At 37.3% G+C, this 144,179-nt stretch overlaps 7 protein-coding genes across 10 annotated transcripts in view; 3 read left to right on the top strand and 4 right to left on the bottom strand.

Annotated features, from left to right (window-relative positions):
- Positions 1-35,239, top strand: part of nrg3b (neuregulin 3b) — a 140,556-nt gene extending 105,317 nt beyond the window's left edge. The window contains exons 3-9 of one of the 3 annotated variants that reach the window (XM_052570813.1): positions 15,969-16,042; positions 20,586-20,612; positions 24,587-24,689; positions 25,654-25,780; positions 28,786-28,898; positions 29,251-29,439; positions 34,037-35,239. In XM_052570813.1, coding sequence (XP_052426773.1) covers positions 15,969-16,042; positions 20,586-20,612; positions 24,587-24,689; positions 25,654-25,780; positions 28,786-28,898; positions 29,251-29,439; positions 34,037-34,709 — 1,306 coding nt within the window. In that variant the 3' untranslated portion in view covers positions 34,710-35,239. Of the gene's footprint in view, positions 1-15,968; positions 16,043-20,582; positions 20,613-24,586; positions 24,690-25,653; positions 25,781-28,785; positions 28,899-29,250; positions 29,440-34,036 lie in introns of all 3 variants that reach the window. The other 2 variants (XM_052570812.1, XM_052570814.1) reach the window with 2 other exon arrangements.
- An 18,504-nt stretch (positions 35,240-53,743) lies between these two features.
- On the top strand, positions 53,744-59,315 carry sh2d4bb (SH2 domain containing 4Bb). Its single transcript, XM_052570820.1, has 8 exons — positions 53,744-53,906; positions 55,295-55,454; positions 55,632-55,785; positions 56,462-56,600; positions 56,698-56,922; positions 57,225-57,347; positions 58,757-58,977; positions 59,192-59,315. Exons 1-8 carry the CDS (start codon positions 53,744-53,746, stop codon positions 59,282-59,284), a joined length of 1,278 nt encoding a protein of 425 aa, XP_052426780.1. The 3' UTR covers positions 59,285-59,315.
- A 3,843-nt stretch (positions 59,316-63,158) lies between these two features.
- On the bottom strand, positions 63,159-74,056 carry bms1 (BMS1 ribosome biogenesis factor). Its single transcript, XM_052571144.1, is given in 27 exon segments — positions 63,159-63,996; positions 64,772-64,933; positions 65,035-65,221; positions 65,846-65,982; positions 66,131-66,253; positions 66,391-66,449; positions 66,881-67,061; positions 67,261-67,449; positions 68,179-68,258; positions 68,386-68,400; positions 68,403-68,429; positions 68,432-68,465; positions 68,579-68,708; positions 69,054-69,078; positions 69,526-69,627; positions 70,047-70,187; positions 70,190-70,542; positions 70,817-70,956; positions 71,178-71,403; positions 71,876-71,965; positions 72,059-72,209; positions 72,280-72,463; positions 72,588-72,667; positions 72,830-72,966; positions 72,968-73,003; positions 73,161-73,340; positions 73,899-74,056. Coding segments are annotated over 26 exon segments (3,387 nt in total). The 5' UTR covers positions 73,331-73,340; positions 73,899-74,056; the 3' UTR covers positions 63,159-63,768.
- A 656-nt stretch (positions 74,057-74,712) lies between these two features.
- On the bottom strand, positions 74,713-76,296 carry mxtx2 (mix-type homeobox gene 2). The gene is made up of 3 exons (XM_052570822.1): positions 76,224-76,296; positions 75,877-76,049; positions 74,713-75,769 (listed from the first exon to the last, which is right to left on the bottom strand). Exons 1-3 carry the CDS (start codon positions 76,240-76,242, stop codon positions 75,071-75,073), a joined length of 891 nt encoding a protein of 296 aa, XP_052426782.1. The 5' UTR covers positions 76,243-76,296; the 3' UTR covers positions 74,713-75,070.
- A 2,616-nt stretch (positions 76,297-78,912) lies between these two features.
- Positions 78,913-88,484, top strand: si:ch211-214e3.5 (zinc finger protein 518A). The gene is made up of 2 exons (XM_052570796.1): positions 78,913-79,306; positions 81,559-88,484. The coding sequence occupies exon 2, from the start codon at positions 81,577-81,579 to the stop codon at positions 85,999-86,001; it is 4,425 nt and encodes a 1,474-aa protein (XP_052426756.1). The 5' UTR covers positions 78,913-79,306; positions 81,559-81,576; the 3' UTR covers positions 86,002-88,484.
- A 5,831-nt stretch (positions 88,485-94,315) lies between these two features.
- Positions 94,316-111,957, bottom strand: adgra1a (adhesion G protein-coupled receptor A1a). 2 transcript variants are annotated; one of them, XM_052570815.1, is made up of 7 exons: positions 111,643-111,957; positions 110,974-111,129; positions 103,702-103,829; positions 102,277-102,400; positions 98,731-98,882; positions 98,252-98,347; positions 94,316-98,083 (listed from the first exon to the last, which is right to left on the bottom strand). In XM_052570815.1, the coding sequence occupies exons 2-7, from the start codon at positions 110,974-110,976 to the stop codon at positions 96,613-96,615; spliced, it is 1,974 nt and encodes a 657-aa protein (XP_052426775.1). In that variant the 5' UTR covers positions 110,977-111,129; positions 111,643-111,957; the 3' UTR covers positions 94,316-96,612. The 2 variants fall into 2 exon arrangements, with proteins under 2 accessions (XP_052426775.1, XP_052426776.1); XM_052570816.1 differs by lacking the exon at positions 111,643-111,957 and having other exon boundaries at positions 110,974-111,618.
- A 20,823-nt stretch (positions 111,958-132,780) lies between these two features.
- Positions 132,781-144,179, bottom strand: part of gabrz (gamma-aminobutyric acid type A receptor subunit zeta) — an 18,283-nt gene continuing 6,884 nt past the window's right edge. Inside the window, exons 3-10 of the mRNA XM_052570819.1 lie at positions 139,791-139,891; positions 139,458-139,525; positions 138,405-138,622; positions 137,955-138,037; positions 135,759-135,896; positions 135,515-135,667; positions 135,016-135,209; positions 132,781-133,977 (exon numbers count right to left, since the gene is read on the bottom strand). Coding sequence (XP_052426779.1) covers positions 133,642-133,977; positions 135,016-135,209; positions 135,515-135,667; positions 135,759-135,896; positions 137,955-138,037; positions 138,405-138,622; positions 139,458-139,525; positions 139,791-139,891 — 1,291 coding nt within the window. The 3' untranslated portion in view covers positions 132,781-133,641. The remainder of the gene's footprint in view (positions 133,978-135,015; positions 135,210-135,514; positions 135,668-135,758; positions 135,897-137,954; positions 138,038-138,404; positions 138,623-139,457; positions 139,526-139,790; positions 139,892-144,179) is intronic.

Consider the following 144,179-nt stretch of genomic DNA (forward strand, 5'->3'; position numbering starts at 1 on the left):
AATATTTTTATGAAAACTCTGTATTGACTGCATAATCATATCATAGTATTATTTACTGCCACACGAGCCACAAATTAAAGCTTGTGAGCAGCACAATGAGTAACACTGTTCTAAATTAAGACACAGAAGAACTGCTTCATGAGTCAATAACTCACATGTAGAGAGACGCCATCTACTGGCATGATGTAAACTGCTGAAAGAGTAATTAAAAAATACCCACTATTAATGCATAGAATGTGTCAGACTGTTCCGTGTGTGTTTTGCTCCCCACGACGATTCCCGTGAGAGTGTTTATTTTTTCTGTCACATTACTAAAATAACTACTGTCACAACCTAAAAAACCCTGGGAATCTGGGTATCCTTCCTGTCAGCAACAAAGATGTATGTGTTTATACAGATGCAGAATACGGAGGTCTGGGGCATGAATTTGTACTGTATGGTTGTCCATCAAAAGATCCTCATTCACCGCATGCACAGATTGGCAGTAATACAGTGGTGCTAAACAGAGGGCTAAGATGCACGTGAGCAAAGGAATCTCTATCCTGTTCAACTGTGTGTGTGTGTGTGTGTGTGTGTGTGCGCGCACGTTTTTGTGACATCAGGACACAACTTTGTATAATGGCATGGGTATGACACAGGTATTACAAGGAGAGGGTGACTTATGAGGACATAACCCATGTCCCCATTTTTCAAAACGCTTGTAAACCATACAGAATTAGTGTTTTTGAGAAAGTAAAAATGCATAAAGTTTCCTGTGAGGGTTAGGGTTAGGTGTAGGGTTGGTGTAGGGCCATAGAATATACAGTTTCTACAGTATAAAAACCATTACGCCTATGGGATGTCCCCACTTTTCACAAAAACAAACGTTGAGTGTGTGTATGTGTGTGTGTTTGGTGAGAGACCTTGCAGGTTTCAAAGCATTGATACATTTATTATTCCATTAAACCTAGCTGAGGTCAGAGCACCTCATTAGACCAGGACTTTAAGCAGAGGCTCACTGAAGAATTAATCTGCGGAGAGAGTCATGCCGAATTATTCTTTTTTCTATGCTTTGTATTTCTAATGCCTCCTTCTCATCTTTCAGCAGAAATACCAACAATACAAGCATCTCAGACTGATCCGATGCAGCTTGCCATGTATCCATCTGTTTTTAATCAATCAGTCAGAGATCCTCTGTGGCGATACTAGAACATGACCTTTCCCCCGTTTTAAATGAATGCCTGAAAGGATTTGGAAATGTCTTGGAGGAATTGGGTGAGGGCACGTCCGTGAGAGTGTGTCTGAGTCACCGTCGCCTCTTTTCCGCTAATGAGCAGCCTCTGTGTCACTTCTCTTTATGTTTGTGTGTACCTGGGTGTGCGAGTTAAGCAACGCATGCAAACAGAACCTAACCAGCCCTCATTCCAAAGAGATTATTTTGCAAACTCTAGTTTGTGGACACCGGCTAATGGTTTGCTTGTGTTTGTTTACCCCTGTTTACCAAGAATCTGCGCCAGGGACTTTGGGGCAAAGCCTCACGATGTCAGCAACTTGGCAACCACAGAAAGTCTAGACAAGAAAGGTTATTAAATCAGAGAAGAGGAAGATAATTAACAAAAAAACAGAGATAAAAAAGAGAATTGGGTAAGAGAGAGCCAAGAAAGCAATGTGTGTGCATTTAAAGGGGTCATATGATGCGATTTACATTTTTCCTTCCTCTTTGGAGAGTTACAAACTCTTGGCGCATAAAGAAGATCTGTAAAGATGCAAAGACTAAAGTCTCAAATTCAAAGAGATATTCTTTTTAAAATTTAAGACTTGTCCATGGACTCCACACCCTCCTAAAATGTCTCTGTCACTGTGTGGGAAGATTTGCATAATGCCACCGAAATGTTCATGCAAAGAAAGAAGTTGTACCTTTTAGTCTCGCTGTTGCCGCCGTCTTTTGTTGTGAAAGCGAAACTACTTTAGTTGGCCTTCCAAAAGAGGACAATATCCGCTTCATCATGCCTAGATCTGATCTGTGCTGGTCACTGAGGAAATAAATCAACTTATGCTGTGGAGCGGCAGATCAGCTTTCACTGTGGATGAAGCGGAGTCCAACCTGGGGTCATCACATGTGGTCGCCGCAAGCCGCCGCCCGCTCCTTCGTCAAATACACCCTACCGTTCCTCAGTCTAGCTGCCGTTCACTCTAGCCACAGGCTGTTCCTTTCTCTATCCCCTGGCCATACCTCACTCTAGCCACGGGCTGTTCCTAACTATAGCCCGTGGCCATTCCTCACTTTAGGCACGTGCTGTTCCTCACTCTAGCCACGGGCTGTTCCTAACTCTAGCCCCTGGCCGTTCCTCACTCAAGCCCCTGGCCATTCCTCACTCTAGCCACGTGCTGTTCCTCACTTTAGCCCCTGGTCGTTCCTCACTCTAGCCACGTGATGTTCCACACTCTAGCCCCTGGCCGTTCCACACTCTAGCCCCTGGCCATTCCACACTCTAGCCCCTGGCCGTTCCACACTCTAGCCCCTGGCCGTTCCTCACTTTAGCACTTTAGCCACTCACTCAGGCTCGTCGGCCAATCCTCACTCTTTGCAAGGACAGTCTGGCACGTCTGACTCACAGTCTGTAAGTATGTTTTTTATATTTAAAGATTTTGCCACTGATGAATCAAATGTGAGTTTTGAGCAGTGTATAGTAGCGCTTGTTGTTTGTTCTTTCTGCAATCACAAATGGAGACATGGTATTATGTTTACTGGCGCAATTCGCAAAGCAACATGTAAAAAGACAGTATAAGTCAATATAATCAGTAATTATGTCCCCACTGGATGCAACAAATGCCTCGTTTGTAATGGGTTTTATTGTTTTCGTCTTGTCGCGCCAGTGTTCTGACCGGGACACACCATCATAGTATGGTGAGGGGCGTTAACATTTCTGTTACATGCTTGAGGCATTCGCTTTGTAAAAAAGGTGGGGCAGGATTTAAAAGCAGAATTGTGTATCTTAAATTCTGTAAGCTCTTACAGTAATTCTTGCATCAATTCTTCTGTTAAAAGTGTGTTATTTGATCTTTAAAGGTGTTCTGGTCATGTTACATTGGTGTCATGGCAACAATGTTGGAAAATTGGATATATATTCACAGAAAAGGTTATTAAGAGACTGTTTCACACTAGAACCACATTTAAACAAATTGTTAATGTCTTGTGGGTTTACTACTGGAATAGTGAGTAATTTAAAGTTCATGGACTGGTCCCCATTCACAGACCATATGTAAGCATCTCTCTGCAGCACAGATTTTTGCTCTTTATTTATAAAAAAGGAAGGACAAGATGAAATTCACTTTTGTGGTTTTCAATTGAGCTTGTGCTGTCGATTGAGCTTAACTTGTCCTAACCATGAAACGTTGCTTTAACAAAGAGAAACAGTTAGCATTTAATTGTGGTGTTTGCTGGAATATGATTCCACTGCCGGTACTAAGCATTCTGTAATTACCTATTAAACTTTTTTTTTTTTTTTTTTTTTTTTTTACTAATTCGGAAAAGGAATTTTAATTATGTGGTAATAAGAAAAATTGGTGCAGACAGATATTTTCTAACACACATCCTCTTTCAAGGCAAAAAAAGCAGCTGTTCTTTTTGAGAGTCATACTGGAAAGAAAAAAAACCCTCTGAAATAGAATGAGGGCAATGGGGATTTCCATTATCTTTACACCTTGTTGTGATCAGATTGTCTTCCCCACTTCATGTGGAAATTGGTTACTGCTAGAAAGAGGTCACCTATCTATCACTTTATATTCCGGTGGCGCAGCGATTTAATGCTCAAATCACATGCGCAAACATGCCCACAGAAGCGGGTCACGTATTCTGGTTAATCTTGATTATGTTCCATACTCATGATATGTATTTGTTTGCTGAGTGCAATCAGATTTGATTTTCACAGACTGCTTCTCATTTCCAGAAGGGCGTCAGTGATTAGGATTTCAGCGCGTGCACTTATCAGGTTTGTAAGCAAGACCTGAAAGGAGAGACCTGATTGGTAATGCATACTTGAGCAGTATGGGATCAAACAAAGTTATTAGATGGAACAGCATCGCCCCCAGCCTGTAAAGCCTGCAATTTGGAGATGTTGGCAGAGGAAAATTCCCTATGTCCATGACACATGAGCCAACACTTCGGTGTACCTCACACACACATCACTGTCACTTCCTAGCATTTTTTGATATTCTGGTTAAATTAGCTGGAAAATAAGTAAAAAAAAAAAAAAAAAAAAACGTTTAATGAATGAATGATGGGATTATTACTATTTTTGTTAGCAATAATATTTTATTCTTAACAATAATTACAATACTATGGGGTGGGGTACCATTGCGCAGTCTAGGAAATACAAGTTAAAACAAGAAAGTTATTGAGAGCTACTTCAGAGAAGCTCATTTAAGGTGCACTGACCCGATACATTGTTGAAACTCAATTTAGTTTAATAGAGGAAAGGCAAGCTTTGAATTAAAAGCACTGGTCATTGGACTTGTGGTGAATTAACATAATGTTTTCACTAGAACTTAAAAGGATTATTTAATTATATTTTAATGAAAAGTAAAGTTGCCTGTCTGTCTGAATGCCAGTGGCCAGATGCTCTAATCAGTCTTTTTTTTTTTTCAATCAAAATTATTCTTTTGGGATAGAGCTGCTTAGAGTCCGTGTTTAGGTGTTAAACCCCCTGCAGCAGATAATAAACTTTCCATTTGCAATAAAGTCTTTAAATTAAATATGTGTTCTTGACATTAAGCCCTAGTGTGTGCGATTAATTCTATTACCTGCGTTCAAGACCTAAACCTGGAAATCCAGAGGACCTCATTAATGAGGTTTTTAATAAGGATTAGGATGTCAGGGTTTCAGTGCCTTTCAGTCAAAGCTTACCTACCACACAAACAAATCTTTATTTCTTCATTTGTTATTTTCTGTGGTGCAATAGCAGTGTGAAGGAGACAAAGTGCTCCCTGTTGAGCTAGAATGAGTTTCTCTGTGAAGGGGCGTTACTTCACTGTCACAGCAGGCACAGGAAATGCAGAGGTAATGAACGGTGACAACAACAGGCCATGTCGCCCAGCCCACAAACCAGACGCCAACAAAAAAGTGGCCACAGTCTGAGAATAATAAGGTGGCCAAAGACTTGCACAAACTTTCACATTCTTGATATTTGCATTTAAACTTAAGGGAACCCCAAAGTTCATCCCCAAAGATTTGCTCAGTGTTTACACACCCTCATGCGGTTCCATATCTGAATGAGTTTGTTTTCTATGGGACACAAAAAGAGGTTACTTAAAATTATATTTACACAGCTCAATGACAGATTATATGTTTATCTGTTAAGGTCTAAAAGGCGCCATGACGTAGTCTATGGTATTCTAATGTGGATCTTCCTCTCTAATGAGCTATTAATTAGAGAACTGCTACAACCAGATCATTGATTAAGTGGGTTGAACTTGAGAACCAAATCAGTGAATCATCAACTCAAGTTTAACTCACTGACTCAATGAACTATTCACAGCAGCAACTTACTGAGTAGGGAAAAAATACAGGTGCATCTCAATAAATTAGAATGTTGTGGAAAAGTTCATTTATTTCAGTAATTCAACTCAAATGGTGAAACTCGCGTATTAAATAAATTCAAAGCACCCAGACTGAAGTAGTTTAAGTCTTTAGTTCTTTTAATTGTGATGATTTTGGCTCACATTTAACAAAAACCCAACAATTCACCATTCACTAAACAAATTGGAATATTTTATAAGGCTGAGAAATGATAGACCAATTTGCAGGTGTTTTGAGCTGATTAGCATGTCAACACATTCTAATTTGTTGAGATTATGAAATTTTTTTTATGAGTTTTTTTGTTAAATGTGAGCTAAAATCATCACAATTAAAAGAACCAAAGACTTAAACTACTTCAGTCTGTGTGCACTGAATTTATTTAATACACAAGTTTATTAGTTATTATTATTGGGAAGTCGTGGCCTAATGGTTAGAGGGTTGTGGGTTCTAGTCTCGGGCCGGACGGAATTGTGGGTGCGGGGAGTGCATGTACAGTTCTCTCTCCACCTTCAATACCATGACTTAGGTGCCCTTGAGCAAGGCATCGAACCCCCAACTGCTCCCCGGGCGCTGCAGCATAAATGGCTGCCCACCGCTCCGGGTGTGTGCTCACAGTGTGTGTGTGTTCACTGCTCTGTGTGTGTGCATTTCGGATGGGTTAAATGCAGAGCACAAATTCCGAGTATGGGTCACCATATTTGGCTGAATGTCACTTCACTTCACTTTTCACTTCACTTTATAAAATAACACAAATAACAAAAAATAACACAATTTGGTTTACTGAAATAAATGAACTTTCCCACAGTATTCTAATTTACTGAGATGCACCTGTACGTTAAAATGATTACATTATATTATGTTACATTTTATATTTATTGTAATTTTTAGGAATATATTGTTACAGTATAATTTTTTTGTTTTTTTTCTGCACAAGAAAGTAAGTCATATCGTTTTGGAACAACGCTAGGATGAACAAATTATGACAGAATATTCATTTTTCATCACTTTAACAACATTTTTGACAATTCTCCTCACCTCACCTATCATTCATTTCTTTAAAGAGACTGAAGAAGCACATTTACATAATATGGCATCTTATCTTATTATTCACAGACGGAATGCTTATTATTAGAGCAAAATTATGAGGTGTAAGCCAACATCATGAATATAGCCACGAGCAGAACATATCCCAAAATGTGAAGATAACAATGTCAAATGTAAAAACAAATAAACAGCTTTTTGGCAGGGAGACAAAAGGCTTCTAGACAATTGTGAGAACACACAGCACATTTACAAATGAAAAATGGGTCACTGAGGCAAATTTATGGATGGAAAGCTCATTATAGCAAAATTGTGCTTGAAAAACTACCTCCCAGAGTGTTCTTTCTTGCAACCATATAGATTTATTCTTGTCCTCAGCTGACAGTGATGCATATGTACCAAACTTTCTTGAAAACACACCAATATTTTCTTATTTATTCACCAGTGAATTCCTAGAAGAAAAGTTATTTGTTAAACTTGTTATTGATTGGATTTTGATTTAATTTTCTTACAAGAAAGCCAAGGTAGATATCTACAGAACATCCCATGCTCTCAATATCCTCTTTTTCTCTGCAAAAATACATATGAGCCATGACATGCCTGTTACCTCACACTGTATCACAACAATTTTGCAGTGAAATTACAGCTGGCACGCAGACAGGTTATGGATTTTAGCCACTCCTGAGCTCCTTAAGCCTGATTTTCCTCTTCCCAGAAGCCTGTCCTCGACACATGGAGCTTGGTAGAGATTGGTGACAAGCCTTTCACTTTAGTCTTAGCTTTAGCTGTGGCTCAGACGGGTTTAAGATGGCTGCCCTTAACTTTCCATCCTGAGAGGTGGTGGAGAGCGAGATGGGAGACACTAGCACACCTCTGTGAGAGAGGACGTTAATCTGTCACCAGCAGATCCAGCTAGTGTCCTAAATCTGCTAAAGAGCAACTCACAAATTAGTGTGTGTCTTTGAGTTAGCATGCCTAGTTTGTGTTTGTTTGTTTGTGTGTGTGTGTGTGTGTGTGTGTGTGTGTGTGTGTGGCATGCTACTGAGGTCCTGTCCCTCTGAGCACACTCTCATCTTCAATTATTTTAGCTCAGTCATCCTGAATGCTGCTGACAGGATTAACATTGCTCAAGCAAATGTCAGAATCACAAATGTCACTCACAAAGACAACGTTGTCTTTATTTATGCAAAACAATTTAAAATGCCAAAGAGCATCCGTTTTTTGGCAGCGAGGTTACGCGAAAAAAACTATGCAGTTGGCCGGATGAATAGAAGTGCAGAAGTGCTGGGCCAGCAATGGAACATGTAGGGATTGTTTGATCAGGCAAAGATGTGAGAGCTGATGGCTGCCAAAGTCCAGAGCCCGAAGCGCTTGTGTTCCTTCACGCAAGAGGAAGCACAGAGCTTCTGAATGCCAGGTTTGTTAACGTTGCCTGAGAAATGCTTTCTGATCGACAGCCTTGCCTCATTGCTGCTTAAAAATCTGAAGTTTTTTATTATCATACACCTTGAGGAATTGGCGAATAATCAGTTTTTACCTTGATTTGTTTGCTTGGTCTTTAGGCCTCCACAGGTGCTGCTAATTAATGCACCAGATGCTTAAAAGTGCTGCTTTGGCCTGTCTAATTGTCTAACATACTTCCCAGTCAAGCAAAGGGGGAATGCCTATAGTAAATTCCCAGGAAAAGTACAAAAAAAAGACTCAAAACTCAGCTCAGACAGACGGGTTTCCCCTGAGTGGTTTTACATCTGCCTGTCTTACCCTGTACAAGCATTATCAGCCAAGCAGCAGCCGCATGAAACAATACAAGCATTTCTGTGTTGATAATATTCTTGACTGAACCGAGATGCATCTCGTCCAGCCGCAGGATATTTTCTGCATATTCTGCAACATCGCAAGCTGTACAGTGGCAGGGGTGTTTAAGTTGAAAACCATGTTTCCCAGACCTTTTGCTCCCTGCCACCCCAGGTTAGAGCATGTCACTTTTGTTTGCCTCTGTGAATATCACTCACGGGGATGTGTAGAAGTCTTCTTGTGCCTTGTGAAAGAGGGAGCTGTCACTAAACGAAGGCAAACTTTTTGAGGACATTTCAGGGAGACACAAAATGGCATGGTTCTTGTTGACACAGTAAACATATGCCACAGACTTGAAGATTAAATGATGGCTGTGGCAAGTTTGAGCCCTTCAGCTTTAACAAGTTAAATACGATTAAATAACAACTCTGTCATCAACACTAGAAACAGGCTGACACTATAAATTAGCAGCCACCTGTGAATTCCTGGCCTTGTTATCATTCTGTGATGCTTAAAAGAGGTTAAATTAATGTTAGCATATACTCTGTACAGCCTGTAATTTCATTGAAAGCTTCCTTTGGCACACGTGGCCTGCTTGAAGATATAGTTTCATCTTTGTTTACTGAGAGAAAACGGTGAAAAACAATATTGACTCGATCAGAGCAAGTGTAATTCTGTTATTCCAGTTTCAAGTAAAGAGACGTCCGTCACACAGATAAGGTGGCTGCAGATAAAGCATTTGTTTTTGTCTTAAAGAAACAAAAGATAAGAAGTGCAATTGATTAGGACTTCAACATGGTCAGTCCAGCCTCCGGCACTAACATTTCTATGAAATCTTGATTAGAGTCTTACAATAACAACCTTAATAACTAGATTGAATTAAGAAAAATGTTGCACTTTTCCTATGGAGAAAAGGTGAATTCAGGAACAGTTAACTTGTCAATGAAATGCATTGATTTTTAGAGAGATGCACCAAAAACTCTGAATCCGTGGAACGATTTTCTTTTGCAATGGGGCCTCTGAGGCTTCTTAGCAACATTTACCATCTTGTTGGCAACAATGCCCATCGCTCTTATTTTCACATGCGTTTCTGGGATTGTGTCGAATCCAATGGGCACTAAACCCACAAATATGTCAAGTTACCATGGTGAACGTCACCAGAGAGATGCAGAACCTATGCATGTCTCATCGGCACATTGATTCCATCAGTGTCCACCTCTATCCTTCCCTGCAGGGGCATGGCAAATTAAATAAAATGGCATGATGAATACATCAAAGCGACTTGATTAAAAAGGAAAGGATTAACCAGAGTCTATATATAAAGGCTGAGAGACTGAGGAATGATGGGAAAGACAATATCGCAATTTAACGGAATTACACTTATTGCCCTGACTGCAGAAGGGCCATGTAAATGATATTATGGAGGATAAGCTTTTAAACACCTTTGAGACAGACTGCCGCTCTCACAGCTTCATTGGATTATCTCGCCATATCTGATGAAAAATGAGATATTCATGCTTTCATTGTAAAGAGGCAGACAGTGGCAGTTCAGTTCTGGTGTCTTTGCACGTGTGCCGGCTTGCGTCATCGTAATGTGGCGCGTAAGTGAGATGATACTTGTGAACATATGCGCACTTTCACGCCAGATCGCACCGACACCTACCTGAACAATCCATCGCCATTGACCTAAAAACAACCGAATGTGATGCGTGTCAGAACGTCATTTAGTTCCCAGTGACACCTGTGTGATCGCTAGTCTGAGAGGATCAGTTCAATGTTGTGTGAGCAGTGGGAGAGGAGCACTGCTTTTTTTACCCAACTGCAATCACCCTTTTATCAGAGCCTCACGCAATAGCACCTGTGTGTGTGTCAGAGCTGTGAAGTCACATGTGAAGATGGCCATCAATGTCCCTAACTTATTTCTCTCCCTCCTTCCATGTGCTCTTCAAACGGTCGCTGATCCTCACACTGGTAGATAGACTCCACACAAACAGTTTTGTGATACAAAGCCATGTTTCCTCTTATCTCTAACCAGTGCTCTGCCATGACAATGCCGTCGTCAGGAGAACTCCCGGTTGAGTATTTGTGCTTCCGCAAGTAAAAGCTTAGAGGGACTTATCTACTCATGCGTGATTACCATTTTAATAGGTTTATTTTCAAGTCAAGCTTTTGTGGTTTAAAGAGCATCTGAAAAGTAGAAAAACTCTTAGTTTAACAAGCCCAGGGTAAATGTATGGCTCCTGAAAGAAAATACATTTCTTCTTTACTGTCTTGTTTGTTTCTATACAATGCAGTATTTCATATGTGAGGTTTTATCCAACCATGGGCACTTTAACTGCACCGTTGAATGTTAAGAAAGTCTCTTTATTTTCAAAAAACACATTTTCACACTTTCTCTAGATAGCTTTCTTAGTGTGTTTTTTTTTTCCTGAAATCATGAATGCATTTAAAGGAATGTGAATGGGGGTGAAAATGACATTTAATGGAAAAAATGTCTATTATATCTAAAAATATGATTATAAATGACAGTTTAATACTATTTTCATTGTTATTATGCTTTACATTATAGCGCTATATTAAAAAATCATATATATGTAATATTGTGTGTGTGTATGTGTGGGTGTGTGTATACATATATAATATTTTTTTTATATATAGCACTACAATATAATGGATATGATGCATAATGGTTATAGCAATATAATACAAATATTTCTCATTGTTTGGAGTGGTGAAATGATGCGACTGTAGAAGAGTCATGGTATTTGAATTCATTGTTTAAATATTAGAATAACTGATTTTCACACAATAATGGTTATGGTTTATGTTTATTTCATTATTTGCTTAGATTATCATAATTTAATATGAAATAATTCATTTTATGATGGATAGTTTCAGAGTTTAATATTGCAAGTCTGGGTCTGGGACAAGTGTAAAGAAGAAAAATTATGCATCAATGCCATTTGAAAAGTACTTAAATTAAATAATCAAGATATGGTAAAATGTTTCCAAGACTGTTTTCATGCAGTCTCCATAAATATATATATATATATAGCTTTTAATCTGTTCATCTAAACAGATGTCAACCCCTGGGACATAAGGAAACAAACCAAAAAATACTTGAAGAGATGAACTGGGTCTTGTTTGTGTACTGAATTTGATAAGCGAGGCTGTCTTGCAAACAAACATCTTGAATGGTGAAGCAGGCATCAGTCAATGTCATTCAACAAATAAAATCATTCTGTTACAATGCCCACTTTCCCCCTCCCATTCCACAAACCCAGACAAATACATATGAATATATATTGGCCGTTTGATAATAGAGAAGCCAGGTTTTTCTTAAACAGCACTTTTTTGACAGGGATGCTGGGTAAGGAACAATTGAACAGAGACTGTTTCCAATACATGCCTTATTTTAGCCTCCCTATCCATCAATAATACTAGAGGATGTCAGAATCAGATTGCACCTTATTTGTGGAGGAAAGTTGTCACAGGATCTTGAGGAGGGATGACAATATCTTTGTGTCAATGTGTGTTTGTACAGTATGTGGGTGTGTGAATGTGGGTAGTATATGCAGCACCCACATGCAAGCCACAAGCTCAGTCTGTTATGTGGGAGCTGTTTGACAGGGAGGAAAAGAATACCACCACGCACATCCCACTCACACACAAACTTCTCTGCACAAACAAGCTCACCTGTTTATTCCAACTTACATCCACGTACCTTCAAAGCTGAATTCTACGCCAACAGAATCACCAAATGCCACTGCAAAATAATGATTGTTTTCAAAGTGGTTTCCCTCAAGAAACTCTGCCCATCTGTTAGGAAAGTGAGTGCCCCGCCTTTTAACTCATGCCATTGGCTAAGCCACTGTTGCTGTGCGAGGCTGGTCGGAATTCTCAAACAAACAGAGCAATGTTTTGATAAGGCCACAGAGACACAGTGTTTACACTTTTCAGGGAAATCGGCCCACTAATGGCTTACTTTTAGTCATCTCTGCATATTAAGCTGGGACGAGAGTATTTTAACATTGAAAAAATTACACACTTCAGCTTTAATTAACAAGCTGGGCGGTAGTCAAATGCGAGTCCTGCTCACTGCCTTGGCCTCCTTCGGGGAAGAGATATTCTTTCTCTCCTTTCTCTCTAGCTGTAATTTAACCAACGGGGGGCAGGATCATTGATGCCAAGCAACATGCCCTTGAATGATAATGAAAAGCCATGAAGCAGATGCAGAAATTCTAGTTTACAATGTTGTTTACTTTGTATGAACCTCAAATGTCATAAACGCATGCACACACATTGATTTTCCTTTCCTTCGATACAAAGTAAACAATGATGCATGAAATCATTTATAAATAATGTATGCTCAAAAACTCTACTTTATCATCTAACAAGAAAGGGGAGAAAGGGGAGAAAGGGGAGAAACAAACAAATAGGCTGCAGACAGTCATGGCCGAGTCGGTGTTAACTAGACAGTGAGCAAACAAAGACCAAGGGTGCAGGAGATGAGACCGCACTTCATGCCCTCACCTGTTTCCATGACTGTAATTACGGTCTAACCATGGTTTTCCCTCTTTGCAGTAATTTTACAGACTCTCCCGGTTTCTTTTAGCAAACCTTAGTCACGCTTCTCCAAGCCAAACACATAGACAGGACTGAGTCTAGGCAGATGTCACACACACACACTGCAGACGAAGCCAGATGAAACAACATCAAGAACATTCTGTTAAGGGTTTATTTGATGCTTCTCAGTCTGTATGCTTGTTGTATTCTTTTGTGAAGCATCATTATCATGGTAAGCCTCATCAAAATTATGTTAGTGTTGCACAGGAGAGAAGTGATCACAGAGGCACATCTCAGAATTGGGCAATTTTCTGTTAAACACGCTGAATAAAAGGCACAACGCTGCTGGTGAATGGAGATGAGTCTGTGTTTGCAGCATCGGAGGTGTAACATATATGTATATATATGTACATATATATGTAAAACTACAGTTGTTGGTGCAAGACTTAAAAATATAAATAAAAGAGGAAAGGGTGAGAGAAATGGAGAGAGAGATTTGAAGATGTCTGAAATGCTTTAGCTGGAGGGCAGCTGGTGTTCTTTGTGGTTCTTCTACACAGATTCAGAACACTGTTACTTTTGGAAAAAGTCCCCTGTTTCACACAGATCTCACAGTAAGAGTCTAGTCAAATGCCTTCATCTTTTCCATACGGTCTCATAGCTCAGTGGGGATGTGACATAAATGTCAAGACTGTGTTATCTGTGCGAGTGCAGGCACCACTGAGCTCTGGACAGACCCGCCCTGTTATCCCTATTTTTCTTTTTTCTTTCTTGTCCATATCACCCCTCCCTCTTTTACTTCCTCGTCCTTTTCTGCATGAGGCTAATTTATAACATTTCTGGATATCCTGATTTCTAATGCTCAATAAGTCAACCTCTCTGTGAAAATGACATGATGGATAGACACGTGGACGTCCTTCTAGAACTATTTTAAACATTTGCTACAAATTAGATGATGCTGTTTTTATGACTTCTATTAGTTTAGAGATTGCATAGGATATTTGGACTCTTAACAAATTATTTTGTCACACTACAGGACTATTTAAAGAGTTAGTTCACCCTAAAATGAAAATTATATCCTTTATCACACTACATAAAAAAGATACTTTGAATTGTTTTTTTTTTTCTTCATACAATGTAAGTATAATATATTTCCAGGACCACTGACTTTTAATGTATAGGCAAAAACAACATATCTTCTTTTGTGTGAGTAAATGATGACAGTATATTCTATATTCCCTGAAATATACACTATCTCCCACAATATATATATATATATATATATATATATATATATATATATATATACAGTATTGCTCAAAATAATAGCAGTACAATGTGACTAACCAGAATAATCAAGGTTTTTCGTATATTTTTTTATTGCTACGTGGCAAACAAGTTACCAGTAGGTTCAGTAGATTCTCAGAAAACAAATGAGACCCAGCATTCATGATATGCACGCTCTTAAGGCTGTGCAATTGGGCAATTAGTTGAATTAGTTGAAAGGGGTGTGTTCAAAAAAATAGCAGTGTGGCATTCAATCACTGAGGTCATCAATTTTGTGAAGAAACAGGTGTGAATCAGGTGGCCCCTATTTAAGGATGAAGCCAACACTTGTTGAACATGCATTTGAAAGCTGAGGAAAATGGGTCGTTCAAGACATTGTTCAGAAGAACAGCGTACTTTGATTAAAAAGTTGATTAGAGAGGGGAAAACCTATAAAGAGGTGCAAAAAATGATAGGCTGTTCAGCTAAAATGATCTCCAATGCCTTAAAATGGAGAGCAAACCCAGAGAGACGTGGAAGAAAACGGAAGACAACCATCAAAATGGATAGAAGAATAACCAGAATGGCAAAGGCTCAGCCAATGATCACCTCCAGGATGATCAAAGACAGTCTGGAGTTACCTGTAAGTACTGTGACAGTTAGAAGACTTCTGTGTGAAGCTAATCTATTTTCAAGAATCCCCCGCAAAGTCCCTCTGTTAAAAAAAAGGCATGTGCAGAAGAGGTTACAATTTGCCAAAGAACACATCAACTGGCCTAAAGAGAAATGGAGGAACATTTTGTGGACTGATGAGAGTAAAATTGTTCTTTTTGGGTCCAAGGGCCACAGGCAGTTTGTGAGACGACCCCCAAACTCTGAATTCAAGCCACAGTACACAGTGAAGACAGTGAAGCATGGAGGTGCAAGCATCATGATATGGGCATGTTTCTCCTACTATGGTGTTGGGCCTATTTATCGCATACCAGGGATCATGGATCAGTTTGCATATGTTAAAATACTTGAAGAGGTCATGTTGCCCTATGCTGAAGAGGACATGCCCTTGAAATGGTTGTTTCAACAAGACAATGACCCAAAACACACTAGTAAACGGGCAAAGTCTTGGTTCCAAACCAACAAAATTAATGTTATGGAGTGGCCAGCCCAATCTCCAGACCTTAATCCAATTGAGAACTTGTGGGGTGATATCAAAAATGCTGTTTCTGAAGCAAAACCAAGAAATGTGAATGAATTGTGGAATGTTGTTAAAGAATCATGGAGTGGAATAACAGCTGAGAGGTGCCACAAGTTGGTTGACTCCATGCCACACAGATGTCAAGCAGTTTTAAAAAACTGTGGTCATACAACTAAATATTAGTTTAGTGATTCACAGGATTGCTAAATCCCAGAAAAAAAAAATGTTTGTACAAAATAGTTTTGAGTTTGTACAGTCAAAGGTAGACACTGCTATTTTTTTGAACACACCCCTTTCAACTAATTGCCCAATTGCACAGCCTTAAGAGCGTGCATATCATGAATGCTGGGTCTTGTTTGTTTTCTGACAATCTACTGAACCTACTGGTAACTTGTTTGCCACGTAGCAATAAAAAATATACTAAAAACCTTGATTATTCTGGTTAGTCACATTGTACTGCTATTATTTTGAACAATACTGTATATATATATATTACTGATGACACCCAGATCATTTATATTTCTGTACTGAAATGTTCTTCTTCCATTGCAGGTGCAAAGAGGGTTACCGTGGACTTCGTTGTGACCAGTTTGTCCCAAAGACAGACTCCATCTTATCTGACCCAAGTATGTATTTTTGTCACTATATGTTTTCTTTGAAGGAATATAGGGGATCTTTTTAATATCATGGAATACATAGAAAAATGAATTTGGTTTGAATAAACACCAAGTTACTGAGTTATTTCCATTCCTACTAGCATGAACAAAGCCCTTCACAACAAAATGCTTCATGAAACAGCAAACCAAAGATTAGAGAACATCATTTACCTGTTGTTTACTTGCTTTCCAGTCTTAGTTTTAGAAGTTTCCTGCCTCTCTAGCATCAGGTGAGTCTCTTAGCCTCCAGGGCTGAGAGTTCTCTGCTGTTTTCTCAGAACCGGGTATTGCTTAAGTAGTTAATTATACCTCCCGCTCTAAGTGCTTAAATTGCCGTCACCCTACAATGCCACACTCTCATGAAAAACAGAAAGCATTTGCATATGCTATTTTCTCTATGGGAAAGCTGATCTCTAACTCTGCTAGAGAAGGATTTTGTTTAGCATGACTGATCTAGTGTGTAAACCGTTCACTTTCATTGTCCTGCTACACAATGTGATTGCAGATTCTAACAAGGCTCAAAGTGGCTATGAAATGTTATCAAGTTACCATTTTTTCATGAGGAGTACATTTCCCCTGCCATTAAGAAGGTCCCTGAATGAAAGTAATAGCTTTGCTAATTTTAGGTCGATGCTAAAGTCATTAGCAATTTCTGTGCTAGATGAGTGTTTCACAGGTTAAAATAGGCCTGTGGAGCACAAGTAGCCAAAGGGAAAAGCTGTTGAAGAGAGATGTTTGCTTTCTCATAGGTTGGTATTGGAGAGATTTGTGAAACCTCACAAAGCCTTGATTCATAAAACCTTCTTCCTGTGACTCAACTTTCCGAGAGCTATTATACCGATATGAAAGGAAGTCACAGCCAAAGAAAGGAGAGAGTGGAGAAAAGAACTGTCCAGCGCACCGATGAATCTGCAGTGTGCAGTGAGGCTGTTTCTCAGAATGGCTTGCATTGTATGATTTGTCTAGCTTTTGGGGAGTGATCTTTTACAGCGTGTGAGACAGCAACCTAAACTCCAATTTAGTGCACTTTGAGTTGCTGACCCCACTGAGTGGCTGGTAATGGGATCTTTCTGTAGCCTTTTTGCCAAGGCCCACTTTGCATCCCTGATGCTTCTCTTACAAATCGGATTTTCTCAATGACAGCATTCATATCCCTGCTATCCATCGTGCCCTGAGATGGAGTCCTCATCTCTAGCAGTGCCATCATCTTCTTCATGGATACACCTACACAATCCTGCTGGTATTGCCTCCTCCACCCTCCTGTTGACACCATTTAGCACTAAGGCAATTTTAGACCAGTTCTATGGCAAATCTGCTAAATGTGGGTGAAGCTCTCTGCATCTATAGTATTTTTGTTAGTTTTTTTTTTTTTTGGAGGGTGGGGGTGGGGGTTGGGGGACTCCTTAATGTTAAAATGGCCAACTTTACAGTAGAAAAAAAAAAACATGTTTACAACCTTGTTCAAAAAAATATTTTGGTCTATATAGCTAATTTTGCATTTCTTGACAACTGTGCGGGGGTGAATTTTATTTTATAACTCATACGTTTAAATTATATTATAATTACGGGCGTGGCCACTTGAGTGACAGGTGGATTGCCGCTGCTGACACTGCTGTCGTGCTAGGTGGGCGTGGTTTCAGCAACCAGCTCCCGCCACTTTGCCCATTTTCAATAATCCGGGAGTAATGCGTGGTGATGCGCTGCCAATGGCAACAGCAGCCTCCACCCACTTTGAGCTTCAAAAATGCTTTTCGGAGGCCTACTGGTGATGTCACAGACACTACAGCCATGTTTTTATACAGTCTATGGTTTTTCATCCATCTATACATCCCATACAGAGATGAGCCAGTTAATCCAGGTTATGCTCGAATTACAATCCATTCCTGCAATAAAAACAAAAACAACAGACTTTGGAGCGCCCTGCATCACAGTGCTCAATATTATGTTTTCAATGTATCTTTATTCCACCCTGCAGAGGCCATTGTTTGTATTTCCCCATTCCTAGTTTGAGCCTGATATGTATGGCCCAGTGCATCTTTATTCACTTAACCCACCAAATGAGCCACAAATCACCCCCTGGGGGCGGCTTGGCTTTATCTGCCACCTAGTCTTTTGTCCCCTGAGCTTTTTCACAATATATCTCTGCTCACCACACAAGCACAAATCATCCGTCGACCGTCGTTTTGTCTCCATATCGACTACCACATAAGAGACGCTCCAAAGAGCCTTGCTTCTGCTTGGCCCTTACATCCCCCGGCTCCCTGGCATAAGACAACACTACAGTGTTAGAAGAATAGTTTAGCCAAAATTGAAACCATTTTCTCACCTTCATGTAACTGTCTTAAAGCTTTCATTTTTTCTTCCACAGAACACAAAGGGAGAAACTTAGTTTTTATGCTCTTTTGGGGAGAGGTGTTTTCGATGTTTCATCAAAAGTGGTATATATGTATCATGCACTTTGCACTATATTTCATTTCTTTTTAAAGCCAAATTATAGCTTTAAAAAACAAAAAAAAAACAAATGAACATAAACAAATCAAAAGTTCATGATTAGACAAGTAGTGTTGTCCGATTCACAAATCTACTCTTTTAAATCAAATCTTTTTAATGATTTGGTTAACAAACATTATCTATATGATTTGATCATGAATTTTACAGAAACAATTTTTTGTGAGTAGGTGATGACAGAATATTAAGTTTGGTTTGGTAAGTGAAGCCATTTTCCAAGCTGTGGAAAAACAGGGGGTTCAGCCGGTGACTCAAGGGAGACGGATTTCACGACTGGCTTGCTCAGGGGACAACGGCCCCTCTCATTTAGGTATTTATCTCTCAAGCATTAGGCTATGTAAGTAAGCAGCACAAAGGAGCTTTCGTCTATTGCTCCAACTAACGGAAGGATTAAGGATTTGATTCATTTTTGTAGTTCTTTCACTCAGTCTCTGAGCGACTGACGTTGATGCAGTGTGCTGGGTCCCATTTCTCTTCGCCGGCATAAATGTCTCCCAAGGGTGACGGGACAACGGATGGAAGGCTGTGGTTTATGGGAGCCGTACATCAGGACCTTGCTGCCAGGATTCGAGGAATGCATGCATATCCGTGCTTAATGACTTTGTGTGTGTGGCTCATGACAGCACAGCGATTATGACTGGATGAATGTGGCAGTTATTGTGGGCAATCAGAAGCAGCCGCAGCATGAATGGGCCAAGCAATGCTGGCAGTAGGGATACGACAGAACCGCTGGATCGTCGCCTAGGCCTTTTGTCTCACTGAGCCGTGTTTTATTTGAAAAAATCTCACCCGATCCCACAAAACACTGTGAATTCAAAAGGCCCGGAGGAGAGACAGTGTGTTAAAATCTCGGGTAGGAGTATTACCAACAATTCTGCTTACATTAGCATTTAAAACAAGCTTTAAGCGATTCCTCGTACTTCATTGTGCATGTACCATGGTGCAGCTTCCAGTAAATAAGGGTTCTGTCCTTATTTCGCCACAAATTTAAATCAAAAGCAGGAATTGGCTAAAACTACCTTTCCTTGCATTCTCATTAAGAACTGCTGCACGACATTTCTGCTCATTATTTTCCCACAGATCATGCTTAAATTGCCGCATGAATATATGCAAAAATGCGGCGTTGAAAAATTGAGGCTACTATGTGGCGATTCATCATTTGACAGAAGGATTTCTGTCACTGTGTTTGATTTCAGTTTTTTCCCCCTGTAAATATGTCCACTAAAATAATCTATCTCGGGCAAGACGCAGTCTATTTAAAAACCTTAGACCACCTCTGTCAGAAAAGCAATTAAGTGTGAGGGTTTCATTTTAATTTAAATGAGATTATATTACAGTGGCGTGAAAAGAGGACTATTCAAATGAAAAGAGCACAAGTGTTCTTCTCTTTATCAGGACCAGCAGTTCTGAGGCTTCAGCAGGATAGAGGAGAGAGAGAGAGAGAGTGAGAGAGAGAGAGTGACTGCATTTAGAGAGGCGATTTGCTTGTGCCGTGCTCTGCTGGAGAACACTTCCTTAAAGAGGAGGCATATGGGTTGAAGCCTTTAGATGAATTAATACAATTTTGCAACTAGAAAAGACAATTATAAGCATCTCCTGGGCATTACAGTTGACATAGAGGCATTTTTAAAGCCCGCCTCTGACTAAATCCCGCTTCTCTTGGGGAGCCTATATCTTTTCTACAGGCATCTAACAGGCCTTTATGTGCTTTCGATTATAAACTGCTTCACCCTCTTTTTATCGTGGATGCTCATATCTCGGGGTAATCAAGAGAAACCTATTTTTGTTTCCGAAACGAAGCCGCTACAGAATCTTTTCTCTTTCTGAACAATGAGCAGTTTTAGTTGACAAAAAAACGTGCTTGCTTTTTATTCACGGTTATTATCTGGGTGATTTAATATGTCTTTGTTTGTGGAAATCTGTATGATAACATCTCTCTCCTTGTTTCTGTCTTTCTCTCCGTCTGTTTAACCACTTTTCTCTTTGTTATTTCTCCCTGAAGCAGCAGATGAGCTGGGCATTGAGTTTATGGGTAAGGAAATGTATTTTTTATTATTATTTCTTTCTCCCTCATTAACATCTGCACAGAAGTGCTTGATATTAAATTCTTTCGGAATTATGTAGGTGTGACATTATTCTTAATGCTATATATAAAGTTCGGGATCAGTAAGCTTTTTCATGTTTTTTAATGAAGTCTTTTATGCTCAAAAAGGTTGCATTTATGTGATCAAAAAATACGGGGAAAAAAGTAATATTGTGATCTTTAATATTGGTTTCCTATATTAATATACTTTAAAATATTATGTATTTATTTTTACTTACCCTACACTTTTGAATAGTAAATTTACATTTAGAAGATGCTTTTATACAAAGTGACTTAAAAATGAGGACAATGGAAGCAATCAAAATTAACAAAAGAGCTGCAATATACAAGTGTTATGACAAGTCTCAGTTAGCTTAACGCAGTACACGTAGCGAGGACTTTCTTGTATAAATGATATAATAAATAAAACGAAAAAAAGATAAAATTGAAAAAGAATATAGCAAGTTAGTGTTAGATGGCCTTTTTATATATTAGGAAAGAGTGTAAGAGATTTTAAATAAAATAATATAGAAAACTGTTATTTTAAATTGCAATAATATTTTACAAAGTTATTTTTTTTTTAGATACAGCCTTGATGAGCATATAAAACGTCTTTAAAAAACATTACAGTGACCCTATTATGCGTTATGAAAGGTTTATATTTTGGTTTTGGGAGTCACCAACAACAGACATCCATTGCAAGGTCAAAAGCACTTTCATTGTTGTATAATATGCATTTATTTTTGACCTTACTTGCTCATCGACTCCCAAGCAATTCGCTCAACGATTTATTTTTCCAAACTTCTCCTTTGCGTGATGCTAATCTGCGGTGATTGGTCCAATTGGTCTCATTTTTATTACATCCTGACTGTAATGCCTGATAAAGCTGCGTTTGTGAGTGCAGTGCTGCTTTGTTTACAGCCCTTACTGGGGAAACTGCTATTTTTACTGCTCCAAAAGCGTCACCTAGTGGCAAAGAGTGAATTTGCATTTTCATTCAGACCAATGCTAAAAGGCAGAAGCGGGTGGGCAATATGCTAATGTTTCATGTTGATGTCATGTTATGTTGATGACTGGAATTCATTTTAAAAACGACTAATTTCTGTGATTCAGAGTCGAATGTTTTGAGAGACAATAACTTTATACACGGTTAGAGTGACCACCTGCTAATAAGCCCAAGGGGGGACAAGGGGTATGTTTCTGAGGGACAATGTGGGACACGTAACGCACGCGCTACGCGGGACGGGTGGTCACCCTATACACGGTGCACTTTCAGATTTAAAACCTTAACATTTTTAAAACTGCAGGATATTTTCATTCACTTAGAGCGGTTATACACTGCATGAAAGGTAATATTCAAAAATCCATAATAAGGGCACTTTAAATATCTTACTGATCCCAAACTTTTGAATGGCAATGTACATATAATTTGTAATTATATATTTTTTATATTTTATTTTTATATGATTCGCTGTTAATTTTCTATATAATTTGAAATGTTTTCACATCGCAGAACCATTTAAATGTTCAGAATCTTTCTCATATAAATTCCTATAAATTTAAACAGCATTTTGATGATGTTCGAGAAATGAACACCCACTGGCTTCTCCTTTCGTTTTTGACCAGCATTAATGTATACAAACACACATGATGCTCTCTGTTCCTCACAGAAGCCTAATGTTCTTGAGTTTCCATGGAAACAGAGCAAAAGAAATGTATTGTAAAGGCACAGGGCAGCATCTGTATGGGCGATGCGGTCTGTACGGCTTGTGCACATACATGTGTCTGCTTGCACTCATCTGCCCATGAAGCTATGTATGTCGCTGTTAATTAATGCGCAGCCCAGAGGTGTGCACCTTGCTGAGGTTGCATGTTGCATAGCAAGTCTCTGGGGATGAGAAATATCACACAGCCCAGGGCTAAACAGATGCCTTTACCCTGACAAACCACAGACTTAAAGCAGTGTCAACAAACAGGAGCCCAAAAACTGCTGTGAAAATGGATTTTCCACATGCCTTTCTGTATCCACACACCCTGCCCTACCGTCCTCTCTCATGTGCCTGACAACTGAAAGCATTTTTTTAAGTGAACGAGTGAATCCTGTGAAGTTTTCCATTAGTCGTGCTTCACACGCTCGCCTCAAGATTTCCTCAAAAACGGTCCGAGAAAGAGAGATAGTTAAAGTGGAACTGATATGCATTTCTGCTTCTCGGAAATGATTGCCTCAGTGATTTTAATCTGGATGGTGAGCGAGTCCAGTTGTGGCCATTATGGAGTGGTTTCCATGAGAAAGAGAGACGGGAGGGGGGTGTTGAGTGCACGTGTGCATGAATGGTCAGCTCTGTGCATTTGTGGCATGAGAGAGCGATTCAGTCACGGGTCTGTGTTTGTGAGGGAGTCTAGCCATCTGCTCGCAGAGACTCTCCACTAAACCGGGGCTCAGTGTCCTGTGAGGACCGGTCTTTTGGTCCCTGCTGTGCCACTAGCTGTTCTTGATTTTCCACAGACACATGACTCTTAAAAGTTTTCGATGGGTACAAAGACAGATCCATATAGGTTATCTCATGATTCTGGTGTAGAAAGAACAAAGCTCAGACCTGCATTCCTTTGTACACCTTTAGATATGAATTGATAATGCTTTATAAATACAAATAAATTAAAGTGTCATTTATAACCAGAAATGCAAGGTCAAGACAAAATGCAAATAGAACACTTAATTTCCCTGCATATAATTCACAGAATCCAGTCTTTAAAAAAAAAACTGAATGTAATGTATAACGTAGAATGTCGCAGAATTTGACAGATTTTGGATGGATACAGCAAAAGTAGGTCAGTACACTTAAATCAAAACACGATACACAGAGTGTTTGTGAATATTAAGTCACAAAAATATAATTTAGATATGAATCCTGCAAGTTCTGTGCATCTCTGTATGAATGAATGGCACAGATGCGCAATTTTGTTTATGCTCACGGGGGCTTCAGCCTCTGCCGCCTCTATATATGAGTACATGAACACACATCATATACAAACAGAAACCTAAAGGTCTTCACAACAAACCGTCAAGAAAAGAGTTTGGTTTAACTTGAAGAAACCATGACAGAAGTATTACTTAAATGTAATGAAAGTACTAATAATAATAATAAAATGTTTATATTATTATTATTATCTATATTTTTAAAAGAATATTTACCAGAATTGTATTTTATTATATATATATTGTATTTTTTTCTGTGTAGAAATGCTTAGAGATGCTTTTGATTAATAATATTTAACGAAAGCATTAAAATGGAATACAGAAAATTCATTGGATACTGAATTTGAGAAAAAATAAATCAAACATTTCAAAGGGCCTATAAAATGCAATTTTTGTAATACTTTTAATAAACTGCTGTTTAATATTGTAAGATTCATGATTTCAATCAATTGTAATTGTAATTTAATTCATTAAACCATTACAATTCTAAAAGTCGAAAAGTCTAGACGAATAAAATGGAACGAAATGGAATTAAAATGGAAAAAAGAAAACCGATTTAAAAGGGGCCCTACTGGTTTCAAGCGGATTTCAAGTCTGGCTGACCTTTGACACATATGAATGTCTAGCTGACAGCTCCCTGCATGTGTCCCTGCTCTCTGTCCCTGATCATTAAATCAAATGTGATTTTGCGTATGTTTGAATGCTAGTTAAATTATAGAACTAGCTGATTAGTTTCAAGATGCTCGCTTTCCAATCATCTTTAAAAATTCATATCCTCTCACAGGGAATGTTTCCATTATTGTGACACTTAATTTTTTTTTCCTTTTTTTTTTTTTCTTTTTTATGTAAGATCCAATTAGCTACACAATATTCTTTTGTTTAATCAAGATTGGCATACTGATGACTGTGAATAAAGCCTGAAGATGAGTCTGTGCTGTCTTTTCAGAGAGTGCAGAAACCTATCAGAGACAGATATTGTCCATCTTCAGCATAGCCATGGGGATCAGCCTGCTGGGAGTGGCTTGCATGGCTCTTTACTGCAAAAACAAGTGAGTCCAAATCATCCTTGGAAGCAGGAATTACTGTTTCAACATAACAGTTCTGACAGTATGTTTTTTTTTAAGGTAATATAAATAATAATATATAAAAAGAAGGTTAAAAATGTATTGACATTGCAATTCGTATGTACTTATGTACGTGAATGGCTAGTGCCTGTTGAAATTCCTGAAAAGAAAATATTGTTTAGTAGTTTGGCATAATCTTGTATTATTTATTATAAATATTTTAACAATACTACTTCACTGGTTATTAATATTTGTAAAGCTGTTGCCTGTCAAGTCATGTGTCAAGGTCTCAGGAAATAATTATTAATTTTAACATTTTCGTGACAAGGCAAGGTTAGGTTGTAAAATGTCATGATGCAACTCTCAAAAAACATAATCCTCTGGTTTCGCAGACATGTCTTAAACCTAGACCCAGTCTAAAATGCAAGTCTCTGCTGTTTTAACTGAAAAAAAAAAATGTGCACTGACTGTTCTTAAAATATGTCAATTCTGTTGTTTTTTTCTCAAGATGCACATCAGTAGTGTTTTTATCCAAGGCACATTTATAAATTAATTAAATGTCCTAATTTATCTATGGCCTAATCTTGGTGTAATCTAAGCCCTGTCTGTGAAACTAGGCCAATATTATTATTTTTTTATTATTAATAATTGATTTGTTGTTAGAAAAAAAAAAGTTTTTAAGACCTAATGATTTTTTTATTGCTATATAAAACCAACATTAATAAAATAATAATAATAATAATAATAATAATAATAATAATAATAATAATAATAATAATAATAATAATAATAATAATAAAATAATAATAATAATAATAAAATTCTAAGAACCCGTATCAAACTAAACTAGATTTCCAAAGATTTTTGCTTTTCTCTTATGCTTCACTGAGCTAAATTTCAAAACAGGAAATTAAATTCTGTGGATCAAAAATGTATTAACACTTTGCAGGAGACAAAGAGAGAAGCATCGAGCCCATCTGACCGAAATCCGCAACTTGAGGGACAGTACTGTCAACGCCTCGGGTCTCATGTCTAAATCCAGCCCCAGACTCAAGACCACCCTCCAGCTTCAGAAGGTGACGTCTCACAACTGTTGTTTGTTTATGTCCCAGAGAGCAAATCTGCATGAAGTCTACATTTGTGCTGACAATGCACATAATGATAACTTTTCCAAAAATACATGTGAATACCAAATATATATGTGCACTATATGTACAGTCGGAAATCAAGCCACCTGCATGTGCTGTTGAGGAGATTCAAATAAAGTCCCCTGTGCATAACAGTCACCAGTAATGAATACAGTTGGCCAGCAGGAAGTTGGAGGAATGATGCCCTCCATGGCTTTACTGCTTTCCCACCTGCTCCGAAGATCTCTCAAGCTGACAGAAATAACACTGCATGCAGCTCGGGGAGTAAACACTGCATCTATCTGATGCAACAGTCAAAGGCAGCCAGCCACCTAGCTGATGAAGAACAGGATGAATAGAGTTACATTATGCAAACCGGAAGATCAATCTCTCTCTGCTGCCACTTGGCGGTTCATTCTCATACCATACACAAATGTTGACGCTCACGTTCCCATGTGTGTCATCAAGTCCAATGAGAGTGAGGAATCAAGCTTAAATTATTCCCAACACTTTACATTTACATTTCCCTGCACAAGTCATTTATATGAAAATGCATATAGTGCGTAAATGACACCGGGTGCAGCATATCAGATGAGTGTCACTCTTGCTAATGCAAGCATGCACAGCAAACCTTTAATTGGACCGCTTATAATCGACGCCGAAATCTGCTGAGCCAGTAGCAGATGACTATAAAAGTAATTTAGGAAAAGGCTGAGAAGGGGAGCTCCAGTCTTTTGTTCAGACTTCACTTGGATTTTGCATGTTTCACCCCTCCTTCAGAAAGTTTCTTTTACAATTACATTGGCTGTTTTGCTTCTCTTCCTCTGAGTTTTCTCACCCTGCTGAGGCGATGAAAGGGTGGTCAGAAATCATCCAATTTTCTCGTTGGAGAGTAGAACAATGCTAACAGGTCCCCAAGGAAGCAGCAGTGAAAGAAGGACATGCTTTTCCAGCTGTAAGGCCCCAAACTAGTTTAAAGTCAAACTCAGTCGTTTTAATGATGTTCCACAAGACAAGCAGAGGGAGGGAGATTTCACTAACTGGAATAACAATTATCGACTGTCTTTTCCAGCTCTGGCGACACTGGGAGGGGGCTTGGGATATTTATTGAAGCCTGCTCTCGGATTGCTGGGTTGTTGTAAGATAATGGCTTTAATTTTAAGAGGGGACTGAAAAAAAAAAATAGTTTAGGAAATTCATTAATGTAATCTTGTCTGAGATTAATCCCTGACTGGGGAAGTCGAAAGAATAATCAGAGTGTGTCTCATTTAATCTGCAGTTTAAATGTAAAGTCTAATTAAAGTGGCTTTCCCTCACTGAGGGGCCTGTATATCACAGACTGAACATCTCCATACGGCCTCTCTTCAGAGTTCATGATCCCTTCATTTTATCTTTGGCCTGTGTGTGTGTTCCTACATTTATGTCTGTACAAGTGAGGGGAAGTGAGATGAGATGCTGTGCATGTTATTTAAAGCTGGTTGTGTCCACACCACTTGATGAAATGGCTTGCAGCAGCGATGTATGTAATACAGAGGAAGCATCTCTAATTTCTAAACAAGAGCTTTCATTTTGTTAGCGTGTGCTATAACGAGTGGCAATCCGCCGGTGGAATTAGATTTTAATGTTTAGCTGAGTGGTTGTTGCAGTTGTCATCATTGGTGAAAAGTGAAAGTGTTCACATGGCTCCCAGATGCACGCAGCTCGCTATCCGTTCTAGTCAAGTCACGAAACAAAGTCAAACAAATGCGTACCCATTACTATTCAAAAATAAAAAGAAGAGTGAATATTTTTATTCAGCAAGGAAGCATTAAATTGATCAAAAGTGACCGTGAAGACAAAAGATTTATATTTCAAGTCAATTATTTTCCTTTGAGCTTTCTTTTCTGCAAAGAATCTAAAAAAAAAACATGTATCATGGTTTCCACAAAAATATTAAGTTGCTAGTAAAATGGTTTTCAACCATGATAATAATAAGACATTTTTCTCGAGTGCCAAAACAGCATATTAGAATGATTTCTGAGGCTCATGTGACAAAATTCAGCTTTGCTATAACAGGAGTAAATGAAACTTTAAAACATATGTTAAATGTATTTTAAATTATATTTCACATTACTATTGTTTTTAATGTTTTTAATAATGCATTATAGCTGCATTATTATTTTTGATTAAATAAATGCAGTCTTGATGAGCATAAAAAGCTTCTTTCAAAAACATTTAAGAAATCATACCAACCCCAGACTTTTGAAAGGTAGTTTACATCCCCTGCAGTTCAGCTGCAATTTAGATGAAGTAAAATAAGTTTTAGTGGCCCTGGACCACAAAACCTTTTTTTTTTTTTTTTTTTTTTTTGACATTTGTTAGGATAGGACAATATTTGTTTGATATTCATCTATTTTAAAATCTGGTGCAAAAAAAAAAAATCGAAATATTGAGGAATTCACCTTTAAAGTTCTCCAAATGAAGTCCTAGGCAATGCATGATACTAATCAAAAATTTAGAGAATTGATATATTTACAATAGTGAATTTACAAAATATTTTCATGAAACATGATCTTTACTTATTGTCCTAATGATTTTTGGCACGTTAATTTGGCTATTGCTACAAATATACTCATGTGATTTAAAAAGCTTACATATCAGGACGGACCCGGAAAAAAAAAAAAAACGTGTCACAGAATTATTCAGGCATGAGAACTTGGTTAGAAAGATTGATTTCTCCCTTAAACCAGTGTGTAATTAAATCTTTTAAAATACATATATATAGATTTGGCATGCTACCATTTTTTTACTTCATAACTTTCTTTCTTAAAATTTGCTAACGCCCATGAAACATTCCCACATGTTTGCAAATGACATGAGTCATACCTGCATAGAAATGATAATCAATGTGGTCATCCCCTACATAGTTTGGTTCATCTGCAATAATATCTTTTATTTTCTGTTCGTCTCAACAGAGCAGAAGAGCCCATGGTTTCTCCTCTAAGCAGGTGGCCAGCATCGTTCTCAACAGCTCTAAAGTTTCCCTACCAAATCAGACTCGCAGTCTCTCCATGGGGAAGCGCTGCAGGTACTTTCCCAGAGCTCCACATCTATTGTAAAACTTCTGACACTCCGTCCCTCTCCACAGAAGAGAAAGAAACAGAGGAAGAAATTTATTCAGCTCTCAATGTGGCACCATATGTTCACGTCAAAAAGGAACTACTTAAAAGAATTATAATAATTGCAATTGGTAGCAACCATGAAAATTTACATTTCTGAATTATGGTGTAATCAGTTTTTCAAAATACTTATTTATAACAACAAGGCCTGAATTAATTATCAGCAATTCAAGCATTAAAGCCATGTGCTAACCTAAGGCTGTCTAATATATATATTTTTTAAATATATATGATCTTAAAAGCTTTTATTTGTTTCTACAGAAGCTGCTCGTTCTCCTCAAGCCCTGCCCTGAAACACAAGGTAACCAATTATCGAGCCGTCTCAAAGTGGACTCCGCCCATCTCTAGAGCAGGCCATCATCTCAGTGGAGGATCTCGAGATTCACTTCATTCCTATAAACATCTCCAGGAAGTGGAGGTGAATGAGGTGATGCCACAATCTTTGAGAAGGTGAGCAATAAAATGCAAAATGTGACAAACAAACAATGCAATAACTGCAATTATTTATCTTCTGAGACACTTCACATGTTTGTGGTACTTCTATGTCCCAGGGATTTTATTTATTTTTCATCAAAACTGACAAATTTTTAATTCTTTTCTTTATGACACTTGGTTAAAAAAATAAAAATAAATATTTTTTTTTAATAAGCATTAATCATCTATTTTTTCTTCTACCCTTGTTTCAGACTTTCAAAACCAAAAACATCAGATTATTTTTTTCACTGATTTAACTTAATAAATGACCCAAAAAATATGAAATATAAATATAATATATACATATGAACACACAATTTATTTTTTGAAAATATCTTTGAGAAATTGTCATGTCCACCATAACAATTTTACTAATTTTATCAAAAGTTATTGTACTTGGTTATCAATGGAGATCAGTGTGAAGAGCATGCTTGAGATAAAGTAGATATGGAAAAAAAAATAGGTAAATATCACTTACTTGACAGAATATTTAAATAATATAAATAAATGAATAAATTAAAAAAAAAAGGGATTTATATATATATATATATATATATATATATATATATATATATATATATATATATATATATATATATATATATATATATATTCAGCACGGAAATCGTTCAAACGTGACATCAAACACATTTCTGAATTATAATGCTACAAAAGCTTTCTAAGATTTACAGCTTTCTTTTTAGCATAGAATCCTTAAAAATTATAATGTTTCCACAAATATTAAGTCACACAACCAAATTAGCATAACAGAATAGAATGTTTTCTAAAGGATTGTCTGACACTTTTACACTTGGCCATTAAAGGAATACATTCGAATACATTTTAAAATAGAAAACAATTATTTTAAAAATTGTAATAATACAATATGTATTTTTATCAAGAGAATGCATTCATTGACAGGGCCCATGGCAGGAATAATGTCCTTTAGTTAAGTAGGGTGTACGTGTGCAAGTAGCACTTACTCTTGAATTTCCAAGATATGTTCTCATTACCATGCCAACTTGATCCAGCCTCACAATGACTTCACTCTAGAGCTGTGCAATTAAACCGAAAAAGGTTTCGATTTTAGCCTCCAACGATTATGAAAATACAACAATCGAGATAAAGCGATTATTACGCCCCATTCCACCCCCTTTCGTTCCTGCATAAAAGCCAAATTTCCAGTGCAAATCATTAAAATCATGTAACGTGACTTTTGCAAAATGGGACGTGCTTGATTTATCGAAGTATAGTTATTCATGTTTTTAAAAGCATGAAAGAGAATTTGCTCTGCTCAGAGCTATATGCACTCAGAGACGGAACAGAACATGGACATGTAAATTCATCTTTTAGCTCAAGGTGCGCGCCTAAACGGTCAAATACACGCAAAAATACTGTTCTTAGTTATTATTCATATAACTAATGCCTTCGTCAGTCATTTAATAAATGAATGTAAAGAGTTGATGAAAATGTATAATAATATTAAAAAAATAATTTTTTTTTTTCAAATTTTTTGTTTGACATTCCGCCGGTCTCTACAATGTAGTTCTCATAGCAACCTTATTTACAGGAAATACTTAATTGACATGTATCACTATCTTTTAATAAATCACTCATATAAAGATTTGGTCATATGGCCCCCCCAATAATCAGGTTAAATAATCATGATTATGATTTTTGCCATAATCGAGCAGCCCTACTTCACTCTCTGCCAAACTCTCTCTATTTGACCTATTTCCATAATTTACATGCTTAAACAGTGCAGCTTTGAGCTTGGAAACTCATTTAAGAGCTGTGATCAAACACATACATACTAACACGCTTAGAGAAGGGGGTTTTTCATTTTCCCAGTGTGTCAGCAGTAGGGCTCTCTGTTTTTTTGTAAAGTCTGCTGGGTTAGCTTGACTTTCGCTTAATTAATTTAAGCTTATGTCTGAAAGCACAACCAATGACTTACCCCTCTATAGGGGTCCAGCTATTGTTATTATTGTTCACGATTAATTAAACATTGATAAACTGCTCTCAACCTTTCTCAGGCCAGTCTTGGCTGGCCCAGAGAGAGACAGACTGGGGCTGAACTGACCTATTTCTAGACTTAACAGCTTTAAAACACCAACACCATCCCCGAACCTCTCTCTTGTTGCCATGGAGACACCCTCCAGTCTAATGGAGAAAAAGAAGAAGACGGGGGGGAAGAGAGAGAGATGGGCATGCAGAGCTCGCTTATCCCCCTCACTATGACAGCAGGACCCCCACAGAATGTTGTCAGTTTTATGAAAAAAAAAAAAAAACTCTGCAAAGACACATATTTACCTGTCAGAGATGAAATATGGATTGAAACTGTGTGTGCCATCGGTGCAGTTATATTTAGATATTGTTTTGATTTGCTGCGATCTGCCGGATTTACCTGCAGCTAGAATACACTTTTAATACCCGTGCATTTTGTTATGGGGCTCAATTATTTAAGCCCTGTTATTTAACAGTCTTTGATGTCAGACAATAACTTGGTGGTTAGATGAGCTGGGGTTTCTGGGAAGTGACAAAACATCGCATTTTTGTGTGTCTGATGCTTTTATATTCACTTTTTTTTTAACCATAAACAAGAATTATTTGATGCTCTGGCAAAGCTGCAGTTAAATGTCAAAGTTTAGATAAGAGGGTGATAAAGGTGCCAGACCTCAACCTTGAGAGAACCACAACATTTCCTATGATTCTACATCTGACAAACCCTAGATAACCCACTTGGGTCATGCTGCAAGATCTCCACGGCAGTCTCCCAGCAAAATACCAAAGGGTTTTTAGGTCTGTCAACACAAGGTGTGCTGGATTCGATAAGTAGTAGCCTCCATGCGGATCAAGACCACAGCTAAATGAAGTAGCGTAGTCTTCATAAACTCAAAATCAAGTCAAGTCTGCTTTGTCAATTCTCACATGTATAGTACATGCATACAGAGAATTTAAATTGCATTACTCTCAGATCCTTGGTACACTAACAGTAGAACATTAAATATAGATTAATTATAATTAATCTTAAAAATTATATACATACATAATTATACAAATATACAAATAGGTAATGTAGAAAGAGAGATAAGATAAGCAGCACAAGGCACATGACAGATAGAATGCAAATCAGTGAAGTAAACAGTGCACATATAAGGATTGTAGTGCAAAAGAGCTTATTCAGTCTGATTCAAGTGTCAAAAATCTCAAAGAGCAGTTCTTTATTTAAACTGACAGAAGAGGTAGTTGAATGAGGTAGTGAGCAGACAAATGCTGCACAAAGTGTCTGGTTCAGGTCCAAGTGTGTTAGTGGGAGCTGCTGGGGAGGGGGGGGGGGGTTGATGGGGGACTGAGGTTCAGAGTTCAGTGGTGTACGGGGGAAAAAAGGGGGGAGGGGCAAGGTTGGAAGGGAGTTCAGCTTACTGCATACCACACAGTGATGCAGCTAGTCAGAATGCTCTTGATGGTGCCTCTGTAGAAGGTGCATATGATTGGGGCCGGGGCTTTGGCTCTTCTCAGTTTGCAGAGGAAGTAGAGATGCTGCTTGGCCAGTGCTGTGGTGTTATCGGTCCAGGAGAAGTCCTATGTGATGTGCACACCCAGGAAATTGGTGCTGCTCAGTCTCTCCCTAGTCACACCGTTTATGGTCAGAGGAGCATGCTGAGTGTGCACTCTCCTGAAGTCAACAACAATCTCCTTCATCTTCTCCACATTCAGACAGAGATTGTTGTCACTGTACCACCCAGCCAGGCGGCTCACCTCGTTCCTGTAGTTTGTCTCAATTCTGTTGCTAATGAGACCCACCACAGTCGTGTCATTCGCAAACTCTTCATTAGATGCTATATGTTTGATTTTAACTCTGATGTTCATTGTGATCTAAATGTATGCAAATTTGGAAGACCAATGGTTAAAGGGAAAGCTCAATCAGTCAGAATATTAAAATTTCACCATGTAAAAATGAAAAATACAAATTTATATCTGCCTCATAACTCAAGCTACTACTGTCAACTCAAGCTATTGTCAACATTGTATTTCTAAGAGATAAAAAATGTAACATTATTAATATTGCAGACTGCACTGCAAGCTGTGCTGCAGATACAGTCAAAGTCAAAGTCAGGCGACACAAACCTTTTTCAAGATTTGAAACAATCACTCATTAGAACATGAAAGCGCGAAGTGTTTATAATGTTCTGACCATAATTTAAACCCAGTCAACGATCTAGTTTCTACAATTTTCATGTAGTAGCAAATATCTGCCTTTAAACTTGTAAGTAACAAAGATATAAACAAGCCCTACTTAAATCTATGACAAACGCATAATTTATGCTACCACAGGCACACAGCCCAAACTACAGATTATACGTAATTACACTGAGATTCAAAATTCCCACCAGCTCCAAATAATTTGATCACTGCTGTGATTGTTTTTTTTGTTGTTGTTGTTGTTGTTATAAAATTGTTTCCAGAACATTCACAGTGGCCGAGTGATTTCTTTCAAGTGTAACAGACAGAATCCGTGTAATGGATAATGAGATGTAAATACTAATTCCCTCGGTTTCTTGTCTTCTAGGTGCCAGTCTCACTCGGACAGCAATCAACAAAGCCCTTGCAACCTGAATATGCAAATTATGCTCTCCACCCATTCCAAAGGAAAGATGGGCAACACTGATGTTCCATGCACTCGTCTCGACCAGGGAACGACCTTTCCGTCCCCTTCTTTCCGAGCCCACTCTGTACCCATTATCCCCTCCGTTCATGGACCTGATTTTGGGGAGAGGGGAGGGAATAAGCTGCATAGTGGAGGTAGGGGATCTTCCAGCTACAACCTAATCAATCCTGAGACTGAGGCGGAGTCAGTGGCAAATTCCAGCCAATCACTTGCCAGCTCCTCTGTGCCGGTGCAGGATCCACAGACACTCACCTGCTCCGAGTCTGCACTGATGTCAAGGGGCCAAATCAAACACAAAAGCCTTGTTACCTACACAACAGCCTTGGGATCAGGCACAAACTCCAGAAGAGCAAAGACTGTCATTTCTATGACCGTACTGGGACCAGGGGCGAAAACCACGCAGTACGCTGCCAGCCTGCTGTCTAAGTCTACTGTAGGACAGGATGGCCACTCTGCTTTCGGGGAAGGACAGCAGGATGACGGTTTACAAACCCTGTTTGTTGGGCGCAAAAAAGACAGCTCTTTTTCTGATGGGATTAGAGGTGAGGCCTGCCTCACATATCCCAAAAGCTGATTTGATAAACGCAAAGATTGCTTTAGAAACTCCACGTCGGTGTGGATGGGTCTGGAACATCCCTGCTTGTGTAAGACACTTATTTTTGGAACTATTTTACTGCATTGTGAAGTACAACTACTGACAACCCAATTTAAAACTCTGACTTACTGACCACACATGTGAATAGATGCGAGAGAACGAAGACTTTGGTGGGATGTTGATCTAAAGAGGTATTGGAAAGGATTTATATGCCACTATTTAACTAATTTAGAAACCAAATAGTGTGTCATCTCAATGTTGTTTCTCTACTGTAAAAAAAAAGAAAAAATATAATAGATGTCAAAACTATATGTATGTCATATATTCCATGTATATGACATATCGAGTGATGAAAATAAAGATGCAAAACATGGTAATGCAGAAGCTTTTTTTCCAATAACTGCTGTTCTATAATCTCAGCCCAGCTCTGTCTTTTTGTCTGTTTTGCTTGAGATCTTAAGAAAAACGGCAGTTTCTGAATAAAATCTGAATGTCACCCTGTCATTTGATCAGAGTAACCGTGCGATCATTGTAGTGCATCTCACACCTTCTGTTTTTAGCAGAAAGCTCGCAGAGCGCTGCAGCCAGGTATCCGCAACCATCGCCTGAAACGACCCAACGAACGTGCTGAATGGAGAGAAACCGGCAGAGTCACTGGCTGTCTCCATGGCAACAGAGATCGGCAAAGTCGGATGCGGCAGCCTCTCTATCCAACGAGAACATCAACGGATTTAATCATTTACTTGTTTATCTCCTGTGAAAGAAGCTCTTGCTAATTAAGCCCAGACTAATTATTTTGCATCAGCTATTTTGAAACCGCAAAAGGCGAGGAAAAAAAAAGTTTCCTTAACTAGCTCGTTTTTTTTTTTTTTCAGGTGAGGTTGGAATTAATCAGCAGAAAGATTAAAGCATGGTGTCACTGATGTCTCTCGTCGTGTTTACCTCAAACGAGGGCAACACGAGCGAGTCGCACCCAGAACGATTTATGAATTATCGGGCTAATTTTCTGAGCGTGAGTCTCAGAGTGATGTGACATTATAATCCAAATAAGATTTTTTTTTTAATGCAACCGCTGGCAGGCTGCGTCAGCAGTCTCTTCTGACTGAGCCCCACGGAAGCAACATTTGGCATTTTTTTAATTAATTTACAGACAAACGTATTTGTTTTGCTCTCATGCACCGTGTCTCTCCGCAGATCTAGCGCGAGCCAATGGCTTTGAAACTCATAATGTGTGATCCTTTAATTTTGTGTGAGTGTTACACATGTTCATCCAACAGCTTAATATTCAATCTCAACTCAATCTTCGATCCAGTGGGAGGCAGCCATGGAAACATTGATGTAATGTACAAAGAGCTGGAGTCTTGTGTGCATGTCTTCAGGGTTTTTTTGTTTTGTTTTGTTTTGTTTAGTTTTTTGGTAGAATGCCTCATCCCTGTGCTATTGCATCTTTTTGAGGAGCAGGCCCATTTCTCCTCTATGCTGATATAATAATAAAGGCAGGATGTTTCTTGAAGCAGGCAGCAAACATTAGAGAGAGTACAACTGCAGAGCACAACAGGGGTAGACCAATGGATGCTTGTGGGAAATGAGTACTGAGCTGAACACAATGCGCAGAAAACGTAGACGCACTGAGGGCAGTGGCAAGCAGTGAAATACATCTGTCACCTGGAATGAGCTGCAGTGACTTCAAAATTACTCTTTTCGCAGCAAAGTACCTTTGGTTTAATGTGTCTAAAGAATTCACACTCTCTAAATGGTTCACACTGGGGCGGAATACAAATTGTTGGTAAAATGTGTAATTTTGTAATAACTTCTCAGAAAAAAAAAAAAAATTCAATTCACAGCCCAAACCAAAACTGAAGGCTCTTTCTGATGGATGACTAGCTTTTTCATTATTCAATAGATAATGAATAATGAGTGCATTCAACGATACGGCAGATAAACAGATTACTTATTTTAAATAGCTTTGATTTGAATGTGAATAAATTCTCATGTTTAATAACAACACGCATTTTCTATTACAAATGGGATACTTAAGAAATATCACACTTGCAAATCAGTGCAATTGATGTGAAATGGAAGTCGTTTGCACATATCCTACAAATAAGTTCAGCATTTTTTATCATGAAAAATGTGTTACTAAATCAGCTGTTTCATTGATTTGATTATTGCTGTACATGTTAACCCAGGCATCATTTATATTAAATTCAGTAGTTCTTTAGCTATCCATTGTGGTGTCTGTTCTTTAAACAAGTAGAAGTTTTTTTTTTTTTTTTTGTATTTGAAGTGTGAATACCACAAAGGTGAAGAAGACTGACTGCTAGTGCTATAGCTAAAGATCTACCGAATGCAAGTGATGCTTTGGTTAACATGATCAGCAAACCAGTAAAAAGTATTAAAATTATACTGATACTAGTGATTTTTAGAGAGCAGTCAACATTCAAATTTTTCATTTAGTTTAAGCTGATTTACTAAAATATCTAAAATGGCTAGATAGACATTTTAAAATGCCTGCATTTTAATATAAACACAAAATAAACACAGATACAAACATAAAAATGTAAATATAGAAATAAATACAAATTCAAAACATATTAATAAAAATGATAACAGTATCTCAATGATACAAAAATAACACTGATATTTACCAATATTAAGTAGTTTGAGAGTGTATGCAGATTATTTTCCATAGCGTTATTTTCAGTGGTTCATGGGAGTAGGTGCGCGCTAATGAGCTTTTTGGCAGTATTTGCTTGTCGCGATGCTCAGGTGGAGATTTTTTTCCATAATCATGGGAAATCAGATAAATAATGAGGGTTGATGGCTTCATTATCAACCTTATAATCACAGCTCACAGACAGACTGTTTTTAATAGTTTATAAGTTATTATTAAAAACCAAATCATCTTTGTACAAATAGATTTTTTTTTTTTTTTTTTTTTTTAACGTCAGGAACCTGTCCGTTACACTCTGAGCATAAAGATTATTCACATCACATCATTTTAACATGGTGAAACACAGTAAGGGTCACTTGCATCACGCATACTGTAATTTTGTTTTTACAATCATCTTCTAATGTGAGTGTACACTATTCAGATGACTCTTCACAAAAACATCTCTCTTAATGTGTAAAATGTGTTAAATGAGCACAAAAGTACTAAACTGCCCCTTTAGTTAGGCAGTGAAATGAAACTATACATCAATGACATTCAGCATCGAGGCTTAATATCACAAAGGACTCTTCATAAAGCAGATGAAAGGCATATACGATCACAATAGACTAACTCTGAATTCTTCCCAAATGATGTGAAGTTGACAATGAGGTTAATTACATTCAAAAGGAACTTACGATTCTCTGTGATTGAGTACATTGGATTTTTTGATTGGATCATCAAAACATTCAATATACCTCATCATAAATCTAGTGCCGCTGTTTGCAAAAGTGAAAATGTCATATTTGTTGTTCTTATTAAATTCAAGTGACACCCATGCAGTGTAGTACCAAATGATTTAAGTCACTTCTTATATGTGCCTATCAAACCCATTTTGTTCTGCATCTGAACATAATGTATAAAAGGTCTCTAAAAAATACAGTGAAATTATTTCATATCACGGAGTTGATTAAAAATTGTTCCGGCGAGAATGCTAAGAATCTATGTGATAGATAAAATATTAAAATATTCATGGTAAATGAAACCCATTAAATTGGATTTTCACAATGAAATTCCCAGTGAATAGACTGTTTTCAATAAACCAGGATTAGTGACATGTGACATAAAGCTTAGGCTGTCAATATCATAATGAGATACATATGATTTAAAAATGGTTTACTGTAAGCCTTTCCTCTGGCAACACAGAATTAACAAACAACAGATGCAACTAATTTGTTAAATCTGTGTTACTCTCCATTCCAAACAGATTTTTCTGCTTTGTGCAAGACCTAGCACCAACTACACCCATACAGTGATGGATGCTTCGCTGACCACCTCCTGCATTGCTTCAGCCAACAAATACGACAATTAATAACACATGAACTCGTCTATTGAATAAACATGACTATTACTAAACGTATGTAACTAGTTTTGCATATGCACATTTTTTTTAAATCTGTGCCTGAGGAGTTGAGATCCACCTGCTGAGTCCCTCCAAAGGCTTCTTCTCTCATCCCCCCTAAATATCTTGCTCACTGGGGGCTTTAAGACACTATTTTCCTGTAAAGTGGCTTTTATTGTGAAAAGCAGCATGAAAAATAAATAAAAACTTAAGTAGCAACTGCTTTCTTAGTAACCACACACATTTTTCTTCTCTCATGCACAGATCCACATTATCAGATGAAAGATAAGCATTATGGGTTTTGGCTTTGTGGTGCCTTCTCCTCACTGATGTTGGTGTGCTTTTTGAACTCATGTACAGCGAAATTGATAAGAGTAATGAGATTATGCTTATGAGCTTAATTAGAAAGATGGTATCTAATTTCTCGTGCAAATACCATTACAGGAAATCATGAGCTGAGGAGAGAAGAGGCTCTATGCGCGAGTGCAAAGAGGCAAAATAACATGTGAACCGAGTCTCAGTGGGTGTTTCAGAGAAATTAGAAGCAGAAATACACAATTATTTCTAAATTAATAGATATGATTATTTGCCAAGATTTTCGATGTGAGAATACTGGCCACCATGTGATTAATCTCAAATTGCAAAATAAACAAAGATGGAGTACTTGCCAAAGCACTTGAAATTGAAATAATGTATGTGGAGTTAATATAAAAGGGGAAAAAATATCACTGATTTAGCTATTTACATTATGCATATTGCTAAGAATAATTTGCATAATGCAATTACGACAAAAAATATATATTTTAATTTTAGAAATCAATACAGATTTGTATTATTAAATTATGTATTTTTAATTGTTAATAAATTATTTATATCAAAGCACAAAATGCACAATACAATGACTTGCTGTATGAACATACTCAGCACAGTTTTACATCTAGCAACTAAAACATGGCATGAAACCGAAAGCTTGGTCTTGCCAGGTGCTGTTCTGCTGAAGCTCTACAGATAAAGTCATCTAAATATGCTTTCACAAGAACTTTTAATGCAACCAGAGGCATCACCTCTGGCTAAACCACACTGACTTCACATCTTTTAGACTGCCTCATGAAACTTTCATATGGGACGAATAATCATCGCAATTACATTTATTTGATATTTGGCTCCATGCACTTGCCCGTATCCTGAGGATTTCTCAAACAAAACTAACCCTTGTTTTCGTGTTCACTGGTCTAGCCGATTTATCCACTACAATGGAAGAGAGAACAGATCTTTGCAAGGAGGCGAGAAAAGAGGATACAGTGTGTTGAGGGAGCTCGGCATGATCTCTGGCAAATAAACACACTTCTGTAAGCTATTTTTGGTGAGTGTGAAAAGGAAAAGAAGAGCGAACAGAAGGAAGAGACGGGGAACAAGCGTATCAGACACAGACAGGCACAAGAGAAATGAAAAGACAAAGATATACAACCTTCAACAATATTATGCTCTTCATTGTTGTACTGCACAATCAATTAAAATCACATAGATGTTCATTATGCATCAATTCACATTGTTAATGTCATTATAGATAAAAAATTGTAAATGCAGGGCTTTAAATATAGGCCTGTGTTGATAAATCTAACAGCATTTTTTTCTGTAAATGTCATCTCTTTTTTCTACAGATGGATCTAGTGTTCAGTAAATCTAATTAATGAGGAGAGGTATTCAAATTAGCCTAATTGAGTTTCAGATATCTTCTGCATATAATTCTCTCCTGTTGTGCATTTCTGTATTCTTTTATTCTCATGCTGCAAAACAAGCAAGCAAGAAAAAGACAGAAAGAAAGAAAATGAGAAAGAAAATGAAAATGGCATGTGGAAAAGGCTGGGGAAAAGAGAGACAAAGGTTAAGGGAAAAAAGAATGAGAAAAGAAAGAGACTGTAGGAAACAAAGAAGGGAACAGGAAAGAAGAATACTTCACTGTGAGTCAGCCATTTGGACGATTTCCCATTGTGGGGTCACAGGGTCACCACAGCTTAAACTAGATCTGTTGACCTCTTGGTCTCCTGACTGTGAAAGTGTTTGTTTAGGTACCCTGGCCTGGAGGTCAATGTTTTATTTGGACATGCTCCATCCTCGCCTTTTTGTGTCTCTTGCTGGAGATAATTCATCATTCCCTATTCACTGAGGGAAATAACCAGTTATAGATTTACAGGTTAGAGTAGTGCTTTAAGAGTCTGTCCTGTTATGCAGTATTATTCTCATGTCTCCAAAATATTTTATCCAATACATTAAAAATGAATGAACATAGGGGGAATGCTAAATCATTTTTGGCTTTTATATATATATATATATATATATAATTTATATATTTATTTAGGCGCTGGGTGCTATTTATGATATACTTTATATAAATTCAAAATGCTTTATCCGCATGACTATAAAAATGTGTTTGGCTGTGTCCCAAATGGTGCACTTCATGTGGACCTAAATTGTGCATGCTCGCTGACTCTATGAGTCCGTAGGACATCCCATTCAGCATTTTAACGCTCTGAAGTGTGCTCAGCAGCGCCCCCTATGAAAGAGCGTAAATCAAACACCGCATTGCTGTTGCCTCTCCATGCATCTCTCAGAAATCAGAGCTTGGCAAGAGTAATATCACCTATAATAATAAATCATTCTATTATTTGTATATATTTAAAGGAAATATTAAATTTGTGTCTCAGTCTCTCAAAAACCAAACCAGTTCTCTCTCACGAGTAGGCTAATAATCAGTTTAGATACAGATACATTTTCTACTTGGCCTAACTGTTTGCATCTTTATCTCTTGCTGGTTTGCATATTTGTTATTATGGAAGTTCCAAAAAAGACAAGCTTAAAGAGAAATATGTGCATTGAATTAATTCAGTCGTGTTCAAGTGATCAGTAAACGTTTGTCATGACACCCCTCTGCTTGCATGATAAATATATTTTTAGAAATTAATAATTATTTTAGTTTAACATGCATACTATGAAAAAAAAAGATAGTGAAAAGGGTCTTATCAATTAACTGTACGATATTCTACCTGATTTCATTCAAAAGCAGATATAAATAAATTTGTGATTGTTATGAAAATTTTAATATGTAATGTCATAATTATAAAGTTTTGAAAATTTACATGTACATTTTGCATTAGGCTATGAATTAATAAGCTTGTATTGATAAGAACTATTTCAGTTACAGTAGCATGAACCACAAGTAGTCGAGTAACTCAAGTATTTTTTAAATAAGAAATCAACTAGCAGAAATCAGTAATTGTATATATATAAGTGTGAAACAACTGAAAATATGTCATATTCTAGGTTCTTCAAAGTAGCCACCTTTTGCTTTGATTACTGCTTTGCACACTCTTGGCATTCTCTTGATGAGCTTCAAGAGGTAGTCACCTGAAATGGTCTTCCAACTGTCTTGCAGGAGTTCCCCGAGAGATGCTTAGCACTTGTTGGTTCTTTTGCCTTCTGCCTGCGGTCCAGCTCACCCCTAAACCATCTGGATTGGGTTCAGGTCTGGTGACTGTGGAGGCCAGGTCATCTGGCGCAGCACCCCATCACTCTCCTTCTTGGTCAAATAGCCCTTGATGCTTTCAGTGTGACTCTACAATTTTCATAGTCATGAAAATAAATAAAACTCTTTGAATGAGAAGGTGTGTCCAAACTTTTGGTCTGTACTGTATATATATATATATATATAAATATATATATATATATATATATATATATATATATATATATATATATATATATATATATATATATATATATATATATATATATATATATATATATATATATATATATATATATATATATATATATATTAATGGTATTATAATGTTATACTAAAACTAAAATTAAAAACCCTTAAGTTAACATATTGTAAGAAAAAACATATCTTAAGCATGCACAATAACATAAGTGGACTTTGAACAATCAATTGCCACTTTGAACAATTATGTAACTGTGGCATCCATATTTGTAATTGCGATTAGAAATTCGATTAATTGAGCAGCCCTAGCCAGAACACTGAAGATGGATCATGGAAGGGTCTTCCAGCATGACAGTGACCCGAAACATACCACCAAGGCAACAAAAGAGTGGCTCAAGAAGAAGCACATTAAAGTCATGGAGTTGCCAAGCCAGACTCCAGACCTCAATCATATAGAAAATCTGTGAAGGGAGCTGAAACTTCAAGCTGCCAAATGACAGCCAAGAAACCTTAAGGATTTAGAGAGGATCTGTAAAGAGTGGATCAAAATCCCTCCTGATATGGGTGCAAACCTGGTGATCAACTTCAAAAACCGTCTTACCTCTGTGCTTGCCAATAAGAGTTTTTGGACCAAGTACTAAGTCATGGTTTGCTTTGGGAAATCAATTTCTAACTTTTATATAATGTGTTTTCCAAGATTTTTTGGTTAGTGTTCTGTTTCTATATGTTAAAATAAACCTACCATAAAAATTACAGACCCTTAATTTCTTTGTAAGTAGGAAAACATAAAAAATCAGCAGGGGATCAAATAAATATTTTCCGCACTGTGTGTGCGCATATATATATATGATATTTGGTAATTAAATAATGTCCTATCCTGTTATCCACAGGTTTCAGAGGACTATATTATATTATAATTTATTTAATATAGTACATCGTAGAAAGTCAGTCAAATAGGTTTCTATGATAGCCCAGAGTGTAAAAAAAAGTAAACAAGGTAGTTGTAATTAATATAATAATATAAATGTCACATATTAAGCTATTAAATCACACTGTGTGCCTCAATTACAAGAAATCCTGTTAATTTTGTTAATTTTGCTCAGATTGACTGTGTTCCTGAATATCAGGAATGACTTTTAAATCACACCCACTCATTCACTGGCCATCCGTGCATGCAGGGTGAATACATGTGGAATGTATTAAAGAGTCATCTAAAATGGTGTTGTGTAGGGTGGAGTACTGTTATTAGTGCTCGAGCGCGCGTTATATGCAGCTTCTTATTATAGAATGGTGGAGAGCTAGTACTACATCACCATTAGTAACCTCTGATACCAAAAAGAAGATTACACCCCCACTAATGCTTCATAGCCCAGCAATGCTAGCAAGCTAGATAAATATCCACATGGCTGTTTTTCCAGCCAGCTCCATTCTCACAATAAAAAAATGTGGGCTACGCAAGCTCTGATAAATTCTTTGTGAATGCGATAATTCAACATCTCCCACGGTAAAAAAAAAAGGCAGAGTTATAATTTTGCTTCAACGGAGAAAAATTCCCAAGTGTAAGATGTTTGTTTACTGTTAGTTTTCCCTCCCAAACCTTTTCGAAATATGCCACGAATCCAGTGTATCGAGAGCAAGCTCTGTGCCTCTTTAGTCTAAGGTTTAATACAACAGTAATTTGTCATGAATGGCAGTTTGTGTGGCCCCAACAGGCTTTGGATCTTCTCTGCAGTCTAGACAGCACTCTAAGATGGCTGGCTGGCCGGCCCCACGACGAGCGTACAAATTACTCTCAGTGTAGTCTGCGACGCTGACCCTGCCGTGGCCCAAACTCTCTTGCACTCGCTCTGGCAATGATCCAGTTGTCAGGTACTGCCATTTCCACTTCAATCAGAAACCAGCTACGCTCTCTCTCTCGTTCACAGACGCATCCAGACACTTGCTTAATTTATTCTAATTAACGTCAACACAAAAACAACAAAAAAGAATCCTGGTCCAAACCAACAATCGTGCTGAGACAACAGAGAGAGGTTTAAACAAATCAGACATTAGATCTGCTTCAATTCGCAGTCTACCAGAGCACTGAGGGGGATACGCTCACCACTAGACTTACAGAGAAAAACACTCTTAGGTGTCAAATTTGTCTTATCGCCTAAAACACATACACAAAGGATACTGTGGGTGTTAATCAAGAAAATATTATACAAAAAAATCTAATGAAAATAAACAAATCAAATCATAAAAGATCAATATTTGCTACAAAACCCCAAAGCAAGATAATTACACAGTGAAGACTTAATTAAACATGTTAACACTTTAAAATAACACTTGCGTCGCAGGACAGTTTTTAATTTTGACATCGTTGACTCACCCATATGTTGTTCCAAACCCATCCGACTTCATTTTCTTCTGTGAAACAAAAAGAAGAAATTTTAATGAATGTCCATCCAGGTTTGTGAATTCAAAACAATGCGGTACATTATAACAATCAGACAACAAATAAAACACTCAAAAAATATTCTGGCTCACTAATCATTTTTCAAATGTTTTGAACAGTATTGGTGAAAAACTAGATATTTACATCTATTCATTTAGTTTCCATTAGATATTGAATATTTTTTTCTCTGTTTAAGTGCTACATCTGGGTCCCCAGTGCATCTAACACCAGTCCAAAAAAAGTGAAAATGAACAACCCAGTAATTTTTTTCTTTTCTCTGTAAGCTTGTGAAAATACGAGTCGCTCAGACTTCACTCTCTCGTGATGTAAAAGGAGATCTTATAATATTAACGCCAAGACAAAAGTTTGAGCAAAGCATGCTAACTGTTCTGTCTTTGGCTGCACTGATGAACACAGAACCCTAATCAGAGTCCCAGTCTCAGAGGAGACACGAGAGCAGTGCATTATTGATTTATTTACTGTATGTACTGCCACACAGATCTGACATAAACATGCAATTTCTTTCCCAGCTGTTTAAAAACAGACACAACCGACTGTTTTTAAACCCATGTGTTTTTAACATAAACTTGTATGTATTTGACAGTTTAAGAGCAATAAGACATGAAAGAGAACTTAATTTAGTACTTGCATGCTGTGTGACAGCTGCTTTCTGTGCGCGTGCTCCAGATGTGTATGCCCAGAAAACAGTGTGTTTCTGTTTCCACTCCAAATAGGCATTTTCAAAATGATATATGTGGGTTATTTTGAGCTGAAACTTCACAAACACAATCTGGGGACACCAGAGACTTATATTAAATATTGTAAAGAGGGGCATAATAGGACTCCTTTAATACATTTTAAAGTGTAATTTATTCCCGTGTTGGCAAAGCTACACACCAGTCTTCAGTAACAAATGATCTCTCAGAAATTATTCTAATATGCTCATTTTGCCCTCAAGAAATGTTTTTTATCGATCAACGTTGAAACTGTGTGCTGCTTAATATTTTTGTGTAAACTATTTTACTTTTTAAACATTCTTTTATGAATAGAAAGTTCAAAGGTGCATTTATTTTAAATATTTTTTTTTGGGGGGGGGGGGCATCTTTACTGTCACTGAATAATTTAATGTGTCCTCACTGAATAAAAGCATTAGTTTTGTACCATTCCATTCTATTCTGTTCCACTAGCAGAACCTGATTTTACCAAGTGAGACATGTTCCTGGGACAACATTGTTGTTGACCCTGGAACAACATTGTGATTAACCAATCAGATTTGAAAAACCAATTTATAGATTTTGTGAAGTTTACGCTTAAAATCGGTGTTTGGTGCTTGTACATCAGTGTCATTCATCTATCATTTCCTCTGATTTTAGGGATTACTCATGGTTAAGGTTAGGTTTAGGTGTAGGGATATGGTTAATAATATATTTTTGGAGTAAAATGTTGTTCCAGGGTCAACAAAATATGTTGACCTAGGAACACATCGGACTTGGCAAAATCAGGACGTGCGTTCCACTATGTGTAACATTTGAACCACATGAAATCAGCTGGAGTACAGTTTACATACAGATCAGTGGGCATAATTTATTCATTTTGTTAAAATTAACTGCACTTAATTAACATTAAATTGATGGCCCTAACAAACAGCAGAGCAAAGGTGCAGCCCAGAATCAGACAAATACACAACGATATTAATCTAGTCAAGAGACATGCATGTCTTATTATTTTTTTATGGGCCTCAGGGGAAGAGTAAAAATCAGCCCTATTTCAGCATGGATGCATGCAGAGGAAGATGTGTGAAAAGCAGCCTAAACATCATCAGCGTTGCATTAAAATACATTCAATCCACAGAACAAATATAACACAAGATCAAAGCTTTCTTAGCTCACATAAGCACACACACTCTCACTCTTTCTATGACCGTAAATCAAAGGTTTGGAAATTGAAAGCTGAATTGTGAGGGATGGAGAAAAGGAATGGTGTTTGAGTGACAGCAGTAAAAGGCTGCTGCTGTGCGATGCTCCCTTGGCCTGTCCACACTGATGAGACCTGTTTGCCATTTCAGCTGTCTGGGGTGAAGCGTGTATCTGCTGAGAGCATCCCAGGAGAGGTCATTGCAAGGGTTGTGTTTGCATTGTCACACATTAACAGACATACACAGTCACAAACACAAAAATATTTGTCAGTGTGTGTCAATGTCAGTGCAGTTAAAAAGTGGCTGGCGGAAGGACACTGGGTCATCCACAGGAGCCAGACAGCAGAAGCCCATCACAAGGTAGCACCACAAATCAAAAAGCGGTTTGAGAAAACACTCTGTGTGAATGACAGAAGAAGAGCAAGAGCTTGTCACATCTTAGTGCCTTTGTTCAAGAACTGTGTTTCATCTCCACTGATTCTTTTCAGCTTTTGCTGTTTCAATCTGGGAGTTTCTGTAGTATCCCAGTGAACGCTGTCAGTGCTGGTCTGTGACAAACGAGTAAAAGCAGTGTTGCAGACTCGACTGAGTAAGCATGGAAATTGAGAACTCAACTGCTCCATTTAAAAACAGCACAATTTCGGTTGTTGTTAGGAAGTCATTGGTCAAATATAGTTAAACTACCATAGCAACATCGAGGATGCAATAGCCTATGACTGTGAATGTATATTCAACTCACCTGCATATCTATGGGATTTAAATCCCATACATATCTAAAGAACGTGTTCCATCAACCATCTGGAAGTTTGTTATTAAATTAAATTTATACTTGGAACGAATGGGAATTCTGACACAGGTAAAGACTGCTTTACTCGAGTAACACACAATGGTGCTAGCAGTGTCGTCCGATTCGCAGATGAATGACTCTTTAGATGCGGTTCTTTTCAGTGAATCGAGTCACAGACAAACTATCTGAAACGGCTCACTCACTCACTCTGTCGCAGAATTTGTCAAGGTCACTTCTAACTCGCCGAACTGCACATCTTTACCTGTACTCATATCCAACTCATAATAAACCATACACATTTTATGCTAAAAATAAGGTTAGGTCAGCCTACTGAAACTTAAATTGCTGTAAATAAATGTGGTTAAAATACACATTGGTAAAAAAAAAAATTATAATGTCACAAAAAAAAAAAAAAAAAAAAAACATAAAAACCACATTAAAAAAAATACAGTACAACACAATAGGCTACTAATAGGCCTATATATGGCAGGTAGTTAAATGTAGTTGAAAATACTATTTTCTATTTTTTTTAATTATTATTATTAATAATATATATATATATATATATATATATATATATATATATATATATATATATATATATATATATATATATATATATATATATATATATATATATATCCACATATATAAAAAAAAACTGATAAAAATTAAGAAAATTTAAAATGGCACTTAGAGGCTTTTGCATTTGAACTCTTCATACATATATATATTTATTTATTTATATATATATATATATATATATATATATATATATGACACACCTTCTCATTCAAAGAGTTTTCTTTATTTTCATGACTATGAAAATTGTAGATTCACACTGAAGGCATCAAACCTATGAATTAACATGTAGAATTATATATGGAATTATATACATAACAAAAAAGTGTGAAACAACTGAAAATATGTCATATTCTAGGTTCTTCAAAGTAGCCACCTTTTGCTTTGATTACTGCTTTGCACACTCTTGGCTTTCTCTTGATGAGCTTCAAGAGGTAGTCACCTGAAATGGTCTTCCAACTGTCTTGAAGGAGTTCCCCGAGAGATGCTTAGCACTTGTTGGTTCTTTTGCCTTCTGCCTGCGGTCCAGCTCACCCCTAAACCATCTGGATTGGGTTCAGGTCTGGTGACTGTGGAGGCCAGGTCATCTGGCGCAGTACCCCATCACTCTCTTTCTTGGTCAAATAGCCCTTGATGCTTTCAGTGTGACTCTACAATTTTCATAGTCATGAATATAAATAAAACTCTTTGAATAAGGAGGTGTGTCCAAACTTTTGGTCTGCACTGTATATATATATATATATATATATATATATATATATATATATATATATATATATATATATATATATATATATATATATATATATATATATATCTACAGGGTCATACTGTCCTGTCCAGGGAGTGGAGCCGGTATATATAAATTCACAAATATAATATATTTTTAAATATTATATTTTCAGATTTAAAATATAATCTATTTGAAATATATAAAACATTAAAAATAAATATTTTTTAAACAAAATGTCCTTTGTTATCTGTTTTTATGTAAACACAAGCAAAATTCATAGACAAATAAAAAATATGAGTATGTGTACAACCTCAACTGCTGAGACAAAGGGATGTTGAAAAGCTGTCTTCTCTACAACCCATCTCATGGGTCGCAATCAAAATGGGGCAAATCAATAAATAATAAAATACAACTCACAATCATAAATGTGAAGGGCACTATCACAACCTTCCCAGCAGTCACATAAAAATATTTATCAATGTCAGAGTTTCTCCTTTTGACTATTTGTCTGGTTCTTTGTCTGTTTACTCTGGTCAATAGATGACAGGATCTCATGTTAAATTTAGGTTGACAGCACAAGGGACTTTTTTGGTGCAGCTGTCAATCGACTGAAAATTTGATTTGAATTAATGACATATGGTGCTTAGTTAATCGAATTAATTTAATAAATCAGTGATTGCAGAGAAAATCGCCCAAATAAAGGAAATTCAAATGCATTAGGCTATACGTGTGACAAATCACTTATAAATAAACATTAGAATAAGTAAACATTTGTATTGTTTCATTATTACATATCACTGAACATCCACAGAAATACATTTTACAATGAAATTTTTCAATCTATCCAATGTATACTTTCACACAGATAAACTGCACTATTTTTGTATCACATTTGTAAAAAATAATTAACCAAAATGTATGTTAAATTGCTAAATTTTTAGCCTTTGCCCAAATAAAGCTTGAAAAAGCCGCAAATAAAACTGCCCATCTATATGCTGGTTTCACCAAGGCACAGCTGGCGCTGATGACAGAGTCTGACAGAGGCTTCCTCAAGAGAATGACCTGCAGGAGGCGAAAGGGGACGCGTCCTCTGAGGTGCCGAGGAGAAAAGCAGCAGGGTGTTTCTGCGATGCCAAAAAACTGATTCGCACACTGTGAAATGAAGGTTTGGTTTCAGACACTTACTGCCTCCATCATATTATGTAGAAATGAGGTATATGTGTGACCTTTTCGGTGTAAATGAGACCCGAATACGGAATTAGAGGCATCAAGCCAAGCACAGTATGACTGCTGCGTATGTGTATATGATTACCTCCTGTGTCTTCTCTCTTTCTGTTTCATCCCCAGGTCAAATTGACATACCATGTCAGTCTGTCTGTGTCACTGTTGTCTCTCATTTTCCTCCACTTTCATTTCCTGAGCCGTCTAAGCTGTTCTCATTACCACTCACAGGTAGAGTCCGGATGGGGCTCAGGTCGGTTAGACCAAATCTGGCTGCTTTAATTATGTTTTGAGAAGAAGGCAAGGACATGGACATTCTACCGAAGATGTGTTACGACGCCCCTCTGTGGTTCCACTGAAAAACAGTGGCCTCTAGTGGAAATTGCTGGATAAAGCAACCCACAACCCCACAGTTCCTAGCAGTGGCAGACAGCTGTCAATGCAGATCTCAATCTCTTCCTCTCCATCCATCACTTTAAGAAGTGACTATTTTTTATGCTCAGGCCTGCATTAAAAATACTCCATGACAGTAAAGATCAAACAAGTTCAGTGTATGTTGCCGTGCCGTATTAAATAAACACCAAGCATCAATCTGGACGCAAGATGCACAGCAATCAGATGGAGTATATAATCATTATTTAATGGGCTCGCATGGAAACCAGCTCCTCCCAGTCCTCTACGGTCTATAAGGCCCAATTTGGCTTGACAGGTCATCAGATGAAGATGAAAAGAGCTGCTGTTTTATTAAGCAGCACTGACATAAACATCCAACACACATCTTTGATAATGTTGTATACTGCAGTAGTGATATTAAAAGCCACTGCTTTCCACATAATGGAAGCGAGGCCCTCTCAGGTCACAAGTCTGTAGGGATGAACAGAAAGCCGCGGTGAGTTTGAAAGGGAAGTAAACATGCGGAGTGCTGGCGGTGTGGTGCGAAAGGCTAAATGACATAATTAGTCTCAATCTTTGCCCAAATCCGCCCACCATGATTTAGCTGCATTAGTGTAAACACTGAGCTTTGGACAGGCATGACAGGGTTTTGTTTTTGATTAATTTGTATTTGATAACAAGTCTCACTGTTAGACATGATTATTACATCAATGGCGTAATTAGCATTTGTGTTTGAGTTCTCCCATGAAACCTGACAGGTTTCAGCAGTTGTGAAAAAAAATATTACCGCTGTATAGTGTTCCTGAATGTAAAATTTCCCTAAAACGTTTCAGTTTGACTATTACCAAATACATTCATTTGTTAATTTGCTTGCTTTCTCTCTTCCACTCATTCTTTATTCTGTTTCCCTCGCTCTTGTTCCCTGTTGCCTTTGGATAATAGTGACCAGGATGAATAAGTGACACTAGAATAATAGTCAGGAGAGAGATGAGTAATTACGAGGTCGGGGGGTTTATGCAGAACATGTTAAGCCCCTTGCAGAAATCAGGTCCAAAGGGCGGCAAGGGACAAGAGGTGAAGAGAGACATGAAGATGAAAATACTGATGTCAGAAAGTCAATTACAATACACAGAGCTAGTGATGGGGAAGCTGCTTTGACAATGTAGCGTGTCAAGCTACAAACTTCTTATTTGTTCAAGAAAATAAACTGCAGGATGTGGCACATAAAGGCCAGGGCCCATCCAGTCAAACCTTTCAGAATATATTTGCATTAATTGAGTGAAAATGAAACAAAACTGCAAAATAAAAACATCTGTTGTGTATATAGACATATATGATAATCATTTTATTTTGGGCCTGTAACAAATCCACTTGGCTCTCAAGAGTCACAGTAGCTGTTTCTATAAATGCAGCTTGCAGAACGATTAGCAGTGTTTATTAATGTAATATTTCTATTCATTCTAATGAATCGGTTTGTCTTCCTTCTCTCAACTGTTGCTTTCAAAAGTTTAATTCAGTCCAGGTTAAATAATTTTATCCTAATAGCCCTCTGTCATATGAACCTGATTCATTAATAGTTCATCCTAAACCAAACTCATGTACTGTAGCTCTGGAAATCTTGAATCATTCTAGTGAACGGGTTTGTTCAAACTTGAATAAAAAAGATGACTGACGTTCAGAAGCAAAGACACTTAGTAAAATGGGATTAAACAAAAAGTATTTTGGGGATTTAATCAGCATAATTATTGCATGTGTGCTTTACACTTTTAATCATTTTGAGGAATATTCAGTCTGTTTTTGTGCAAGTGAGATTAGAATTATTTATTAAAAAAAGAATGTGGTACTTTACTTGAAAAAGTAATCTGATTACATAACTTGTTACCCCCTTTAAATTCAGGGATATAGGTTTTTGTTTGTTTTACTTTAAATGTATATTTCAAAGTTTACTTTGACTTTACACTCCCAAATTTTAAGTTTAATTCAATGTTTGACTTGCCAATTTGTAATTATTTGTGAAATATACTAGCAATTTCTGGGGGGGGGGGGGGGGTCTGCATCAATGTTACTCAGTATATTTCACACTGAGAGGGGCAATATCTTTTTAAATAAATATCAATCAAACAACATAACGATCAGATGCAATCAGAGCAGTATTTATCTGGCACAAAAATAATAAAGTTTTCAATTATGCTGACATCATTAAACAGCATGTGAACAAATAAATATATATTAAATGTAACCAATAAAACTAGACAATGGGACCTCATAAATTAAGCTTCAAACAAATAAGTATACAGTGAACCAAAGTCCCTGGCCATTATTGTCTTTTCAAGGACTACCTGGTGTCCAGGGTTAAAAGAGAGGGGTGTGGGTGGGTTAACACCATCTGCTAATGCAGAGCTATGGCAATATGAGTCGCAGATGTAAGATTACACCATGAAAAGGTAGGGAGAAAGGGACAGGTCAGATAACATGCCCACATACGCTCACACACACATCTTATCCCAAATGTTCATGTTGCATCCGTAATTACATATAAATTCTTCTTTCGTAATAATATGTCTGTTTCATTATTTGACCTCACTGAGTAATTGCTTGCATATTGTAGATATCAATCTGCCATTTAACTTTTGTGACATAAAGGTATAGCCTAGAGAAAACTCAATTAATCTCAAAATCATAGATGTATTTTGACCTGCAAAGGAGCTGAATAAAATCATTTCGAGCTGTCACACACAAGTAGCAGTGTCAGACACACCTGGTCTGTAGGGTCACTGCAGGAGACAGATAGAGGGGGGAGAGGGTGAAATTAAACTCCATAAAGGATCTAAACGCAAGAACAAAACACCACTGCAGCATACGAGAAGAGGAGAGAAAGAGACCATACTTGGGTCAAGATTAAAGGAAGGGATGCAGTTCTGATCAACACTTGTTGAACAGAGAGGTATATGAAATAGAGGGTGATAGGAAGTAGAGGGCTCTCAGTTGTTATGACACCCTGAAAAAGAGCTTCAATCAGTTGTGCATTACATTGAATAGACCTTGGTCCTTCCTCAGGCAGTGAAGATTGATCCTGAGAGACAGGCAGACACCTGGGCTTGCAGTCTGCGGTGACTACAGACAAAGGTCAAAGGAGTCGAGAGAGACATATACCTGGCAGCCTGTCAGGATGATGCAGCGGATTCTTCAGGATATGTATATAGAGCCTGACCTGTTGGCTGAACTCAACGAAGAGCAGAAACAGATCCTCTTCTACAAGATTCGGGAGGAGCAGGTGCGACGCTGGAATGAGAGAGAGAGGAGAGATCCAAGTCATGATGTGAAGAAGAAAAGTGAGTCCTTGGACCTTTTTTTGATATTGCAAGTCCACAAATAAAAAATGAGTGTTTTAATAAACAGTTGTTACAAGGAACATTTTGACATTTAAGGCACTCTTAAAAATGTATGTCTTGTGTTAGATAACAAATTACCAAACCAAGTGGCATTTATTAAAGAAAAATAACACTTTTCAAAACAAATATTAGTCCTTAGAAAAGCTTTAGTACTGTACAGTTTTTAAATATCATTTATTTGGTCATTTGTTTATCACTAGTAATGCAAAAGTATATATAAATTTTGTATATAATAATGCTCTTTGGTCTTCATAAATACACTAACATTCAAAAGTTTGCGATCAGTAATGTCCACCAAGCCTGCATTTATTTGATCAAAAATACAGTTTAAAATTAAACATTACTACATACTATTAAAAATAACTGTTTTCTTTTTGAACATTTTACAAAATGTAATTAATTCTTGTGATGGCAAAGCTGAATTTTCAAGAGTCATTACTCTAGTCTTTTAATCTTTTAATATGCTGATTTGGTGCTGAAGAATTATTTCATTAGTATTAGCAATTCTAAAAACATTTGTGATGTTTAATATTTTTCTGGGGACCTGTTACATTATTCTTTGATGAACAGAAAGTTCAAAAGAACAGCGTTTATTTCAAACCAAAATATTTTTTCTGTCACTTTAGACCAGTTCAATGCACCCTTGCTGCATAAAAGTATTAATTTATTTTGATCATCGTGAGAAGTATTTCGAGTTAGTATTTTAAAGGTTCAAATTATTTTGCCCTTATAAAGTCATTATAATTTTTTTCTAAATGACATAGATTGCATTGTGAGTTTAAAGTGTGTAATTTTTTCCATTAGCCTCATGCACCAAATGAAAAATGTAGAAATATATATATATTTAAAATGCTGAAAGACGGCATTGTCCTGAAAGCACCACAGAGCCACAGTGTTAATACTTTCTGGGTAAATCTGTCTAAGAATGGTGAATGGTGTCTCTGCATACTAACGAGGTATAGGAGAAATTATTTCAATAAAGTACATCTATAAAACGACACACTTCAACTTTTAGGCAGTGGTGCAACTAAGCAAAATTGGGTTTACATCATATTGCAAGTGCAATCTCCCTGCATCAAAGGACGTCACTGATTGTGTCTGTGAGCTGACAGGTAATGTCCCCTTGTTTTCAAAAGTGCTTACATTATCTTGTTCGGTTGTCATGTTCCCGCAGCGTACAAAGGATCCCAGTAGGATAATCTCCTCTAGCTTTGTCGCAGCGTCTGTGTTATTTTGTCTTTTTCTTATCTGAATACGGTCTGATGGGTCTGGAAAGTGGAGGATTTTTTTTTTCTTTTTCATATTTGTCGTTTGCTATCTCATCCCAGGCGACCGCAGAGGCATTCAGTGGCTTCTGGGCTCAGATGGAGATGTGTGGGTATGGGTAATGGGGGAGGCCCCGGGGGACAAGCCCTTTGAAGACATTGTGGAAAAACTGATGGAGGAGAGAGCCAGGAAGCAGGCCCAGAGAGAAGCACAGGAACTCCGGTGAGAGAACCTTGGGACAGGGTCAAGGGAAGGGAGCAGTGGGATATTTGTGGTGGGTGAAGATTGACAGATGTAATTCAACTTAAAAATGAGAGGGGGGCGGGGGGGGCGGGTAATAATAACAGAAGTACAGAGGGATGGAAAGTGCATTACTCAACTCCTGCTGAATTTCCTGAGGCGTGTGAAGGAGGCAGAGATTGAAAAGAAGTTTCGAGATGCCATGGCGAAGGAAAAGGCTCGCTTCGTGGCAGAAAAATGGAAGGAGGAGACAGATGACAGAAAGGCAGCCAAGCAGGAAGAAGAGGAAGATCGCATTAGAGAGGAACTGAAGGTGGGTTTGGCTGGAATATGTTCCTTTGAGTAAAAACTAAAACACAGAATATTTTATGCATCTTTTGAAAGGGTGACAGTTCTAAACAAAACATCAAATACAGTGTCATGCCTCGTGTTCCCTCAGATATTTAAGCCAAGTGGATTTTTAAAAGTACACTAGTCCTCATTAAAAAAATGTAAACAGTTTGGTCTTATTAACACATCTAATGCAAGCATAGGTTTATATTTACAAAAAAAATGTTTTTGCGTGACTGATACTTCTTTTAAAGCACCCTTTATAAAAAAGCATAATAAATAATAATCGAGATCTCAATTGTTACAAGACATCCAATAGTTAAGGGTCCTTGCATTTATTCTTCAACCAGGCCTTTAATCATTGTCTCATAATAGAGATTGAGGTTAATTAGGCTTAATTACTGTGTTCCATGTTCAGAGAATGAATTATTAAAAAGTTGGCAACCTCTCAGAATGTAGATGGTGATCTCTGAGACACGAGGCCAACATTTGTACGCCTGATCTATAATAGAGTTGAAAGCACTGATGTTTGGGTTAATGACATCGTCCACCAAATTAATCATTTATATTCACCGAGATTAGACAACATAAGAAAGTCGAGGGGAAACTTCTATGCCTTTGTGTTAGCTATGGCTGATTCTTTCTCCTTTTTTTCACAGAAATGTGAGGAGGAAGAGAGACTGAGAGGCGAGGAAGAAATCCGCCAAACGGAAGAGAGGAGAGCAAAGGAGCTGTACATCTCTCTGAAGCAGGAGGAAAAGAGGAGCGAGAGAGATGACAAAGAATGGCAGGAACAATGTGAGAGAACAAACGGAATGGCAAAGAAAATGGGTAGTGTGGCTGCTCTAATACAAAGTAGCTTATTTCTATTCAAATTCCTCTCCGCTTCCCACAGTGCGACGCTCCAAGGCAGCGGATGAGGAGATGAAGTGCAAGGCACGGCGGGCTAGAGATGAATACAAGCGCCAGTCTCTGCGAGCTATCGAGAAGGGCCTGGTGGCTGGACTTAGCGGTCTGTTCCATAAGACACACCTGAAGGGATCAGGTCACAACCGACGGCACGGCACGGACACTGAACATCCATCCCTTCCAGCTGAGGCCAGCCATTCATCTGCAGCTAGTTCTGGTCAACTTACCTCAGGCCATTACCGGCGCAGACAACACCGGCGTTACTGCAGTCCAGTCACACCATCGCTCACGGAATGGTAAATCAATAATTAAATCAATAACAAATGATCTCGACCATATCCCATTTATTTTTTTGCTAGTGTGACATTGTTTTAGGGATCAAGAAGTTAATATAGAGGAAATAACATTTTAGACAAAACATACCACTCACATACAGAAAGTGAAACAAATAATAAAAAGATTAGCATGCTAACTACACATCACAATGCTGTCTTCCATTGCATTTCAGCCCAGTCTGGATTCGTCCTCCCAGGCCGAACTCTCGTGAATCCATCATCCGCTGGTTTATAGAGGAGCAGAGACCGAGACGAGCGGGATATGAGCGAAGTAGCAACACCATCGCACCCTGGTTCCACGGTAAACATGGCTAGAACGTTCCCTTCCCTGAGGTCCTAATACAAACATCATGTTTTAACCCTTCGACCTCCACACAAGACATAGATTTCATCATGGTAGGGTGATTTCATGAGATTGCAAACTAACATTAAAATGAACACACTTAACTATGAAAGCAAAGGACACCATGGAGGTTGACATTTTGCTGAGTAAAATGATGCAACACATAAACATTGATAGTTGACAGCAAAAAGTAAAAAAGTATGACAAATTCTTAAAAAACTATTACAATATCTAAGTTTGGGGTCAGTAAGAAATTAGTACTTATATTCCATAAGGACACATTAAATTGATCAAATTGACAGAAAGACTGAATTTCTTAACATTCAGTTCATCAAAGAATCCTGAAAAAGGTCATGATTTCCATAAACATATTAAGCAGCACAACTGTTGTCAACACTTTTGATAAGAAATGTTTCTTGAGCACCAAATCGGCATATTAGAATGATTTCTAAAGGATCACATGACACTGAAGACTGGAGTAATGACTGCTGAAAATAAAGCTGTGCCATCAAAGGAATGAATAACTTATTAAAATATATATATATATATATATATTTAATTTCTAATAATATTTCTCAGAATTACTGTATTATTTGAGCATTTGAGACTTAAAAAAAAATACAAATCTTACTGACCACAAACTTTTGAATGGCAGTGAATCCACAGATGAAAGAGGCAAAATCATGTATGAAAAATTACAACTAGCATAGGGTGAAAGCTAGAAAAAGACTGAAAAAGATTGCAAAAGATTGCAAAGACACATCATGAAAACTGTCCGTTAACCATTGACTGCACTTCAAAAGGTCAGTGGCAAATGGGGTCAGTTGAAATTGTTTGAACTTCAAGTAACACATTACAGCGCTTGACCGGTGCTAGGGTTCCGCTGAAGCACTCCAAAGTGTTCAATGCACAGGGGCGACGTTGACAGGAGTCACGTAAAAAGGTCTCTGATGTATTTTTTAGAAATGGACTCAGAAGTCACAGTTTAGTGGGAACGGGCAGTAGTTTAGTGGTTGCAGTGAAGGAAAAACATCGATTAAATCGATAAAATAATAATGAAAGAGACAGAGAGAGGAACAGAGAGGAAGACAGAAAAACTCAATAATTCACTGCTTGTGCCAGGATGATTGGAGCCACAGTGTGTGGCTTCTGATTGGACAATGATAAGATTAACGACCATCTGAGTGATGCCATTCAACCAGGAAACAAGAGAGTTCTGCCAGCGTCACTTTAAGATCAGAGCACAACACCTGCACTTCCAACCGCACTCTCACTCAATCTCTCTCCATATCTGCCTCTTCCTGTCTGTTACCATTTCCGGCTCTCCATCTGTCTTTCTCACTGTCACTCGTCTCCTGCCTCTGCAGGAATAATATCACGGCAGGATTCAGAGGCTTTGCTGGTGAATGCAGCAGAGGGCTGTTTCTTGGTCAGAGTGAGCGAGCGGATCTGGGGCTACACGTTGTCCTACCGCACCACTTCGGGCTTCAAGCACTTCCTCATCGACGCATCGGGTGACTATTACAGCTTCCTAGGTGTAGACCAGAACCGTCACGCCACCTTAGCTGACCTCATAGACTTCCATAAGGTAAGCTGGAACTACAGAATAGTACTATTGTCGTAGTGTGACTGACAAACATGCTCATGAGGCGATTGCAGACCCCATGGGGCATGAGAAGCATAGATGTGGCGAGCACACCTGTCCTTCCATCTGTGCGTTTGATGCAGAGGATTGATAGCAATGCTCTGTTGCCCCAGGACTGATGTTGGTTTTGTTGGCTGATGGTCTGCTTTTCCTGCAGGAGGAAGTGATCACGACGTCTGGAGGAGAACTACTCCAGGATCCCTGCAGGCCCAGAAGCTCCACAGCTGACTATGGAGGGCTTTTTCAGTGATGGTTTCTATGGTTGTGAATCTCAATTTGGCTTCTGTATCTCTTGCCTTCACATCCTTTCAACAGCATGGCACAGCTTTTATTTATAGTTTGCCAAGCGTCTTCTGTCAAATGTTAATAAACACTCTTTACTTTAATTTGCTTATTCGGTTCACATGTAGGCGATAGAAAAGGTGAGGTCACATTACACTTTAAGCATACAGAACTAAATAGACCATTTTGGAGTACATGTCACAGTTACGTCACTTACAGCTGTGCACGCATTGTGGTGGCAGAAAAAACACTGGTAACAAGTGGAGCGAAATGAGTAAAATCCATGGAATAAGAGAAAAATATATTTTTGTGCCTTTGGATGCCAGAATTGGAAAGCAAATCATTTTTATAGAGTACCGTCATCAAAGATGCCATTTGAAGCTAAACACACGTTTAAATGGACTGATTATGGGTGAAAAGTGTTATGATTACTCTGCTTTTATAGCATAAATCTGATTTAAACAGTAGGTCTACATAATATTTACATATGCAGTTCATTGGGGACTGTTCATATTGTATTAGCCTTACAGTTATAGCGTGAAATATTATTTAAACCTATTACCATTAACATTTTATAAACATTTACCTTTTAACTCACAATACTGACTTTTTTTTTTCAAGTTTATATCTCCTAGTTCAGACAGAAGTCAGGGATATCATTCATGAAAAGAGGAAAGAGAGAAAGACGAGTTGATTTTCCTTAACAGAACTGAGACAATCTCAGAATTGTGCAAATAAAGTCAGAATTTTGAAATATAAACTCAAATTTACCTTTTTTTAAATGATTTTATTCATTCTTCTTCCATAAACTGCTACTTGAAAATTCCCATTTTCTGCCACCAGATAGACTCCACCCACAAACATTTCTTGAATTGGTCTATTAGACTCCAGTGGTAGAATACAGGCAACAGGATATGATGTCACAACCTAGGTCTCCTGTTTTGAATCAATCATAAATTAAGAGAAATCTTAACATTTTAAAATATACCAACACTACAAATCTTGCACCTTTCCACTTTGTTCCTGCTGGAAAATCAAGCTGGTAGTGTTTTGGAACATGCGATCAGGTCTCAAGTAGTTAATCTCAGACCAGCCGCATCAGAATGTCAGTATCAGAGTACAAACAGCTGCTAAAACATCACAATAATTCACAAGTAATCCACATGACTCCAGTCCATCAATTAAGGCTTTGTAAAGTGACATCATTAAGGGCAAAGGCTTCTGGCCAAAACAATCCATTATCCATAATAATGCTTCCTCCAATGAAAAGATCCATCTCCTATTGTCCTCTCACTTCAAAATCCATCGTGTCCACCTGTGCATATTTCACTCCTGATTCAGATGAGATGACTTTTTCACTGGAGAAAGCAATATTATGGATAGAGGACATCTTAACAATGAAATTTATTCACTTGACTTTGTGGATTACTGTGATGTTTTTATAAGCTGTTTGGACTCTCATTTGATGGCACCCATTCACTGCAAAGTCATTTTTGCATGAACTACTCTTTTAATAAGTCTTGTTCCAGGGTCAAAGGTTGAATTCTAAATTCTAAGTTCACCAAATGCATCACTGGTATGCAACTAAAATTGAAACATCTGTGCATATTCAAGCATAGTGTGACCATCTCAACCCCGTAATGTGTCAGACCCTAGTCTTTCTGCCAATTTTCCAGTGTCCCTCTATGATTCCATGTCCCAAGTCCATGAGTACCAACAGCAACTTCTCTGACTTCCCGCACACACACACAGAGGCATAAAAGGGGATTAGGTTACTGTGAAGCACATGGCTGACCTTGCTAATCTGCACATTGTTCAAGAGGAAGGAGCTTGTTTCAGCTATAGAAGGATCAACAAAGACCTGACAAACACAGCGTTCATTGGAGTAGAGGTGCAGGGTGACACAGAGAAACTTTGATGAAAGACTATGGGAAAGGAAAAAAAAAAAACATGGAAAAGGCAGTTTCAGTTTACCCATATATTTCCAGTCAAGCAGGTGTTTTTCCAATGGCCATCAGTGATTGATAAGACTTTTGGAGAATGGAAAATTAGATACTTATTCATAAACAGTACCAGGCAGCTTTTGACAGTCTGAAAAAAGTAACAAAGCCAGTACCCCAGCCACAAAGGGTTCCTGTCAAACGCCAGCCAATGTAACATGATGCCAACATGCATTAAACTGACCCAATGATCTTCACAGCACCTGCTTTACCCAAACATGTCTAAGAATATTAAAAAGTACATTCCCATTCAATGAATAATGATAATATATATATATATATATATATATATATATATATATATATATATATATATATATATATATAAACTTATGTATATATATAAACTTATGAAGTTACAACATTTTCAGGGCATATTGCTAAAAATATATGAATGTGCATTGCCAAGCTATACATGAGGGTTGGAAATAACCACCTTCTGCCATAAACTTGACTTGCTGTGCCACTACATCCACATTGTTTTGGGCAAAAACCTTGATTTGTTTTCTTCTGCCATGATTTGAAGATCTGTTGAGGCCAGTCTCTTGTAGGAGTGGCAAAAAAATATGTGATAACTAGGTGATTGTGTCCTCGAATTGCTCAGGTACCCTTACAACATGAAGCTTGACTTTGATTAGTAACTGACTCAGCAGTTTGCAATCAAATTCAAAATGATGGTGAGAGAAAATGGGCGTCCTTGAAAAAAATGGGTACATCCAGAAACAACAAAAGAGACTTAATTTAAGTTATTTATGTTAATTTAATTGGCCTGGAGAGTTTTCAGACCCACTACTATCAGCTTGTCTTACAACAGTATTGGCTACCATACAATCCCAGCCAGAAGCAATGGAACGACAATAACTAATATTGATGGACAGGTGCTCTCTGACCAGGAAGTACAGACGCCACTCAGTGGCGTGCATATTGGAAAGCTCTCCCCAAGCAAAACCATGTTTTATTTTCTGTCTGTGAAACACTCTGTGCTTAATATTACATTCTTATTATAGACATATTTTCCCAGTGTAGCTGTTCACAGAGACTGTCATTATTTGAATTAGGCCTAATTCTTCAATGACAGTCTATTATTACGAAATAGCCTATTTTAGATATAACCGTCCTAAAGTCAATATGCCAAAGGTCTGGCAGCTTTGTGTGACTACCTGTCATCTTGTTCAAGCTGAAGACATTTAAAGAACAAAACAGTGCTGTTAATTGCTACGGTTTGGAGACTGGTGCAGGACAGACATATATTAGTCCTCAGAGACTCTTGGCTGTGTAGAAAATTCTCAGTGATGTTTACTTCCTCTAAAGACACCAAAACACCTCACATGCTTAATCGCCCCCATCAATAAATCGCTATCACACATATGGAGGCAGTCCCCGCACTATTGAACATCTGTCCATACAACCCCTGATGCTGACATATTGCAGTGCAATTGCTATTCATAGATTTTTCATCAACCTGCCATTCTGCTTTGTGAGAAAAACAACAATGTATATTCTGGAAAGTGCTAAGCAGCAGGCAACAGATTATATCTGACTCAATAGCCCACAACAGCATAGAAATTCACTCCAACTTGGTAATAAGCCCTAAAAAACAGGGTTGTCGCTTAAAATAACAGGGCCCAGGACAAAACGTACATGCCAATAACTAGGCTATTCCAGAGAACGCAAGTGGACACCTACAGCCCCTGCTCAAGAATTCATTACAAGCTCATGCCGATGAAATGTTGACAAGCATCCCACCCTTTTATCTGACAACAAATGTCATTTCCTTTGCATTTTTCCAGTCACACAATCATTTTTATATAAAAAAAAGCTGAATAAAACAAGAACAAGCAGTTTCAGTAAGAAATAGCTGTATATATTTTCTGATGCATTATGGATCTTTTTGGTTGGATTTTACAAAAAGGTACAATTTATTTACACTAGTGAATGCAACGGTAAATAAATTAACAATGAACAATCCTTTTAAAGCATTCATTAACATAGGTTAATTTAATACATTTTAACAAGCTGCACAAATTAATGTATTATTAACGAACATGAATTAACAATGAAAAATGTTTTTTTAATGTATTAATCCAGCTTGTAAAATGTTCAGTTACTTCATTATACCTAATACATTTATATGAACAAATTGAACCTTATTTTAAAGCATTGCCATATTTTTTTTATATTTTTTTATAGAAAATCCTTTCAGATTCACTAAAAGTTAACCAGGCGCTTTTATTGTTCTTGTTTCGAAGGAGATTGTATCTTTTAAAGACTTCAGCAAAACCCATCAGGTCTTCTGCAGTGTCATCATCTCAACTCTTGAGCCTGCTCAGTAACAGCAGCCGGTGTGGGAATCGAATTATGGTGCATTTCAAACAGTCTAACCAAGAGCGTAACAGACCCTGATCCGATGGGCCTGGAGTCACAGTCTAACAGAATCAGGTGTGAGGTAGACTCAATTGTCCTTGGATGCTCCCTTCAGGCTGGATTTGAGTTTCTTCTTCTCTTTCTGTCCCATTGCACGGTAAGTCTTCTTCCGCTCTTCTTTCAGCCTCTTCTGCCTTTCTGCCTCCTGCTTCTCTTTCTGCTTTAGGAATTCTTTGTGCTTGGCGTGCTGTTCTGCTTTCGCCTTCTTGTTCTTGTATGCATAGACTGAGCTCAGAGCATCAAGCAACGCTGCCACCTGGTGGAAAAAGTGAAGAGGTCATATTTATAAGCGGAGACTAGAGCCCTGGAGGTTGAAACCAGACAACAAAAGTAGACTTGGACCTTGACACGATTAGAAAACAAAATATTAACGTTTTTTGGAAACGTCTTCAAGAAACCTACCTGCAAAGCTACTATGCGCAAGTGCACCTAGAGCACCTATTTCTTTTTGGGTGAACTATTTCTTTGCTGGTTAACAGGGCAGGATCATCACAAAAAGACCCAGATCCAATAGAGAGTGAGAACGACTAAATAATTGAAGCGTTGGAATTTAACCTTTGAACAACTTGTCCATGTAATTACTGTTTTGTAACTGACTGAAACCTTTTAGTTGTAAGAATTAATGCACAAACCTCTAAAGGAATGATTAAAAAAAGTCTTGCTGATTAAATGACGATTCTGATTAAAAACTCTTTATTACTTTCTCGTGTCAATGCCTAGCACATCTTGGAACAAGGAGTAGGAGAAATTGATTAAAAATGTAACCCCCTGTGTCATCTTTCAGACAGGAGGATTTCAAAGGGGATTGGTAAAGAAATTGGCCAGCAAGCCGTCTTGGTTTTTGCCAGGGACATGGATTAAAGAAATATGATATTTCACAGCTAACACTCTGGAGGCTTCCTTGGTGGATTAACTCTAGACTAATAGTGGATATTAAAACCGTCTTTGTGTAATGATAGTAAAAATGCTCACTGGAGTTACAAAGCCATGACATATGTAAAACCGAGATGGACAAGTCCAACAGCGCGCACCTTTTTCTCGTGGGGCTCTCGTACGACAGCCGGTCTCTGCAGGTCCCGCGGGGTTTTGCCTTTGGCCTGCATCTGTTTGGGTTTTTTCTTGAAGGGGAGGGCCTTTTGCAGCTCTTTGGGGATGTGGAGGGGATTGAAGTGTCGAACTTGCCTCACAACCGGCTGTAGGGATTCAAAGACAGAGTGGATGAAGAAGAGGACAACAGTGAATAATAACAATAATAGTCACACTTGTGACCCAGCTTTTCTGTAAAAGGGCTTACCTTGTACAGTGAGTCCTGGTTGGGTTTGTTGTGGATACCCAGGTCGTGTTTAAGCTGTCCGAGGGTCCTCATGCCTGCCCATGTGTCCTTCTGTCCAACCGGCATCAGCAGAGACGTCACTGGATGATACAGCTGAGGAACCGAGACCGGATACCAGGAGCGCAGGAACACAATATCTACACATATTCAAATAAAAAAAATATTGTATTTGTGATTTGAATCGCAAATGTGTTAAATATTTAACATCTTAAATTGGTGAGGCAATTAATTCAAAGAATCAAAAACCATATACAGTCATTGGATTTCTGGTCCAATATTTCCTCATTTCTGTTTATAAAAAAAACAGGCAATTTTTTATGTTATAGACACTGCTTGTTAAAACGTTTGGGGACAGTAATTTTTTTTTTTTTTTTTTTTTTAAGAAATTAACACTTACGGAGGAAGGATGCATTCATTTGATCAAAAGTGACATTAAGGCTTTTGTAATGTGACAAAACAACACAATTGTTCAACTGGAACAATGATCATCTAACAAAAGACGCAGTAGACCTAATAAGCCTTGAATACGCAAACTGCCTCACTGCAGGATTTTCCACATGCCCGTCTCTCCAGAGAGGAGTATAATAATCAGTAATAATACCCCTCCATTTTAACAAGGTGGCTGTTTATGTACAACCGAGATTCTTGGGAGTCATTACATTTGCAGACTTTTCTGATAAATAAAGCACACTGAACTCCCCAAGCACAGCTCATTATACAAAAATTCACATAAATAAACACTGCAGCAACAAAAAATATTTATAAATAGAAAAACAAGTCCTCAAACGTGGCTCTGAAGGCGCCCGGCGGGGTGCGCAAGGCTTTCTTGATCTGCCCTTTAATGCCACTGACTGTGCGGATGGACGCTCCCTCAAACTTTGCAACCTCCAAGACGGTGTTAAACATTCCCTTAGAGATGGAAAGAGAGAGAAAGTTATAACCGAAGATGAGAGGGTCCAATTATTCAGAGAGAGCATGAGGTGTACATTTCTATAGTTCCCTGGTGTGCTGTGCTGCTACGCTATTGAGAAACTCCTGACTCTGCAGGACTCCCTACCTGGATAAAGCAGGTGTTCTTAAAGATTTTATAAGGGTATCCAATCAATTTGAGCTTCTTCACAATTGTAACTGATTTGTCCAGGTCCAGAACCACTCCTGTGGCAGCGATGCGGAAATTGGCCTGAGGGGAAATAAGATAGGATGAGTCCAAGAAAAAAAGAGAAGCCTTTCATCTGGCTGTGGATGCTGGACTGGGGTCTCGGACTGAAGCTGTGACCCAGGCTGCTCCTGCGCTCTCATCATCTGCTGGTGTCTCACCTTAACACCTCCGACCGTCTGCACAGCCAGGAAGCCTGTACCCTGGGGTGTTATAGGCCCTGTACAAGAGTAGAAAGAAAGAGTGGGATGTGCATGAGATGGCAAGGAGGAGAAGCGAGAAACTGAGTTGAGCCTCACAACTAATAAATGGACAGTCAGCGAGATTGTACCAAAGTGCTGTTAAATAATACAGCATGGAGGTGCCCTGGAGAGAAAAAAAAAACTAGTTTTCTTGTTGATACACAAAATTCAGATTGAACCACTGCTGTCAGATGGACTATTTTGACGATGTCTTTCATACTTTTCTGGGCCCTGACAGTGTTCGTTACTTGGCAGTTAATGGGACAATCACAAGCCTCCCAGTTTTAATCCAATTGTTTTCGGAAGACGAAGAAAGCTTTTACGGATTTGGAATAGCATTGAGGTACGTGAATAATTCCCAAAATGTTAACTTTAAATACTAGAGAGGTGTGTGAGGTTCATCTCTCACCCCAGATGGTGCCACCGCAGTGCATGTGTTCAGGTGTGTATTTGAGCAGGCGGTGACGTCCGTTATGGTCCTCGATGTAGTAGAGCGGCATGGTCTGAAAGCCCCTCCAGCCCAAAGACAGGATGAGAGGATCACGGGTTTTCAAGATACGACCGTGCCAGCGGTGTTTCTTCAGACGCATCTGTGCGGAGGAGATAAAGAATGAACCTGAATGTTTTTCCCCAGTCCAGCCTTGTAATGACATTTAAGCTTGGAGTTAAAGCAAGTGCCCTTCACTTTATTCACAAGGTTATCAGCTACACACGAAGTTGTAAAATATGCGATTAAGAAGTTGTGATGTATGCACTATGAGAAAGTAAAATAAATCTCTTCAGACTTGCCTGCAAGTAGCCAACATTGCCCTCACTGGGGCCCAATCCACCAAGGATGATGGGATAGTGGGGGTCAAAGTTGGTGACGAACTCACAAGGTAAAGCAGGAATCTCCACACGAACATACATGCCTGGCCTGAAGCCCTCGTACTGAACACGGACTTCATCATCCACGTCTTCGAACTCTTGTCTGTTCAGCTACACAGAAACAAATCAATAAAAATGAATAAAATAAATGTAATCTGTAAGTGTAAAACGTATGCACCTAGGGTCTGAAAGTAATGCAATATCAATTCTTTGTATGTATGTGCTGTACATGTGGAAGAATTCACAAGAAATCAGACTTTGACTTTGCTTTGACATGTTTTCAATAAAATAAACTGCTCACTTAAAGGGAGAATTCACCTAAAAATTTAAATTTTGTTATTATATTTGACCCTAATATCATTCCAAACCTGTATGGCCTGCTGTCTTCTGTTACAGTAAAAGAAGATATTTTGAAAGACATTCCAGCTGTTTTTGACCATACAATGGGTTGTTAAAAAAAAGCCTTCATATGGACAAAACAATGGGACATTTTGCAAAATATTGCCTTTTGTATTCCAGAGCAACAAAGAAATGCATACAAGTTTTTAAAATTGTTTGTAAGTGAATCCTGTGACTCAGTGGTAGAGCATTGTGTTAGCAGCACAAAAGGTTGTGGGTTCAATTCCCAGGGAACACATGTTAGGTAAAAAATTTTAACCAGAAATGTACTGTAAGTCACTTTGGATAAAAGCGTCTGCTAAATGCATACATTTGCATACATATTTCATCATCATTCCCTCCCTGTGTTTAAATAACAAATAAGCAATAAATAAAAAGCACCAAAAGAATGTGTCAGATGCAAATCACATGATGCTTTAAAAACGAGTTTGATTTTCATACCTCAGCTTAGTCTTTATTCCCAGTCTTTGCTTTGTGAACTTCTCCCGTTTCCAAATCTTCAAAATCTCCATAGAGCTCATCTAGATAATAAAACAAAAGGGAGGAAATACATTATAATATAGTGTCAAGGTACCATAATTTCAGCGGACAATATCCAGCCAGTGAAATTTCATGTCTTGATACCAAGTCTGTATTTAGTTTTCTTACCATCTTCCTTAAGAGTGTTGCAGCATCTTTATCCTCCTCCCATTTCCAGTCACAAAACAGTCCCTGATAGAGGCTAGCATCTGAAAATACACAGTTCTTACAAAAATGCAAAGGACAACAAATGGCATATTCGCATACATTATGCAAATAAATCTACATGTATATGCAAGTGTGTTTTTATACTGCATCTCACCTCCTCCTGATCCCAGTCATGGCTGCTGTCTGGGTGAAAACGAGAGCAGTCCATTGCATCTGCTCGTACTTTCTTACTTTTCTCTGGTCGATTGACTTTAAATAAACCGCCCAACTCTTCTTCATCATTAGAATCCTCGGTAACACTTTAGAATAAGGTTCCATTAGTTAATGTTAGTTAACTACTTTCGTTAACATGAACTAAGCAAGAACAATCCTTCTACAGCATTTATAAGTCTTAGTTCATGTTAATTTCAACATTAACTAATGCATTATTTAAATCAAAAGTTGTGCTTGTTAACATTAGTTAATGCACTGTGAATTACCATGAACTAACAATGAATAACTGTATTTTCATTAACTAACATTAACGAAGGTGAATAAATACAGTAATAAATGTATTATTCATTGTTTGTTCATGTTAATTAATACATTAACTAACATTAACTAATGGAACCTTATTCTAAAGTGTTACCGAATCCTCCTCTTCTTCCTCCGCCACTGACAAACACACATATAGCAGATTCATTATAGCCCAGAGATTTATGTGCTTTATGGAAATTAATGCTGATCCTTATGTTGTGCCTTATCCCCCCCACCCCCATGAACGCATTTAATATGTCAGTTCTTATATATAGCATCAACCTTTCCTTCCCTGTGTAAATAATAAATAAGCATTAAATAAAAAATGTAGTTAATAAATAAAAGATGGCTTCAGATTCAGAAAAGGTTGATATGCAGCACACAGGTCAGGTAAAGGCCATGCAGTTTTACAGTGTATTTAACCCTTTTTTGCAGTTTAACAGACATCGCTATGAGTATCCATTATATGGATAGGGCTCACTGAAGAGTCTTCAAAAAGTTTTGTTTTCACTAAAGCAATAACAGGTTGGAATGACATGATGGGGAGTAAACGATCTCAAGTGAACTGGAAGTTCAGAAACTTACCTGTGCCGTACACCAGTTTGCGCAGGTTTGGCGCCGCAAGCTGATGTCTTAAATACGTCTCTGATGCTTTTTGGGCTAAATCCTCCTTCCACCTTAGTGCTCCTTCAACATAAACATCCACAGAAAAAACATTTTCCACTTATTCAGAAGGGGCTATCAGAGCAGTAAAATTCACTAATAATAATAATTATAATAATTATAAAATAGCACAAAGGAGAGTCTGTGAATAAACATTGCTTAGGGGATCATTTAAGGAAAGGAAACACAACGAATGATTTATTTATAATTGCCAAAACCGGATTAAATTAAATTACAAAACATTATTTCAAAACAAATAATTAAATCTGATAATGTTGGGAGCATTTTTAGAGAATGTAACAGTTTACAGTTTCTGGTTTTATATATTTTTTAATTTGATAATGGATAATTTTTTTAATTAACCTGAAATTATTAATAAAATCATACACTAAATTATGTCTGTTTTAAACCTCTTGTTATCTGAGCTGAACATTTTGAAGTACCTGTAGTTTCATAAACCATCTCTGCATCCTCTGTGTCTATCTTTTCTTCCTCTGAATGCTTGAAGGACATCCCATCTGCGTCTTCGTCCATATCAGAATCTTCTTCATCATCATCATCATAATCTTCCAGGTTCCCCTTCTTCCATTTCCTCATTTTCCAGGTCCCCCTTCTTCCATTTCCTCATTTTCTTCATCATACTCCTCCTCTTCACTCTGTTCCAGCTCATCATCACTATCAGCAAATGCAGGCATCTCTATGGATTCCTCTTCTGTCTTCTGTTTCTTCACAGGAGATGCTACCATCCCAACTGCTTTTTCATCTTCCTTTTTTACTGTTGTCAGCCCCTCTTCATCTTCTTCTTCTTCCTCCTCCTCCTCATCATCTTCATCACTCTCTTCTTCCTCATCATCATCATCTTCATCAGCAAAAACAGCTCTCCTCCTCTCTCTCTGTGCTTTCTCATCCCATTCTACGCTTTCCATAGGGTTCTGTTTCCTGACAATTCAGAGAACGTCAAACAAGCGCATACGGAAAAAATTTAACAGTTTAGTATAGGGACCAATAATCACAATTACCTAGCTGCTAATTAGCATGTTTATTATAAAGCACTTACTCTGCATGCCTATATTCTACATCCCTAATCTTTCACTTTACCTAAACTTAACAACTAATTATTAATAAGCAACAAATTAGGAGTTTATTGAGGCCAAAGTCATAGTTAATAGTGAGAACTTGACCTTTAAAAACAAAAACAAAAAAAACACCTTACTCATTTTCCTGCACCTCCTCTGGTGTCAGTGCAGCAGTTCCTGTGAACAGTGAGACTTTGCTGGCAGCCATTTTTGCATCCAAAGTGGCTTGTGTGCCAATAAGAGACTGAACGAGTTCAGTGGTGGGCCGCACCTCCTCCTGGGACAGACATTTCTCACACCATTAAAACACTTAACATCCATCAGATCACAAATCGTCTTTAAACCTCAAGGTCATATTCACTGATGGAACAAAATTGAGTGTAAAAAGTGTTATTACTTGGAGTAATACGCTGTAAACTGCAGACATCATTGCGTCTGGTATTAAATCTACTGTAGGTAATGCTGTCATGGTGGGACGTGCTGCGACTGAAATCTGACCTGCTGCCGGCTGGCATGTCCACTGGGCATATCGATGTAGACTGCATCCTTATCATACACCAATCCCCCTACGCCAGCCAGGGGGGCATACAATAACCGTTCCTTTACATTCAACGCTCTCTTCTTAATCACCTCCGGTAGAGGGCAGGGGTCCGGGAGGAAACTAACATCCGCCACAGAGAAGTCACCCACACCTATAAAGGGAATTACATCACAATTATCAGAAGTTCTAGAGCAGTTAATCATCCAGTTAGCACAGAAAAATAAATACAATAGTGTTCAAATGTTTCTGAAGTCTCCTATGCTCACCAAAGCTGCATTTAGTTCAAAAATAAGTAATATTGTGAAATTAATATTACAATTTAAACCATTTTATATTTTAACGTATGTTCCGTAAAACAGAATTTATTTTTCTTGTGATGGAATAGTTGAAAATTGGTCTCCATAGTCAATATTTTGCAACTGACAACAAAGGCTAAGTATTTATTTAAAATTTCGGGTGCAAATTCATCAGTCAAAACCAGATACCAACATGGACAGGTTATGTGATGTGCTCTAATACTAAAAAAAATCATGAAACATCAAAATCGAATCGAAAAAACAACACAGCAGATTACATTTAACATTTAAATGGAAATATTGGGTTGCCACATGTCCGATGTAAAACCTGCCAGTAAAAAAAAGCCCTGAATATCTATGAAGAATCACGTAGGTAGCCGTACAGGGAGACAGTTCGGTCACATTTGGGATCTAACCTAATAGCCTCCGGGTCAGTAAGATCTTCCATACTGTCCAGGAAAAAGAAAAATAATTTTGGCCATAAAAGACAAAACACAACATAAGAAATATCATTAATAAAAGAAACACTTGAGTTGACTCACCGGTCAGCCACCACATATGGGTGAGAGGTCCGCCAAACAAGAGGTCTGAACTTCATGACTGAGATGAACCGCCCAAGATTCTTAACTTCCTGTGTCTGGTATTCTCCATACACCATTCCAGAGAGGTAAAATAGCTTGGCACCCTGTAAGACTTTTATGTTAAGACACTAGACAGTCCTCTTTAGTGATAATGTCAGTTATATATCAGGTGGTTGAAGTACCTGGTAAACTTCAGAAGCGGTGTTTGAGGCGTTTCTTTGTTTTGCTGAGCGTCTTGTTGTTCTTAAAAGTGTCCAGATGTGTCAGGACCCCCATGACTCGAGGGAAGCCATGAACCTGGCAAATGTTCAGGAACTCGAAGGTCTCCATTTCAAAGCCAAAACTTGCATCTATCAGCATCAGAACCTAATAAAGTCAAAATATCAGTACTGGCTTATCTTGAAAACATTAGATTTTTTGCACAGCCTTATGCACTGCTGCATGAGTTTAATCCTGGTCGGTTTTGCAGATGATGCAGGCCTGCACTCACCAAATCAGCAACCTTTGCCAAATCAATCATGCTGTTGATGTCATTGTTGCACTCAATCAAGGTCAGGCGGCGTTTCTTTCCTACAAACATTAACAAGAAAAAAAGTCCCCTAACAGCATACGATTCTATATACATAAGTATATGATCAGTTTGAAACCTATTAAATATGTGACACCCCAAGTAATAACAGGTGTAAATATTTATAAAGTCATAAATATTGAATTGTGTATTACAAAACTAACCAGAAACTATGGTCACATGTCCACAGATGTCAGAAAGTTTCTGTCGTGTATAGTTTTTGATCAAGCATCGAATGAGGGTGCTTTTCCCCACTTTTGGGGGTCCCATCACCACTACAACAACAGGTGGAGGCATGTGGAGGAATGTGATGTTTCTTTGTTTTGATATCCTGAGTCCTACAAAACAATATTAAAAGAGATTAAAAAGCAATTCTCCTGAAAAAAATTGCAAAGTGAAAGGGCATGACAACAGAGATAAACACATGACTTCTTGTGTTAAATGAATCTAAGGAAAACAGTGGGTAATGTTAAATGGAGCTGTCTGACCACTGACCTATGGAAGGTTTTTGCCATGCGCACAGCTGACTGGATGCTAAACGCTCGTGGGTTCCTCTTGCGCTCATCCTGCCCTTGTTCAGTGCCCTGCTCCTTCTTTCTGTTCTTCTTCTGTGCTTTGGGTCCACTGTGCTTGTGCTGGTGTCGCTTCTGTTCTTTCTTCTCCATCTTTGCTCTTCTGGGTACAAGTATGGGATTATAATCCCATATACAAGTATTAAAACAGACCATCAACAATAATCTGTGATTTAACAGAGTGATGTACGCGTCTCCTATTCAGTTATTGAACAGACTCAACCCTGTTTATTAACTTTAGTAGAAAACCAGGCAAGAACTGCAAAGTGAGAACTAACTTTTCTGATTTTGCACTGTAACGTTATATTCTTTGAAATCAAAGTCTGAAACAATAGCCACTGGACATTCAGGATCAGAATGACATTGCTTCTTAAGTATACCAATAACACAACAGTGTTTATGTTAAACTAACTGAACTGAATAAATCACAAGTTTGTATCATGTGTATCTACAGTCCAACTCACTGGTAACCTTTAAACATCTATTAGTTATATGGAAACATGCAAGAACAACAAACAAAATACTTACAACGTACAACAATTAAACTTAATGGTTATTTAATTTAATATCACCCGTTACGCGTTGGAATAATTCATGAATTAATACGTCTTTACCTTTAAATGAGTCGCTGTACATTTTAGGCATGAAAATAAAGGCTCACCTTTTGTGGTTACAGTTTATATAAATCCGATGCACAAGGTGTTAATTCATGTTATCATTTCACAGGTGTACAACGTGACTCTATCCACTGTTTACACCATAGACAGTAAAAGAAAGGTTCACACGTGTGTTACAATTCCGGTTAGAGGCGGAAGTGGTTACGTTCGACAAAGTGTGTCAAACAGGACCCTAGAATGAACGATCCGTGTCGCACGTTCCGCATACATGAGCATTATCTGTTTTCAACCATGGATTATGATACCTTGATAATTATTTTATCGTGCTAGTAAACCGAATGATAAAGCAAGTTGTTTAGCTACAGAAAACCAATCATAAACTTGTTAAATATGCATGCGTTCCTTGAGGTAAATGGCAATGTCTGGCAGTAAATGCTTTAAATGTAGTCTTGAATAATTTTAATCATAGAATGACCTTTTTTAATGAATTGATCTTCTGAGCGAATCAAAGACTCGCTTGTGTATTTTTTTTTAATTATTATTATTTTACCTACAGAGAGAGAATAAGTGAATAAATCAAACTTGCAATTTTATTTTAATTATGACAATGATTTTTGGTGTAGAGAGTCACTGATTAGAATCAAAATCCTCACTATAAACTGTTAAGGGCATAGTATAGGTTATATGTCTGGGAATGTTTGGCAACTGTTAATGTTAATCAACTCTATAGAGTTGACTTTCAACTCCCAATGCCTCAGATTTCATTCTTATTTCATGTAATATCTGAAAATAATAAATATATAAATACAATTAAATTAAACCAATTCAGAGGACACAAATTCACACATTTGAACATTTTATTTTAAATACATATGCATTATTTTACAAAGTGACAGGTTGTGTGAGCATAATTTAATGTAGAATAAATATGCCAACTGCACTGTAATACCTTAAAAGAGCATGAATTAATAAATAAGTTCTGAATTACTTTCTGGTGTAACCATAGACTACTGTTTCCAATCTACTCTTTGGTAGAAAATATGAATAAATAAAGTCCGTCATATAAATAAAAAGTCTAATGTGGACATCTGATATTGCTCTGTAACCAGCACTTGCACAATACCATGCTTCCTATATAATACAGTCCAAACGAAATAATTCTACTCTTCAAGTTAAACCCAGTCTTTGTCTCCTTAGGTTATGGATGTTTGCAAGATTACTGTAGATCCATCTGGCCATTGAAGTTCCACCAGGCTGGCTCCATTTCCCCAAGGACATCCTCCAGATACTGAGAGGACAGATCTGGAAGTGGGGCCACAGGCTGCTCCTCAGCGAGCCTGTCCAATGGGCTTCCACAGTCAGTGTAAGACACGGAGGGAGAGCAGTTTTCCAGTCCCATGTCCCAAAATGCAGAATCAGAAGAGGCAGGAGAGGTGGCAAGTGACTCCAGGTCACTAACACATCCAACTCTGGCACTCCCATGAGGGTAAGGAGGTGGTGGGTAGAGGAAGAAATGGCTCTCATCCTTGTAGGAATTCCCAAAACTCTGTGCTGGTAGATTCCATGTAGACTCAGGAGAGGACTGTGTGCTTCCTCCAGAGCTCCAGCTGTCTGCAGCTTGCAGATCAGAGGGAAGAGAGGGAGAACAAGAGGTTCCCATCAGCCTGTTTTGTCGTGGCTTAATAGCAGGTGTGCTGTAGGTGGTTGGAGGAAAGGTAAAGTGCTGTGGAGATGTTTGAGCCATCTGAAGGTTGAAGGATGCCTCTTGAATGCCTCTATGGTGGCCACTGGCCCCAACACTAGCCATGTGAGGAGGTAGAAAAGGGCTGGGCAGAGGAGAGGTACTATCCAGCTGGGGTGAGGTCCAAGTGGCTCTGTTCTTTAGGGTTCTGGCCCTCTTGTTCTGGAACCACACCTGAAAAAACAAAACAAAGTTATGTTAGCAGGTTAATGGGTTAACATTTTTATACTTTTTAACATGTATATGAAAACAGATTGTTTTCTATATTGATGTTGGCATACCTGAATACGTGACTCTGGAAGGCCTGTGGCTTGAGATAGACTTTCCCTGACACTAATACCAGGGTAAGGATCCACGCTGAAAGCCATTTTTAGAAGTTCTAAATGCTCTTTGTTAAAACTGGTTCGCTTCCTGCGGCCTGCAATCTTACTGGCCTGTGAGCTTCCATCTTGAGCTGTTAGAGAAAAAAATAAATGACATGTTGGCAAATGCATCAAGAGGATATAAGAAATATTAATATTTCAGAAAAAAATCTTAAAATATCTTTCAAATATGTAAAATAATATTTCACAAAAGTTACATAAAATAAATACTTAATAATAATAAAATAAATAAAAGGAATTCTTACCAATGCAGTCAGTCCACATGTCTTTGAAGGATTTCTGATTGTAGAATGAAAGGATGAGTAGGTCAAGCTGAACGCTTTGTTACTGCTCCTTGTGCTACAACTGAAGGTTGCCAATATTTATACCTGCCCACTTGATGGTCCAGAAAGGGGCTGTCCTAACACTTGTACACTTAAAAGGTTAAGTGGGCTCTGTGATCTCTAATGGGCAAGTCACACCTCCATTCCTACCACACCTTAATTTACACTTCATTCATCCATCCATCATCTTTTGTTGTTAATCACAAACACTTGATCAATTTGCAAACATGTCAAGACAATTTGTAAGACTGTTTATAGAAATACTGCTTATGTTTTAACTAGCCTATTACGGCTTACTAATTTTGAAAAGAAATACTTTTGCAGGTACATGACCATATCTTTATTAGGATTTTACATAGCCTACATTTATGCATGTATGTATGTATGTATTTAAAGTAATTGAAAGTCTATAAATACATTTTACATTCAGCTTGCAAAGTTTATGGTGAATTTTATTTAAAAAGAATCAGAAATGTAAATATATTTAAACAATAATAAAATATGTACATAATAGCATTTTTTATTCTCTCAACAAATATTATTATTTGTATTTATTACTATCAATAACAATATACATTATAATTATGTATTTTTACCGGATATACATTTAAAGAAAAATGAATATACAAATAGTATGTATCTTTTATTTTATGTGTATATACTAATTTCAAGTATAGAAGTTTTGTATAACCACAATGTCGTTTTAATAAAAAAGATTTTTAAAACTGTATTTCAAAAGAGTAATTGTTACAATACTTAATATTGGTATAGATATGTATGATCATGCCACACTGTTTCTCATCACAGTTTGTATTAAATGATGTGAACCTAAAAGTATCTAGTTTAGGAATAAAACATTATTTTGTGTTGGAACAGTCTCTCAACAATAAAAAGGTACATATACTCTATATTCTTAATATCATACAAGAAATAGAAAGATTTAAAAATTTCAGCATTTTGTGATAATCAAATTAAAAGATTACCTTGATCGTAGGTGTGAATGATGTTTGATGAATGTGTTCACACCTCTTTGATTGATATGCCCTAATCTGTTTATACAATTGCTTCTATGAAGCCAACTCCAACACATCCATGGCTGTAAATACTCCTTTATCAATATGAATAGGCTCCAGTCACAGATGCCTATAGGTCTATATAATTTTTTACCCTGACAATTATAATAATAATAATGTCATTATATCTCCCATACCATATTTCCAAGTTATTAGAAAAAGAAAACACTTTTTAAAAAGCAGCAATGGAATGCTCTTATTAAAACAATGAATACAACAATAAATCTTAGCTCTTCCATTAAATATTTTAAATTATGGCTAATGTACAGATAAATCTGCTGCTCTAAGGTCAGCTTCAGTATTGTTGGTACAGTTTGGGCTAAACTAATATCTGCATTTCTTATTACAATAATTAAGTATATTTAGTATATTTATTTAATTGTTTTGTAATTTTACATTTTCCTGGTTAAAACATCTGTTATGCTGCAAGATCACCTTATTGTCCCAAGGCCTGGTGAATTTCTGATCTTGGTCATCCTTCCTCATTTGGGATCTTAGCATAATAATGGCCTACAATGACAAACAATAGTAATATCTCAAATGTGAAATTTGAAGTCAGTGGGCTCTATGATCTCCAATGGGCAAGTCACACATGCCACACCTTAATTTACACTTCATTCATTCATCCTCTTTTGTTGTTCATAACAATCACTTGATCAATTTGCAAACACGCCAAGACAGTTCGCAAGACTGTTGACAGTAATATGTTTGGAGGTATTTTCCCATATTTTGCAGTATATTACATACATTTTAATTGTCTTATTTGTAAATAAATCTCTCTTATTATACAAAGTTCATGATAACCTTAGTTGAATTTATAATATGAAAATACAACAGTGCAGTAACCTTACAGTTATAGAAAGGAGACATTTCAGTCTGAGATATCTCAAAATAGCATTTTAAATATTTATGGCAGTTTTGCCATTTTTGGTGACCACCTGGTCTGGTGAATTTCTGACCTTGGTCATCATTTATTCTAGATCTGAAGTTACCAAATATGAATTTTGGAGTTGTATGTTGAAATGCAAGGACAACAATGTTTGTCTGATTTGTGAACTCATATCATTGTGATTATTGATACTTACATAAAGAATATACATATAGCTGAACAAAATATAAAAGTATTATGAATAGATATATTTGCATTAAAATTCATTGTAGTAGCCTATTCATTTATTTATTTTGGAAATAATTAGCATTTGTTTTGATTTGTTTCATAAATCAAAACAAAAAGTATCAAGTCCAAGCTGCAATAAGGAAAATGTTTGTTAGAATTTCATTGCAAAATTATGTTTGTGTGTATAAAGTGGTATGTTTGTGTGTGGTAAACATACTGCTTTAACATTTATTGTAAACATATGTTTCTTTACTAACTTATTTGTTCTGGAAATTAGTTTTGTGCATGTGTTACATAAATCTGCTAGAAGAGTATCATTGTCATCATCATGGCCACCATCACAATAGTGCAAAAATCAATGCATCTATTTCCAGCAGGTCAGTGCGCTTGTATTTACAACCCAATAAACACTAGTTTAACTATCCATGGAGAGTAATGATATTGTAGGTCAAGATGGCGCGCCATGATCTAGAGTGAGTCATGGCGTCCCTAGAGTCCACAAAACAACAGTATGCATGGCCACTTTTGAAAATGTGTTGAACTGCTTCTAATACAGAGCAAGAACTGCATGGATTTTGATTTAAACAAGGCGTTCTATTCATGAATTAATCAAAGGAGTATTTTATTCCATTTAAATAATTAGTTTCGATGTTTAAAGCGAAATATTTGTTGGTAAAGACGACCTAATGAGTCTTTCAGGTAATCCATATTCATCCGCTCTGAGTTCCTGCCTCACGCGCAGTGAAGGGAGCGGAACCCGGATGGAACTGTCATGGCTGCCGTCACCGACCTGCCAGTCTAAAGAGAAAAAAGAGGTAAATTTCTCCAAACTGCGCTTATTTAAATCAGCAGTATTAATTAAGACATAATGTCATTTAATTTAACTATAACGGCCACTTTTTTGAGTAGTGTGCTCCTGCGTTGACTTCTTTGTTTTTTTTTATCGTTTGAATACATCCAGCGTGGGTGGGGGCGACTTGCTTTATTTTTGTTGATGTGGATAAATAACATGGCTTATGAGTGATTGATTTTGAGTGGCATTTGTAGACGTGTTCCCTATGAGAGTAGCGGGATAGTCGGTGTGCATCCAGAAATGCACGGCCATAATTATCGCGTTGAGTCGATTGACAAGGCACTTCCTTTAGTTGAATGTGTATTATGCGCGTCCGCGTTGCACAAAGTTGGTGAATGTCAACTTAATTTAAATAACCGACTTTTATCATTCGCAGATGGACGACTTTGTTGTTGAGTGTTCCTAGTTTGTTTGATGTTTTAAAAAGTTTATACCCCTGTAGAGTGATTGCAAAGTAATGAAATCCTGGTCAAAAGTTTAGCTAATATAGCAGTTGAGGAAAATGAGTAACATTAACGTTATAGATAAATCATCGCTGTCCGTGACGAGGTATGCTTGAGTTTTATGTCGTCCTGATGAAGTTCACACTTCATATATGAGATGATGTGCATGCATCACTTTACTTTGTATATTCCAACTGGTTTAATTCCCCCAGTTTATGAATAAAGCTGGTTTTCTTGAAATTTACTGTCAAAAGGCACCAAGCAGAATTTAGGCTTGCCAAATGACACATTTTGCTGCTTTGCAACACATTTTATAGATTTGTATTTTTCTTTTTTTGGGGGGGACTGCAAAAATGAGAGAGAAGCTTTAGTCTCATCTCATTCCTTTAGATCAAAACATGGTCCATGTTCTAATCTAACTGCACTGAAAACTGAAGTGTTTTCCTTCATTCTGAAATATAATACGGTTTATGGAGGGAATCATACTTATATTAATCCGATTAACCCAAGTAATTCCACACCAGTTAAATAAATGTATCATCTAAAGTTTTTAAGTAGTTAGTGATGCTGGTCACAGTTCATCATACTTCTTGTTTGGTTGAGACCTAATATATATATATAAACAATTTTTTTTATTCTCTGTGTATTATGACGTTTCACATGCTTTCAAACTTATTAAACTGTTGTAGAAATTAGACAGTTTACACCAGCCATGTAAAAATATACATGCCATGATGTCATGTACTGATTCTTGTAGAAATTTTTTAATAGATATTGACATATTTATACGTTACATTTCTACAGGCTACCAGTGCACAGACCAAGTTTGAATTTCTAATAGTGAGATACCAGGCATTTTTCCCATAGTAAACATTTCTGTTATTAAACAATATCAGAGATGTTGTTAGGTGACCCATATACATTTGTGACATGGCATCATCATTACATCGCATCCATTTATCATCTTGCAATTTTGCATTTCTAATTTTGTGGAAAAAAAAAAAAGTCCTAACATTTGGCAGTTCTTTTATGAATAAAGACACAGATATGTAAAAAAAAAAAAAAAAATTGCATAGTTTGATTTCTTCTTCTGGTTCATTCTTTACACTGGAGTGCTATATTCTGCACTGTAAATACAGTGTACAACTCATTTTGGAAAATGTAGGAAATCATCCATGTATTTTATGTTTGCAGAACATTGGCATAATAAACTCAGTCTAACAGTTTTAAACTGCAGCAGTGGGATAGTATGCGGTTCTGAACATCTCTGAAAACATCAAATTTATGGAAATCTGCAGAATGCTCTATAGGTTTTCACAGAATGTGTAGAATATTCGGAAACATCTTACTGTAGAATATAAAAAAAACTGATGTATAAATCCATATGGACTCATAACAATTATTAATATTAATATATTAATATTATTAAGAGCTTTTTATACTTCTTATCCTGTAGTATACAATTTAAAAGCTGCTTAGACTGTAGTTGTTCAGGACATAAGGAATTGAGGTGAATGGTGTTGAAATATTTCTGTCCTTCTTTCTTGATGCTAAGACAACAAGCTTTAAAAAGCAAAAAAAATGTAGTCTGACATTTTAAACAAATACTAGTATTGCAAAGCTTAAATACTCAACATGCTGCATTAAATAAAAGCATACTAGCTTTTACTAAAGGGGTAATTTTTCTTAACTGCTGTTAACATTTAATTGTGCAGTAGAATTATTCCTATCTTACAATTTAATAATGCTTGCTTGTTTTTTAATATTGCAGGAGCCTTTATTCTAAAGCATGGAGGTTGACCTGACGACATCAGATGATCCCCCTGAAAGCCATGACCTGAGCCAGGATGATGACCCCTCACAGGATCACACTTTGCCTCTCGAATTGGCACATCAGCTTCCAGAGACAGCCTCTTGCAATGAACATTGTGACCAAGAAACACCCCCTGAGGAGTCAGCCACTGATAATCTTCACACAGACGGCAAAGCTTCTGGAAAGACTCCGTGTAAGATGCAGCAGGGTGCAATCTTCTCTGGAAAAATACTGAGTTTTTGTTGCTCTGAATGCAAAGACGACACCACTTACAGCCCAAATGACTTGCTGAAACATTTTCAAGGAACACACAAGGGGACTCTTCCAACTTATCCTTGTGATCTGTGCTTGTTTGTCACCAATGAATTCTCATCTCTTCAGCGACATCGCATCGGACATCGAAACACTTTGGTCACGTGTGAGATTTGCAACGATGGGGTGCAGTATTCGCTTCTTTTGCTCACCAGGCACTTTACCAACTGCCACAGCCATAATGGACAGTTTCTCTGTAAAAAGTGTGAGTTTTCCACCCGTGATGCAGGAACCTTTGTTCAACACATCCATCATCACAATGAACGTAATCACAAATGTGTGAAATGTCCACATGGCAGCCCCACGCAAGGGGAGCATCAGAGGCATAACATGGTGCATTCTGGGACTTTTCCTTTCTCTTGTCAGATTTGTGGCTATAGTGCAGCTCGCAGAGATTATCTGAACAAACATCTTACTGTGGCACACGGTGAGGAAATGAACAAGTGGAGAACAAATGAGGACAGTTCTGGAGTTAATTCCCTTGGATTAAAACGGTTGCTTAAAAAGTCTCCTCCAGTTGGAGGATCCAGAGAATCGCAGTCGATGTCAAAACGTAACTCAGTCGCCGGTGTAGGTCTGCTTGATCATAATGGCAGGTTGTTTAATTCTGAAAATACCTTGGAGGAGACCCAGCAGTTCCTTGAAAGAGCTGTCGGTGTTAAAAAGGAGAGTGTTAAATGGACAAAGTCTCCTATAAAAAGTGAGTCGCAAACTTTGCACCTCATTCAATCAACAACGCCACAACCAAAGTTACAAGAGCATGAGATTAGTCCAGGAAGTCCAGTTCTGAATTCAACCAACAGCAATGGACTGACCGTCCTTATGGTGAAAAACAAAATTTCTATCCCACCGAACTGCACCACTAAAGTCATGGGCTTCAAGATGGTAGATGGTAAAAAACATTTAGTTCTTAAAGTCATACCGACAAAACAAGAGGACTACACTGCAAATGAAGGGTCTGATTCACACATTGGTGATGATGAAGTCAAAATAACCAGCAGTCCCTGCTCTTCATCCTCACCAAGCATAGGATCTCTCCTTAGTTTAGAGTCTGGCGAATCAAATGAGATATCTTCAATTAAAGAAGAGTCACAGGAAGTTGAAAATCACATTGGCAACCATCTCCCCCTGATAAATGAGCACAAAGTTAACTTTGAGAGTGCGAGTAAAGCTAAAGCAGAGCAGGTTAATAAAAAGGATTCTGAAGTCTCACATAGTGTTAAAGTACTGTCTACGGCATCAAAAGATGCTGCACTTTTCCTGTGTCAGAGCCGTCAATCCAATGGAAGGTCATCGCCTCATCTGCATGAGGTGTCTTTCCTTTGTCCGAGTGAGAAATGCTCCACTGATGATATCCAGACAGCCAGCACACTTCCAGTTTCAACTAAAGAGCTTTCCTCCACTGATTCTGATTTGCAGATGGCTCAAGTAGATTCATCTAAATACAAGACTAATGTGTTAGCTTCAGTTATAGATGGACCCTCAGGATCACAATCATCTGCTGATGAAAGCACATGTCCTAATGCAGTTTCTGATTTAGAATCAAACCCTGAAATGTCTGTAGAAGGCAAGTCCACAAACACTGACACCCTGAAATCTAAACTTCCATCAAAAATGACTGTAGATGCACCATTTTCAGTAATAACAGAAGAATCCCTTATCCAGGAACCATGCGAGAATAGCACTGAACCAAACTGCGCTATTAAAAGCCCTGTGGAAAAGAGTATCCTTGATTTAGTGGCTAAAGAAGGGCAGGATTCTGATTCTGACCAAGTTAAGACCTCTACCGCAGAAGTTGGAGAGAGCTTTCAGTTTTACCCAAATGCTCATTCTGAGACTCCAGCCTCAGACAGTATTGTCGTAAAGTCCTCTGAAGTAACTAAAAACAAAACCGCAGAGGCAAACGCACAAAGTGAAACTAGTAAAAGTGCATCAACTGAAGCCAAAGATAGTAACACAGAAGTTGAAAATAACTTTCTCAATTCCCCAAGTCAAGAGGTCTTTAGTTTCCACAATTATTCTAAAGACACTTCTGGAAGCTCTCCTGATTCATTGCTGCCTGAGGAAGACTCACCGCATTTGGAGGAAGAAGAGTGTGAGGAGGATTTTGGTGATTGGAGCTTAACTCTGCCACCATCGCCGCCTCTTCAGACTGAAGAAGATAGCAAGGGAGGGGCTAATGAGAGCGATCTGGTCTCTGAAAGTGGAGAGAAAGCATTAGAGAGAGTGTCAGATAGTGATATTGAGGTCGATGAGTGCATAGCTACTGTCGATGATTCACTCATTCCTGTTCTTCCAGAAAAAGAAGAAGAAGCTTGTTCATCAGTACCAGAGAAAAAACAGGAAGGCGATACCTTTGCAAGCGAAAACACAGCAACAAGTGTGAATAGTGCGGCTGTTTTGGGCAAGATACTTGAAAAGCACTCAGACGCCATAATCAGCCAGCAGCTTGAGAAAGAAAGAATGAGGTCTTCAGCGACTGTACAAGAAACTGTTAGGCCGACCAAAACCACACTTCGGATCTTGCAGACACCTGAAGGAAAACAGCAGATGTTCCTTCAAACTACAGACACTCCATATGCCGTGCCAGTTCAGCTGAAAAGTGGAGCTGGTTTCAAGCTAATCACTAAGTCCTGTTCTCCCCAAATTAATGTGTCTTATGTGAAACCTGGGATTGAGATGGCCAGCAAGACAACGGGGTTAGCTCTTACTTTAAATGGAGGCAGAATTGGCATGTCTGGACAGAGTTCAAATCTTGAAACAAAAGGTCAAGTGTCTGCCCAGATGGCACCAAGTGGCAGTGGAAACCGCTACTTCGTCAATGCTTCTGCTCTTAAAACATCTCTTCTCTTATCAGGTGCTGTCAAGTCCTCATCCGGAGAACAGGCGACCAACACACCACAGACTTGTTATTTGGTTCAAAGACCTCTCCCTGTTACGCCAGTTAGTAGTGAGTCAAGTGGTTCGAGTTCAAAGACTGTGCTTGCAACTCGTCCTGTATTGGCCATGCCTGTAAAAGCTGCAGATAAAACCAGTCCTTTGCAGGCTGGGAGACAAGCTTACTTGGTTAGATACATTTCTCCTGCCAAGTCAGGTATACTTTTGAACAATTCAGATGGGAAAACTTTGAACGAGGCTGGCAAAAACAGGGTTTTCCTTAAGGTCGTTCGTGGTCCCAACGGCACCAGATTTCTCTCCACCACTCCATACACCACAGCCAAAAAATCTGTATACCTTGCGGCAAGCTCTCTGCAGTCACCTTATTTGTTAATGTCCTCAAATGAATCTTTAACCAATATGTCAGCAGGACTTAAAACCTCTACTAATTCACAAGGTCTCATTCATAAATTCATCCCCGCATCCCAGCTTAAACATATTATACCCCAGTCCGATGTTCAGACCAAAAACAGGGCTGGTCACGATGTAGCATTACAGAAGTCGCCCCTTGTTCCCTGTTCCGTCCGTCCACGAAGCCAAAGGAAACGGAGGCGAAGAGCTTTGTTTGAGGAAATGCTGGAGAGCTCCTCCAAAATGAGGAGAATCTCCAGCAAGTCGTCGGCTGAGAAAGACGCTACCTCAATTTGGGAGCCTGTTGCGAAAGATGTGGTGAGAACGCTGAGGCTCTGTCCCTTTAGTCCACTTCAAGAAATCAAATCTCCCCGGCGAAACCAGCCTGTGGTTGTGCTGAACCATCCAGATGCAGACATTCCTGAAGTTGCTAGCATCATGAGGTCCGTGAACCGATACAAAGGTGAAGTTCTCAAGGTGGCACTGTCCCAAAATACAGTTAAAGCCCTGTCGGAGTTTCCAAGAACGCTTGCAAAGCAGAATGCTTCCAATGGCAGTGGGGGTAAAAGATCAAGGCCAGTAAGTGGTGCTGTTCAAGAAAGATTCATACTGAAACTGAAGTTAAAAAAGACTAGCAGAAATAAATATGAGGTGGTGAGGTCCTCATCTGCTGGTTCAGAGCAGCAGTCAAATTTTTGTTGCTGGTTTTGCGGCCGAGTTTTCAACAACCAGGAGGACTGGATCGGCCATGGTCAACGGCATCTAATGGAGGCAACAAGAGACTGGAATAAGCTGTTCTAATGCAACTACAAAGCCCCTGGATTGGGCCAAATGCCATCCTTCATTGTAAAAAAAAAAAAAAAAAAAAAAAAACCTTTGTAATATTTTCTTTCTTTTTTTTAATAGTACAGTAAGATACAGTTAACCTGTTGATGTTATTTTTCCATAGATTTTTCTTCAGACGCTTTTAAAGAGTATAGTGTAATAGAGAAGAGTTTGGTACCTGGAACAAGTTTGTATGTAAATAATTTTCACCCTTGTATATTTAAATGAAAACCCTCGAGTATGTATAGAGCGGAACTGTGAAAACTGGACACACTGTATGTTTATGGTGCAAGCAGAAAGATCACTGGTATAAGATGGTGCTGTCTCTTATAGACCTCTTTTAATGCAGACAATTGAACTGAATACTCAGGTAATTCCATCATTTCTGAATGAATGAGTGAATGGTCCAGTTTATAAAAAAAAAAGTCATCTGTGTTTGATTGTAGATTTTTATGTACCATTTAAGTACAGTTTAAGTTGGCTACATTGTCACACTGAACCAATTCTAATTTCCAATGAATGTCTTTTCCGGGCCTTAGATATTGTGAAAATGTTCAAAGAAATTGAATTTGATATGCAAATTTTAAAGGGACAGTTCACCCAAAAATACAATTTGTTGTTTTCTCACTCTCATTGTCGTTCCAAATCTGCACAAATTTTCGCCAGTTTTATCCATGCAGTTAAAGTCAATAAAGTCAGTTAAGTCAAGTCAAGTCTAAAACGTCAGACCCCACTTAATTTCATTCCACGGACATTTTTTAAAAGATCTTCATCAAGGTTTGATGTGACATGAGGGTGAGAAAATGAAGATTGAATTAGAATTTTAAGGGTGAGCTATCCATTTTAATATTATTTAGGAATTGTGACACACATGATATTGCCTAAAACATGCCCAACTGGTTCCTGTGGAAACCATCCTGTTAAAATGTTGTGTACGTTGAGGTGGTTTGCCATTAATATGCAGTATTTGTTCTCATGTTGTATCTTTGGGTCAGTTTCGTGTTTTGCTGGTACCATGCATCTCCCTTCATTATGTCAGTTCAGACCCGGTGTCATTTCAGTAGCAATAATGGACTTTATAATACTGTAGTTGGAATTTTTCTCTGTAAAGATATTCTGAACCTTCATCTGTCAGTTATGGCTTTGGTGCTTTTTGTTGTCCTTTTCCTTATTTGAAATGAAGTAATGCACCTGTAAATGTACTGTTATGCTTTACTAAAAAGAGAGATAAAACAGGATGTATTGAGATGCAAGCCAACAAACCTCAAATAGCCAACCAAACACTAACTGTATTTTAGTTTTCTGTGATACTTGAGTGCCTCATTCTGCCTCAAACTTTTAACAAAAGGGTCTGTTTTTCCGTGGTAAAGTCCAGATTTGTAAGATTATTGGGTGCTTAGCAGAGTTCAAAGATTGAAGGTTGTGATTATTTATCCCTCGCTACATTGGTTTTTGATTTCAACTGATTTCTAAACCACAAAATTAGGAGTTGGGACTTCCTTTAATTATTTTCTTTTTTTCATAAACTGTATTCTTATTGATAGCAAGTCTTTTCAATATGGGTTTATGTTCCATAGAAACAATTGGTTGACAGTTTAAAACTTAACAAAACACAGCTGAGATGTCATTTGAGTTATAAAATTCAACATATCCTTTGCATTAAAAGCATGGTTTACTAGAAGTTGTTGAAAATGCAACACTGTCCAGAGCAGATGGTGTTTTTAAATCTTTGTGAGTCTGCTATTTTGTTTTGTTTGTGTTTTTAAAAAAAATATAATTTCTTATTAAATATAGATAAACACCCCACAAGTTCTGTGATCTGTCACATAGTCTCCCTGAGATCTCTCTAATTGTTAGAATGGGTGTCTTCATTTGTCTGTGTACATTAATTGGTCAAGCTTTTATGGCAGAGAGGTAATAACCCATCCTTGATTTAAGTAGCTGGTGTTCAGTGTTTTATAGTTGTCCGAATAAATCAGTGGATTTTCTGAAGCTTTACTTTCCCATGTTCAGTCAGTAAACTTTGTTTCTAACGTGAAAACTATGTTGTTGGCCTATAAAGGTTTTTTATTTTATTTTAATATTCACTCTATGTTTGTCACCCTCTTTGTGACATGACAATCACTGTTATACATGTGAAGTAGTGGAAGTGTTTATGCAAACCATAACAGCTGACTAATATTCAGCTCAAATGGCCCAGCTTGAAATAAGTAATGTCATGACATGAATGAGCAAAAATATAGTCCTCACTCAGAACCGAATAATGTTTGTCCTCAAGCAAAAACGTCCTTCCTCCTTGTTGTAATGCCCACGTCACACAGGTTTTATTGGGATCTGAGAGACACGTTTATTTTTTTTATGCTAAGTGCCTAAAAGTGATGCACCAGGTTGACACTATATTGTACTGTATTTACCTCCTTGCAGTTCCCTCTTTAATAAATGTAAATACCTTTGAAGAAGATGGTTATTTTTTATGACTGCAAAAATGCTTGACACTTTTATTGCATTTGGGATTTTCTCTCTCTCTCTCTCTCTCTCTCTCTCTCTCTCTCTCTCTATATATATATATAAAATGTGATTTGGCAGGCAAATGTTGCCAAGGCAGCACTCACCTCTAGATGGCAGTATTGCATTAGGTTAGTAAAATAGCAGTCTTTATAATGTCATGCCAAGGGTGTTTTACTGGCACATTCGGCGTAATATTGACTTATTAGTATTCAACAGTATGATGCAAACACGGGGGCATTTTTCCTCTAGCAAGAAGTCTATCAACATTTCTGTGGGGTCAGCTAAACTTCTAAGGAATTCACAATAGAGCAAATATATGTTTATCAATGAACCCTTGAATGATGAACCCTTTCAGAAAGCCTTATGCCAGCCTGTGAGCTACTGTATGGAAATACAATTCATACATCTCTTACAAAATCACTCCCAGCAGCTATTAACTGCAAAGTTATCTTTTATTGCATCATTTAGTGTTGAAGATTCACTTTGACGTTCTCATATTTGTTAGCCACAGTTTAGTAACACTAAACTAAAAAAAAAATTAAATAAACTTAAGTAAAATATACATATCAAATGGCATTGATAAAAAGAAATGTACAAGTTTTTAAGCAAGGCATGTATGAGTTAAATATATATAATGATAGTAGAAAAAATTAGAATAAGAAGGGGTCTCCTCATTTCTCTTCTAATAAAATAGGGTTTCGTATTATTCCAAAAAAATTTCTGGCCATTTTCATATATTCCAATGAAACTGGTCTATTTTGTTAAGAGTTATGCTAGTGTGGGTGTTATGTATCAAATGAAACAAGATAATCTAAAGTTTAACAGTACATGACACTCCAAATGAATGTATTTATTATCCTATTTTAGATGCTGTCCCATACACGCTCTAATTTACCAGACCTTGGTTCAGCTTTCACCTTCATTCTCATGAAGGCTCTGTCATGATAATGAGGGCAAAATCTCTACCCAGGCTATGATTTGCCATGAGTCATTATCCTTTGTCACTATGAGGATATTTGTGATGCATAAATGGGGCGTTGATGTAGTGGAGCTTATAGCCCCATGAGTGGATCGCATGACGCTCACACTCAAACAGATCCCAGATCTGTGACTGACTGATTAGTTTGGGATCAACTGATTGATAGAAAATCCGTGGACCCTCACTGAACAGGAAAGTGAGAGACAGCTCCGCCTGCTTTCACAGAATTTAAATAGGTCAGGCTTGTACAAGAGCTGTCTGCAGACTGCCTCTGACTTCCTGTCATTGAAGTGGTTCAGGCCATGAAGTAGCCTGCAGGAAGGAGGGAAGGCAGCCCATTCCATGAGAAATGAAGCATTAACACGCAAAGATGAGAAATCGAAGGAAAAAGAAGACGACAGCACAGATTAAGCTATTATTAAACAGTCACCATTTTTTTACATTGTTTATATATATATATATATATATATATATATATATATATATATATATATATATATATATATATATATATATATATATGTGGTGTTTGACATATAATTATTATATTATTATTATTATTAAATACCAGCAACAAGTCACTCTGGGTTTTCTGCCCAAACTTGCCTGGGGGTAAATTTTTAATTAAAAATGTACTTGTCTTTCTCTCTCTATCTATGTATGTATACCCAACACATATTTAGATATATCTTTCATGACGTTTGACATCATATGGCCAAGATTCGCTGAAAAAAGAACCATCCTTGAATTTTAAGCAAAGGAAGCTATTATAAGACACCTGTCCACGTATCCAGCTCACCACGCTGTTCTATTCCTGTCCTGTGCCTTCCCCTGTCTATGGATCTATTTATCCTCCTTCCTCTTCGGTACCTCATTTTCACTGCTTCCTCCACCTCCCACTCTCTCAGATAGTATGTCATCTGATTTAAGTTGTTGTGCGTTCTGTCCATTACCACTCAAACCATATCAGAACATCAGGAAGTAGGCGTATGCCTGCTTCTATATAAGGCACAAAATAAAGTCACACCACCCTTTGAAACTAAATAAGCAATATAATGTTTGGCAGTGTTCATTTCATGAATGGCTCTGGGGTAGAAACTGTTTTCAAGTCTGTTTGTCCATGATGTGATAGACCTGAAATGTCTACCAGAGGGCAGCCGGTCAAACATCTGATGTCCAGGGTGGGATGGGTCTTTTAGTATGATGGCTGCTCTACCGAAGTGTTGAGAACCAATGGGATTTGAGTTTGGGCTTTGCATTCAAGTTTTCATCAGGTCTTTTAAATTGGGATAGTTAAAGGGATAGTTCACTCAAAAATGTTAAAATGTAAATTACCCTATGACTTACTCACCCTCAAGCCATCCTAGGTGTATATAAGTTTCTTCTTTCAGATAAATACAATCAGCGTTTAAAAAGGGCTAAACTCTTCCTGGCTTCATAATGGCAGTAGTGGTCAAGCTTTTGAAGCAAAATAAAGTGCAGATATCTATCAAAAAAGGTGCTCCTCATGGCTCTTGGAATTAAAAAATGCCTTCTGAAGTGAATCAATGCGTTTGTGTAAGAAAAGTCTTTCATTGTTTAAAACTTCATAAACCGTAATCTCTATAGCTTCTGCTAACTGTCATATTCATGTTAACGAGAGAGAGGCATCAGCAGATGATGTTGGCCATAGGTGAAGCATAAACTCCAGCGAGAAGTGACAAAAACGCAGAATCACAGAGGAGAGAGCAAAAACACAGGTCATAAATTAGAAGTACAAAACGTGAATTTGTAAAGAAAAACTTTAGAGGATTTCGATACAAACCAAGAGGAGACTGGTTTTCCTTTGTTTAAAATAAAATTTGTTCTCGTGAGACTGGTATATTCTTACTGGAGCTTATGCTATGTCTATGTCCTGCATCAATCTGAAGGCTTTTATTGACCCGCACCCCCTCACAATATGTGATGGATTTATGCACTTTTTTATTTAACTTCAAAATCTTAACCACTATTCACCATTATAAAGCTTGAAAGGGCCAGGATGTTTTTAAAATATAACTCTGATTGTATTCGTCTGAAAGAAGAAAGTCATATACACCTAGGATGGGTTGAGAATAAGTAAATCATGTGGTAATTTTTATTTTTGGGTGAACTATCCCTTTAATTAACCAGTTAACCATGCACATCCGTTTTCAGTTTAGCTTCCTTGCTCCACATCAGTATGTTTCAATTAGAATCATTAAATTATTGGCACAATGCACATATTTCATCCTCGTTATGGATACAAAGTACTTTAATTAACAAAATTAACCCTTCCAAAGATTTAGTAAAAAATGCAGGTTTGATCAAACCCATCAGCTGACACAAAAACTATCTGATCTGAACCAGTCAAGTCTGTAATCTGAGGGTTTGAAATCCACCAGCAGATGGAAGTGAGGAGTAGCGTCCCTGCAGTTCCCTATCGAGGGAACTTCAAACTGCGTCCTACAGGGGGCACTATGGGGTCTGAAGCATTCATTCAAATTCAGAACAACGGACCACATTGGCTGACAACAGCCTATGACATGACTACTGCACCGGACCACAGTATAAATGGGCACCGGAAGAGCACGTCATTCTCTTCTTCATCTTCAGTGACTATTTTGTTTGAAGTAGGCATTCTGGTGGTAAGAACAATATTTTTCTTCCATTGTCATGGCATGCATTAGCAAGATGTTTAAGAAAAAGTGGGGACCTGTGACCTTTCTATTTGACACCTGATGACCCAGACGATCTTTGCATCGTTTGTTTGGGGCAAAGAGAACACACACACAATGACCTTGAGGGAGCGATCTGTGTCCACTGTGAGCATTTTTCCATGAAAAAAACTTAGCTCTGATCTTGTCTCTCTTTTCGAAAAAGGAGGGGTAGCTATCTGCTCACCATAGTTCAGGATCCGCCACTACTCACCTTTTACCAGTGCTCCCCTCATTCCTGAGGGTCGCCATGTTACCCCTCTCTGAGAATTCTGAGTTCTCCTCTCACTTTGAGGGCTCAGTTCTCCGTTTCCCAGAGCTCCTTGAACCAGTAACATCAGGCTACTAGGCCCCTTCATCTGCCTCCCTGATATGCTGCATTTATGTTTAAGCTTGCAGTATGTTTACCCTTCACAATTATCTATGAGCACGCTGTAGGGTGAGCATCTGTATCCCCCTCTCGGCTGAGAGCTGGGTGCTATGCTCCTTCAGCTAGGTAACTTACTGCTAACCAGACCATTTTTGTGACCATGATGATGAGTTGGTGACTCTTCATATGACGGATTATTCTATGGGTTGTGCCATTTCCATCTATGTGCACTCTATGTGTTCTAGGGTCTGCTCCCTCAGAGTGCCACTGTCACATATGGTTTCTAGGCCTGTCTAGTAAACAGCCTTCATGACCCCTTAGATATATTAGCATCCCTAAAATCCATGTTATGGTAAATGTGCATGCTAAGTCTCTGTGCACTTTCTAAAATCCACGCTGTGATGATGCACATCAGGCATTTTGCATTCTTTCTAAAATCCTGTATGGTAAGGGTTACGCGCTGCAGCTTTGTGCCCTTTCTTTGAGTTGGTGAGGGTGTAGCTACCAAGGGTCTGTTTAGACAGTTCCTTCAGTGAGCTTATGCAGAACAAATCGTAGCCCCTGGGTGACAGACCAAGACCTAGTTACTTCAAGGCGTTTGGACATATCCCCTTAAAAAAAAAATCTTCTTTTGATTCCAAGCCTTTGAGCTCTACCCTGGGTTGAGGAGGTCCTGCCCCTAACAGGCAAGATTCTGGGGTATGTAGCTCAGGCCTTTGGTCGAAGGGAATAATGTCACTGACACCTGCCAAACCATCCCAGGGGCAACTCCCTTAAGCTTGAGTAGAGTTGATACTTAGTGCCCACCTTTGTGCTTCTCATGCACTCCCCTCAGCATGGTGGTGTGGGTATACCATTCCCCATAGCACCCCCTAGAGGACGCTGTTCAAAGTTCCCTTCAAAGGGAATGTTTCAGGTTATGTAACCATGGTTCCCTGAGAAGGGAATGAGACACTGCGTCTGATTAGTATCATTTTAACAACACCTGATGGGTTACGGGGTGAATGCGACATTGCTTAAATCCCATTTAGCTTTAACAAATGACCTACGTTTGCCCCTTAATTATTTTCCTCTTCTTCTTGATTTTAAATCTTACACATTTTAAGTAGACTTAAGGCCTCTTCAGTTACATACATGTTTTTTTTTTTTCTCTGTTTTGAGAAGTCTACTAGTCACAACCTCAAGAAACCTTATGGGCAACTAAGTATTGCAGCAAATATTTAGTATAAAACATTGAAATGTTTCCAAGCATGTACCAGTGGTAACCTCACACAGCCATTTAGCTGGGAGGCTAAAAACTCCTATACAGTTTGAGTAAAAACATGCTGGCTGTTCTTCATCATCTCTTGGTCTCCTACAGTTCCGAGATGATGTCAGAGTCCTTGACAACAGAATGCGTGAGCAGGGATCAGCTGCAGAACAGGGAGGACTTATGAATAAACAATTGTCCAGGCCCTGCAGCTCTGAGGACTGTCAGCAAGAGCTGAGACACAGGCACAATAAGTACACGCCCAACTCAAGGTGAAGGTGATGCCTATTCTTCCTGCTGAATTCAGGGATGATTTTGACAAAGCACACTGGCCTTCAAACAACATTGCGAATGGACGGAATGAGAAATAGATCTAGTTAGGGAAGCAATCAGGCAACTTTGGGCATTATGCATTGAATTTTCCTTGCTACTTTGAAGCCTCTTAGCAGCAAAAGAACAGGACCACAGCATCAGGTGATAAAATACATTTATTGAAAATTGTGACAAATGTAAAAAAAAAAAAAACCGGACTTTGGGTCAGGTCAGAGCACATATCACATGTACTGACCAAAAAATGACTGCAGTTCATGAATTTGTTATAAATGACAGGTGGGTTGTGTGGGTGAAGATAAAGCACACACATGGTAAATCAGGCTGCTAGACAAATTTCATTTCCTCCATAGAATCAAGACAATGCCTAATAGTCTCCATGTGCTACACATCTGAAGAAAGCATGGGCTGGCTGGTGAAAGGCAATTTAAATTAATATGTTTATATAATTTAATGGTAAAACACTCTGGGGTCAATAGCCAATATTGATTTCATGCAAATTTCTATCTTGTGTAGTTGTAAATGCAACATGATCCCTGAGCTCACAAAGAAACCCACTATAAAAAAGGAATCTTGCAAATGTTTCACATTACTCTTTAGTTGGCATTCTGATTAAATAATAGCACATATTATTAAGAAAAAAATAAGACAAATACGATCACTTGGTACTTAAAAAATTATATTACCCTTTAAAAATTAAAATAGATATATGTAGCAATTGGCAGATTTCATGTGTTATCAAGTGTTTATCTCCATTTAAATTATGAATCAAATAGAATATGCACACTAAATCATATATTAAGTTTAAAAAAAGAAAGTTGCATCTGCGCCAATTTATATATTGTAAATTGGGTTTGCTGATTCAAAAAAAAATAAATGAAGAATAAATAGAGTTTAATAAATAAATCACATATTAGGTTCAATTAAAGCAAGAATGTTGTGTAAATTTGATACATTTCTTGAATCAAAATTCTGGTTATTTGCCCTCATGTTTCATTGAACTTATGTTATTTAGTGTTCAGATTCCATTTTATTCTTGATTTCCTCTTTTTGAATCAACGTGCCTAATTATTTACAATATGAGTTGGCATAGACAGATTTTTTCCCCTTTTTGTTTTCATTTACTCACTGCTTGTTTGACAGATGAGGTTCCATCAAGTTAAATCATACCATTTTTGTGAGCAAGGTGAGTTGGCACAGTGATATAAACTGTTAATGAGAAACCTTTCTTCTAATGTAGAAAGTGAAGCCCTCCATTTATTTATTTTTTGCCTCAGAATAAATAACCATGAGTGTTTACAATAAGCAAAGACACGTTCCTGTCGATCACATGAATATATGTAGCTATATGTAGCTCGTTAGGTATGTAAATGATTGCTTCCTACATTATGGTGTGCATGCTTTAATGCTTTAGTGCAACACAAGACTTTTGATCAATGCAAAACTGATACGTTCTGTAAGGCCATTGACTTGAACTGATCTGCGCATCTTTGCCAGTAATTAAATACTGTATGTGCATACATCACATGTGCAGTTCAAATGCATTCTGACTGGGCACCTCTCTTCATTATTTGTCACCATGGAAACACAGGGAGCCTATTTGTTTGCTGCTTTTATGTCTGGAGATGAAAAAAAAATGACAGCTTCGTTGTGACAACCACTCACCATTATCCACATAATCACAAACTACTTTGCACTTTCAGGTAGATTTCAGTTGCATTTTAATTATTAAACAGTTTGGCACCTATACTGTAACTCATATGTTCATTGATTAATCTTGAATTTCATTAGTGGTAATTCACAGTTTTCCTTTTAAAGTAAAAATCTAATTAAGTGCTGATGTTTTCACACTTGGCGATCCATTTAGCATTTTTTTGTTAGAAGGCTAAACACAAATGTGGGAGATTTTGGCTCTAGAACAGAGAACTTTTCTTGCACAAATAGAAATTTTGCTATCTATATACACACAAGCATGTTGTCACATGCAAATAGACACAAACACATGCACTCAGTACTTTCTCACCTACTAAACACACAGACATACACACACACATACACTCACACATCCACAATGACATAATTTCACATTATGTTACCATACCCCAAAACACGTGTACAAAAATCAGTTTGATTATTAAAAATCTTCCAAATTAAAATGTATGTCGTGATCTTTGCTGCCATATCAAAATGGCAAGGGTACAAACCAAATGGCGCTGGGATGAGACATGAGATGAAGTCTGAGAAGAGGTAACCAGAGGTTCAAATCTCTTTAAAGGGGAAGAGAAGGTATATGAGGGAGGTGAGAAAGGGGAAGTCACAGCAGAGGGACTACACAGTAGCTTAGCTCAAAGAAGAGAGGGCCTTTGGGTAACAGCCCTGGGACTACACAGTAGTTTAGTTCAGGCGAGAGAAACAGATTAGCACATCATTCACAGGCCTACACGGTTGTCTCGTTTTTCCAAGGTCCAGTCCTAATGTTACCTGTGGAATCAGAGGTAAGTACGTAGTCCTCATGCTGACTACTATTCCGACTCAGTGTCCCTCTCCGGCTGAGGGTGCCTTTCCTGCTAAGCGTGGCCTGGGAGCTCAACAGAGTGGCCTTCGGAGGGGTTGTATCCAAATGCAGCATGGTTTCGTCCTCTTTATCTGCCATTTTTGCACAACTGTACACCAGCGGACCCTTGTCAGGATCCTCCGCCTGGCAAGGGCTGACAAATGGGTCAGCTTTATGGCAGCATATGCTCGAGAATGGGTCTGCTTTAGCACAGCACATGTGTCTGTGGCATGAGAGCTGACTGTCCAAGAGTGCGCTGTGGCAGGAAAAGCTATCGTGAAGACCGTGCGAAGCCAAACTCTCAAAGTGAGGACTGGGACTGGGGCAGCGCAGCTGGTTGTCTGGGTGGGGGCTGTGACAAGAGAGTTGAGTGTCCAAGTGGGACGTGTGGCAGGTGAGAGGGTTGTCCAGGTGCACGCTGTGGGGGCTGTCCAGGTGGGAGCTATGCACACTGCCGTCCATGCTAGTGGAGGTCATGTGATAAGAATAGTCCCTGAGGCAGGGCCGAGGTCGGTTGAAGGAACGAGTCTTAGACCTGTCCTTCAGGCAGCTTTGCAGGGGAAGGGTTGGCCGGGGCAGTTCATCAGGGAGGGACTGTGGGCGAGTCGTGCTCCCGATTAAGGAAGAGGGGCTGTGAAGGGTGGCACAGCAGGTGCTCATGTGGTTCTGGGTGGAGGGCAGAGTATCCAATTTGCAGTGCGGCAAAGGGGAATGTAGGTGCGGAGAAAGCAAAGGTTTACCCAGGCAGGACGAGTCGACCTGGCAGTGGATTTGGTTCTGCCCGTGGGATGGTGTATGGCTGTGACTTTGAGTAGGAGGAGCAGCGTTCCCCGCCGGTTCTCCGTTGACCTCCAACTTTGGTTTGTTGGGGCAACAGGCCCACCACCGATGCCACACGTCGTCACGTTTTGCACAGTGCTGAATCAGCAGAAAAAGCCCCAATGTGACTGAAAACGCTCCGTATAAGCAGCTGAAGATCATGTCTAGAAAATGGCCCTGTGATACGGCCAATGCTCCGAAAACCCAGGTGGCCAGGAAGAGGAAGAGAGTAAAGGCGGTGGCTCTCAGCTGAGCTTTGAAAGAGTGTTCATTGGCCAGCATGGAGGCTGTGATGGCTGTGCAGCCTGTGTGATCGCCGTGCTCACCAGGTTCTCCGCTGACAGCGTGGCAATGGCCGATTTCAGCTACAGCTAGACGCTGTTGTTCTTCGGTCATGGCCTTGAGCTCATACTTGCGCTCAGGGTGCCGCTTTAGCTGCACAAATATCCATAGAAAGTAGATGCACATTACCAAGACCAAGAAGGCAGTGGGACCATAAAAGCCCCCAAGACTGGGCTCCCAGGCCATCCAACAGCTGCAACAGAGAGAGAGACAATGATTAAACTGACAGTGTCGATACCACTCTAGATCTAAATACAGAATCTCATGGTTACTATGGCACAAATTAAGATACATCTCCGGGAATCAGAGACATATTACAACGGACATCTAATTGGGCACTACCAGTAAATATGATACTTACTAAGGGGCGTCATCTCTGCTACCGTAGTTATCCAAGCTAACAGCAGCCGTAACGCCCACTATAATTAGAGGGATCCCACCACTGACCAGATAAAACCTGACAAGATGAGGGTAAAACCAATTTTATTTTGTCTGGAGATGTGAGATCTTTTTCCAAACAGCAAATACACTCCATACCAATTAAAATAAAAATATTACACTACTATGAAATGTTTGGGTCAATTAAAAAAAAAAAATTATATACAATGTTTCTGTTTTACTGTACTTTTGATTAATAAATACAGCTTTGGCAAGCACAAAAGACTTTGAATAACAAAGAAAAGAATCTTACTGATCCCAAACATTTGAATGGTAGTGTATATATATATTGTACCTACCAACTTATCTCTTTAATAAAAAATTAACTCTGTATTGAATAAGAACCACTATTGAATCAGAATTCTCAACCTTTAGTAAATTCATAATCTTTGTGCTTTGTACCTGAAGATAGTGGTTTTAGGGCGTGGTTGGTTGGGGGGGTCCCTGTCCTGAGGTATGGGTGGAGCCTTGGACACCTCCTTGCAAATATTCCTGGCAGTGAAGAGCAGCCATAGCATGCTAGAGAGGGAGGAGTAGTGCAAGATAATGCCAACCTGTCAACGAACAAGACGAAACATTAAACACTGAAAGCTCACTGGCACAGAAAACTAAAGCAGCAGCGTGTGTGTGTCTGCTTGAGGAAGGATGCACTGAGGGGGGGTTTAAGGTAATCCTCCTCAGAAAGTGAGGTCATACTGTTGTCCTCTTTGCTCCAATGCGCATACTGCATCCAATCAATCGACACATCCATTCATTCATATAGGATATATATGACGTTTATATGGGCACTAAATGTAAATTATATGCTGTGTATTACTGTCATGCTTCTTCAAAAACTGTACATGTATAAAAAGTGAACATGATTTATATATATATATATATATAGGACAAACTATCACATGAAAAAATAATGAGAAACCATATAATCAGAAACCAGACAGGTGTTTTTAATACACACACACACACACACACACACACATATAACTCATACACTGTTGTCATTTCCAGCTTGACACTGCAGTTAGGGCAAAATACTTCATACAGGTCTCAAAATCAACTTAATCTTTTCTCACGGCAAACATTTACACTCATCAAAACACATTGACCCTAAAAACAATAAAAACCTAGTAGCAGTACAAGACTATTACAGATTGCTACATCCACACAAAAGTTAAAGGGTTAAATGCATCCTTGTACAATAAAAGTATTGATTTCTTTGAAAATAAAAATCCGACTGACCCCAAACCCTTCAACAGTAGTGTATCTTGTATTTCAGGTTTTTTTTTTATTTTACAGAAAACAGCACTGGAATGCATATGGTATATACCACAAATTCTCAAACTAACAAAGATTAAAGTGTGCTTTCATTTCAGTTGCAAATGTTTCTTTTTGCATTAATCATTATACATATTTTGTGACATAATGAGAACATTTTATCACAAAAGTTCAACAAAATGTTCTGATTTAGATCTAATTTAGCTGCTTTTGTCATGGTATGACTCGTGCTTCCCTCCATCTGATGCCCACCACTTGGGCATGGGCCCATGCCTGCTTGTTTTGAAAGGGCACTGTACTGCACAACAAAATAAAGCATCTACATTTATCGATAAAATACAGTCATTGTCACACACACACACACAATTAGCACAGCTATGGAAACAATTTGTGTCAAATCGGCATAATTTGGCCACAAGCCCTCCTCTGTATCTAACTGTTAGTCCATCTCTGGCTACACAACTGGGGAAGTAATGCATGGCAGTGGTAAAATACATTATTGTCCCAATCAGTTGGCCAAATGATGGCATATTTCTCATCATTTGCTCTCTGTCTTCACCTGGCACATGCCTTCATTAGACATCATCTAGCAATGAAACACTACATTTTGTAGTTCGTAATTGCAGTTGTGGGGGCAGCTGTGGCCTAATGGTTAGAGAACCGGACTAGTTACCAGGTCGTTGGTTCGAGTCTTTTACAAAGCTCATCATTCTGAAAAGTGAGGTGTACACTGATTGGCCAGCTATCCAGTTCATTGTGGTTGGCCAAATTCCACAAGCGTGTGATGGAAATGTTGCACCCTTTAACATGACAAAAACAATAAAAACCCATTATAAACGAGGCATTTGTTGCATCAAGTGGGGACATAATTACTGATTATAATTACTTAAATTGTGTTTTTATAAGCTACATATCGCACTGTGTAAACATAAAACCATGTCTGAAGACACATCAAACAACAAGCTCTACTCTAGTCTACACTGCTCAACAGACTGTGAGTCAGAAGCATAAGACTGTCCTTGCAAAGTTGGAACTGCCCCACTTCATAGAAACAGACACCGGCATTGTAGGCTACTCTCACAGGAAACAGTCCTAGTTCTCTGCAAAATGCGCTGCACAGTGCACACATCTGAATTTTTGGGTTGAACTGTTCCAGAACAGTGTTGTTAATACAACTTAACCACTGATTTCTAGTTGTGTCCTCTTTTGGAAGGCCAAAAAAAGTAGTTTCGCTTTCACACAGAAACACAGCGTCTCCACAACATGGCGCTGGCTGCAACAGCGAGAATAAAAGTTATCCCTTTTTTCTTTCCGTGAACATTTGGCCGCCGTTATGCATATCTTCCCACATAGTGACGTAGACATGTGGGGGTGTGTTAGAACGAGCAAATTTAGGAGCGTGTGGCTGACTCTTAAATTTTATAAAGAATATCTCTTTGAATTTGAGACTTTAGTCTTTGCAACTTTACAGATTTTCTTTATGCACCATGCTTGTGACACTTCAATGAGAAAGGAAAATGTAAATCACATCATATGACACCTTTAATAATAACAGTGAGTGATAATATTTCCAAAGAAATTCTGTTAATTTAATAGATAACAAATATTGTATTCACCTGCTTTAGAAACATTGTGATAAATACAACTGATAGGGATTAGAAGTGAAAAGAGAAGACGGTTAAATTTTAAAGAATCGGTGTGAAAACAAACCTGAAACGAGACGTAATTCACGCAAATGAGAAAACAATCAGGAAGAAAATAATGCACCAGACTGAAGAGAGCTCTTAACAGAGATATTCTTGTTATACCATTGTAATATACCATTATAATTCTTGTAATACACATTAAAATACCAATAGTTATGTTATTCTCCTGACATCTGAAAACAAAATGTGCAGGTCATTCAGTCAAACTGATGGATTATTCGCAATGCAACCTTATGATTATAAATTAAAATCCCATGATTTAAAATGCATTAATCCCATGATTTAAAAGTTGGATACATTTAATTTTAACTACAAAAGCAAAGTTTGTCACGAATGAACAAACAAACAGGGTAGATTGATAAGCTGATATTTTGATCAATTGATATTCACAATTATAATATTTGTATGTCATAATTTGATATATTTTATCAAACGTCATTTTTCTTTTAATTCTTGATTAGTGTGACGAATATGACATTTATTGTCATTTAAACCATGCAGTATTTTACCTTCACCACCCCGGTGTATATATACTGTGTTTAGGCCGCGTCTCAAATTTATGCTCATTATGGCTTCAATCATAAATATGATGCTTTTAATCCTAAAGCATCACGGACAGTGAATCAACTGCTGTCATTAACTAAAACATGTTTAATAAGCGTGCAGCTATAAACATAATCCAATTAATCTAACTCACTGATCCAGGCTGGAAATTATCTGTGATGAAGAATAAGTAGCTACACTTTGAAAGGCCATAGTAATACTAGAACCCCAGTGCATTAGCCTCTCAACACTGGGCAGCCGTGCCAAACAAAGCCCTCTGTGCCTTAGTAAATGGCGACCATGCCAATTCGGGAGTCAAAGAGGCCATATGCTAGTAACTCTGAGCTGAGAGCCACACATGCAAGGCATGAATAATGTGGTTCACTCAGGCCAAAGAAACAGGGTAGAGAACTGGGAGACTTACCACTTGACAGATCACAGGGTACTTGATCTGGTTGATGCCTCCTGCAAACACCCCAAACGTCATGGCAGTGTGAAAGAGGAAGTTGAGGAGCATGTGCCATCCTTTCCTAGTGATTCGGATTATGCTGCAGAGACACATGCACACACTCATATCAGATGAAGAGACAGTTGCGCCATGAGTAATACATCAACAGCTAACTACTGAAGGGAACAAGTAACTGCCTTTGAAGCACAATGCTATGACTAAAGAATCTTTTTCACCCGTCTGCAAAGTGTCTCGAAGTAGAGCGGCTCACTAAATTTGGCACTGTCCCTCTAAGGTTAGAAGTGGCCCCTTCTTCACAGAGCAAACATTACTCACTGGAAATATCTGTGACAGTCAGGGGTGATGATACTATAAATATTGGCGGTCTGACTCAGGATCACAGCACTATGGTGGCAGTCTGTCCCAAAAACATTCCCTACTGTGACCTTCCAGTGTTAGTATTGGTGCTACAAATGGCATGTTGTGAGTAGAGGAAAACTGTAAACAATTTTTGCCTGAAGCAAACCGTTTAACAGTGCAAAAAGGCAGCATGGAATATATATATATATTTTACAAGATTTAATTACACATTAACACTCAATTTCATTGCTGAAATTCGGCTGCAAAAATACACTGGACCAAAACAAATATATTATATTATGCAAATATCTATGATGCCTATAGATATTTATCAACTGATGTTTATTCATTTCAAACTCATTTAAGCTTGAAATTAGGTTTCTTAATGTATCCATTTATACCAAAGCAATGATTTTCACACTGTGTCCTACGTGAAGTTTTTGAGTTTATACACACATTCCACACAAAAACACCATTGTCTGGTAACCAAAGTCTTCTAATAAGCATCCCCCAAATCCTACCTTTATTGGAATTCTTGTTTTTCTATAGAATTCTATTTTCAAATAAATAAAAAGAATATTTATGCATCTGTCAGACAACACTAATGTCATGGGATAGTAAGATTTAAAAATAAATAACCTATTTCAAATTGCTGTTCTGTGAATTCATTAAATAATCATGAAATAAAAATGTATTGCAGTTTCCACAGAAATATTAAGATGCACAACTTATTTTGTCATTTAGAATAAATAATACTTTGAGCACTAAATTAGAATAGTAGAATGATTTATGAAAGATAATGTGTCACTGAAGACTGGATTAATGGCTGCTGAAAAAATTCAGCTTTGCCATCACAGGAATACATTCAATATTTAAAATATAGTCAAACAAACAGCAGTTATTTTAAATTGTAACATTATTTAAAATATTTACTAATATAAAACAGCCTTGATGAGCATAAATGACTAACGACTTTTCAGATCTATGCTGTATTTAATAATTTATGCTACTACTGCAGCTTAATTGCAATAAAACACATACCTGTGGTGTACAATGTATGTCATGATAGAAATCAGCAGGCAGAGCAGCATCACTGCAGTGCAGGCGTACACCACTGGGTGCAAATAATCCCCTGGATATGGAGGAAAGGACAGCACCCTCTTTAAATCCTGTCAATAAAATCATGAGAAATAAAAGAACATGTCAAATTATAAAAACACAACAGCCTTTATTGCATATATGCATTAGCCTAATAGCATCAGTCTGCTTATTTGCTTAATTATGAATTTATTAATGCATATACTGTTAGTGTCTATCTCAGCTTCTAACATTTGCAGTCTCTTATTGGTAAAGAATGTGTGGCAGTACAGATGCACAACATGAATAAAGCTGTTGGATTTAAGAAACTGACCATTAAGACAGTTTTATCTGTCTAAATAAAAGAAAAGGGGCATGTTGGAGGAATAGACAGGAAGAAAGAGAAACAATACAAGAAGGGAGCGCTGTCCCTATGAGTCAAAGACTACACCCCCATACGCATCAATCTCTTTTAGTTTGTCTATTTTATCATCCAGCCCGAAGAGCCCTTTTGTTGTGTGCCTGAAGGGCTCCTTCCACTCTGGAAAGCAGCAACACAGATGTACATACATGTCTTTACACTCCAACAGACTGAATATGCTCTATGCTCCTAATTACAGCAGCTTATTTGGCTTAGTCTCCATCTTTAAATATGTGACAAATATGCAGACTTCATTTAACATTTCTTTCAATATCTGGAAAAAAAATCAGTACAATGCTATTATGTACAAGGTTGGCCATTTGAAATGTAAACGGTAGCTAACATATAAACGAAAAAGCAACATACATGTTGAAATTATCATAAAACAAAAAGTAAACATATCCCTAAAATCCTGAATTTAGCCAGTTAAAGAGATTTAGCCTTGCAGTGTTTTTTGCACTTTTTTGTCTTCCCAGAGTGCATGTCTGCTTCAATCCAAGGTGAGATCAGCACAATTGCTGCCCATTAATCAGTTTCCCATAAAATATCACTCAGCGACACATTATTGATCCTTTGACCTCAGTTCTTCATCAAAGATACCATACCTTTAATGCTTAAGACATCAAACCACTGCTGCACTGAAAGTTAATGCTGATTAATATCAACTCCTCTGGTGCCCCAAGCAGAGGAAGTAATTTCAAACAGTGTGCCCATGAAACGGTTATTAAGGCTTTGGGGTATACTATAGTCAGTGCTTTGTACTAAATACAGATCTTATCAGTGTCGCCTCACTACAGGAATTATCAGAATTTCACTCTGTAGTGTATATAGGCCTACGTAAAGGCAATATTTGTTACTCTTTTAGGATTTTTATTTGATATCAGCAGAGCCAACCAAAGCTATTGTAGGTGAACCAATGATTCACTTTTAAGAAATCTCAAAATATCTGGCAAAAATACAATCTTCCATTAGAGTTGGGTAAAAATAAACTCCAGTGGATATCTGTGGCAATTACACACTAGCATACACATTCACTCAGTTGCTCATTCACCCATCCATAGCAGTTTGATGAGAATGTGCCCACTCTTCAAGCTCTGTGACCAACCACCCCTTTGACTCACAGTTAACTGTTTTTTTTTTTCAGACAAGTTTGGGGTAAGATTTTTTAACCTTCTTATGCTTACAAGCATAAGAATTGCATTTATTTAATCAAAACACAGTAAAAAGATGAATACATTTAATGCATCCTAGCTAAATGAAATTATTAATTTATTAAAACACGTTTGAACTGTAGTTTATAGTATATGTATCTATCTACCAGTATGTATAAAATAATTGATTGAATAACATGACTGGAGCTGTTAAACTCACTTCTCATTTCCAGCTTGGTCTTATCCAATCAATATATGTATCAATCAATCGTTCTATCTGTCTAACACCTACCTAATCATTTTCAGGATATAAGCATTGGACCATCCATTTATTTACCGATTCAATTAATTGAATCATATGAATGGACCTGCTAACTTTAGGTCTTTGCCAATTAGCAAGCAAGTTGAAAAAAGTTCAGTGAATAAAAAGTGAGCTCTAAAGAGATGCCATTTCAGGTCTAAGCCAATGAGCATGCAGAGAGGAAGAGGATCATCACTGGCTCAGTAGGACCTGTTATCATTCTGCGCACTGACCCTCTTTCTTCCAGTAGTAACATTTCATGCCAGAAATGTAAATGCAATCACAATATCACAGACTTGCAAAAAGAAAGCTAACTATACTACGCAAAAGCAAAGAACTGATAAAACATGACTTCTAAAATATTGTTTTAAAATGTGTGCCACTTGGAGACAAATTCTAAGGAGTTTTGAGATGGTGATAATATGAAAACTGACAGATCCAATTCTGAAGCAAATGGAAGCAGTGACACAATGGGGAAGGACTGGCTGCTGTAACTAAGACACCATGCTTTCTCACTCAGACAGGCTGTGCTTGGATTCAATACGATTAGCGAAACAGCATAGGATTTTGCCCCTTAAATTGATTCAGGTACATCGTCCATTCATGAGCCAATGTGACTGACACATTTATCGTAGTCATATGAGGAAAGTGACATTTAATGAGGCACCAACCCACATGGGTTGGCTTTACACCAGGTTATTCTCTTCAGACTTATTTAAATATTGTGTGAGAAAGACAGATCCAACTGGTTATCCAGATAGACAAGTAAGCTGATGTTGCCAATTGTAAATTTGCTGTGTTCTGATTGACTGACGATCTGATCTGTTTGATTGGATCGTGGTGATCGCACTTATCGCACGTGCCTTTGAAGTGTTCTACAAAGCTAAAACCATTCAATCTCATAAAAACTATTAATATTATGTTCTAAAAAATGGTGTGATTTCTCCATATTTAGGTCTTTGATGCATCTTGAGCATTAAGAGTGTTCTTGGCTTCTCCTTCTCTGTGCCTCAGTGAGCATGCTTATCTTGGAGACAAAACTTGGTCAATCAGTCTGCTCCAGTGCACAGACTCATCTCTTCAACAGAATATGACTGCTTGGGTTTGTTGCAGGCATATCTTCATAAACATATAGCAACTATGCACACTTGCATACATGCACACAAATGTTGCAAACATACGTTGTGCAATATATAAAAGTCACGTGCATGTGCATCCAGAAGGCCTACAGGCTAGCATGCACACATGCTCTCTTTTTACTCTCTGTTACACACAGCACAAAACAAACAGCAGTAAAAGGCTCATTATATAATCATCTTTGTATTCTTTCAAAAAAAAAAGTTTAATATTCAAGATTTTGCTTCCGTATAAACAACTAAAATGAATTACCATGTGATCTATAATTAAACTGACTTCAGTATGCAATTAAGTTTTCCTCTGCAATGTTGGTGGTAGGGAGCTATGATCTTCACTGTAATTCTTGTGGAAAGTGTGCACTTGTGTGCGGTTAAAAAGAGCTGCTCTGCACACCCCTTGCACTTTCATGTCCTCTGTAATCTGAAAAAGCTCTTTTGCAAGGTCTAATGGATAATGTGGCACTCGGGAGAACTTTGTATTTTTACACGGCTCTCTGGAAAACTCGATTCATTCACAGCATTCAGATATTTTTATACACAGGCAATGCTTTACAACTGACCGCTCATCCACACTATCTATGTTTTCTATTTAACTTGTGTTATTTCTCTCCACAGTCTCAACAAGGCGGCTAATGAAAAAATCTATATTTAATGTGTGTTTATTTATTTATATCTATTAATACTTAAATATCTTCAGGGTGATCCTAATCACTTAATTACAAAAAGCGTAGAAGCTAAGGCACTAAATAGACACAAAGAAGACCTTGAATAAATAGAAGAAACAACTTGTTGCTTACTACATTTAAAAGCCTTTTGAGATCTACAGATGTATCTTGAGATGGTAGAGGTGGTAGGAAAATGGCCCCAGCAACCAAATCATAAATGTCCCGACTAGGGATGTAACGATCAACTGCGAGCTGGTTGAAAATCAATTCATACATGTGACAATTCAAATGAGTTGAGATGCTAAACAAATCGCGATTCAATTAGGGGTAGGAGTTTATATGAATGTCTTTCTGAGGGGAACTTACTGTCTTTAGAAAAGTTTAGATGGTATTTTTTCTTTTCATCTTGCTTCTATATAATGCATATTAAAGTTCATACAGTAAGTGCAACGCTGCTTTGTTTACAGCGGAAACCAAGGAAATGGTTGAAGAGCCACCTGCTTGCAGAGTGAAGAGTTTGCATCTTGGTAAGCTCATCTGCTGTTTCTTTTTCATGCAGATATTTTTAATGTAGTGTCACTCAGACCATTCTGATTTTACTTCAAGTTTCGAAATTATACAACCTAATTTAGATTAAAAACTGCTAATGTTGCATGTTCAACCCTCTATATTATTATTATTATTATTAGTAGTAGTAAATCACTTGCATATGTGACTAAATCTTCACTCAGGGTGACTAAATGATGTTTAATATTAGCGTTTGGCTAATAAATTCTCAGATTTTACTTGCCAGTGTGTGAGATGGAGGTTAAGTATAAGATAAGCAGAAATATATTTTCACTCACAGAACACTCTGACAGATCACTTCAGAGTTCTCTCTCAGTCAAGCGATCTGTGATTTTTCAGTTCATCTCCAAGAATGGGCAGCACACCTGTATTTTGTGTGCAGCAAACTAGTGTGAAGGTGCACAACTCACCATCACATTGCTTTTTTTCTCAAACACAAACAGAGAGACAGAGGGAAAGTGTCTTACATACCTTTCAGAATTTACGCGCTTTATGTAAACAATATTTTTTGTTGTTTTTTTTCCTGTCAAAATACTATGGTTTTTTGGTAGTGGGTGGAACTAATGAGCAAATGACAATCTCATTGACTGGCGCTAACCTATAATTGTTTTGGTTTCAGCAAATCAGTTTGAGTGAATGCACATAACTTGATTAATATTCATCAATCCAGCAACTCGTTAATCCTTAATGCGTTTTATATTGTTCTTATTGGTGGGATTTGTAGTATTATTATTAGTGCTGTCAAACGATTAATCGTGATTTATCAATTCTAAAATAAACATTTTTGTTTACATAAATGATGTGTGTGTACTGTGTATATTTATTATTAAATACACATACATGAAGTATATATTTTGATATTTTCATAAAGCATTAAATTTGAAAATAATAATACATCCCTAGTCCTGAACATGAACTGAATATTTTGTCCAAACTGCTGATGGTTTCGATACTTATTGGTCTTATTGGTGTCACTGTAGAGACTTTTTAATTCCCCTAAAGCCACATCTGTTCATGAGCTAGTTAAGATTAATATGTCTTGCCCTAAGTACCAAAAGTTTCAAATCTTGCTTGAATTGACTTTTTTATTATTATTATTATTAAAGGGACACTCAAGCCCTAAAATAGTCATATTATTTGGGTCCCCCTCGAAAATTAGATGTATCTCAAGGGGTATTCCCTTTAATAAAATTCTAATTTAAACTTATTTAGGTTCATAATCAGGGGGGCAACTAAAATTGGTTTACCTGATTAAATGTTTTAAAAAAATGCTGCAATACCTGTTTTCATCCACTTTCTGAACAGTATGTTTCAGTTTAGTTTTCTTTAAAGCTCGCCTTCCAAAAAGCCCAGTCTGCTCACATTGGTCAACCGGCCTCAGTCTGTTCTGACTCGTCTATTGAAAAACCATAATCAGTGAGTATAAAGTATAAAATTGTCAGTAGATGGACATGATGTAGCTAGGTTACGGAAATAATGTAAGAACTACAAATGAGGCATTTGAGATGTTTTCTATTGAAAAATTAACTCCCTTTGGGACAGATTTGTGCTTTGTTTATATGCACAAACAGCTATATTACACAGTACAGATAACATAATATAAAAAAGCTAATAGGTATTCTTTAAAAATAAAAATAAAATAAAATACATAACATCCGTTGATCAGTACACTACATTTTGTGCCAAACATGACCACCCTTTGATCAGCTTTGCGAAAAGAATAATACTTAATGTAGTGAACTTGTGTTTAAGGACAGGTAAGCGGATGGTTTAAAAAAAAAAACACTCAGAATGCTTTCATATATAACATTGAGGTGCTGAGAAAAGTATACGAAATGAGTCTTGTGATAAAAAGGAATAGATGTTATTTTCTCTATTACACCAGATGTACATACAAACAATGGCATTTCCCAGCATCGACACTGATCAAGGTCCTGTGTTTCACTGTTTTAATAGCTTGTTTGTTTACAAAGAATATAATCTTATCTTAATCTTTTCCTCTGTCTCCTTGCAATATGTCCCTGTTTTCAAAGCGAAACAACGCCCTTGCTAAGATCTATGTTCTTAAATTATTAGATCAAGGCAATTCCCAACACCGTCACTGACTGTAGGCCTAGTTGGTTCTGGTCTCTGTCCTTGGTGCTTAAAACAGATAAAGCGCTAAAGGCACTCTCCATGGTGCTGCTGTGATCTTACGTGTCTTTTCTGTATGGTGGAAAGGGGGAAAAATGCTTTTGCCTGGTTGGCTGATACCAGTGACCTGATTGGCTGGATATCTGAAAAGAAGAAGCGTCATACAGCCAATGTAGACGTCATAACGCACACAATTAAAACCTCTATCCACGTCATTCAGCCGCGAGTATACTTTGGTGCTGTCATAGATAAAGACAGTGTAATCGGAAAACAAAGCAAAATCGCCTTTGCCTCAGGAATAACCAAGGCCATGGACACGCCACAGCCCCTTGTGATGATTAGCTGACAATGACAATTGATATTCATTGCACGCGCTCTCCAGCTTCCAGAGCCACCAGTGCGGTTACCCTCTGACTAAATCCCTTCTAAACAATCTCTTCCTTTTTCAGAGATTCAAAGGCATCGACTACTCGTAACTGAATAAAGTTCATTTAACAGTGCAGCGATGTTAAGCAAGCGTCTGGCACTGCAACAAATTGACCCTCTTTCTCTGCCATTGAAAAACGCAACGATAATCTATGGTGCGATGCCATTGTGAGGCATTTCGGTAATTTCATATATCACTTCGGAGATCAATGCTAATGCCCAGTGCTAATGCCCAAACTCTCAACCTACTGGCATTGGTATTACACAGAAAAGTAACTGATTTAAATCATCACCGAATTTTTTTTTTTTTTTTTTTTTTTTTTTTTTTTTTTTTTTTTGTGGATTACACAGGAAGAGAGACCAAAGTTTTACCTTATAACATGAACTGTCCTAACTTGTAATTAAAAATATAAATGAGGTACTTTAAATCACTCACCATCAGATCAGCAAAGTTAGGGTCCAGCTTTAGTGCAATAGGATCAAGTATCACAGTCGGTTATGATGTGGCCATCTGGCGCGTGGCCCTTGTGCACGCGGAGAGAAACGGCATTCCGACAGGCGCTGAGGGGGGGTCATTCTCCAGCAGGAGAGGCTGCAGAACATCCGAGAAAAAAGCAAGAAATAAAGCGAACGTCACCATGAACCCTTTCCTCGTTGAAAGTCAGCTCAGAATTGACGAGCTTCAGTCATTTGCGGCGATTTCCGTCGGGCACGTGCGCATTTGCCGTGACGTAAGTCTTTAGAAATATCACTGGTGAAATGTTAAAGCACAGGCATTCGAGAAAAAACAATAGTGCGACCTTTTCACAACGTAAGCAGTGTAAATATGGTTTTAAAACAGTCTTACTGTAATCTGAGAGCCATAAAAACGATTTAACACCCTAGTGTCTCCAAAATCGTAATCCTATGATGAGCAAACAAAGCCAACACCCCTTACCTTATTCCAAAATGGCACACTCAAGAAATCCATCAGAAAATGTTTTTAGATGAACGCAGGACACATGAATTCATGAGCTACCCTATGTCGTGAATATCACTCACCGTATCAGAAATAGATATAGGATACTATCTGAACGTAACATTCACCTCATAGACCTATCCTTACCTATTTTTAAGAGAGCAACTGGTGTCGTACCCCATCTTTACGTCCCATTATCTGATAGACTTGACGAGCGTGAGCGCATGTAATAGGCTACAGGCTTCTCCATCTATAAGGAAGGCAAATATCAGGTCTTGGGATTTGAACCGAGAACCGAGGAACCGGTTCCATTTTTCAAACCAAATAGCGTAACCAAATGATTTAAATGACGCTCGGTTCCATTGACTGCTCTCGAATCTTCTTTTTTCCGCCGGTGCAGAAGGAAAACCGTGGTCAAATACTCTCTGTTTCCCGTACTACCTTGCACCGCAACACCGCCAATGAGTCTTACTGCGTGAGACACTGCGCGACAAGTGTTTAACGAATGACTCTAATGAGCCGATTCTTTTAGTGAATCAAAGACATAGGCTACAACACAAGAAGCTTTGTCGATTCTCGAGCAAATGACACTCATGAGTCGGTCCTTTACTGTGAATCAAAACACTTTTGAACAATTAAGCTGTTACTGAATTTATATGACTCACTTCCTGACCACCAAGTTATTATTTTGGTCATGTCCGACTCGAAATGGCATGGCTACTGGCAAGTTGTTAATATTATTAAATTTGTAAAAAATAAATAAATAAATAAATAAAATGTTCTCACATTTAGCATATATTTGTTATGTGAAAGTATGTGAAAAATAATGAATAAATATTTATAAACAGACCTTTAGTAATTGTATTACATTTTGATAGCCCATGTTTCTGTTGATATCATTGGAAAAATATTGATAGCCAGTTAGAAATCCGTTTATCTGTTTACACCCCCCCCCCCCCCCCCTAGTATTTATTTATCTTAATTACTAAAATAATTAGTTAGCTTAAATGAACCGTTAAGGAACCAGAATCTGATGATGTATTGCTCCTATAAAACCAATGGCATATTGAGGGGGCAGAAAAGTAAAACAGTTTCTCAGAAATATCGTGGGTTGGATTTTTGGAAAAATTCTTCTTCCCCCTAATAAGGCGTCTGACAATTTTTCACTTTAGCGTGGGATCTACCAATCTGTAGAAGAGGACGTGTGTGAAAGCTGGATGTCACGTGTCGCGTGAGAGGCGCTGTTGAGCGCGCGCGGTTGAAGTTACCCACTGCAGAGGTGGAAATGGTTGTTACCGTCTGAGCTCGCGGGCACATCACCGCTGCAGCGCTGATTTAGACAGACAACATACCAGGTTTTACCCTTCGCAAGCAGCGCGTTTAGGAGAATCACATCGGGAGGTTTCACCCCACACCGTTATTGCTTAAAAGCCACACTTAAAATAAATCACGTTTTTTTAAATAGTTAAAGTGCACTTTTTTGTTTTGGAATTTTTGGTGTGAACACAGTAGGTACTTGCACCATTTACACTACAAAACGTTTTATGGTTGCGACCAAAAGCCTAGGCAGCTGACTTGCTGCCTTATGAGGCAATGACTTTGCAGGCAGTGTTTTTGCATAAAGGCACCTCATGAAACTGATTTTGGACAGGCTTCTGAGGGAGCATAACGTTTTTAATAATCTACAACAAAATAGAACAAGTTTTGGTGATAACTAAACTAATATTTAATTACTATAATACTAACTTCTCTCTAGAAATAACATCAAAAGTGCAAAATTAGTCAGAAATATACATTTACATAAACTGACCACCAAACGCTCAACTGTCTTGGAATGGAGCGCACAGGATTATGGAATTCTAAAGGCAGTGAAGGTTTGAAAGTTTGAAGTAGATAATAATGTAAGTAGAGCAGCAAGATTTTAAAACAAGCAATTAATTTGTAAATTCAATCTACCTTACGTTCACGTTGTGGAAATAAAAACCAGAAGACAGTAAGTGCAGGGCTAAGCAGCAGAGACCTAGTCTATGGTAGCAGACATATTTGTATGCAGTGATATTACAAAACAAAATAGTGAGCTATATCCCACAAAAAAACACACTTCCCATGTTACCAATAACATGCAAAAACACAATATTTAATATATATAAAGTACTTTAAACTAATGAGAAAATAAAATAAGTTTACATGCTTGGTGGAGAAAAAAATCTAATTATTCAAATTCAACTGAGTAGTTTAGACTCAGTTAACAGTTAGACTCAAGTGAGTAAAAGCATCTTTCAGTTATCAGTAAGCGTCTCAGAAAAAGTATAAGATAAGTCAGAAGATATCTGTGAAGACACTTTTATTTCTGGATTAAGGTTAGAAGCAGAATACAGACAAAGATAGACATATCTATATATATACACTAAAGATGTGTTTTCCCCCTGAGGTGGTACAACTGTCACTCTTTTCAAATTCCTCTTAAAACTATGACCGCCCACTTGTTTTCTACCATGTTAGGTCTCAGTATTGCAATGCCGTGGGGCACGTTTTTACCCTGTCACCCACATTGCTAAATGAAAACAGTCCACAACTAAAGACCTACCTGTTTTATCAGCAGTGGAACAGCTGCTAGCTTTCATGCAATGCTCACGTTTTTTTTTTAAAGTGTGCCTGTTTTTTTGTTGTTGTTGTTGTTATTGTTTTCTCTGAGACTCATTATTTGCAGTTACACTACAATGCTATTCAATATGGTTATATTAGCATGCTAATTGAAATTTTTAAAGCAATTGCCCTAGAGAATGCTGAAAGGTCCCTGATCCAGTTGTTGTTGCGTTAAAAGTGTAACTAGCCAAGCGTAATTAAACCCTTTGACTTGGTTTACATACTCTTGACTGTTTTCAATTTAAGACAAAATGAAATGATTCCTCCTAGGACAATTCTGTGTATTGGATTGTGCAAATAGATATTAAATAAAATGACCCATCAGACACCTCAAAACAAAACCTTTCGCCTTGGGTCAGGAATTGTCTTGATGTGTGAACACCAGTAAAACAAAAATAACAATGTCAAAGTGAAAGTTTAGTAACTTTGGTAAAAGCTCAAACTCGGTTAGTTAGATGGTTAAATCGATAGTTTTTCTCACACCCATCATATTATTCCAGGTCTACACTCCTTCTAATCCAATCAAAATTTAATTTGGATGTGCAAAGTTTGATCAATTAATGCATTTACATGAAGGCTTTTCAGGTCCTACTGAGCCATCAATCTGATTTCAAATGAATTATTTGGTTGCATGTAAACATAGCTATTGATGCATAACTAGCACATCGTAAAAATCAGTTGTTGACATTGTTAATGAATGTTTTATTGGAACTAATCGCCTTGGCTTAACTTGGCTCACATAGTTTTGATTGTAGTAAATGTGTGTGTGTGTGGGTTTTAACATAAAGGATTCCTCTGAACATAATGGCTCAAAAAATAGCTATTTAGCTAGATCACTAATTAAGAAGACTGACTGATAATCAAATAGATTCAAGATTAAAGGCTAATGCAAGGATGGATAGATGAATGGAAAATAAATGCATACAAGTTCCATCCTAACTTCCTGCTTCAATAAGAAAATATAGCTGCAAGCAGCAGTTACAAGGGTTTAAGCACTTTAGGCATTTAAGTTCCATAAGGTAAAATAGATTGTATCAACATGGCTGTAACCAACTAAATCAATGATTAAAATAGCATTTTTGGTAATTGCAGGTATTTTACCAAAGAAATATGATGATTTTTAACAGTTATGACTGTTATAACGCCACCTATGGCGAAATTTACATTAAATGTTGCCTGCTTGATTAGAATCATCTGTCGTATAATTTTACAGAGTTTCATGCAGTTTAGGCTAATTATAAGTATACTGTAGGCTTTTGGGTATAATTGGGCACATCCCTTTAAAAGTGATGCTGTTGCAACTAACCATAGTGTAAAGTTAAATATTTTTTAGATCTAGAGGGTCTAGAGAATTGCACCACAGTAGTTTTGTTGTGATTGGGTGAAAAACCTAGGACTAGTTCTCAAAAGTAGCCTTTTTAAATAATCTTGAATATTTAATGACCAGTTTGATTGACAGCATCCTAGAGGCAAAGCTGTTCAGAATGAGGAGATCTATCATATATGAAGATCTAGAGTATGTGTGAATATATGAACTTTTTTTAGAATTTAAAGTCATTTTCATATTAAATTTTTTTTCATTAATTTTTATTTTTTACTGTTAGAGTAAATAACCTAATGAAACTTTGCATGTTTGTTAAGTTTCTATTTTTGTTTAGGTTTTACAGGCTGTTGGGTATATTTGGCCATGCCCCTTTTCCCGTTATAGGTAACCAAATTACAAATTATTTTATTTTCTTAATAATTATTATTTTATAGAGTCCAGAGAATTGAGCTGCATGGATTTGATCGAAATTGTATGTCATAAAATATACAATCATTTATGTACTTGAAACATACAGTTTTGCCCCCTAATGGCCAATTTCTTAAAATATTCTTACAGACCTTTAGGGATATGGGTCCAACATGCTCACAGTTTTGTTCTAATTGGCCTCTGTTAACCTTGTCTAATACTGTAGCTGCTAAAATTTCATTGGCTGATGGCAGCCAATTTGTTTTTAGAAATGCCATTATCCTCATAGACCCTTATGGCACATTGGACAAGGACAATGCATACCAATTTTTCAGGTCAGTTGAACTAATGATTGCATAGTTATAATCGTTTTTATGTTATTTTCCACCTTATAACACAACTTAGTGGCAGAGATGTGCATTTTTTCAAATATATTTGACCAAAGATTGAGCTCTTACACATGTATACTGAGTTTGGTGAAGACCGTTCAAAAGTTATCGCCATTTTATTCAAATTGGCCCTGTCCGTTAATAACTAGAGTTGTTCCGATTCCGATACTAGTATCGGAAATATCTCCGATACCACAACAAATTCTGGCATCGGCATCGGCGAGTACATGAACCCATATACCGATCCGATACCATTTTCTTAAAAAATACCTAGTTATGACCGCAAGCTTTGCCTAACCGCTGCACGGTTCTTCTTCGCTGCTCAAAATGCATTGAAAACACAGGAAGTTGTGCTGTGTTGCCACAAGCAACCCCTGTTTAGAGCAGCGAAGAAGAAATGAAAACGCGTTAGCAGCCCTGATCTATATATGACTGGATCACTCATCACATTCTAAACTGCCAAAAGACAGTGAAGCCGCTTCTATATTATAGATCAGTGGTTAGCAGTATGTCTCTGTAGTACCGGTAGTTACAGACTCACGAGTATATTCAGTACCGGCAGCTGCGTTCAGTCGCTTCCGTGTTAGTCAAAGCGCAGGGCTCCAGACAGTAGCCGAATATATACTAGTGTCTGTGAATATTAAACTGCAAAATACTATTTAAATATTACTCCCGCAAAATCTACATCTCTGTGGGTGACTGGCACAGATGCGCGAGAGCTCGCTGTTTTGTAGTCTCTGCTGTGTGTCATGAGGACACGAACGCATAAACCGTCACTTCATGAGAATTTACCGTTTCATTTGAGAATACTGTCATATCATAAACACAGACACTCAAAGATCTTCATGGCAGCCCATTAAAATAAATGTTTGGTTTACATGAGTAAATTGACAATATATAAAGCTACTGTTGTAGCCTACAGTAATAATAATACGTCTCTATAATAATAATAATTATGCCTAGATGGTTGCTTGTTTTTTACTTGTTTTGTTGTAAAGAGATTATCTGATTAATAGATCTTTTTTTATATTCCTAGACTTATTTGTTGCAGTTTTTTTATACAGTTATATTGTAAAACTTAAATACCTTTTTTAGTTTGCGGTGTTAGATTTTTGGCTGCATTTGAAGTTCTTTTTTGCATATGAAAATAAATAATACTGTCAAATTCATGTTAGATAATAAAAATACTGTAATAAATACAGTAGTTCACCATGTATTTGTTCATGTTTTATTGAGGGATCTGTCTGAAGCACACCATAAAAAGAATTCTAGCAATTTACACAGGGCTAGTAGTATATACAGCTGTATATACAGATACACACCCAGGTATCGGATCAGTACTCGGTATCGGCCGATACCCTGAGCCCAGGTATCGGAATCGGTATCGGGAAGAGAAAAAGGGTATCGGAACATCTCTATTAATAACCTTTTGGCATCCCTATGCGATGGTGAGTCAAATTTGTTTTTGATAATTATTGATATTCACTGTCCAGAGAGATTTTCTGCAGTGGTTTGGCTCCGATCAGTTGAAAAACCTAGGTCTAGTTCACAAAAGTAGGTTTTGAATATACTTCAAAATGGCAGGAAAACCGGACCTCGTAGAGCGAATCTGAATCTTTCTACACTTTTCTTCGTTTTGACCCAAGGATTCCAAAAATATTTTTGAGTCTATGAGAAACCTTCTATGAGATACGAGCATTTTCATGCTTTTATTTGCTGTAGCACCCCCTATTGTCCTATTGATGTGAGTCTTTGTCAGGTACACTACCTGCTTGAAAACTAAACAAAAATATTTCATGTGGTCTTGTAATGACATCTCAAGTTGCATATGCCTATTTACAGTGGTCTGTGATATAAAATAGCATAACTGGGGACGTGTTCTTCTATACTACAAAGTATTTAATCTTTAATAATATGCAAGAGTCAGCCAGATGGGGTCCAGATGTCTTTCTACCGATTGTTCACATTTAACCCGCAGGAGTCAAAGTAAAAGTTTACAGTAAGATGGGAAAATACTGGTTATAAAAATTTGATATTCAAATATAAGGCTGCAACTTTGTGACAGCATTGTCTCGGACAGAAAGTGCCTGTCAACTGTCACATGTGATTTAAAGGCAGGTTAATATTTGTCAGCATTCATCTGGAAAGGCTGTCTCAACCAATCACTGTTCTCAAGAAACATGCATTGTGCTACTGTTAATATACAAAAGGCTGGTGACTGCTGTGATGACAGGCTGGATGGGACATCAACCATCAGCCAGTCTCTGTGAGAGAATCTCCCACTAGATACAAATTACTGTGCTTCAGCAAGGAGTGGAGCAAGCTAAAAGTTGCTATAAACGCACCAACAAAACCCAAATGCACACTTAATTATATAAAATTTCCTTAATTATGTTTCAGTTGCACCATAAGAATAGTTTTATGGTATTACACAAAGACTGACTGTCCTAATAACAATCTAAATGTCATTGTATGTTAAACATTAAAGATGTTTGATGATTTGTTCATAATCAGCAGCATAAACATATTGTGGATACACTGTTATTTTAAGCTTTTGGCTGGAGAAAGTGCTAAATGTTGGGCAGTAAGCCAAAGTGATGAATGTACAGTAACTAGATGTTAGCAGCACTGTGAGAATATGGGAGAGGAGAGGATGATTTTCAGAGTGCTTGTTTACTAGATAGAGCTGTCAGATTTGGGACCAGCATTTTTTAAAGGAATCTATACTTTTATATAGCAAGGATGCATTACATACCATATTTTCTGGACTATAAGTCACACTTTTTTTATAGTTTGACTGGTCCTGCGACTTATAGTCAGGTGCGACTTATTTATCAAAATTAATTTGACATGAACCAAGAGAAATGAACTAAGAGACATGAACCAATAGAAAACATTACTGTCTCCAGCCGCGAGAGGGCGCTCTATGCTGCTCACTGCTCCTGTAGTCTACACTGAACAGCATACAGCGCCCTATCGCGGCTGTAGACGGTAATGTTTTCTCCTGGTTCTTGGTTCTAAATAAATGCGACTTATAGTCCGGTGCTACTTCTATAGGTTTTTTTCCTCATCATGACGTATTTTTGGACTGATGTGACTTATACTCAGGTGCGACTTATAGTCTGAAAAATACGGTAATTGAAATGGACAGTACAGACATTTATAATGTCTTTCTATATATATTTCAATTTAAAATAAATGACGTTTTTTTAAACTTACTACTCATTAAAGGTTCCTGAAAAAAATGCATCATGCTTTCCATAAAAGTAATATAGAAGCACAACTATTTTCAACATTGATAATAATAAGAAATGTTCAGCTTAGAATAATTTCTGTAACACTGAAGGACTGCAGTAATGGGTGCTGAAAATGTAGCTTTGCCATTACAGAATTTTTACAAATATATTTCAATATAAATATATTTTAAATAGTGTTATTACAATGCTCTGTGTAATACTCAATACTGATTGGTCAGTCACCACATTCCGAGGTATGTTATTCTTCGATAACAACCAGTAAAAACTAATAACAGTAGTTACTGCAGCCGACACTTGTCACAGAACGCACACAAACAGGTAAATCCAAATGCAGTGTTTATTAGGGTATCCAAAATCAATAATCCAGTCAAGCAAAGGTCAAAATCCAGGTAAGCAGACCAAAAGCAAGAAGCATGAAATGGCAAGGAAACACGAAATACAGGGAGACATAAGACAAAGACTCCATAACAGTGACAGAAATAAAGCGGGTATATATAGACAGTTGCGAACAATGTGAGTGGGAACAGCTGTGTGCAATGAACAGTGATTAGTCAAGAGAAAGGCTAGTGTGAAAACAATTCCTGACGTGGGGTGACGATATGGGGAAGTGAGACCTCTAGTGGACTCTTATGGATACACAGACCAGACACTGTGACAGCACTGTTCACTTGCAGGAAAAAAAAAAAAATATTTGTGGAAGCTTTGTGTTTGGTTGGCTAATATAATATTAAAACTCAAGTCAATATTCTCTGCAATAATATTTAAATATGTCATCCTGGTATTGCAGATTCACTCTCTCTTGTTTCATACAAATGCAGCTGTTGCCATTTTGCAAAGATTTTTTTTGTACACTGTAATGGATTGTAAGATAACTAACAAACTGATAAGTTTTTTAAAAAGTTTAATCTTAAATCAATATATTTTATCACCATAATTATTCATGTGGTGACATGCGTGTAATAAGTCCTATGACTATACCATATCTGTTAATGTCCAGCTTGAACTTGCCACTTGCCAGCAACTGCTTTCTTTACAGAAGCTTTGTGTACAAATCTTTTAAATCAAATCAATATTTTGTGTCTATAATTTAAACTAGTAATTATTTAAGTAGATGTGTAATATGCGGAATAGTGTACCTTCATCCAGTTGTTATTGCAGAATAAAGCCCGACGTGAAACGTCATAACATTTCACAACATTACTGTTAATTACAGTTATTACTGCAGCCCCGGTGAGCATAAAAGACTTAAAAACATAAAAAATTGCCTAAACCACAAAGTTTTGAACAGTAGTATATATAAACATTGATTATCATTTGTATCTCTGTAGAACTATATAAGGCTAAAGACTGTCTAAATATGAGACTATTATGAACTAATTTTGCACTAATTGAAATTACTTTGAACAGAGCGAATTATGTCCTGTCACAGTAAAACAACAGAGCAACAAAATGACTGAGAGAAGATGATATGGCTAAGTGACAGGAAATTTCACCTGGCAAAGTGAATCACAGTTCATTTTCTACATGGATCAGCCCACATCTTTGTTACTATGGAAACAACCCAGTTCCTCTGTGCAAAAGGTTTGGGGCAAATGAGGTCAGGGGTCAACAAAGTTCGAGAGGATCAAGGGTTAACATGATGCGTTAAGTCTCCATGTCAGATGGTGAAAACGGTTGCCATGGCAACACTTCCCCAAACAACTAAAGAGCACCCAGGAGACAGCATGTGATGAAGGTTTCTATTTTACTGTAGAGCAGCCCATCTCGGTGATTTAAAAAGTCATCAATTGTGTATGAGAATATGTCTGTTGAAAGATTCAATGACAAAGAGTCACGAGAAGAGCTACAGTACATCCCAACACATACACTCTGACACATGCGCAAACAAACCCCTGAAAATGGACGTCACGCTAATGATATAAGACATGTATGAAGCTTGAATGAGCATCGCAGCTGCGCTGTCAGTAGTAAGCTCTAAGTGGAAGAGATAGCTTGACATGGTTTTTATAGTTCAGGTGAGATGCATCTAAAGATTTCAGAAGGCTAAATCACATATAGAACTGGGAAGTAACTGATTACATGTAATTTGTATTATTTAATCAGATGCCAAAAATTAAGAACTTGTAATTAGTGTATATTACATTTTAAAATGCTCAAAATCAGACTATAGTTACTTTCCAAAAAAAAAAAAACTGCTGTCATACCATTCAGCTTTGACTACATTCACAAAGACTTGCAGAAAGAAAGAAATATATGTTCAATACGGTATGTTTAATAGTAAATTTAAAACAAGTTTAATAAAAAAAAGTAATCTAAAAGTAATCTAAAAAGTAGTCAGAGTACATTACCTAAAATAAGTAACCTAGATTACTTTACTAACTACAGTTCATATCATGTAATCTGTAATCAGTAACAGACTTAAATTTGTAAGCAATCTACATAGCACTGGTCACATATGAGGAATGCAATAAAATAAAATCTGTTTAGAGCAACAGGCAATTTGTTTTGTAAATGGAGCTAACCTACTTTTTCAATGGTATTTGTTATTATCACATTTCACAATGATATATATAATGTTTTCTGTTATTATTCCCTGTAGCACACCATAAGATATGTTGAGACCAATTTATAAAGCTTTCTGTGGTTGAACTGGGTGAACTTTTAGAGTAATATAATAAAATATCGGTTTTGAGTGTGGCCTATCCAATCCAAATTTAGAGTCTGTTTTATAATGTACCATTTGTTTCAATAATAAGCTATGCACAGTTTTACTTAATCATGTAATGATAATGGTAAGGGGGCAAACCCTGAGAGCAGCTGCAGCAGGAAATTAATACGAATTGAGAGCTTTTTCACATATACAGCATCACAATATAGTCATCGACATGTACAGACACCAATAAAATGATAATAAGAGGTTCTTTAAAAATGGTTGGGTCACTACTTCTAGGTTCTGTTGCTTTTAGGGACTATTTGTAAAAAAAAAAAAAACACTGAGATATCGATGGCAGATTTTTAATTGCTTAGCGGTCATCATTAACAATATATGACCATAGAATGCCACAAGTGACCTAACTCTTATCCTGACTAATGATAATCAAGTATTTCATTGAGCAATGTGACAATTTCTTTCAGTTTACCTATATGTTTACAATGCATTGCATTTTAAACACTAAAATCACATCTTACAGCTTAGTGAACTAGCCAATATTTTTCACGAGTCATTAGCATCTTTGAAACAGTCACTCTGTACTGCAGTAGTTGACAGCTGATCCGATAATCTGTTGATTTGTGAGGAGCTTGTTAACTTGTTAAGCCATATTACAGAGCAGAGCTGGAGCCTCTGTGGGATTTCTCTCATAGGTGTGGGAGAAGTGTTATAGATTAGATATTTGTACTCACAAAAGCATTACTGTGTGTGAAAGCATTATTATTATGTCCTGTGGCAGTCACAGCATTTAGTTCACTAAACTGTCAAATGAAGTCGTTTTCCTTCAGAAATGCAGTTGGCAGCAGCATGGTAATTAAGGAGCAACATCTGTTCCTCTTGTTATATGAGGTCAACATCCCATAGAATCTGTGGCATTAATTAAAGCTCAAAAGAGCAGAGGTGCTAAAAGGTTGTGACATAAAGCCAGAGGGTCAGATTTTGCCTTAAAAACATCAGCTGATTTCAGAAAAAGAGAGTTACTGCTGAATTTTACAGTGAATAAATTTAAAAAAATTATTGCAACTGATGCTATACACTTCATTAAAGAAATACATAAATGAGGTATTGATACAAAACCGAATAAAAACATTACAATGTAAAAATGTGATTTCAGAAACATATTATATTAGTGAATATTTGATCAAATCAGAAGCAATAACTACAGAGCTTGGTGTATAGGTATAATACTACAAATCACTGGATGGATTTCCTGACATTCTCATGGTCAGGATCATGTCAGTCCTGGACAGTCATTCCAACACAAACTCTAATGCCCTTAATTCAAGGTCTATGCCGAAAGCCTTCGGCTCAGCTCTTTTAATTAAATTAGTCTCAACCTCGGAGCATGCAGCGAGGCAATGAGGAAACATTAGTTATTTTATCTTGATGCCTCTACCTTCTGTCTCTCCCTGGTGTTTTAATTGGAGGATGGGGAGAGTGAACAAAATTGTTGTTTTTAACATTGTATCTGTCTGATTCTACAGGAGGGTCATCTGACATTTAAAAAGATCTCATCGACTAGCATTTTTTTCAGCTCTAGATGTGTTGAGTCACAGAACAGGATGGTAAATCATTAGATCATCCAGGAATTCATTGCTAAATGAGATTATTTCATTAGCTACAATGAGTCTAGTTGCGCTTATAGACCAGCTCACCAGCTGATGCATTTTGCACTTGAAAAACAAATAGAACTGAGTGTTTCTATATCACTTGTTTTAACAAGAATGTCTTTCATTAAGCAAGGATGCATTAATTTGATCAGAAATGACAGTAAAGACATTTATTATACAAAATAATTATATTTCAAATGAATGCTCTTCTATTAAATTTTCTTTGAAAGGGATCCTATTATGCTTGTTCACTTTTTCAACTTAAGTTAGTCTGTAATGTTGCTGTTTGAGCATGAAAAAGATCTGCAAAGTTACAAAGCTAAAAGTCCACTTCAAAAGGCGATATTTTATCTAACAGAAATCACTTTTTAAAAACTACAAAGAACGACTCGTTTGGAGTACAACGCATATTTTCCGGGATTTGTGATATCACAAATATCGACGAATGGGATGAGACCTGGTTGAGCTACACTAGAGAAGGCAACAAGTGTTGTCACTATGTCGGAGACATGCTTGCTTTCCCAAGTAAGACGAAGTTAGAGTAGTTAAAATCATCCAGGTTTAAATCGCGCTCCAATTTATTTGATTTTGAAGCAATATTTACACTGAAGCTGGCAGGCGGCTATGATAAGGAGCATGACATTTCCTGACCAGGTTCTAGTGCTGTCAATCACAACATACACTGGCCCAGCTACCAATCACAGCACATTTCGTATTTCAATAGGCAGGCCTTCATTTAATCCAGGAACTACTCAAGCTGTTCATGGCAGTCTCGGGAGAGAGGTGTTGTAATAATGGAAAATATGGGGAAAATAATGTGTTTTTCGAACAACCTGGTATGAGAGCCCATTTTAGTAGACCCCCAAAACAGAATCAAGACTTTGTAAATGAGCATAATAGGACCTCTTTAATCACAGAATACACTGACCATTTAATCACTGAGGCACTACTGAGCCTTCAGATCAGATCGACTGTTTCTCATCTTTCTCTTTGTAAATATCCCATAGATTCCATATGGGGTTAAAGTCGGGCATGTTGGCTAGCCATCTCCATTAAAGCTTGTCAGCAGATGAAAGCATTAAGTGCTCCAAAATCTCCTGGTTGATGGCTGCATTGACTTTGGCTTTGGATAAAACACAATGGACCAACACCAGCAGGGGTCACATCACCGCAAATCATCATTGGCTTTGGAAACTTCACACAGGACTTAAAGCTTACATTGTTCTTTATTCTTGCATTGTTTCTGTTTCAGAAGTGGCTTGGTAGCCCTTTTCCAGAAGACATCTGAGCTGTGGTGACTCGTGATGCACTGACTCCAGCTTCAGTCCACTCCTTGTGAAGCTCTGTTTGAACCGGCTTTTCTCAATCCCTGTTGCTTGTGCACCTTTCCCTACCCATTTTCTTCCTTCCAGTCAACTTTTACACTTAAAATGCATTGATACAGAACTCTGTGAACAGCCACATTGTTCAGTAACAACCTTCTGTGACTTCCCCCTTTTTGTGGAGGGTGTCAATGGTTGTCTTCTGGAGCACTGCCAAGTCAACTGTCTTCCAAATTATTGTGGTTTCAAAGACCAAGAGATAATTTATACTGTAGGGATGGTCATTTAATGAAACTTAAATGTAAATATTTGAATATTTTGAAATACTGGAGTTTTGACTTTTATGAGCTGTAAGTTCTAATCATCAAAGTAAAAATAAAAAATAAAAAACTTTTAAAATGTTGAATATATTCAAAGTTTCAATGTTACAAAAAAAAACCGGTTTGTATTTTTTTTTGATATACACACATATATATATATATATAATAAGGCATCTACACTGAACGAAATGATAAATGCAACCCTTATGTTTTTGCCCCCATTTTTCATGAGCTAAACTCAAAGATCTAAGACTTTTTCTATGTACACAAAAGGCCTATCTCTCTCAGATAATGTTTACTAATCTGTCTAAATTGGTGTTAGTGAGCACTTCTCCTTTGCCGAAATAATCCATCTACATTACAGGTGTGGCATATCAAGATGCTGATTAGACAGCATGACTATTGCACAGGCATACCTTTGGCTGGCCACAATAAAATGCCATTACTACTGCTCACTTTAGACAGATTTGTGAACAATATTTGAGAGAAATAGGCCTTTTGTGTACATCAAAAAAAATCCTAGATCATAGAGTTTAGCTCATGATTGGGGCAAAAACAAAAGTGTTGCATTTATAATTTTGTTACATTTATCTACATATGAATAAATGTAAAAAATAGTTGCATTAAATCGTTCACTTCTACATAAAGACAAAAAAAAAATTATCACTTTAATATTTTCTATGTATTCTGTACAACTGGTTGCTACTTACAATGGTAAGATAGATAATGTCTCAATATTTTTTCTATGCTAATTGTTGTGCTAATCAGATAATTTTAGATAATCCAGCCCTGACATTAAAACAAAACAAGCTGATCACTGTACATGAGTCAGATGGCTTGTTCCTGTTAAAGTGGGTGGTCCTTGCGAAAAAGTAGCATATGAGATGAGTCTTCAGGGAGGTTTACAGTAAATGTAACTGCATTACTTCCTGCACTCCGGCGGTACCTACAGTGTTCTGCATGTTCCCATCACTTTTGTTTATTTCATCCAATGCAAGAAACATGTCTCAGCTAGTTACCTTTGCAAGTCCAGCACATAGTTTAAGGGGATCCGCTGTCAGCATCTATCATTAGACATGTCACGCGTGATCAGTCATATAAATCTCTCCATCGCTCCCTATCTGCATCCATTTCTTCCTGTCTGCATTTATATATGCTGCTTGCAAATATAAACACATTTCTGGGTCAGTACAAAGAGTCAGCATGAGGGCATTAGCATGATCAAAATCCGGTCTGTGCTCTTCCAAAAATAACAACACAGCCACCCTGACAGAATGTGTGAGCTTGAGTGTGCGAGTGGACATCTATGTAATATTATGCATGAAATAACATCAATTCTCTCTCTTAGGACTCGCTCCTACAAAGAGATGGGGTAAAAGGAGCAGCCTATGTCTCATTGCATTTCTCCTTACAGAGGTCAAACGCTTCCTTTGGTGCTGCTCTAAGAAACAAAAGGTCTAAGTAAAAAAAATAATAATAAAATGCTGCCTGCAACCCATTTTACTTATGTAATGTGATGTTTTTCCAAGTGAACTAGCATATTCACGTGAGGCATGACATCATTTTATCAACTGAGAACTACTGTAGATTGTGAAAAATGGGCATTATGTAACAGAACTGAGCCTAAAACAATGCCTTAATATCTACTAAACTTAGTAGCTTAATGGAATGATCCCTATTCAATACAAATTAAGCTCAATCAGCAACATTTGTGGAATATCTTTTCTTTAAAAGATTTATTATAATAAAGAAAAGAAAAGAAAAGAAAAGGAAAGAAAAGAAAAATTGGGATAACGTGATGTACTTAAAATGGAAGTGAATGGTGCAAACTTGCAAATTTCTGTTTAAACGTCGGTACATAATGCAAACAATATGATCATGTAATACCATGATTCTAGAGTACAAAATGCGGCAAACTCTAAAACAACTGCAAAAATGATAATTTAAACACTATTACAGCTAAAATAATTAATGCTTTAACAGAAGCCTTTGAATTTCTACTTTTTAAATCCTGTGCCTCATTGTTACCTTTTATTTTTTTAAAGAAAACAAGGGACAAGTTGAAATTATTTTCCGCATTCTGCATACATTCTGTTATAAGGCTTTCTACTGTATTTATACAACGACACCCTTTACCGTCATTAAAAATAAAAATGTGTGGACTCCTGAAACATGATGATCTGATCTAAAAAAACATCCATGAAATGTTTCACAGCCTAAAATGCTCACAGTTCCAGTGAGGCAATTACTACAGTGACTCAATGTTACACAGCTCAGATTTCTTGTCATTAACATAGAAAATATCATGAGCCAACAACAGCCAACTGTGCTGAATCTATTTAGCATGAATAGCCTCAATCTCTGATACTCTATAAGATACTTTAATCACCCAGGCAGATATACATCCTCATGTGAATGAACATTTGTAGCGCTGAACCACATTGACTTCCTTCTAATTATTAATGTTCTGCTCAACACTACCCCGCCCCCCAACCTGAGAATTTTTGCATTCTACCGAACTGGAATGACAGCGCAAGATATATCCATGGAAACAGGGCTCTCCATGTTTGGGCCCCCTGGCCCTTCATATGCACTTGCTGTCTGCCCACGAACGTCCTTAGTGTGTTTAAATGTGCATGTATGTGCACCATTGCTGGGCAGCCGAGTAGATGGCCTAGATTTACAGCATGCCAAAGAACACCACTCCCTGTGTGGAAGCAGTGTGCTCTGAAGCGTAGTGCCCTGAGAACCACATCAAGCTTTTCATCATTCACACACTCCTCTCTATCTTTTGCTGTTCCTCTTCCATTTTTCCTTCTTGTTTGTTCTCTTAAGCACCTTATGAACACGTCATCAGTTGGAAATAGGTCACTGTGTTAACAGTAACAGATAGTAATGGAAGACTATATAATGCTTACAGCTCTAACCTGAGATTTAGATTATTTTTCCATTCTGCATAATGGAGGCAGGTCTCATATTCAGCTGTGGCCAAACTGTATATAAAAATTTGCATGCAATTACAAATATGATAAAATAAGCTGTGTGACATTTACAGTCCCTGTACGGTAAGTGCAAAACATACATTTATGGCGCACTGCAGTTATGTGTCTAAAAGCTTCTGAGAATTTACATGCATAATAGTTATTCTTGCATCTGTGAGTCTCTTCTCATAAAAACTGGGAGATGAATATTCATGAAGACCCTTAGGCATAGATTGCTGCGTGTCTGAAAACTAAAAATAAAATGGAAAAAAAAAATACAAATGTGCTGGGACCGAGTTCTACAACTTATGTGAACCCTGCATGCTATGGCAATCATAATATACACTCTTCCATTTACACCTCTGAAAAAGCTTCATCAGATGATATGTACCAGATGATATCTACTGACACAGGAAATTATCTTGCCAAACTGAAAATAATGGCTAAAAGTATTCTTGCACTGCCAAAAAACTGCCTCTAATGATTGTACCTTCCACTTTAGCTTAGAGTTTTCCCAACTGCCAACATACCAACTCAGTGAAACATACAGGGTGACTGACTAGTTGTCATACTTTACTTTAGGCAGGCAAATTGCTGGGTAGGTTTATTTTTCGAAAGCCAGTTTCTCAATACACATAGAGAAACTTTTTATAACCAAGTTTGGTTACAAAAAAAAAACAAAACCGAATATTGAATATTTTTACCATTATTGCTCCTGAGGCGATGTTGTTTAATGAACACAAGTGTATGGAGGGGCAAGTTGTCACAAGGGAAACTTGATGTTAATCAGCCTGTAGGCTTCGGGTGTGTGTGTGTGGGGGGGGGGGGGGGGGTCCACAGTGTCCATAGTAACTGCTGCCACAATGCATGGCAGTGTGTTTGTTATGAGTTAACTTTACACAAAACTTGCGTTTGTTCTGTATTTCGAGGGTGTGTGTGAACGCAGATTGATACGAGATACATAAAGTAGTTTAACTTTTTAAACTTTTGTGTAGGCTAATTGAACTCCACTCAAATGGAGCTGCTGAAATATAGTCCTTTTGATAATATTAGTCTACTCATGTGAGCCCAGTCTCTTCTAGAAAATGAAAAGTCTGACCAAGACAATTAAGCTCCAGTGTGCATTGGTTTGAATCTGTTAAACAGAATGTCAAATGTGTGTTGAGAAAGCTCATTTTAAGAGTGAAATAATGTTCTGTAACTTTCAAAGAGTGATTGAACAACTTTTTCTCCTCAAGATGGACCCAGTTTACTCAGAATGTCCCATCCACTTTCACAGATCAGCCATGAGGGAATATGGTCTTGCTGACAAAATCAATAATAAATTGTATATATACAAACACTGCTGGAAGATGACCTCATCCATAATTCAGTTCTCAACTGTATTCTTCAGATAACTCTCGTAGACACACAAATCCTTGTATATATGCTGCACTATTGAATACAAATGCTGGATATTCTGCTTAACACACACATTCCTTTGCATCATGTGGACAGAATATAAAATGACTGGTGCTTCACATGTGACCTGAAATCTGAAAATAGAGCAGAAGGGGCAGTGCTTTTACCCTTTATGAGAGAGGAAAAAAGGGGACAAAAGTGGAAAATGATCCATGTTGTACAGCTTTTGACCTTCCTTGTCTCTGAGCCACATGCATACCACCTGGCCCTCATTGCTCCAGGTGCAGACAGAATGTATCGGCTCTTTTTCCTTACTCACCAAATGTGCTTGTTGACTCAGAGAATTTGGAGAGTGCAGTAGGGGAGTAGAGAGCAGCTCATCTGTGCAGAAAGTGGTGTGACTCAGTGACATAATGCACCGTGGCTGCACCTCTCATTGTTCTGCCGAGCTGAATAAATAAAGGCTAAAGCTCAAACATTATATGTGCTTCACAGATTCCCTCTGGATGATTTGTAATCTATGAAACCAGTTTCTTGCTTTGAATATAAAGTTTGTGTGACATCAATTTAAATAAATTTCCTGTGATACAGTATGTGCTTACACACAGAGACATGTATATATAGCATAATATAGGCTATACAATGTATTACTACTTGTATGTTACACATATGTGTGTTTTTTTAATTGTTTTTATTTAGAATAAGAATTATTTATTTTTGTGTAATTTTATTTTATTATATTACTGTATTATTTTTTACTTAGTATTTTTTTTTACCTTATTTTAAGTTGTATTCAAGGCAGTATATATATACAAATAACAACAAATAATAATAACAATAACAAATAACAATTAATGTAATATATATAGGGCACCATGTTAATAGCCTAATAGCATATTGCAGTGCACAACTAATGCTTGCAGCTGTCATGTGTCTGAATGATAGTGAAGGTGGTTTGATGAAGTGGGCTGATTATTTGGCTTGGCAGCCCCTGCTCTTGATATCCATTCCCCTTTTGTGTGATCCTAGATGAAGAAGGATAAAGATACTGAGCATGGCTGACTGGACAACTCAGTGGGATGTTAACAACCCCATGGCCCATATTCCCACCTCTTCATCTATTTAACCATCTCTGACACGCTATCTTCAGGATTAAGAGACAGCTGATTATACCGGTTTGAGACCAAGATAATAGGTATTGCGTCGTACTCAAGAAAAAGATGAGACAGACCGAGACTCTTTTTAATGGAGAAAATCAATGACAATTGCTGTGATGTCTATTTTGATCGGAGTTCTTCAAAGTGAAGTTGACGTCACAGCACCACCATGTGGTTGGGTTTCAATTAGGCCTTGAATAATGATGATGTTGTTAATGAAATGTTGGTAAATTAAGTGGCAATTGTTTTTAACGAGGAAGCTAAGAAATCACATTCTGGAAGGTGGAATACAAATAAGCTGACAAATGCACAAATATTCATCTTTCAGTAAAAAGATTTTATTATCCTAAACATTAACTTTACATGCATAGTGAGACATGAAACAGCTTACTACATCGAAAATAAACAAATAAAAATAAAAACATAAAATTATATATATATGTTGTTTTTAAATGCAACATTATTTTACTAACAGTGTTCATTTACATGCTGAAATCAAGATTTTGTCCAGTGAGCATTTAATGTATTATAAGCTACTATAAATACTGCAAAGGAATGTGCATATATTGTGAAATTAGAACAAACTGTTATTTTCATTTCTGGAAGTAAGTGCTAAAGACCAGTTTTTGGCATCAAGAACAGCGCTGACAAGGGCAGTAATATGCTGCAGCGACAAATGTACTGCCATTTTGTGGTAGGACATTACAACTTGTAAATTTAGCTACCATTATTATTATTTTTTTTTTTTGTACAGTACAGATAAATCTGGTAGTTTCATTTGTCAAAATGTAAATAAATGTTTTCAGACAGCAGTGTGTACATGTAAATGCACGGAAGAACAAATAAAATGATTTTTTTTTCATACAAATATTATGTTCTGTCTTGAAACCGATTACTTTAAAGCCAGTCTTATGGATTGTACAACTGTTTATTATCTGTGGAAACAGATGCAGAACTCCTCATGCATGGAAAACATAGCAACATGGCCTGTTGTCTCTCTAACTATGGTATGGAACTTTCATGCATTATTAAAATAACAGTATTAATAATAAATATTATTTGGTCAACGTCATTTGCAATATTCCGTCAGTATATACAAAAACAAAATGCTTCTTGGCGAAGTAATATTGCCATTGTAATTCGAAATCTCAGTGCAAAAGGAGAAAATAAATATTTGTACAGCTTGAGCACAAGATATATTCACCTGTTAGAAGTATGACATTAACAGTAAAGGAAAAGATTTACCTACAAAGGTCAGGTGAATAACATGTTCGTGAAAAAGGTCATACAAACCGGGAATTTTTTTATGACATATTGATAACAAATCATATTGACAGTGGTAAAAAATGTATGCTGCAAACTATATGCAAATAAGAACAATTGACATTAACAATGCATAAAAATCTGCCAAGAAGTCTTGTAAATGTCAGAGTTGAATATGCCATTCGCAAATTTGCACATCACTGTTTCAGTTTTGGCATTTTCACAAAAATATTCTGCTATCAAAAATACTGTAGTGCAGTTCTTAAAGGAATAGTTTCCCAAAAATGAAAATGACTCACCCTCAGGGCATCCAAGATGTGGATGATTTAGTTTCTTCATCTGAGATTTAGCAGCTGTTTGAACTCTCATTCTGACAGCACCCATTCACTGCAGAGGATGCAAGCAATATGATGCCAAATTTCTCCAAATCTGTTCCAGTGAAAACAAACTACTGTACATCTTATTTCGCCTGGGGATGAGAAAAAAAAATCTACATATTTTCATTTTTGATCACTTATTCTTTTAATGGCCCAACTTTAACTTGGTCAAGACCTTTAGATCAGATAAAAGCATTTCAATAACAATAAATAAATACATACAACAATATACAGCAGAATAAATAAATGATCATGCAAATTACAGAGAATCATTCATAATCAGACTTCTATCCCTAAGAGAATATTTCCATAGAACTCACACAGATAAAACACCAGGAGAAAATGAGTCAAACCAGCTTGATATTTGTTTGGCAGCTGATAACAAGACATGACTGCTGAATTTGCAAATACATACAGTAGATGCCCCAAAAACAATGCATAACTTGTGCTCATATGAATTCAGATTGTAGTTATGAACATTAGATACACATTAAGTCTTTGGTTCAGTTATGATCACTATAGCTGTCAAACATGCTGAAACGATTCTGAAGTTCAATTAATACTTCTGTCAACAGTGATTTATAAATCATGCTTTTTTGTGCTAAAACACAAGTAATTAGACTTACATTCATGTCAATTTTTAAATTGTTGTACAGATATCGCAATTTACAGCTAGGCCGATTTTGTTGTGGATTTGAGTGAATCTAAAGCTCCATCGGAAAATGAAGGCCACGTATTTCTGACACAGAGATGTAGACATGGTACAAATCTGTATACAGTCCACACTCACTCAGATCCTGCGTACCTCAAGGAATGATGCATACTTGGGTGACATGAACACAGTCAGTCATACTCAAGTTGAACTGAAATGCATGCTGACATGTAAGAGTAAAAACCCTTAGGTAAACTGTGACACAGAAAGGGACACACATACATCACTATTGACCCTCAACACACACACACGCACAGACAACAGGAGCTTTAGAAGTACAAGTAGTATGTCCAGTAGAGGAGGTTGATGACGATGAAGGACAGGGGGAAGGTCAGCCTTGAGTAGTTGTCGATGTAGTGCGGGTTTTCCACTTTGCAGCAGTTCAGACACCGCACGATTTGGCGAGCCGTCGACATGCACTTGGTGCAGCGGGTTTGTGGCTGCGAGGTGTTGATGTCCTCCTTACTTTCACTGGGGGTGGGGTTGCTGGTGCTGCCCATCCGGGACAGCATCTCCTCCCGTTTACGGGTCCGCAAAGCATGGCTGCCGATGGAAGTGACGATGCCGTTCATCTCATCCTCACGCTCCTGCATTTCCTGCCCATACTGATGCAATGATGAGATAAATGTGTTTGATTTATAGTTATGAATACTGCAAGGTGACTATTATAAAATTCATGGAAATTATGGTATCATTACTATTCTTAAAAAAAGGCTTTTAGGTTTTTCTCAATATTTTTTAAAGGAATAGTTCACCTCAAAATTTTCATTTTCTGAAAATTTACTCACCCTCAGGCCAGCCAAGATATAAATTAATTTGTTTTCCCTCTGAACAGAAATTTAGCATTAAACCACTTGCTCACCAATGGATCCTTTGCAGTGAATGGGTGCCGTCAGAATGAGAGTCCAAACAACAAATGTTTCATCAAGAAATTTTTAACTTCATCACTTAATCAATGCTTATGAAGAAAATGTGAATCCTCTATCCATAATATCGCTTTCTCCGGTCAAATCTGTTGTTAACTGATGGACTGGATGGGAGTCGTGTGGATTAGTCATGGATTATTGTTATGTTTTTATCAGTTTTTTCAGTGACGGCACCCATTCACTGTAGAGGATCCATTGGTTAGCAAGAATGCTAAATTTCTTTATATTTTGATTAAGGAACAAACTCATTTACATCTTGGAATGCTTGACAGTGAGTTCATTTTCAGAAAATGTTCATTTTTGGGTGAGCTATTCCTTTAAGGTCTTAATATTCTTAATATTAAACATACATTTTTAGTTAGTTAGTGTTTTTTATTTATATCAGCTCAGTTGTATTGAGTAGATTCCAATATATTCAAGTCAGTATTTTGAGTAAATGGAAAGACCTGTTAATGTTGAAGAGCAAAAGTAGGAGATTGCGTGTCACTGCAGTGACATTTGCAAATCATATACAGTTCTCATTGAGACTTGATTCATTAAAGTACAGTACATTTCAATTAATGCAACAAAAAATGGATTAAACTGAAGCAAACTTTCAAAAACTGGAATGGACTGAACACAGTAAACATCTATAAAATTATGTTGCTATAAGTAAATTTAACAAGCAGCATACATCATTTTTTTATGGGCCACAATTATTTTAACATAGACTCTCACCATATATGCATTGGCAGCGTTTGGCTGGTGTAATGTGCAGAAATGAGCGACTGCATACTCAATCAGAGCACCAAAGATGAAGCTGAAGCAGATGCCCAGATACACATCGATGGCTTTGATGAAGCAGTTGGCATTGGGTAGAGAGGTGCGGGCTCCCATCATAAGGGTGGTCATAGTTAAAACTGTGGTCACTCCTATGAGTTAAAGACAAAGTGTATTGAGTTATAAAACGTTAATGAATCCAATACCCTTTTTTTTAAGTTTTACTTTGTGTGAAATAACAATACTCTAAATATGTTGATACTAAAGGTTGTTTGTTACTGTATTTTCCGAACTATAAGTCACACTTTTTTTCATAGTTTGGCTGGTCCTGCGACTTATAGTCAGGTGCGACTTATTTATCAAAATTAATTTGACATGAACCAAGAAAAATGAACCAAGAGAAAACTGGTGTTGTCCCATGTTCATGTGGTATCTAAGGATTGCTTTCTGTTTTTACCTATGCAGATGCGAGCAGGTACTGAAGATTGACTGATCCAGAATGAGACCCATGACAGGACCACCAGAGCACTGGAAGGAACGTACGTCTCCAGAATGAAATATAAAATGCTCCGCTTGAGTTTGAAGTGGAAGATCAACTTTGGGTAATTACCTGTTACATTATTAAAGAGAAAGTAAAAACATCAATACAGCACATAAAATCTCCAGTGTGTGTGTGTGTGTGTGTGTGTGTGTGGACATACCAGTCTCATAAACGGCTTCAGATTCAGAGGTGTAGTGATCCTCAAGGGTGTACTGAGCCAGCTGTAAATCATCAAGACCGCTAACTGACTGGTTTCCCCGTGTCCAATGGAAAACCACATCTTTCACATTATATCCCCCTGCGGAAAAAAGGATATATACTGAAGAGCCAATTATCACTACATAATGAGTAATTCCACTGCTGAGAGCTGCTATATTTCCACCAAATTACACTTATACGAGTAATAAAAGCATTCAATTACCACTAATTTTATATGCAATGCTACTAGAGCATTACGCTATGATATAGGCATTACCATAACATTAGCAATGCAGTCATTTGCAGGCCAGTGAAAGTTAATTCACGAGTTCCCTTTACGGAAAGTTGCTAAATAAGGATTACAACAGTTTTCTGATTCGGTTAGCTTGTAAAACACATCCTTGTTAGCATTTTCTGATCTTTTTTTTATCAGCTAGACAACAACAATTATACTGCTTGTTTAATCACTTTATACAGTGTATTTACAGTTTGAAAAAAAAATGATACAAGAAAATGTTTTAGCTAAATAGAATTTCTTCATCTCACAAATTTAAGCAATGTGTTCTTGTAAAGTCATTATTTTGTTAAAATATAATAGTGTCTTGATCAACGAAAAATAAGCAGCTTTATTATTGCAGCATGTTGTTGTAATACAAAATGTGCACCTCAAGATGGCACTGTGTCACACAAAGTTTAGTGTGCAAAATAAATCTCATAAAAATAACTTGCTGCACAGATTAAATATTTTTCCTCCATCTAGAGCATAAAACATTGTGAAATATGTTGTCCTGATTCCACCCAGCAATTAGTTAATCAAACAAGAAGCACATACTGATTTGTGAATACTAGCTAAGTAAACTTTAGCTGTCACACAGTAATAGCTTGTGTCGCTAATTTAACTTAGTTTTTATGTCCTGCTGAAAATACCAGCACACACAACTAAGAATTAACATGCTGGCCAAGGCGAGTTTATATTTTTGATTAGACGATGGTCTACAATAGCTGGCTCATTTATCTCCTGCTGCATATTGTGTGAGAAATCCATCTAGTATTGCCAAAAAACACATATAGCAGTCTCTGTTAAGGTAGAAGCCAGTTAAAGATGCCAGCATCCAAAACACACCATATGCTGGTGACCAGTCATAATACTAGTCTTTTCAGCAGGGTAATGTCCATTCAACTGGCCAAAATCATCAAGCACATGTACTGTAACACCAGCTGACAAAGTAAACCTTAAAATATTTTTGAATGACTGTTTCCTTATCTTATAGTGGCTTCAGAATCAATGCAACATATCAGCATAATGCTTATGTTTCTAAATAATATAAAACCTTTTTAATATTCATACATGCCAAGGTAAACACTCACACAGAAGTCTTAGGAGAGTGAGCATAGAGAATACCTTGTATGCAGATGAATTTTTTACAACTTAAGGGACATTGGTGTGTACACCTAGGAGCAACCATCATTAGTGAAATGAATATTTCACAGGAACTTTACAAATTTAGAAAAAGTCTTGAAACATGCACATATTTTAAAAGTTTTATGCCTGCCACGCAGCATATGTGCACTAAATCACACTTTGGTGGGGACACAGCAATCTGTACTGCAGATTCAGGAAGAGACTAAATAAGGTCAGCTCAAAACACACCGTTCTCATTCAGACATTCACTTACTATTGCAATAACATTTATTTGCATGTAAAACGTGTAAACTGATAAAAAAAATCTTCATTAATATATAGTATACAGTAAATTTACTATATAGTATAGTAAATATAGTAAAAGTATATATTAAAATTATATTAGAATATATATTTAAAATTGAGATAAATTTTTTAAATATTTTTAACATAAAAAATAACATGAAAAATAACATTTATAGTATATATTATTAAAATTAAAAGTATATTAAGCATATTTGTGTATATTGGAAAGTTATAAATATATTTTAAACTCTGCAATGAGTCTTTCGTATTTTAGAATAACACAAAATATGTGTTACAGTATGGTGCATTTATCTATATGGTCATGCATAAAAATATAGTCATGTGTAGCCTAGGCCTATATAAATGCACTTAAGCAATTGAAAGTGAATGAAACCCACTGTAAATTGTTTTAAATCTGGCTATAGAAAAAGCACATTATTTGAGACCTACAGCTTTCAAGTTGAAGGGTGCACGTCTGTCTGTCCATGGGATATTTGGTTAGATCCATACTGCAGGCCACCGTTGTAGTAATTCTACAGAATCAGAGAGAAAAAAAGAGTGACATAAATGAGAGAATGTTGTTGCTTATATAACATTGGAAATCAGCTCACTGTCTGTGGATGCTACTTTTGAGCTTAATTTTTTTATGCCAGCTGCCCATCTGTACACAAGCTTTGAGTCCCTTGCCACTGCTTCTATTCTTACCCTGTTTTCTGCTATTGTGAACTCTTCCACTTGGCCATAATTATCCCTGCCTCTTTCTAGTTGTTCCCTTAAACCCTAATCACTCCATCAATCCTCTCTAGTCAGTCCTTTAACAGTGAACACTTTCCTCAACCTTTCACAAGACCCCAGCAGTGTCTGACTGTAGAGCAGATCCGGTGAATGACACCTCAGTACCTCAGGGCATACAGCACAGTTCCGTTGGGGAATATCCGGATCAGTCTGTTTTCGACAGTGATGTCATGCAGGAAAGATTTCTTGGAATCCACAATGAACGTATCTGGGACCCAAAGGAGCTCTACCAGTCTCCCATCCAGACTCAAGCTCTTATTGCCATCAAAACACAAGCGTTCATCTGTCCAGCGCTGACGAAGAAAGATGGTGGCTGTGTAATCCTGGGGAGGTTCAAGAGAGATGCTTATTTCAGCCATGAGCACCACAAGCTTAGATTTTACATCATACACTCAGCTTATACAACTCAAGATCAAACAGTCTCTTTGAAATATGGGTCAATGATGTGACTCTCAGTTTTATCTACTCAGATTTTTAAAAAGATACATTAAAATTAGTGCTGTCAAATGATTAATCATGATTAATCACATCCAGAATCCAAGTTACCCCATCTTTGAACTTTTGCCATCTGGCCGGTACTTCAGAGCCGCAAATACCAGGACCGTCAGGCATAAAAACAGTTTTTGTGGGGCTTAAAAACTATAACTTACATTTTTTTAATATAATATTATACTCTTTAAATTATATTATATTATATTATATTATATTATATTATATTATATTATATTATATTATATTATATTATATTATATTATAAATGTTAACACATAAATTTACATAATTCAAATCTAAAAATAATTATAATAATTGTTGTGTTTTTAAAGTATAAGGAAAATATTTTATTACTTGATTACCAGGAGATCAAGTTATGATATTTTAAGTACAATATTACAAGGTCAACATAAAAAAAATCTTAAAACACATGAAAGCAACATGAATATTAAAATGACATTTCTAATAAGTTAGCACTTTTCATCATAAACTAATTTTTTATTACAATTTCTTCTTTTCATCTCCTCAAGATACAAATAAAGATTTTCTCATTATGCCTTCTTATTAGTTGTATACGCTTTAAAGTAAACACTTACAGAAACATTGAATATTTTGTGATACCTTAGTTTAATATTTGGATACTTGTGGTGTGTAAGAGTATCATACCATGTTGATTTCTGATATGGTGTCTATGCTGGCGATATCCAGACTCATTCCGATAGTAACAGGCCCATCTAAAAAAAACAAAACGCAACAACAACATGCACTGCATTTACTACAGAGTGACAACACTGCTAACAGAGAAAGACAGCAGAAAAGAGTTCTTAATTTACATGTGTTACAAGATTGGACTGCATCAACTCAAGCCCGGAGCGTTTCCACTGAGTTTACATTTGTTTTAATTGTAGTTGTTGTTGATGATAGGACTTTAATAGAAGAAAAAAATCCACTTATGCAAGATAATAGTTTGAGTAAATGTAAAAGCTTTGATCGCCGTACTGCCAAAGAATGGCCTAAGGTACTTGTTGTATCCCTTCATCAGTTTCTGAATGGTGGGAGGCAAGATCTCCTCTGTGCTGGCGACACAGCCATCCATGCTCCTGTAAAAACAGCAGAACACAAAACATACAAATACACACACATTAAGCCCTTAAGTCAGTGCAGAAAAGCAGAAAGTCAATGTTACTTCCACCGAGCCAAGGCATGTTTTAATCATGTGGTCTTAATTGCCAATAATTTATGACCTAGATTTGAAACACTGTGTATTTTTAGGCTTCATCATTTCTCTCATTAAAACACTGCTGCCGACTGTTGCATGTGCGTTTTGAACATCCTCAGCGATAGTAGAAGCGACTGTGTTCTTTCCCGCAGAGCGAAGCCTCTGTTTCTACAGTGTAAAAGGCCCATGAGCTTCAGATATTATTCAGCTTCAAAGTAACAACCGCACAGAGCACAGCGGCACATGTAGGAAATAGTTCAAGAGACGTCTGAAGAAAAAAACCTGCTTGGTTGACACTATACAATAACCTTATAAATATTCTAGAATGAACAGAAACAAGTACTGTGGGCCAAGCACTGCAGGAGGTGGATTTTTACTGTGGCAGATCTCTTCCGTCCCTTCTTTAGCTCTCTCAGACATCACCCAATACAATATTCATCTTCTTCTATAAATACATACTGTCAGGTCCAAAAGTGTACATGGGATGTCTGAGATACAAAATGGACATAAATAGAAAGTTTAGGGAGTAACAATGAAACAATTAGAGCAATAAAACATTCTGATGTAAAATGAATTGGAAATATTTAAGTTTGAGCAGCAGTTTTAGATCTCTAATCAAAGTAGACTGTAGACTTATATGTGACTGATTTATGCAATGTGTTTGCTTTCACTGAATCTCAAGATGCTCTTTGGATCATTCACAAATTACACTAAAACAATCAATTATCAGATTTCACAAACATGTGGAGTTCATAGAACTTGAGTGCTGCAGTCATTAAAATAAAAGATGCAAATCAAATGTTAGAACCTTATGAAATTCATGTTAATTTTGCTCACAATATACAGTACTCAAAAGTCATACAGTATGTTTTTTTTTAATAAATGAATACTTTTTTCAGCAAGAATACATTAAATGGATAAAAAGTGATGGTAAATATGTTTATAATGGTACTATTAAAGATCTCTATTTCAAATAAATTATGTTTTTTGAACATCATAAAAAGGTATCACTGCTTCCACACAAATATTAAGCAGCACAACTGTTTTCAGCATTGATAATAATATGAAAGAAATAAGAAATTAGAATAATAAGAAGAAATGTCTTAATAAGCTTCAGCTTATTAGAATAATTTCCGAAGAATCATGTGACACTGAAAACTGCTGAAAAATCTTAATTCATTAATTAATTTATAATGTTATATTATTTATTAATAAATATTATAATAATATTTCACAATGCTGCTATTTTTTTACTGTATTTTTGCAGCCATAGTGAACATAAGAGCAATATTTTGTATTATTATTATTATTTTACTGACCCCGAAATATAATTTGTGAAATAAATTAATTAATTAAAAGGAATCAAAAAATTATAATTCTGTATAGGCTATTAACTTAAACCTACAATTTAATATAAACATGATTTGCCAGAAACACTCATTTGAAACCTTCACATTTACCTGTTTCAGGTATGAGACATTTTTTTCTGACATTTTCACCCATATTATGTACAGAATTATGCATGCTAAAAATGCACACACACACTTGTATGAAGAAAAAAGATTGGGAAAGATCAAAAGAGGGGAAGTGAGACAGATGGTGAGAGAGTGTGAGAGACACAGAGAGAGTTTGGAAGACAGACGGAGAGCTCTAGGTCATTGACATGATGGCTCTATTATTACTCTCATTAAACTGTTACTAAAATCTAAAATAAATGAATAAATTAAACAAGAAGCGAACCATGCATGTCACTGCCTCCTACATTACCCCCTATAAACACATAAGGCTGTTGGAAAACATTTTTCACCTCTCAGACACATCCAATTGTGTTCTGCATCACTGCAGACTTGGTCGAGAAAAGACTTTCTACATGATGTATAGCTATTTTCACTGGTAAGCACAGCTAGCATTTCAGAATGTCTGTTTTTTAGGATGCTTTTCCAGATGAAGTCTGACTCCACATGCCACACGATAAAGCTGAAGTGTGCAATTTTTTGATGTTATGATATTTTCTCCTATCTCAGCTTAATAAGCAGAGACAGCTAAAAGTAAGCCATTTGTAGGTTATAACACTATGTCTCTGTGGTTTAGGAAAACATTGCTCTGTTTGTTTAAGCATCCTGACACAGAAACACTGGCTCAGCCAATGACGTGACTTTGGGGGTGGGACTATCTGACAATCTGACAAATGGCAAACAGTCATTATTTTCGCAATATTCTTTGCAATTCTGAGACTAGTATGACACTAGTGGCACAGAAATTACACACTTAAGCTTGGTCGTCGATGCTAGTCAGAAAATCATGATGGAGTTTTACCTTTGGGTGTTCAGTAATTCTATAAAAGAATTTAGTATTTAGAATACAGGTGAAAAAAAAGAAAGCATTATCATCAAAGCAATGCTATTTGTGTGGTTTCATTTTAAGCTGTGTGAATTTTAAATCAAACAAAATTCTTCTAAATGGAACTGGATACAAATAAAAAGAGTGATTATGTGCCAGACTTGTCTATTTAGTAAGATTAGACATTTTTAGTGTTGGGAGGCAACACATTGTTTGCTGCCCCCTTTAGGCTGAAGTCCAGTCATGCGTGAATGAGTGCTGGGTTATTGGTCTGTGAATGCTGGGTAGACAGTTTTTTCTCTGCTAATTTGGACATACTCTCTCTCTCTCATGATGATCCATGATAACAGTTCAAAGACTCGGTGAAACAAGAGCCATTTCTTTCTGACATGTCAGAGTCATAATGATTTGTATCAGCGATTCATCTGCAACATGTACAGTATAGGCTACGATTTGTATGAGCCAAGAACTTGAATTTAACTCATAGTGTGAAAATTAAGTATGATTACAAATGTTACAAGTAAACCTAGTGGAAATATGTTTTACAAGTTGGTTTTAATAACTAGCATTAGGATTTATTAAGATTAGGGTTGTTGTTTTTTTTGCCAAGTGATATAAACAGTATTGTTTAATTTAAAAACTTTCAATTAAATATGAATTGATTCTCATTTCACAGAAAACTGCAAAATATGATGTAGACACACAATTAATTTGATAAATACGATTAATAAATTTTAATAAAAAATAAAAAACATCATAATTGGCAGTAAGTTTTCTGCATGAAAAAATGGCAGGGTGTCTAGGATGTTTTTTTTTTTTTTTAACCTTTATGCATTTTCTTTGTTATTTCTGAGCCAACCTTGAGACTAAATCCAGCCACGTCTCTGGTGTTTAGGCTGACTGACGTGTTGTGTATGGAGAAAAAGCTCTCCTAGCAGGACTGTCTCCCCAACTGTTTCTGCTCTGGACCGCAGAGACAGTTTCTCAAGCTTGTATCAACTCCATCTCCCCGTCTACACACATCAGTGGTCATTTGAGATATGAGCCCCAACATCGCAACCTCTCTCTCTCTCAAAGTATCTGGGAGACCTTGTCCAGCACTGAAATATTAAACAACCCCAGAAAGTTTGTGCAGAAAATAATTTAAGTTTCAATGTTTTTTAACTGATAGAAAACTGTCTGAAACAGCAATAAACCAAATAAATAAATAAATATGCAAGAAAGCTTGCCGGGCAATGTGTTTATTGAAATTAGTGATTTAAGAGTAATGATGAACTAATTATATTCAGCACTCTGATCTCTTCATGTGGTTTGGATCTAGTCTGGTTTACCCAGAAGTGTGTGCCAAAGAAATGAATGCTTACTGTACTGCGGGTTCATGCATTAAATATGTCTTTTAAAATAGATCATTCAGCTGTGATTCTCATCTACAAAACAGCCCTACACTATATTTCTACAGATCTCTGCCAACTGACCTATAAAATAAAACTTTAATCATGGGGAGTTTTCGTTGAAATAACTTTTAAAAGGGTCATATTATAAATATTTTTCTCTAAGGTCCAATTATAATGTTAGTACATTTTCCGTGCCAAATAACATTTTTTTTTTTTTTGTTCATTTCAGCCTCTCACCAAATCTTGAAACTTAACAGGCATGTGAAACACAAGTTTTCTTTGCCAAATCCTAAACCCTCTAACAGTATTGCCATGTCTGCTTACTATTAGCGACTTTGAGCTTGTTTTTCATAAAGTCACTAACAAATTTGGGCAGTGGCAGATTGCATTTTACAGGCTTATTTTTCCAAAATACACAAGGGTGTTCAAGAGAGA

Source organism: Carassius gibelio, chromosome B12, assembly GCF_023724105.1.
Source record: "Carassius gibelio isolate Cgi1373 ecotype wild population from Czech Republic chromosome B12, carGib1.2-hapl.c, whole genome shotgun sequence".
Classification (NCBI taxonomy): domain Eukaryota; kingdom Metazoa; phylum Chordata; class Actinopteri; order Cypriniformes; family Cyprinidae; genus Carassius; species Carassius gibelio.

Excerpts from the sequence above, each read along its gene's own strand:
- si:ch211-214e3.5 (XM_052570796.1), top strand. The coding sequence starts at position 81,577 with ATGGAGGTTGACCTGACGACATCAGATGATCCCCCTGAAAGCCATGAC.
- sh2d4bb (XM_052570820.1), top strand. The coding sequence starts at position 53,744 with ATGATGCAGCGGATTCTTCAGGATATGTATATAGAGCCTGACCTGTTG. Across the intron at positions 56,601-56,697 it reads CAAAGAATGGCAGGAACAAT|TGCGACGCTCCAAGGCAGCG; the intron begins GTGAGAGAACAA and ends CGCTTCCCACAG. Across the intron at positions 56,923-57,224 it reads CAGCCATTCATCTGCAGCTA|TCTGGATTCGTCCTCCCAGG; the intron begins GTTCTGGTCAAC and ends ATTTCAGCCCAG.
- adgra1a (XM_052570815.1), bottom strand. Across the intron at positions 102,401-103,701 it reads ACATACATTGTACACCACAG|CATAATCCGAATCACTAGGA; the intron begins GTATGTGTTTTA and ends GTGTCTCTGCAG. Across the intron at positions 98,883-102,276 it reads ACCCTGTGATCTGTCAAGTG|GTTGGCATTATCTTGCACTA; the intron begins GTAAGTCTCCCA and ends GTTCGTTGACAG.
- mxtx2 (XM_052570822.1), bottom strand. Across the intron at positions 75,770-75,876 it reads TTCCAGAGTCACGTATTCAG|GTGTGGTTCCAGAACAAGAG; the intron begins GTATGCCAACAT and ends TTGTTTTTTCAG.